Source organism: Callionymus lyra, chromosome 11 (assembly GCF_982586985.1).
Source record: "Callionymus lyra chromosome 11, fCalLyr1.hap1.1, whole genome shotgun sequence".
Classification (NCBI taxonomy): domain Eukaryota; kingdom Metazoa; phylum Chordata; class Actinopteri; order Syngnathiformes; family Callionymidae; genus Callionymus; species Callionymus lyra.
Window position 1 is genome coordinate 15,331,206 of NC_141828.1, and position 122,351 is coordinate 15,453,556.

A 122,351-nucleotide genomic window follows, 5' to 3' on the forward strand; every position below is an offset into this window, starting at 1 on the left:
AACACATACAATACCTGTAACTATAATTGAACACAAAATATTCTTAGTGTCTAATGAAACTCGGGTGAAAATAAAACTAAAGTACACTAATATCATCTTTCAAAGTTGCTTGGTTCAGATCAAAATACTATTAATGGCACAATTAGAATTAATCAAACGTCTATCACTCATATTAACGCAGACATTTCTTTAATATATATTCACTCCAATGGATTACTCCCGCCAGTTGACTCAGTGGCCTGAGTATGTCTGGAGGACGGCAATTAGCGAAGTGTGGGAGGTTTTCAATTTTAAAGCATTACAATATGATGAACAGTAGCCAGCTAAGACTCAGCCTCTTGCTCGTCGGCTTTGACGGCACTAAGCGAAATTTCAATTAACCAACAGAAATGTCAGCATGAGGTGCTCACCTCGGAATGTGAGGACGCAATTACGTTTTCAATCATTTGCATGTCAGAGCATTTCATTTGTCAGTTTGTGTTACGAAGGAATGTCATTTTTAAAAGCTTTCGCTCTTGATTTTTAAAACAATAAATGGACAAAGCTGTCACACTATTTATTTAGACAGGTGAGAACATGAGAATCAGTTGGATGAGTGGATGGATCAAGTCAAGTTAACTTTTTTTATTTGTCAAATGTACTATATGCAAGACGTTCAGTACAGTACAGATGAAATTGCAGTCATCTCAGACCCACGGTGCAAAATAAGCAGTGAAAAAATAAAATAAGTAGAAAGGACATAAAAAATAAACAAGTCAACAAGACTTATATTAAACTGAATACAAACACAATTAAGGCATTTTGTTATTTACAGGGTGAAATGGAAAATGGGATAATTAAAGTAATTTACAAGTGAGGTTGTGCAGTTTAGTGCAAATATGTTTTGATGAATGGATGGATGGATGGGTGGGTAGATCGATGGATTGGTGGCTGGATGGTTTGATGGATGGTTGGATTGGTAGATGGATGTTATGATGGATAGATGGGTGGATGGTTTGATGGATAGATGGGTGGATGGATGGATGGTTTGATAGATGGATGGGTCGGTAGAAAGATGGATGAATGGGTGGTTTTGTGGGTAAGTCGATGAATGGGTGTTGGGTAGATGGATGGATGACTTTATTATTTGATGGATGGATGAATGGGTGGTATGGTGGGCAAGTGGATGAATGGATGATTTGATGGATGTATAGGTGGGTGAATGGACGGATGCATGGATTGGTAGATTGATGCATGGATGGGTCGGTGGATGGATGGTTTGATGGATAAATGGGTGGTGGATGGATGGATGGATGGATGACTAAAGATGCCTCCATAAACAACTCTAAATATTTGACCTGGTCTTAGTTGCAGTTCCAGTGACTGAAAGTGATCAAAATGAGTAAAATAACTGTTGAGAAAACTAAAGCAACACATCAAAAGTAATGCAATGATGGTGTATAGCAGGTAAGAGCAAAGAGAAAACTGGTCAACTGAGATAAGGTGGAAAGTCAACACCGAGACCACCCCTCGCTGGGCTTAAAGCAACTACTGGAATAATTTTAATTTGTTTAAGACAAACTCCTGCCCTACTTTCTTCTCCCTCCACTGCCTGTTATGCCTTGAAGACAACAGCCGGAGACAAACGTGTCACTTAAATTACAACCTCTGTATAGGAAGCAGGGATTCATTGGACTATAAGCGAGCAGAGGAAAGAAGAAACTCGGCGGTAACTAGAAGACAGCAGCAGAGGGAAATGCGGTTTGCTAATGGCAGACTGAAGGGTAAAGGTTGAGGAAAATGAGAACAACAAAGAGACACACAGCCACACACAAATACACACAGAGAAATGCAAAGCGATAAGCCATGGTGAGAGAAATTGCTGATTCATGCCCTCTGTCTGGTAATGCTAAAACAGAACATTGATTCTGCAAGATGCACAAATGAAAAATCCATGGGGGTGAGGATCTCTACAGCCCCCGCGGCGGAGACGGCAAGGAACCGGCAGTCGCGGCGCTTCGTATCGCCACTGACACCGAAACCGGGCCTCTGGCTGGGCGGCGGGTGGGAGGAGCCGGATCCACTGGACAACGGCCAAAACCAACCGAACCAGCAGGACGCCCGCTGGGAACAACGCTGAGAGGAGAATGTTTAGTTTTGAGCTTAGCAAGGAAATAATGATGAGTGTGTCTTTATTAAGAATGCACCGTTCTCGGTCCAATGAAACTGAATAGGGGGGTTTGATGTTCAAGCCAATTTTCGGGGTTCGATACACAATGCAGGTCTGGCAATTAGTTACGAACTTATGGTATATAAGGAAATAATAAGGCGGTCCCTAATGTTCTTTTGTTCCCCTGAATTTATGTAATCCACTCAAGACGTCTGGACATTTTTTTCTGGTTCAAGCTGCCATCAATCACCAATCATGGATTGTGAATTCGTGCAGCTAGAATGGCTTCATTAACTTCAAGAGCTTAATGTGACAAACAAAACATCTGTTAAAGAAAAAAGTAGCGTACTCATAGATTTTTCTTGTTGTTGGAGTAAGAGTTTAAGTTTTTTTTACAAGGTGGTTTAATAATGCCGGGAAACAAGGGTCCAAACCACAGTCGCAAATCAGTTTAGTTCAGGACTCATTGTGTGTAGACTATGTATACTAACAGTACGTCTGCAGATGACAACCTTAACATGGAGCCGAGTGGGAAAGACTAAGACCGCTAATTCCCTTAAGGGGGACATGAGGGAGCCTATCCCAGTTACTTTGGGTAGGAGGAAGGGACACCCTGGACAGGACTTCCAGTTGGTTGCAGGGTAGACAAAGACATACAACCATATACACACACCCTCATACCTATGGACAAAATTAACTCTGTATGTTTTTGGACTATGGGAGGAAACCGGAGTGCCCAGAGTAAACCCAAGCAACACTGGGAAAACATACAATGTCCAAGGTATTTTCTTTAAAGGTATTTTGCTATAAAAAACTTTTTTCTTTTTCCGATTTAAGTCTCTGGAGCTTAAGCAAGCGAGAAAGGGGAAATGAAGAAAAAAAAATGTTAACGTATTTCTGAGTTCGAAAAAAGCCCCCAGCAGAGCAGTTTCAGTTGAGTGGTACATGTTTTTTCTACTTCTATTTCAATGTATTTTGGATTTCAAATGGCCCACAGTTGTGCCTGGAAAGGGATTTATTCACTCACATTATGTGTTGTGCCACCAATGTTTTTTTTGTGTTTCTACTACAGTGTTAAATTTCCTAAAATATTTCCTTATAGGATTAATGCAAAGAAGTGTCACCACATTCTAAACCCCATGAGAATGATAGTATTTATTTAATTATTGTTTGCAACGCCATTGGCTTCCGCTTCCGGTGAGCCTTTGATCGGCTGCTTGAAACGTGAGCTCCTGCAATAATTGCCCAAAACAGTCGTTTTAACGACTACTTGTCCGGATATTATGCTCATATCACTTAAGATATGTCTCAAGCATCTCGGATCTATGATCGTGATGCTCTTTTCAACATCAGAGAGTCGATGGAGGACTTCACTCGCGACCGTTACCAACGTCCGGTGAACGTGTTTCCGGCTCCGCTTCTCATCGACTCGGACTCTGTGGAATATCGTTTGATCTCTCGAGTACCGGGCGATTTCCACAAGGGATCGAGTCGGGCTGGAGTACAGGTCAGGATGAGACGTGCAGTTGCGATCGCTCGGAACAACTCTGACGTCATCGAACGTCATCGGTGTTTGATCGACATCCCTCTCACTGTGTGTGACGACACATCAGCGCTGCCGTCTGTCCAGACCTCAACGAAAGGTGGTAAGATTTTTTCATTTCCTCTCTTTAATTCGACTTTTACTACCGAGTTGAACGTCAGTGACAGCTGGTACCCACGTGACCGCTGTTCGCTTCAAAAGATCCCGCTCTGCGCGCCTGTCAGTGACGCAGCGTCGTCAGTGACGTCATCGGTGCTGAATGTGGGACTTCTTAATGTTCGCTCCATTACTAATAAATCCTTTATTCTTAATGATCTTTTCACAAGAGTTAATTTGGATTTATTATGTCTTTCTGAGACTTGGCAGAGAGAGGAAGAGTTTATTCATCTGAACGAACTCTGTCCAGTAGGGAGCGCTGTCCTGGGGAAGCCTCGCCTCTCTGGTCGTGGAGGAGGTCTTGCTACTGTTTTTAGGGAGAGTTGTTCTTGCAAAGTGATTCAGACACAGGAATTCACTTCTTTTGAGTCTCAGATGATCTTGGTTGGTTCTACTAGACCTTTCTATTGTGTGTCAATCTACCGTCCGCCTGGTCCTGCGGCGATGTTCTTGAAAGACTTTAGTGACTTCTTATCTTCCATTATTCAGATGGAATCTGTTCTTATTCTTGGAGACTTTAATCTTCATGTTGATGACGTCACATCTTGTTCTGCTAAAGAACTTTTAACTTTAACTGAAGCCTTTAATTTTGAGCAACATGTTTCTGAACCCACTCATCAAAAAGGCCACATTTTAGACTTAGTTTTTACTCTTGGCCTGAACATTTCTAATGTATCTGTACATGATGTCCATCTGAGTGATCATTCTCTTGTCTTGTTCAACCTGGACTTCATCCCTGAACCTAAGCCTTTGAAAGTTAGGTCTCAGAGGCGTGTCATCTCAGCCGATACTGCAGACAGTTTTTCTGCTATGTTTGACCGTCTTTCCTTTGATGACTGTCCAGATGTGGACAGTTTGATTCACTGTTTTACTGATCATTGTGTTGAAATACTAGATCAAGTGGCACCTGTTAAATCGAACTTGAAAATTCAGAAAAAACGGTGCCCTTGGACAAATGAAGATCTCCTGAGTCTGAGGAGACTTTGTCGAAAGACTGAGCGTCTCTGGAAGTCTACTAAACTTGAGGTGCACAGACTTCACCTCAGGGATCTGTTGACTTCTTACAATGAGATGGTAGAAACTGCTAGATCTGATTACATCAGAAAACTGGTAGCAGCAAATAGGAAAAACCCCAAAGTTTTGTTTGACACGATTAATTCTCTCGTGTCTCCTGCTCCTCAAATCACGCCGGTCTTCTGTGAAGCTGACAGCAATGCATTGTTGAGATTTTTCATTGACAAAATTAAATTGATCAAAGAGAAAATCTCTCCCCCTTTGTTGGGAACCCCTACTGTCTCTGAGCCCATCTCCTCCTCTTGGTCATCCTTCTCTGCTGTATCTTTGGGTGATATTTCAGCACTAGTGAACAAGATGAAACCCTCCTCTTGCTCAGATGACGTCCTTCCTTGTAGGCTTTTTATCAAAGTATTTGATGTAATTGGCCCCTGGGTTACCAATATGGTGAACCTCTCCCTTTCCACGGGGGTTTTTCCCAATGCATTTAAACATGCCATTGTGGAGCCTCTGCTCAAAAAACCAGGCTTAGACCCAACTGACCTCAGTAATTTCAGGCCTATTTCTAAGCTCCCTTTCTTGTCCAAGATCTTGGAGAAGGTGGTGTCCGAGCAGCTGTCTTTGTTCTTGGATCAGAGCGACATCCATGAGAAGTTTCAGTCTGGCTTCCGTAAACATCACTCTACGGAGACAGCTTTATTGAAAGTGTCCAGTGACATCATGATGTCGGCTGACTCTGGTAAATTCACTGTTCTGGTTCTCTTGGATCTGTCGTCAGCCTTTGACACAGTTGATCACCAGATCCTGCTGAGAAGACTAAGGGATGAAGTGGGACTGTCTGGGTCTGTGTTAGAATGGTTCTCATCTTACCTTTCTGGGCGCAGTTTTAGTGTATCTGCCAATCAAATGAGGTCTGAATCGGCAGATCTGTTGTGTGGAGTCCCTCAAGGTTCTGTTCTGGGTCCTTTATTGTTTTTGCTGTACTTGATTCCCCTTGGTAAAATCATTCAGAGATTTCCAGATGTTTCTTATCACATTTTTGCTGATGACATCCAGCTCTACTGCTCTTTTGACCCAACTGAGCCCCAAAGGCTGAACAGCTTAGTCAACTGTTTGCTAGAAATCAAACAATGGCTGAGTGAAAACACTTTACAGCTTAATGTGGACAAAACTGAAACTCTGGTGATTGCTCCTGATGATACGATTCCAGGGTTGAGTCAGTACTTGGGTGACTTAGGTCAGTCTGTCAAACTGAGCCTGAGAAACCTGGGTGTTGTATTTGATAAAGACATGTCTCTTGTTCAACACTGTAGAAAACTGACCAGAAACTGTTTCCTTCAACTGAGAAAAATCTCTAAACTTAGGAAAATGCTGTCACAACATGATCTGGAGCTTGTAATCCATGCGTTTGTTTCTTCTCGTCTGGACTATTGTAACAGTTTGTTTTCATGTCTTAACAAGAAGGATCTGTCTCGCCTGCAGTTGATTCAGAACTCTGCAGCGAGAATTCTGACCCGCTCTAGTAGAAGAACTCACATTTCTCCGGTCCTTAAAACTCTTCACTGGCTTCCAGTTTCTTTCAGGATCAACTTTAAAATTCTGGTTCTTACTTTCAGAGCTATTCATGGTCAGGCTCCTCCTTACATCACTGATCTGATCCAGCCTTACACCCCAGCTCGGGCTCTGAGGTCTGTGGATCAGAATCTACTTATGGTTCCACGCACACGGCTCAGGACCAGAGGAGAGAAATCTTTTCAGGCTGTTGCTCCTAAGCTTTGGAACAATCTTCCTCTCTCTTTGCGCTTGATGGAGTCTACTGACTCCTTTAAGAAACATCTTAAGACGTTTCTATTTGTGCAGGCTTTTCCTTGAATTTCTCGAACTCCTGTGTTGTTCTCGGTGTTGTCTTGATCTTTGAAGTATGTACTGTTTTGAGTATTGTTTTGATTGTTAAAGCGCTTTGTGACCCTGGTCTCGAAAAGCGCTATATAAATATATATTACTTACTTACTTACTTACATTAAAACTTGGAGTCACCAATTATTTTGATGGGCTAGTAACAGTTTAATACACACTTTGAATGGGCTTGTACTAGTTTAATATACACTTTCAATGGGCTAGTACGAGTTTAATACACACTTTTAATGGGCTAGTAACAGTTTAATACACACTTTGAATGGGCTAGTACCAGTTTAATACACACTTTGAATGGGCTAGTACCAGTTTGATACACACTTTGAATGGGCTAGTACCAGTTTAATAAACACTTTCAATGGGCTAGTACCAGTTTAATACACACTTTGAATGGGCTAGTACCAGTTTAATACACAATTTGAATGGGCTAGTACCAGTTTAATAAACACTTTCAATGGGCTAGTACCAGTTTAATACACACTTTGAATGGGCTAGTACCAGTTTAATAAACACTTTCAATGGGCTAGTACCAGTTTAATACACACTTTGAATGGGCTAGTATGAGTTTAATACACACTTTGAATGGGCTAGTATGAGTTTAATACACACCTTGAATGGGCTAGACCAGTTTAATACACACTTTGAATGGGCTAGTACCAGTTTAATAAACACTTGCAATGGGCTAGTACCAGTTTAAAACACACTTTGAACGGGCTAGTACCAGTTTAATACACACTTTGAATGGGCTAGTACCAGTTTAATAAACACTTTGAATGGGCTAGAACCAGTTTAATAAACACTTTGAATGGGCTAGTACCAGTTAATAAACACTTTGAAAGCAACAAAAGTGACCAGCTTTATAATATATGCAGTCTTTAGTAAGTGACATGTGAAATGTGCAACACTCTCGGCAGGTACTTCCAGATCTAGAGCGGAAACAAGAAACATCAGGAACATTCTGCGAAAGACAAAGACGAGGAAATGGCTGTAGCTTATTAGTTACCGCAGGTAACAATTTAGGAAAATACATTTTTAAAAATTGGAGCATTGAGAACCTCCTTGACTTGCAGGGGTACATTTCTGAAAAAATATGTCAATTCAAATTACGCCTGGATGGCGTCAGGTGACTGGAAGTGACACCTGATTATAAACGCTAAATGGCATTCATTAAAAAGTCTAATCCTAGTTTCTTATGATAATTGATTATTTCACCAGGTTAAAAAAAACAACAAGTTAATTAAACAATATATGCTTGCTACTTTCGTGGCACAACCAGTGACCATGGACAACATGTTGGTGAGCCCTGATTTTAACCTCTATCCATCCTTGACCACAACAAAATTGGTGATAAAGGGGATAAAAACGTCTTCTATACGGCACCATTAGAGATTCCGGCAATAATAATTAACATCATCAATTCAACAAGAGTATTTCTTTAGAACAAAAAGTACCATGGTGCTGCATCATGATCTAATGTTTTTGAAAGTCATTGAACTAATCATGATGTAAGACCTTTAACATTCCAATATCAATTCACGGAAATAAAAAACGTAGGTGTCGAGAGTTTAATCAGGGATTTACCAAAACATTGTAAATATCTGATTACCAACACCAATTTGCTGAGCCTTTATACAAATCGTTCTCTCCTTTTCTTTCGGGAACATGCAGAAAAACAGAAAAAATGGCAGGTGCGAGCCAAGACCATCCCTCCATGATGACAAAAACTGTTGAGATCATCAAACAAGGAGTGAGTTAGATCGACTTTATTAATCCCTTTGGAAATCTCCTTCGGGAAATTAGTTAGGAATTAGAAAATCAGTTTTTTCTCAGATGTTTTTGCTTTCAAAATACAACTCAAAAGATTACACATCACTATAATCTTTGGTTCATTGAGACTTTTGAACTATACTTTCATTTTCGAGATTCACCATTAAAAAAAACCTCGGATCGACGTGTACATAATATTCTTGATCTTTCTTGTGCTTAAAATACAGTCGATCTCTCTCCAACTGTAACTAGGAGATAGGAGGCGATCAGTGATTTTATTTGAACTCCTTCCATTAAAAAGGGTTTTAAAGCATCAGAGCGTCAGGAGGAGGAGGCGGGGGGGCGGTTGGGGTCCCCTTTCCTCATTACCACCCTCCGTCAGTACATGCAGGCACCACAGAGGCTCTAATCTGGACCTCTGATATGCTAATCTCTCTGTCTCCTTCCTTCTGACGATGACGGCCACACCTTAATGCAGCGACGACTACGGGTGAGGAAGTCATTAAACTATGCCCCGCAGGAGTTCCCTCCGACTTTGGAATGAAGTGCCAATGAAAAAAGAAAAAAAAAAAGAAAAAAAGGTGAGTCTCTAGAGAGCAGCTGATCACGGCAGTAACTGGATCTACTTCAGTTCCCTCTGGGTTGGACCTGGTCCCACTGCAGCAGCCAGGAAAGTCATCAGACATTCATGGGGTTGGGTCTTAAATACAGGATGGTGTGTGTGTGTGTGTGTGTGAGAGAGAGCAAGGATTTTCATTAGGAAAATGAAGATTAAAGGTGCAAGCCCCCCTTGGAAGAAGAGGAAATGTCACATGGTTCTAGAGCTGGTGGTGTGTACGCTGGATCTCAGGAGACACATGTACAGTAGCTATTCAGGTCAATGAGGTACTATAATATTGGAACGGTATCCCCAGCTTATTTTACTTTGCCCCGCAAAGCCGCGAGGATCTATTATGACCCTCGAAATAGAACTTTCACATTTCAAATGAGTTCACAGAAGCAATTGAAACGTCTAACTGTCGGAAATGTAATTGTAATTTCTTTAATGATATTGAAACTGAACTACTTGCGTAATTTTAAAGAGGCATCCCAGAATTTATTTTAGTTATGGGGCTTCAAGGAGCTTCATGAAACTATCTCATTATCCATAGAGCCCACTAGATGGCGCACTCTGCTCTATATCCTTTTGCTATTATATTCGAAAAACTCAGGCACCACTTACTGACCTCTGAAAATAAGAACACTTAATGAAGCTTCATGATACAGTGTCATCTTTTTTTAAAGGCAACTTGATGGAGCCCCTCTGCTCTATATTCTTTAAATATTCTATTCGAAAAACTCTATTTTAAAATGAGGACGCCACATACTGACCTCAAACAAAATATGACACTGTATCATGAAGCGTCATGAAATGTTCTTATTATCAGAGCCAACTAGATGGTGCACTCTGCTCTATATCCTTTTGCTATCCTTTTTCGAAATAACTATTTTAAAATGAGGGCGCCACCTACTGACCTCTAAAAAAAACATGACACTGTATCATGAAGCTTCATCGGTCCATCATTATCAACGCTTGAGTTTATAAATCAAATAGTTTTCCAAATGTTCAAATTGAACAGATCCAACTTTGTGATAAGACATTTTCATTCTAATTGTTTTTTGCTTAGTTCCACTTTGATTGACTTTTATAATAATAATCATTTTCTGCAGAAAAAAATCAAACCATATATTTCCTTGTATATCTTTACACCTGCACATAATCATGTGGCTTTCTTTTCAAATGCACCAATTATTTTATTATTTTTATATTGGCAGATTTCTTTAAACCTTAAAGCTATTTTCAAGAATCGTTGGCTGGAACTTTTTGTATCAAGAGATTATTTGTATTATTTTTCTCCTTCAATCATGGCTGGCTGGTACCTCAGGGGGAGATGCTGGCACATTAGACAAAGATAACCATCTGTGGGCAATTTCTCTGTTAGAATCATTTGCATTTGGGGCTTTTATACTTGAAAAAAAGGTCCATGGCATATTTTCAGCGGCTGTCGGGCACTACAAAGAAGGGAGAGAAACGGTCGCTACCACATGTTGATAACCTTTTTAACTAAAACCCTTTAGTGTCATTCCACAAACCTGCTGTCGTTTCTGCCCACTTCATGAGCTCAGGAAGTCCAACATTAAGTGGTAATTTATCTATTCCATCCATCATTTTATTAATCCTATACTTGTTTGAATTATATCATTTATATAAATAAAGTAAAGTATCATTTATTTTATAAACATTTTTGATAAGCCACCATTTTTACATACACCCCAGTATGTACTTGCTTATGTTGTGGTGATTACAAAGACACTGTTTCTTTTCGACATTCTTAATTCATTCATAATATAATGCATTTGCTTATTTTGGAAGTAAGACAGGGTTCTGTAAAAGGGTCAGGAAGTAGTCCGGGTGAATATCGCAAGCGCTTCCAGTCCACCTTCGACAGGAAGTGCTTGCGATATTTACCGGGAGTACTTCCTGTTCGTGTAGCATGTTAGCATTTATTAGGATACTGCTACAAACAAGCTTAAAATAGAGCCTTGTTTTTCAGACAAGCAGCATGGAGGTATGTGAATGTTTTTAACTGCGATTTTGTTCACTAGTCACTACATTAAAATGAACATACATTTGCCTATAACTCAAAAAAGGAAAGGATTACTGTGAAAATAATCCCAACCATCAGCCGACATGAGGGTGAGTAGAAAATGAGTTATATTTTTGGGTGAACCATCACTTTAAGCTTAACGTAACTGCTCCATAACTCATACAATATTGAAAATATGTTCTTATTTGAGCCAGTTCAAGGTCTTTGGAAGGTCTTTGACAAATCCAGCAGGCACTTGTGACTGTCCCGGTACAAACGGTAACACACAAGGTCACAACGTATTGTGAAACACAACCTCATTGGACACAAAGTTCCATCAGCAAAGATGTGTCATGGTGCCGAATACGGAATGGAGTTGGACACATGGATGGCAGCTGTCCAGATTACATGTTTGCCCTTATGGTCACTATGGATGTATACCACCCATGTCTGTGTATGTCATCAATTAAACGCTACAATATAACATTTTCTATGGTATTCAGTGATTTCCTTCAAGCACAGAATGCGTCTCGAAATCAAGGTCAGTGGACCACTTTAGCTCAGCGGTATAAGTAATTCAAGGCTGTGATATAATTAAGTGATTGAAGACCGGTTGTGAAAGGAAGGGTCGGACAAAGTTGATGCACTAATAATGTATTCTAGTTTAGTATTTTAGGGCTTTTAGATAAATATGGTCATCCTACTCTCGGTACTTCACATCTATCCAGGGTTGACTGACCCACACTGAAAATAAGAAAAGCAGGAAAAAGTTTGTTTAATTACATTTATTATTTAATTAATAATTTTGACTCAACTAAGTAAATGAAATTTGTCCAAAAATGACCACAATACATTTAATTAAACCCAACTTTATAACTTTCCAGTGCACAACAATGGTACTGGTAACTTGGGGAATTAGTTTGTAGGTGTAAGAGTGTGTATGTCTATGTGTGTCCCGCAACAGTCTTGAGTCCTTTCCAGGGTGTCCCGCGCCTCTCGCCAAAGAAGCCGGGATAGGGCCCTGGCCCCTGCAACACCCATAAGGGAATAAGCAATAGAAAATTAATAAATGAATGAATCAACAATGCTAGTCAGGTTAAGTCACCATAGTGACCTACCCAGATTAGAGGGTAGGTTATGGGTTATCAATTGATAACTAAAATTACAGTTTTGTTGGGTCACTGGAACTGACATTTTTCCTCAACCAGGGGTCTCCATCACGAAGTACAGTAAATTTACCTTTGATTATTCTAAGCTATCCAAGGTAAACTAAACCACAACAATGCTAATCAGCTACGCAGGTTAGTAACCAGGTGACTGCAGGTGTTTCTCATAAACGCTTGTGTAAGAGGAGGGCATGAATCACAGTTATAAATAGTCAGAGAAGCACAAGGAAAGGAAAGAGCACCTAAAACGACAAATAGTACCTCTCAAGAGAGGTTCATCAGCCGGAATTAACCTACCATCACCAATTTAGAGGGTTAGTTAACTCATTTTCTACTCACCCTCGACTAAAGGTTGGGATTATTATTATCATAGTAATCTGTTACTTTTTAGAGTTGTAGACAAAAATGTTTGTTCATTTTAATGTAGCGGCTGGAGCTGGGGCGTCTTCTTCTTCATCTTCGTCCAAAAAGACACTTAAAAACATCCAAATACCTCCAAACTGCTCGCCTGTGACGTCCATCTTGTATTAAGGTCTCGACAAGAGGAAATGTTTAGGAGAAACTTAAATACGTCTTTACAGTATTTTAAGATTGTTTGTAGCAGAAGCTTATAGACTAACATGCTACACAGACAGGACGTACTAATATCATGAGCACTTCCAGTAGAATAAAATATGGACTTATTTAAGTTTTTTTTCTAACAATTCTTTTTGTTAAGGCTTCAATACAAGATGGACGTTACAGGCGAGCACCATGTTTTTTTGGACAAAGATGAAGACCAGATTCTTCATTGAAATGGACGTACATTTTTCCTGTAACTCTTAAAAGAAACATATAACTATAATCTGAACCATTAGTCAACATAAGGGTGAGTACAGTGTCACTGGAAGGCAACTTTTTGAAGCAAGGGAGATGGATTTGAAAAACTAGATTTCTTCTTCGTTCAGCCGAACCATTATTTTACAACAACGACATTGGAGCCCACTCTTTCTAGCCGTACCCCTCCGAAAGTTCTCACTTTCAATTGAATCAACAAAAGTTTGTCACAAACAAGTTGTTTTTTTTTCTCACCTACACAAACCAGCAGGACCACCAGGATCAGAGCGTTACACATAATTGTGTAGCGACAGTAGCAGCATGCAAAAGATAATGAAAAGAGAATTACAGAAATCCTTTCTCTGCTTGAAACACCTTTACTGATCATATATGTCTCCCATCAAAATCTATGAGCTGTTTAATAGTTTGAATATTTCCTCTTCATTTGTCACAGGCGATAATCACGCTGTAACTCAGCTTTAATGGCCGCGTGTGAAATCATAAAGTGAAATCCCACTGATTACCGCGCAGCCGTGGATGGCCGGGTTTCACTTTGGCGGCGTCTTCCCAATTAAAGTGGGATATAATGACAACTCCCCTGTTTTGACACATCATCGGCTCGATCTCTTTTTAAAAAGCCCACTGAGTTCTGGGATGTTTGGCGCCACAATGAGTCCTGACAATCATCGTTCCGAGTGAGAATGTGAACCGCAGTGAAGTCTTCGGATCAAACACTGAGATGATCAAATAATGAGCTGTCCATAGTTTTCTGTAAATACGTTTTCACGATCATCTTCCGATTGTAACGTGGGATAATAAGTGCTCTGAAACGAGGCGTCCTTTAATAGAATCACCCTCATTAAGTCTGTATTTTCATGTTTCATACTTTTCTCCACAACCTCCCGAAAAAACCTTCTCATTGCTACCTAACCAATAAACCCGAAATCTCTTTTGTCTAGCGCCATAGTCGCTCCTTAATCTGGTGTCATTTTATAAGGATTGATCTTTTGTCGACGCCTTCTTTTCTTTTCGCTGAAACTTACCTGCTACGGAAGGAAGAAAGAAAAACACTTTTTGTTCAAACACATTTCACGGTGTTGTGAAGCATCCGACGTCTGGACTCAATGATGTTCAATTATTCTCCACTGAATGTTTTGTTTTGACTTTTTCAAGTTGGAAAAGGTTCTGTTTCGAACCCTTGTTTTTCAGGAACTGACCATGTGAACCCCTAAATAAAACTGTTGCAGTGCATTATGGGAGGGGTTTGATTCACAGTTTCATTTCAATATTTTACTGTAGACAAATAATAGTTTAGCGGTCAAAAAAGGCGAGTTAACATGAGGGCAGTGACCTGTTCATATACCGTATTTCCGCTTATTTTTCACCAATAAAACAAACGCAAATTATTTAAAGCACAAACAAACCATTTATCATTGAAATATAATCAAAAATTAAGTAGAAAAATAAAACAATGGAACCCCCCCTCAAACCTTTTTGCAATGTGGAATTTAACAATAAAATAGTTTTTGAATTATAATTAGTTATGTTCATAAATAAGGTTAGGTTACGTTAGGTAGGTAGAACTTTATTGATCCCTCAGGGGGTCTCCTTCGGGAAATTGTTTTTTTTTTCCAAATTATCCACAACAAATACAGAAATTTTTCATAAAAAATAATCAAATTAATAAAAGAACAAGAACAAAGAGAAATGAAGGGAAAGAACAAGATGATACAATCTAAGTCTAAAGATAAAGAACATAGATCAAAGAAATATAACAAAGACAAAATAAATAATATACTATAGTTAATCGTGTTTACCTGTAATGTATTTGTATGCAACTTCATTTATTTATTCACAAACTATTTGGTACATACATTTATTTTAGGATCCATTTTGCTTTTCATACGTTAATTGTTAAAGCGAAACCATTCATACACTTTTAGACTTTTACCCCTTCAATTGTCTCATTCTATTTTGATGATAGTCTTCTTGTTTTATTAAGAAAACATTTATTGCCAGCGTTGTAAACACGATTGAATTTGTTGTGGTTACAGAATCCAAAAATCAAATCAAATAAGCGACATTTCCATAAATAAACAGCTTCCCATAATTTTGTTGTATCTTTATTTCCTTACACACGTTTTTCAATTTTGTTTCTAGGTCGATACATTTACTTTTAACGAAAAGATAAATAAAGGAGCATTTTTTGACATATTCAGCACGAGCACGTCGGCGTGAAGTCGAAAAAGCGTTTCCCTCGCCTCTGTCGTCTCAACCCTGCGGCTCAGGGTCACCTCCGAGACAGAAGACCGAATTACCCAGCAGCCCCGGCTGCTCGGAGGATCAGGCGGACAAGGGGAACGGACGACCCGAGTTAATGAGAGGACGAGACGGACCGGGTCCCCCGCGAGCCTCCGGGGCGCCAACGGAAAACCACCGCCACCTCCCAACCTGCTCTGATTGGCTAATTATCAACAGAGATTTCGCCTCCGGTCGAATCAATGATTGATTGGACGGTTTTTCAAATCTTGCCGGGGAGCCTCGGCTCCAGCGTGGGGTGGGGGGGGCGACAAGTCCCTCCTTGTTGAGTCTGTTGTTGGAATTTATTTTGCAAAATTTCCTTGGCGAGACCAAAGTGGCGGCGACAGACGGGGGGGCAAAGGTCACCACCTTCCGATAAAATAACTCAATAGGGCGATGATGTATGTCGTGAGCGGTGGCGTTAAGGAGGTGCCATCAAATTAAAAAAATAAATAAATAAAAGTCTGGCCGTGTACGTCCAGCATCCATTCATCAGTGTTTAAGTAGCTCTCGGTCCTGCAGGACTGCTGGCTCATTAGACTCTCACATGGACGGCCCGAGGAGACGCAGCTTATCTGTTTGCATTAGTCATGACGTTTCTCTTGAATTTGACTTTTTTTTTTCTCCCCACAGATCGACACACAACCCACTCCTTCTTTATCGTCTTCAACTGCTGTGTTTGAACAAAAAGTAATTAATTCCTACAACAAAGGCCGAAGATAATGTTGTCAAGCTGAAAAAAAAAAACCTAAAATGTAAATGTGACTGTGCACGATGTGTTTCTGGCCCCGGCGAGCATGAATATACATTACTACGTGGGAGTGCATACAGGAGGCTCGTGGGCTCTTTGCTCGTTTTCATCTTGCTACACTTCAGACGCTCTCTTCCGAAATAACCAGAGGAGGAAGTCGGTGGAACGAGCTGGGGAAACGGTGCTTGAGTGTGTGATGGTTTATCAACACTTTTCTTTTCTTTTTTGACACTTTATATAAATGGAGCTGTCGGGTGAAGACTAGAATAGGACTCACTTCATCTGTGTTCATGCAGTTTGTCTGTTTAAATAAATGTTAGTTGAAAAAGGATTTTGACATTAAATGCCATCACTTTTATGTCCTTTATCCAAATTAATTTATGATTTTTTTATTCATTTTCTACCGCTTTATCCCTTACCAGGGGTTGCAGGGAGACTGGAGCCTATCCCAGTTTCATAGGGCTAGAGGCAAGGGACACCCTGGACAGGATGCCAGTCTGTCGCAGGGAACACTAAGACAGACAACCATTCACACACACACTCATACCTATGGATAATTTCCCCAAAGTTCTCAATCAACTCTGTATGTTTTTGGACTCTGGGAGGAAACCTCTATTTTATGATTTATATGTTTTTTAAATGGATAAAAATAGATATGTATTAAAAAGAAAAAGTTTTATATAATGTCATGGTTTGAGTAAATCGTTGTTATTTATAGTCTATTTTCTCTTGTTAGTGTTTAAACATGTTTGAGAGCAAACCAAAAATGTAATGATTAAAATAAATAAAGGGTTTTTAATTGAAGTTTTATTCCTTTTTTATGTTTTGTTCATGTGAATTTGGTATTGATGTTCAAAAATATATATTTATACAAAAAAAGACTTGTTCTTATGAGTATTCCATTTTTATTCAAAGTCTCACTTTTCCTTGTTTGTAACTTGAAAGAAAATCTAAACATGTAAATAATATATAACATATAAAATCATTGCTAGTAATAAAAAAAAAAAAGGGTTTTGATGTTAAGTGCTATTATATGTTTGTTCCATACTTTATTATTTATATTCAAACAAATAAAGATCTGCACAAAAAATTTTAGATTATTTTCAGTCATAAAACAAGTAAAATGTCATGGTATATTATTCTTATAGTCACAGCGTTTGATTAGCAGTTTCTAATTTCCGTGTTACCAAAGTATTTATTTATTTTTATGTATTAAGGCTATTTTTGGGCCAATGCATCTCTTTGACTGTATATCTGCGGCTTTACTTTGTACTTATTTTCCTTATTCATTACTGTGTTTACTTTTACTTTCTAGATACAAATGCAAATCAATTAAAATTATGTACAATAAACATGATATTGAATAGCATGTTGTAACTAAGTGTCATAAATACACATTGTTTGTTTACACACATTATCATACGCATTAGTAAATCCCACCACCATGTTTTCCTAGACATCCATGGTTCGGGAGGAGATGTTTTTTTTCTTCATGCTCTGCTTACAGATTCAGCAGATTGAGCCTCAGAGGCTTGTGGAATACTGAGAAATGTCATCATCTGGCACCAGTGTGTGGACAGGAAAGGTGAGTTGAAGGACATTTCATTGATTACAATCTGGGCAGCAGCAGATTCCACAGCGAGATGCTCCACAATCCAACACAGAAACCCCTAAGAATTACACCGGATGCGATCCGTTCAACGGTTTACGAACCCACCATGCAGATCGGGGACGTCTCCCACGTTGTTGGTTTTTTTGCGGCGGTGCATCCTGGGACGGAACATCCATAGCATTCCTTTCGGATCCCCTCGGGAGGCTGGCGGATTAGAGGCGGCCTATCTCTTCAGAGCCGGGAATTAATTAAGTCATTATGAAAAGCAGGCTGAGAGATGAAATATGCATGAGCCCTGATTGGGACGTTTGTGATTGTGTAATCTAATTTTTCGACCAAGCAGACCGGCCGCCGTCAACCCCTCCGGAACAACACAACACAACACAACACATCCCCGGACACACAAACCGTGTTAAAAAAAAAAAGAAATCTGCAAACATTCGCCGCAGCTTGAGCAAGTATTTTGAGATTCCATTGAGTTAATTAAAAACGTAATCTGAGAGGATGAATCCGATTTATATTATGAATTAAACAGCAGATTATTCCTTAGTCCTGATCCGTGTAATTGTATTTGTGGAGAGTATTTGATTAATATCCACATTATGAGGAAATCATTGATTTCACTTTTGTTTAACTCCCAAGTGGAGTCATCAGTAGTGAAGTCGATGTTTAGGATTCTGCTCGGGCTCGCCGGGCTTTTTTTCATTCCAGTCGCCTCTCCATTCTTTTTATTGATGGACTTTTAGGGGCCGAAACGAGCGCCTGGTGCTCGTGAAAAAATCTGTTGGAGGCTTTGAACAGAAGCTCGGCGACCACAAGACATACCGGGTCTGACTTCAACCACAAAAAAAAAGTGCAGAGTTCAGAAATAGACAAAGATTCTGTTTCGACTCAATCACCTGCTCGGTTATCGATTCAGGTGCTTCCTCCTTCCTTTCATTTATTGTACCTTTTCCCTCGTATTGATTTTCTACTGCAGTGTATATTTGGGGAGCAAAATCCCATATTGCTGGAATATCAAGTTCTTTTTTTTGATCAATTGTCTTCTACTCTAGAGGCGCAGACTGCAGACTGGCCACAACATAATAGTGATATACTTCATTGGAGTTAATAAACCCAACGTCTCTTCAAATACACGATTGTTTTTTCAATGTGTTTTACATGTTTTCTACACAAATAATAGACATCAAAGAACAGTCAACTGAATTCAAAACTATTTGAGCTGTAGTCAAACTATTTTTAAATATAATGAAAACAGTTATTCCTCTGAGGAGAAATTATTTTGTCCAGCAGCAACAATAATACATTCATCCAAACAAACATCCATGAATTCATGATATATTCACTAATATTTTTTAATATAATCAAAACAATTCTAACTGTAATACAAAATAAACCATAATTGAACTATTTTTAACTAGAATAAAAACAAATCAATTATAATCAAACAATTTAAACTAGAATCAAACAATTTTCAACTAGAATCAAACTATTTAATTCTTATAAAACTATTTAAACTGAAATCAAACCATTTTCAACTATAATCAAAAAATGTAACTATAATCAAACAATTTTCAACTATAATCAAACCATTTTCAACTATAATTAAACAATTTTCAACTATAATCAAACCATTTTCAATTATAATCAAACCATTTTTAACTATAATCAAATCATTTTCAATTATAATCAAACCATTTTTAACTATAATCAAATCATTTTCAACTAAAATCAAACCATTTTTAACTATAATCAAATCATTTTCAACTAAAATCAAACCATTTTTAACTATAATCAAATCATTTTCAATTATAATCAAACCATTTTTAACTATAATCAAATCATTTTCAACTAAAATCAAACCATTTTTAACTATAATCAAATCATTTTCAACTAAAATCAAACCATTTTTAACTATAATCAAATCATTTTCAATTATAATCAAACCATTTTTAACTATAATCAAACCATTTTCAACTAAAATCAAACCATTTTTAACTATAATCAAATCATTTTCAATTATAATCAAATCATTTTTAACTATAATCAAATCATTTTCAATTATAATCAAACCCTTTTTAACTATAATCAAATCATTTTCAACTAAAATCAAACCATTTTTAACTATAATCAAATCATTTTCAACTATAATCAAACAATTTTTAACTATAATCAAATCATTTTCAATTATAATCAAACAATTTTCAACTATAATCAAACCATTTTCAACTATAATCAAACAATTTTCAACTATAATCAAACAATTTTCAACTATAATCAAAAAATGTGACTATAATCAAACAATTTTCAACTATAATCAAAAAATGTAACTATAATCAAACAATTTTCAACTATAATCAAACAATTTTCAACTATAATCAAAAAATGTGACTATAATCAAACCATTTTCAACTATAATCAAACAATTTTCAACTATAATCAAAAAATGTAACTATAAACAAACAATTTTCAACTATAATAAAAACAATTTTCAAATGTAAAAGAACAACTTTCAACTATAATAACTCATTTTTAATTATAATCAAACAATTAAACTAATTTTTAAGTTTGTAATCTAATTTTCTATCTCTGTAAGAATCAAACCATTTTAACTATTATTATACCATTTGTAACTATAAAAACGAAAAAAAAATCCCATCCGTAATCGAACAATTTTAAAATGTATTCAATAATCAAACTGCTTCTAATTTTCATTTAAAGAAAACTAAAAAATAGAGAATAACATGATTGTATCTTCCCCGTTTTCCTACTTTTCTATTTTCAGAGAACACAGTATTTACTTCATTGCTTTGTTTATTTAGTAGTGATGTAAGCGTTTCATGCGGACATTATAACTGTCATGTATTCATGTATGTTGTTTCTAATGGTATATATATATATATATATATATATATTTAGATATATGAGTATATATGCATCTATAATGATTTCATATATGTATACACAAACAATAAACAATTTCAATAAAGTTTTACCTTACCTTACTTTACACGTGTGTTTATATATATATATATATATATATATATATATATATATATATATATATATAAATGGTTACATTTATTGTTATAGCTGCATGAATAAATGAAACATTATTAATTGTAGGAATAATTCATTACATTGTGGGTTTCCGTGGATACAATAAGAAGGAAATTATGATTAGATATTTGAGCCTGAGGTGAAGATTAGATTTTTTTTTTTTTTAATTGGGCTAAAAATTGAAAACCATAAAAATAATCTTCTAGATTAAACTCTTTCACCGGTTGCTCAATTTGGAGTGAATCCATTAACCTCTGCATGTTGTAGGAGGATCACTGATGAACCCTGAGATGGAGAGACGTCTCTTAAGAAATGGATTAAATTGGTCACATCTCGTCTACAATCCACAAAAAAACAAAGAGACTTTCCCCGGGTGACGGCATGTTTTACTTTGTGCTCTGGTTCACTGGAATGCCGCAGTGGGAACCGCCTGTATTTAAAAAGGCTTCCAGAGTTTGAACTCTGCTCTGAAAGCAGAACACAAAGCAGAAAGATGAGATGATAACGAGAAAAGAGCGCAGATGAAAGGAGACAGTGTGTCCTCCAAAGGGAATGTGGGAGCTCCTTTACTCACACTGTAAGCTGCACGATTGTTCTTTTCTCTCTCTTTCAGGGCCAGAGATCTTCTTTAAAGCCTGATATGTGAGAGGAGAGGCACCCACCAAAGACCTTCTGTAGGACCAGTTGAATTCTGGGAGATTGTTCCTTTAAAAGGAGGGTCAGCATTCATTGAAGATGAGGCGTTTCTTTCCCCCGGTTCTGACGCCTGGTCATGACGCAAATAACAATCATATCAAAGATGAGAGCAGCAGTCGAGTCTCCGGGATCAGGTTTTCAACCTTCACCACCTTCGCCGGTTTGCCGTACGCAGCTGTGATTCTTGCTCATTAACGCGTTTGCAGGACTTGACCCCTGACTGGTGGCCACGACTTGTTCAGACTCCTCTCCTCCAGCTGAGTGGCTTTATCGCCTCCGCTTATAAAACGGAGGCAAATATATTAATATTTCAACAACACTTTAAATGTGTTTGGAGAATAAAATCCCAAGAATATAAGTGCACAACATGTGATGAGGCTCTGAACAGTTGAAGTTCTTAAGTCTGTGTTGACTTCGAGAAGGTCATGTGGTCGCCAGGCTTGTGTAAAAACTCTATTTACTTGATATTAAAACAACAATTAAACAATCTAATTGGTTCCAATACAGATGTTTTCTTCAGAAGACTTCTGTCCAAACAGAACAAAAAAGAAGACAAAAACATACAACCTTTGTTTAGAGGGTCTAATAACCCTTGTGTTGTCTAAGGGTCAAGGTGACCCAAAGACCCGAAAACAAACGTGTTTGTTGTATCCCTTGTGTTGTCTCAGGGTCAAGGTGACCCGAAGGCCCGAAAACAAATATGTTTGTGGAATCCCTTGTGTTGTCTCAGGGTCAAGGTGACCAGAAGACCCGAAAACAAAATGGGTTTGTGGTATCCCTTGTGTTGTCTCTGGGTCAAGGTGAATGACCTCCATCACTGCATATGTATTTATGGAAGCTATGGATCCAGAGTGACACAAGGGATACCACACACACATTTGCTTTCGGGCCCTTCGGGGTCACCTTGACCCAGACTCAACAAAAGAGTTATACAAATGTCCCATAAAGTAAACTAAAGCATCATGTGCAAAAAGATGACTTTGTTGTTGCTGTCGTTTTGCTTTTCCAGTTAAATTGAAATTATAAAATATGTTTGTAGAACTCAGTAACAGCAACTTTTAAATGATTTGCATCAAGTTGCTATTCAACTATTTAAATATAGGTTTTTTTACCTAAAAAATACTGTCCGACATATTTAATTTATGAAAATATTTTTCAATGATCTCTATTAATAATTCAGATTATTACTGGATAAGATAATAGGACAGCAGCATTCTAAAACCTGTCTGCACAACATACAGTAGATGTGAGCAAGAACTGGTGCGGAAGCTCCTTCTGCACCACAGAGAGTATGAATACCTTTGAATGGATCCAGACAGTGATCCAGACAGTGATCCACCATAATGTAACCAATATCATAATCACCAGAACTGGCTAATCTAATTAACATTATCTCTGGATGTTGTGATCATAGCCTTGACTGTTCTTCTTAGATGACGCATTAAAGAACATTTACATTTGTGTTACAAAAAGCACGATCCGTGATCACAAATCTATGAAAATGACGTGGAGCATAACTTCAGGTTCGACTCCGGCCTCGTCCTCCGCAGAATGTTTTGCATCGATTTGCCTGGAAACCAAGGATGGATTTGCATCACTTGAAGAGAAAACTGCCAAACCACAAAGGTTACAGTAAAAGTCAAACTCTAGAACGTCCGTAATAGCCTCTGGTTACCGTCCAATATATTGATTATTTTAATGTCCGCCTCGCTCGCGCCTCATTCGAAATCACCCCTCAGCCTTGAAGTTTGTTTCATCTCTAAATAATCCTTACGTACGGCGTTATTGTCGGACAACTTCCCTCCATCCTCTCCTCCGCTATTACCTTCCACCTCCAGGAAATATTGGTATGATGGGAGATGATGTCCAGGCAAACAAAACCCGCCCACACCCGGCTTTTTATGGGCTAATAAGATGACCCTCGGCTGGGCACTCTGCGGGGTCAGCTCCTCTGCTATCCGTCCCTCGTCTGCAGAAATCCAACCTATTATTATCACTGTGATCGTCTGTGTGTTCAGACGCTCGTTGATAATCTTCAACAACAATAAGGAAATGAAAAATCACACGGAGAGATGATTTGATATAACGTCTGCTTGCGCTCATCGATTGTTTTTCGCAAAGCGTATCTAAAGTCGCTCGCTGTTTCTAAACCTGCAATTCCCAATGCCAATTTATCAACACATTTCCCGGTGTGCTATTACAGTATTTTAAGATCTAGAAAATTGTTCTACTGTGCGTTTCAATCATTGGCAAAACGCTTGTATTCAGAGATTGAGACCCTCGCAATCTTTGTTGTGTTTCATTTGACTACTCTTTTTAAGCTTTAAAATTTTGTCACAACCAAGTCATTAAGCGCTTGGTAATCATATTCTTGGTATAAAAATATTGAAATTAAATTCCCCAACTTTAGCTCATCATGTTTATATGGATCCACAATGTACGAGCGTGGTCGTTTAAGAACCTCCTGTCGTAGAAAAATATTTTTTATTAAAGGGCACCTTATGTAAAAACCCAACCCTCCTGACTTATTCACATGTTCTTAACGTTGAACTCGTTCTCTTCAAAATGCAGTAGTTCATTCATCATGATGTTCCTCCATTTTGAAATTATTACTTAATAAAGATCTCTCCCGTCTGAAATCTTGCCAAACGAGATCACGGTTTAAATTATACATTCTGACGTCACAATGGTGAAAAGTCCTCCCCTAAAATCCCTAAATCAGTTAAGTACCTACATGTTAATCGTGAAACAAAATAAATATTTATGTAAACATGGTGAGAGTTACTTCTGCCTTAAGGTGTTTTTGTAATGTGTACATTAAGCAGCAAACCTTATTTTTATTATTCGTTTTTAATGTAAAAAAGGGGAGTTTCAGGGCTGAATTGAAATTTACGTGAATCCTTCAATGCAACATCACAGAAGAGTGGGATGTGGTTGCTTGGACGATATTTCTTCTCAGCCCAAACAGGGCATTTTAAGTGGGCGGGGCTTAAGCATATTTTCTTATGTAAATATCTTTATTAAATGAGAGTTTTGTGCAAAAACAAACATACTGATGAGTATAATAGAGGTCCTAGATCAATTTAAGAGACACTTAAATCAGCACATTAAGTGCCCTTTAAGCAGAAGTTGTAGAAATATTTCCAAACAGATCGATAGAATTGTAAATGTTAGAATTATTAATCATATTTTTGTGTTGTAATTACTCAATTCAATTTCATTTAAAGTGTCATATCATAACACATTTGTCTCAAAACCGTTCACAGTTTAAGTAAGACTATATTGGAGAAAAGAAAATCAGATCCAAGCGAATCAACAATGACGGTGACAGCGTGACAGTGGCGAGGAAAAACTTCTTTTGAGAAGGCAGAAACCTCGAGCAGAACCAGACTCGGTGTTGACGGGCTCCTGCTGCGACCGGCTCAGGGATATGTGAGTGCATACGACAAAATAAAAAAGATAAACTTATCTTTACTAGGAAAGATGAGGGTGCAATCGTTTGTGTTGTAATTCTGTCGGTGTGAGTAAGTGTTGATCATTAACGCTCTAAACCATGGCTGTCGAAGTCAAGATCTATGAGCGATATACAGTATATATAGAGGCAGCAGTTCATCACCAACTCATTTCAAGTGGCTCCAGATGCAATCCTAGTAATTTAAGGACTAATGCGCAAACCTTAACATGTGCTGCACCAGCTTCATTTTCAGTTATTAAAATTATTCTACTGATGATTACATTTTGTTTTCCGAACAGTGCCTAAAACACAGCAGTAAAACGAACATATGAAAGAAAAAAAACATTGTGAATATCCGACCATCTGCTTAATTACCTATGAAAGCTTTTGTTGTTCAATTCAATTCTTTATGCAGCCATCTCCACTGTCTATTGAGTCATTGATACATGCGTATTATTGTTCTTGCAGCTCCTGTTATACGCCTCCTGGAGACGGCTTGACTGTAAAAACATATACATTAGATGCATCGTTAAAGAAGTAGAAGCTTCTAGTCTGGAAATTAAAGACGGATGAAGGTAGATAATATTAAATTGTTATACAACACACACCAAAAACTAGATCACACCCGACCCATGTTGACATTTTAACTTGTGGACTCCAGACTCAAGTTTCAATCAAACTTAACCTGAAAAATTGGAACAAAAAAAACTCAGCAAAAAAAAGACAGATTGTACAAGTGCCAAAAAAGGACCATTTATGTATAGTGACCTAAACCAAAAACATGCTATATGTTCAAATAATTCAATGCACTCTTGTTATGGATTTCCTTCTGGTTTTGGGGGCAGATTCGATTATTTTTCATTTCGATTGACATACGAGGTATGAATGAATTTTTCATTCTTCTAGAAAATTTCGTTTGACCCCCCCTATATAAATAACCTGATACTATTCAACCTCTGATACCATGGGTGGGATGAATACATTGTCATAGAGTGTATATTTCAGTTTCTCATAGCCATTCATTCTCACATAGATAAAATAGATGAATAAAAAAAGGTCTATATTGATTGTTATTAGAAAAGAGAAATAGAGGAAATGGAGCTCATTCATATCTGTTCTTTGCTATTTTTTGCACCTTTATCACATCCCAGTTTAAATATATGAATCATTCACATTGACACGCTCAAAGACAACATTAGACAATCAAAGGTTTTTTTTGGAAATAATCATTTTTCTTCCTGCCTAACCCTGGTTGATGGCTGTAGTCTTAAATATGGGTTTAAAACTCAATCACACAAAAATAAAAACCAAACTTGTTAAACTTTCTTTAATCAGGAGAATCAAATACCTTTCCTTTAACCCCAGTTTTACTGTTATTGGACGTCTAATTGTTGACATCTAGAATACTGGCACATACCTCACCTTAAAAAGTTGTCCACTGTATCCTCTCGTCCTCAGTCATCGTCGGGATCTTGCAGGATTTATGCTTTATGTTGTCTTGAGTTTTTAAACAAGTATGTATTTTTAACTTTCTATTGCTTTTAATTGTTCAAGCACTTCGTGACCCTGGTCTTGAAAGGCGCTTTACAAGTAACTATTACTTACTTACCTACTTATCTTAGGAGTAGTCATGGTCTGGTGAAGCTTCATGAAACACTGTTATGTTGTTTAGAGGTCAGTAGGTGGCGGCATCAGTTTGAAAATAATTTGATGATTCATAAGAATGGTTAAGAAAACAGTGCAGAGACCGCCATCTATGGACTCGGAAAATAATGACACTGCTTCATGAAGCTTCATCAGACATATCACGACTTTTAAGGTCAGTATTACTTACTTACTTACTTACATATCAATATGAACATTTTGACATCTGGCGGGCCACATAAAATGACTTGCTTCTCTATAAATCCCCCTTGGTCTTGAGCGAGAAGCACACGATTATCGTTTTATTATCAAAATTATCCTAAAATATGGTAGTAAAAATAGCTGCAGGAGGAGATGAAAATGACAGTGAAAGTTCACAAAAACAGGCTGAAGTTCGCCTCGAGCTCTAATCGAACCACGGACTTCCTCGCTGTGAGGCTGCACCTCTAACCACAAGCTAGCGAAGAAGATTATTCTAAATCTATTCACTATTCCAAACAACAGCGTCTGTTACACATCAACTCGGTACAGCAGGACATGTTCATGCAATAAATATCACAGCAGGGGAAAAATGAGACAGTTTAAAACATGATGACACTTAATTAAAGCAAGCCAGTAAAAATCGGTGATATACGGCTACTGTTCATTTTTTTTTCGGTGGGACGCCTCCCTCAGGTCGGGTTTTTATTGTTATTATTTGCCGTTTTTTCTCATCCCACTGTGATGGGATCCCATTCTGTGAATGCTTGCATTTACCCCCAAATTGCCCCGAGAATGTAGGGATACTTCACGGGAAATGCAGAAAGAAGAATAAGACAAAAACGTTTTTCAAGACTGAGAATCCAACTGATGGGGTTTAGGGTTGATTTTAAAATCGATTTTACAAAAATGTAATTCTATACTCAAGCTGTATGTGATTTGTGAATTTTGTGGAAGTATTGTCATTTAAACTTTCACATTAAACATATTCATTGTTGTTGTTGTTGTTGTAATTATGACTATTTGATTGATTTTATCAAAGGTTAAGAGGGTTTGTTTTGCTCTTACCGGCGACAACAGAAAACCATTTGTGATCAATGATTATGATTTAATCGTGATTAATTACAGCCCTTGACTGTGATTAACTCGATTCATTATTTCCAATCCATTGACAGCACCAGTAGAAAAGCATAAATCATGATCAGTCATAGACCGTTTGCACTTCTTTTACGCTAAAGAAAGTAATAAATCTTCAAAAAATGTGTGAGATCTGGACACCTCTAAACATTTCTTGCAATTTAAGAATTTAATCTGAAGAAGACTTAAAGTTTTTCCTACTTATTCTACCCAAAAAAGATGGGTAATCAGAGGTAACATCGTTTTTAACATTCTAGGATATTTCAATGATGGAAATGCTTTCCCTTCCTTTTAAAAAAGGTATTTACATAAAAAGGTCATCAAATCTTGTTTGGTTTTCCACTCTGGGAAGTTGTGTTCCTTAAAAATTCCCCCTTTGACTGATCGATATCTGACTAGTCGCGGTAATTTACCGCCGTGCTGTGTTGGATCGAGGGACGCCACTGAACCACATCTAAGCGAGCAACACAGGTCATTAATCAGAAAACTAATAATACGTTGGCAACCACCGACTTCACACTCCAGAGCTGTAATACTTCCTGCTTTTGTCACAGCTTTTTTTTCCAGTTTCCCAGAGTGTGAAAACACAGCACTTCCTTCAAAACGGCTGTGGAAAATAACTGGCTTATCAATTGTTTGATGAATAAACGTTCTTGGACGTTGTTCTTTCCAAAACAGAAGTCTGGTAGATTTCCCCTGAAAACATTTTATTTCCAAAAACTGTAAGAAACATCCCATTAAGTCGTAATTGGATTACAATTAAAACGCATTATTTATTCTGTTTATCGAGCTGTTGAATGGTTGTAGATTGAACTTTCAACGCTAATGGTAATAAACCTTGTGAACTTGTCTCCATCATCGTCCAAAGTCATAACTTGTCTCAACACTTCCTCATTTACTGCATCCATGAGCCTTATTGAGTGTCTTTCTCTTCTCTTTGTTACTCTCAATTTCTACCATTTGTCAACATCCCTCAGTGTCTAAACCAACTGTCCTCCCTCGGTGTGTCCAAACTTCTCCACATGAGCCGTCGCTCTGATAAAACAACAGTATCTTCTTCTCTTTCCTCTCTATTCCCTGGCTCTGCAATTACTTTTCCCAAAGGATACTAGGACTGTTTTAAGAAAGAATATATATATATATTCCTAAATACTCTGAAACAAAACAATACCAATCCTGAATGGAGTCCAACAAAACCACTTTTATTTGAGCACTTGGCAGGCTTGGAAACTAGTATTATTGTTTCACTAAAATCAACGTATTATAAGGAAATTTGGCATCTTTATAATTCGGTGTTTAAGCCCCTGTTGATCGTCTCTTTCTTATATAGTGGTTTTCTATGCATATTCAGCAGCCGAAGCGGTTTACCACGAGTCAACCACTCTACCATCTGAGCTATGACGTCCCATGATGGTATTGTAAACAAATATACAGAGCATAGAAAATATTATTCAAGGGCATTCAAACCAATGTAAAAGACCTACTAAGGAAATAAATTTGATATGATAGTAACACTTACAGTAAATGTAATAACTGTATGCATTATATTTAAAAGAATACATGCAAAAGATTAAATTGAATTATGCCATGTCATTAGAAAATAAAAATAAATAAAATAAAAGTGTTTTATCATATATGATTTCAAAATTTTAAACTTGCATCAAAATTACAATGACGCTTGATTTTACCTTATTTCATTTGATATGTTATTGATATGTAATATAATGAGCAATTGTTTCCAAATATTTTCATAGTTTATTCAAGTACCGTGTGGATTGGAAAAAAATATGTAAGGAAATTATATATACATTATAAAATATAATACAGAAGAGAAAGGACAGTTATTTTACTTTATATTATTTAATTAATTTAGAGTATTTTTGAACATTGTCTTAAAATTATTTTCAAATGAAGGGATCCAAAACATTCTCTCCATTTACAAATCCCACATTATTTTGACATCATTGGTGAATGTTTTGTAATCATAAATACACTAAACAGATGGCAGATCCACAGTTTGATAAAAGTTTAGTGGTTTTTGAGAAGTATATGATAAAGAACGTTAGCTTGAAAATAAATAAACAGCTGAGTTGTGTCAGAATGTTGAATGTCTTAATGAGTTTGCCTAACATTATCTTGCTGTCCAGCTAAAGACAGAGTGGTTTTAGAACAAGATAGAAATCTGTGTTTTCCTCTGACCATTATAGTTTTAAACAATCACTCAGGTACTCACCACTTCCTGGTTTGGGGGAGAGAACCAGAGGGACTGAACCACCCAGTTAAAATAGGGGTGTTTTGGTGGGGGTGAGTGGCACGTTCCATTTGGACGGGGGTGTTTTATGGGTGATCTTTAACTTGATTTGTTCTCCCCAGGAGGTGTTTTGTTGAGATTTTCTATTTTCTGTTGTTTGGTATGGTTTATTTATGTTTTTCAATTGTGTTTTAAAAAAAAAGATTGTCTTTTGTTGATTAAATTAGTATACGGATTTGTCCAAGGGCGGGGCTAAAGTCTGGGCGAGGCTGTATTTCTTTTATGAATCGATGGAGAAAATAGTTTGACTTTGCTTACTAAAGAAAAGAACAAATAAACTGGATTTTTTATTTATTTATTAAAAACTCTCTTCAGCCTCATCTGCTGACTCCACCCCTGACTATCCTGTCACATTTAAACTGAAATATTTACATTAGAAAATGTGCTTTAGCCCCACCCACTGAAAACACTTTGTTTTCTGGTTATTTAATCTTTTTTACCATAACCACGGCCACTCTGCTGTGATTGGTCAAGCATTGAGGTTTGTCACCGCTCGTCATCAATCCCCGAAAGTCTCCGCCTCCAACAGACTCGTTGTATAAACAAAGCGGGCGTGATCACAGCTAGCTGGAGGAGGAGTGAAGCCATTAATAGGTCGTAATGGACTCTGCTCTCGTAACCTCTTGTTCGCCGAGATTTCAGACGGGGGAGAAGTTTATAGAGTAATAACTTCAAAACATGGTCATGATGAGGGACTTACTGCACGTTCACCCAACACTTTAAGTCTGACCTCCTTTTACGCTCAAAGGGCTGAACTTTGACCAAGTCTGCCTTGTGGCTGTGATTAATAAAAATGAGTTTCTTTTTTCTCCCCCTCCGGCCCATCCTCACCTTCTCTCCCCCTTCATCTCCACACAAGTCTGATCCTGTCCGGAGCCTCTCTCCTTGTTCTTATTCCCTCCTTTGGGATGTTGCTGCTGCTCTTCTTTTTTTTTTCTCGTTCCTGCAATAAAAAAGATTTCTTTTTCATCTTTCCCCTTCTTTTTGTCGCCTCTCCTCTCCCAGCCCTGTGGTAAGTTATGCACGGCCGCTGCCACTGAGCGATCATTAGCGAGGTGTTGCAGGTGAACAGGAGCGATGGATGATGTGGAGACGAAAGGGATGGAGGGAGTATCAGAGGACGACATGCCTCTACCCAGAGGCGGTAATGTATATTGTTACAGAGCTGGAAGTTGCAGGGCCCTGTTCTTGGCTTCCTGTGGTCATTAATCTGCATACACACACACACACACACACCTACACGTGGAACACCAGCTTCTCAGATGGAACTGTCGGTCGACCCTGCACTGCCGTAAAAAAATAAAGACTCATCTGGACAAGCGTAACGTATGTGCTGAGCAACCGATATTACAGAGCGTATATAATGCATCCCTCATGAAATATCAGCCGTCAACAATACCCCCATCATAAACAAAAACTCTTTATAGTTCCTATCAGGGCCAATAGACTGAGACATTACCCGGGAAAAAGGGGCCACCGTGGGTTGTAATGCGCCACAATTCAGACCGACTCCAGTTATTTCCCCCTACGATAAATCAGGAGGAACGCAAACCTCGGCGCTGATCGGGAATGACAGAAACATTGTTGTTTGTAATTGCAGATGATTTGATCATCAACAATCGCAGCAGCCGACGTCTTCCAACAGATGTTGTGTTTAATTAGTCTTCACACCCACTCCGCGTCCCAGACTCGACACCTCTCGGATAGAAGACGCTCTATTTTAGATCCCGGCTTGGAAATAGAGCTGAGTCGGTCTCTTGGCGGAAAAAAAAAAGGCACCAAACAATAAAAATATATAGATATGTAAAAACACTTTGCTAACACAGCAGCAGGTGTAGGTTTTAGTTAACCTGTAGGTGATATTAAAGCAGAGATGATAGCGGAAGTAACAGACCCTGACAACATGAACCTGTGCAGTCTCTTCTAGAGTCTTTCTACCACAATCTGATAGCTTGAAAGTAAGTCATGTTTGTAGAGCGCTTTTCTTGACCAGGGTCACAAAGCGCTTAAACAATCAAAACAATACCTAATAAAATAGATGCTTAAAAGGTCAAGACAACACCGAGACGAACACAGGAGTCTCAGAGAATCAAGCTAACTAAGCAGAGATAATGTTAAATATGTCTCTCCTGTATGGAAGTAAATCAATGCCATCAAAATATTTAACGGTTGAATTTATCTTTTCCAAATATTGAAAGGTTGAATTCATTTAAAATATTCAATATTTGTTATATTTAAATTTCTATAATTAAATATTTTTTTAATTCATAGCATTTCTAATTCAATATTAAAAAATACAAAGCCTTTTTAATTCAATATTAAAAAATACAAAGCCTTTTAAATTCAGCCTAAAAGGGCCACCGCCATTGTGGAGCCTCTGCTCAAAAAACCAGGCTTAGACCCAACTGACCTCAGTAATTTCAGGCCTATTTCTAAGCTCCCTTTCTTGTCCAAGATCTTGGAGAAGGTGGTGTCTGAGCAGCTGTCTTTGTTCCTGGATCAGAGCGACATCCATGAGAAGTTTCAGTCTGGCTTCCGTAAACATCACTCTACGGAGACAGCTTTATTGAAAGTGTCCAGTGACATCATGATGTCGGCTGACTCTGGTAAATTCACTGTTCTGGTTCTCTTGGATCTGTCGTCAGCCTTTGACACAGTTGATCACCAGATCCTGCTGAGAAGACTGAGGGATGAAGTGGGACTGTCTGGGTCTGTGTTAGAATGGTTCTCATCTTACCTTTCTGGGCGCAGTTTTAGTGTATCTGCCAATCAAATGAGGTCTGAATCGGCAGATCTGTTGTGTGGAGTCCCTCAAGGTTCTGTTCTGGGTCCTTTATTGTTTTTGCTGTACTTGATTCCCCTCGGTAAAATCATTCAGAGATTTCCAGATGTTTCTTATCACATTTTTGCTGATGACATCCAGCTCTACTGCTCTTTTGATCCAACTGAGCCCCAGAGGCTGAACAGCTTAGTCAATTGTTTGCTCAAATCAAACAATGGCTGAGTGAAAACACTTTACAGCTAAATGTGGACAAAACTGAAACTCTGGTGATTGCTCCTGATGATAAGGTTCCAGGGTTGAGTCAGAACTTGGGTGACTTAGGTCAGTCTGTCAAACTGAGCCTGAGAAACCTGGGTGTTGTATTTGATAAAGACATGTCTCTTGTTCGACATTGCAGAAAACTGACCAGAAACTGTTTCCTTCAACTGAGAAAAATCTCTAAACTTAGGAAAATGTTGTCGGAACATGATCTGGAGCTTGTAATCCATGCGTTTGTTTCTTCTCGTCTGGACTATTGTAACAGTTTGTTTTCATGTCTTAACAAGAAGGAGCTGTCTCGTCTGCAGTTGATTCAGAACTCTGCAGCGAGAATTCTGACCCGCTCTAGTAGAAGAACTCACATTTCTCCGATCCTTAAAACTCTTCACTGGCTTCCAGTTTCTTTCAGGATCAACTTTAAAATTCTGGTTCTTACTTTCAGAGCTATTCATGGTCAGGCTCCTCCTTACATCACTGATCTGATCCAGCCTTACACCCCAGCTCGGGCTCTGAGGTCTGTGGATCAGAATCTACTTATGGTTCCACGCACACGGCTCAGGACCAGAGGAGAGAAATCTTTTCAGGCTGTTGCTCCTAAGCTTTGGAACGATCTTCCTCTCTCTTTGCGCTTGATGGAGTCTACTGACTCCTTTAAGAAACATCTTAAGACGTTTCTATTTGTTCAGGCTTTTCCTTGAATTTCTCGAACTCCTGTGTTGTTCTCAGTATTATCTTGATCTTTAAAGTATGTACTTTTTTTGAGTATTGTTTTGATTGTTTAAGCGCTTTGTGACCCTGGTCTCGAAAAGCGCTTTATAAATAAATATTACTTACTTACTTACTTACTTACCACCAGACAAAACCAAAACGAGTACCGAGCAAATGGATCATACTTGCATAAACGATCCGATGACGTCATCACTGTTGCATCAGTTTAGATATTTTCAAGTATCAACTTTGTTTCAACGTCTGGAGTTCAAACATCTTAAACTACATCTCACGATCAATCAGTAGATTCTGATGTCAAAGGATTTAAACAGGAATAATGTTTTAATTTCATGGTCACACCCTATTCCACAATTTCTGTTTAGCTCAGTGAGTTAATGTTGTGTTTTTTCTTTTGGAGTTGCGGGTTCTAAACCTGCTCTAGAACTCTATAGTCATGTTTTACAATTATCTCTGGTGAGACTGACTCTCTTTGTAACGTTTGTTCAGTCAAAAAAATGCAATTTCTTCTAAATAAATCCAATGATTTCCCTTTTCGTGATCATAAAAAAAAATGCAACAGAAACATCAATTGAGACTGTATTAACAGTTTATAATCGTTCTTTTTACATATTTTTTGACATGGATCACACTGTTGTAAAAGAGTTGAGACGAGCCTTCGTTTTAAATGTTTATATTTGACATACATTAACTAAAATACTTAACAGAGACGATCTTGTTTGAAACCTCTTGAGAGGAAGTTTAACAAAAATAAAACCGCAAATCACCTTCAAACCTACTATAACATTAACTCCCTGAGCTAAAGAGACGTTGTGGAAAAGTTGTGATTGATCGTGAGATGAAGTTTAAGACGTTTAAACTCCAGACGTTAAAACACAGTTGATATTTTGTCATGAAAATATCTAAACTGATGCAGCAGTGATGACGTCACATGATCATTTATGCAAGTATCATCCAGTTGCACGGTATTCTTTTGGTTTTGTATGCCGTGTTTTTTTTTATATTGAATTAAAAAGGCTTCGAATTGTTTTATATTGAATTTAAAAGGCTACAAATTTAAAAAATATTGAATAATTGAAAATAAAATATAACCAATATTGAATAATTGAAATTAAAATATAAAAACTATTGAATAATTGAAATTAAATTATGACAAATATTGAATAGTTGAAATTAAAATGTAAACAATATTGATTAATTGCAATTAAAGTATAACAAATATTGAATATTTGAAATTAAAATAAAACAAATATTGAATATTTGAAATTATTTCAACCTTTCAATATTTGAAAGAAATAAATTCAACCATTCGATATTCTGGTGGCATTGATTTACTTCCACACTCCTGTCTCCACGTTCGGTTTTTCAGTGGACGCACACTTTTGTGCTGCCGTAGAAGTACCTCCTCTTTCATTCTTGGAGCCTCACATTGGTCTGAGTTCTCAGCAGGAGGGGGTTTCTAGGGCAACAGTCCTTGTGTTTGTCTCCACTCAGACTCATGCAATCTGCTAAAAGCCCTGAAGTCCAGATTTCTATGTCAACCAAGAATGGGCTCGAAAAAAAAAAAAAACACTCGTACACAAATAGAAATGTCGCTTTTCAAAGATTATATGATTTGAGTCCTGAATTGACATATAAATACTCGGGCGGCTAACTTTTGTTGGAGGACTTGCCTCGAAGCTCTGGTGTATCTGAGGTAATGTTAGGGATGTTTTGACCAAATGTTCTCATCAACAAACATTTATCATGTAAGGAAAACGCAGCGTAAATGTTGGACCTGTGACCAGTTTTTTTATTATATCATTTTTCCAAGTTTAAATAAAAACATCAAGATTAAGGGGAATGTTATTATTAAATTCATTGCGATTTCAGAAAACATCTTGGGTAAAAAAAAAATGTTTGATTACATTTTAAACTTGTGTAACTTGTCATGTGGAAGAGCAGGTGTCTCCATGTCATCATAGTCTTGAAGATTGTTTGAATACAGTTGAAAATTGTTTGACTATAGTTGAAAATTGTTTTAATGCAGTTGAAAATTGTTTGACTATAGTTGAAAATTGTTGGATTATAGTTGAAAATTGTTTGAAAACCGTTGAGAAAAGTTTGATTACAGTTGAAAATTGTTTGATTATAGTTGATAATTATTTGAATACTGTTGAAAATTCTTTGATTTTAGTTGAAAATTGTTTTAATACAATTGAAAATTGTTTGTCTATAGTTGAAAATTGTTTGAAGGCAGTTGAAAATTGTTTGACTATAGTTGAAAATTGTTTTAATGCAGTTGAAAATTGTTTGACTATAGTTGAAAATTGTTTTAATGCAGTTGAAAATTGTTTGACTATAGTTGAAAATTGTTTTAATGCAGTTGAAAATTGTTTGATTATAGTTGAAAATTGTTTTAATGCAGTTGAAAATTGTTTGATTATAGTTGAAAATTGTTTTAATGCAGTTGAAAATTGTTTGATTATAGTTGATAATTATTTGAATACTGTTGAAAATTCTTTGATTTTAGTTGAAAATTGTTTTAATACAATTGAAAATTGTTTGTCTATAGTTGAAAATTGTTTTAATGCAGTTGAAAATTGTTTGACTATAGTTGAAAATTGTTTTAATGCAGTTGAAAATTGTTTGATTATAGTTGAAAATTGTTTTAATGCAGTTGAAAATTGTTTGATTATAGTTGAAAATTGTTTTAATGCAGTTGAAAATTGTTTGACTATAGTTGAAAATTGTTTTAATGCAGTTGAAAATTGTTTGACTATAGTTGAAAATTGTTGGATTATAGTTGAAAATTGTTTGATTATAGTTGCAAATTGTTTGAACGCAGTGTAAAATATTTTGATTGAAGTTGAAAATAGTTTGATTACAGTTGAAAATTGTTTTAATGCAGTTGAAAATTGTTTGACTATAGTTGAAAACTGTTTTAATACAGTTGAAAATAGTTTTAATACGGTTGAAAATTGTTTGAAGGCAGTTGAAAATTGTTTGATTGTAGTTGAAAATGGTTGGAAAACAGTTGAGAAAAGTTTGATTACAGTTGCAAATTGTTTGAACGCAGTTGAAAATAGTTTGATTGTAGTTGAAAATAGTTTGATTACAGTTGAAAATTGTTTAATACAGTTGAAAATTGTTTTAATACAGTTGAAAGTTGTTTGATTGAAGTTGAAAATTGTTTGATTGAAGTTGAAAATTGTTTGAAAACAGTTGAGAAACGTTTGATTACAGTTGAGAATTGTTTGAATGCAGTTGAAAGTTTTTTTGAAAGCCATGATGACAAAAGTTACTTAGTTAGTATAAAAAAATATATATTTTTATTATTAAAAAGGACATCTTAAGGACATTATCTGCTTGTAGTTTAGCATTTTTACATATAATATTTCACTACTTTTTGGCCTGACTCCATTCAAACTCTGAAAGTTCATCCTAATTAAATTTGACATTAATTTTCGGGGACGCTCCCAGCCATCCTCCAAACTTATATCAAGAGTTCTGAATCAGAAAAAGATATCTTCAATTAAACAGCTCTGATCGACCTCCAAAACCCTGATTCTCTGCATTATTAATTTTCCAATGGAGTGTTTTTCTTGGTCAGCAAGAATGCCTGTTGGGCCGACTGCTTTTTCTCTTTTTTTTTTGTTGCCTTATTCAATGGCGCCGAAATCTATTAAACGAGGTCTCCTCTGGCCCTGCGAGAAATAATTAGTCTACGGGATAGGTCAACTTAATCATTCCTGGAAATAATATTCAATTATCTTCAACTTCTGGAGCACACGCGGCTCCTATTTTTAGGCGCCTCTGTTTTACCGAGATAGCCGTTTTGATTCTCTTTTACGTCGAGTCTTTCCGACGCGGGAGTGGAGAGTCGGCGGCGGCTAAACAGTCTTGGGCTGATGACTTATTATGTCTTAATAATAGAGCCGGGGCTTTCTTGTTTGTCTCCTCGGCTCTGACTTACATCCCACTCAATTACAGCACTTTAGGTGCCCTTGACTCGTGTTTTCTAATTAACCAGAAATCATAACTTGTGGTAAAAAAAAAAAGAAATGTTAAGAAAAATGTGTTGGAGCTAAAGTGCACATCACGGCGTTGCGTTAATTAACTTATTATATAATCATAATCGAATTTTAAAAAAAGAGACAACAATATCCCTCTCAGACAAAAAAAACCCTGCTAGCTTGCGTCTCTCGCCTCCTAATCAACCCCCAAAAATAGAGAGTAAACAAATAGCAGGAAATGTATTCGGCGCTTTAGGAAAACGACATAATTGCCATCAGAGCCGGGAGGTGTTGAAAGCCATCACTTGTCCAGACAGATTATAACCTTTGAAGTTTTTCGGTATTGAAGTGTCAAACGGGCGGCTTTTTTTTTTTTCATTGTCGTTTTTCCACCTCCTTTTTTCAACAGTATCCTTGAATGTCACTCTCCACTCTTTGTGTATTAATATCTTTGCTTGAAGACGCATCGTTCTTCACCGATGACGCCGAGTGATCCGGGTTATGACTCACTCACGCTTTCACTGTTCTTTAAAGTGCTTTTCATGCACTTCACAGCCATTGTCATTTTCCCATGGATTTACATTTTATTTTAATGAAGAAAACGTCTTGTTCCAGATTGTTTTAATCATGAACAAGTTAAAAATAAATACACAAAATTGACGCTGATTTGAAGAAAATGTTGATTTAATTAACACAAGTCAATTGATTAATTTCGGGGGCCAAACATGGTCACCGATATCAATATATATTATATGTTACAACATTATATATAGTCAATATTATATGAATTTTATTTACTGATTTATTGGGAAATTGTTTTTCCAGCAACACAGATGATAGATTCATAAAACAAGAACAAAGTGCAATAAAAATAAAGTGCAAGATGACATTATCTGAATCTAAAGAACAAGAACATAGAAAGAAAAAAGAAAAAGGATACAAAGATTAACATGGAATATCAACTTTTATCTCCTGACCCAAACTCAGAATTAAAGGGCACCTAATGTGAAAACCCAACTCTCCTGACTTATTGTAAATGTTGACGTCGTCCTCTTCAAAATGCAGTAGGTCATTCATTGATCCATTTTGAGGTTATTACCAAAGTTCTCTCCCGTCTGAAATCTCGCCAAACCAGATTATGGTTTGGCGATCCTATTCTGACGTCAGACTGGGGCAAATGTCCTCCCCTAGAAGCCCTAAATCAGTTAAGTACCTACATGTTAATCGTGAAACTAAATAAATATTTATGTAAACATAGTGAGAGTTACTTCTGCCTTTAGGTGTTTTTGTAATGTGTACATTAAGCTGCAAACCTTATTTTTATTATTTGTTTTTAATGTACAAAACGGGAGTTTTAGGGGTGAGTTTCAAATTTACGTGAGTCCTTGAATGCAACTCGTGTTTTTGTGACCAATCAGAGCAGAGTGGGCGTGGTTGCTCGGACGCGAATTGGTCTCATCGGAAACGGAGCATTTTAAGTGGGCGGGGCTTAAGCGTGTTTTCTAAGGTAAATATATTTATTAAATAAGAGTTTTTTGCAAAAAGAAACATATTGATGAGTATAATAGAGGTCCTAGATCAATTTAAGAGACATTTCAATCTGCAAATTAGGTGCCCTTTGCACGCCCTAATAACACGAGGAATGAATGAGTCCCTGAGTCTATTAGTGTTTCAGAAAAATGTAGTTCAATGTATTTAATATATTTGATGAAATATGGAAACACCAAACACCGAAATTTTCTAATGAGCCATAGTCTATGATTTTGATTAGTTTTTTTTCCTGTTTGTGTATGAATATTTAATATATTGTAACATGTTTTTTTTCAAGTTTAATAAACATATTTGTGGCTCACACTAGTGAGTTGTTTTTTTTAAACACACAGATTAGTTGATTGAGTCAATATGTTATGTGTTATAAACTGGATTTCTGTGAATAATTCATTGAATAGTATCAATTTACGTTCAGGACTTCTTTTTTTTTTAATTTAAATTACAAAAGTTTTTTCAAAGGTAAGAATATGTTTGTATATTTTAGTAAAAAAAAAGACTTTTAAAAGGGTTTTTAAAAATGCACAGAACTCTAAAAAAAAAAAAAGTTAAATAACAGTGTTTACCGCAAATAAACTTCGTTCTAACTAAGTATTAAATAGAAAATAAATAGATAAGAAAAAATAACTTGGATTATCAATTTTTATATTTATTCTCTCAAGTCTCGGGTCATGTTTGTGCATCACTTTTTCCACACTCGTCCTGCGGGTCCGACTCTAAGAACAGCTCGAGTCCGTCCTCGTGCTTCACATCTGAGCTGCTCTCCTCTTCAAACTGACCCCTGAGGTGTCCACTCATCAATCAGCTGCTGCCCTTCATCAGCAGAGCCAGCAGGATCCAGCAGAACCAGCAGAGCAGCCAGACGCCCACCACAGGACTGCTCTACAACAGTGCGCCCTCGTGCGGTGAGTAGGGGAACAGTTGATGCTGGGAAGTTGAATTGAATTGGATGGATAGATGGATAGATGGATAGATGGATAGATGGATAGATGGATAGATGGATAGATGGATAGATGGATAGATGGATAGATGGATAGATGGATAGACGGATGGATGGATAATAGACGGATAGATGGATGGATGGATGGATGGATGGATGGATGATAGTAGGAAAGATGGATGGATGGATGGATGGATGGATGGATGGATGGATGGATGGATGGATGGATGGATGGATGGATGGATGGATGGATGGATGGATGGTAAGACAGATAGATGGATAGTAAGACAGATAGATGGATGATGATGGATGGATGGATGGATGGATGGATGGATGGATGGATGGATGGATGGATGGATGGATGGATGGATGGATGGATGGATGGATGGATGGATGGATGGTAAGACAGATAGATGGATAGTAAGACAGATAGATGGATGGATGGATGGATGGATGGATGGATGGATGGATGGATGGTTGGATGGATGGATGGATGGATGGATGGATGGATGGATGGATGGATGGATGGATGGATGGATGGTTGGATGGATGGATGGATGGATGGATGGATGGATGGATGGATGGATGATATACAGATGGATGGATGGATGGATAGATAGATAGATAGATAGATAGATAGATAGATAGATAGATAGATAGATAGATAGATAGATAGATAGATAGATAGATAGATAGATAGATAGATAGATAGATAGATAGATAGATAGATAGATAGATAGATAGATAGATAGATAGATAGATAGATAGATAGATAGATAGATAGATAGATAGATAGATAGATAGATAGATAGATAGATAGATAGGAGGGGGAGGTCTACTCCTCTCTCCTCTCTCTCTCTCTCTCTCCTCTCTTCAATTCCCTCTCTTCTCTCGCTCCTCCAGACTCCACTCGTTCAGAGTGAGAGGAGGTGGATCGGAGGGCGCAGTGTGATTGGCCGGGCGGGGACTGGCTGTCCGGAGGCTGGCACTGAGCTGTGCGACCATCCCCGTGTTCCTTGTTGACACTCGCGGAGCAGGAAGCGAGACACCCGGCCGTCTCTCACTAACACCCGGCGGTCTCTCGCGCAAACTCTCGGGCGACCGGAGCGCGAACCTGGATCTCATCTCTCGGCTGCCGACGAATATCCTCGCGTTTTTATATGCGCTCGTCCGGGGACTCTCTTTTTATCTTTTTCTTTCTCTGGACGGAGTTGAATCTTAAAACTTTCTGTGGATTTCTTTAAAAAAAAAAAAAAAAAAAGATGTAAACGCGAGGATTTTCAACTTCTCTAAAGTTATTTGGATGTTTGCTGGACAACGAGACTGACGCCGCAACACCTGTTACTGAAAATATATATATATAAATATATATATATATATCGTTTTTTTTGGAGGAAGGACATTGTGGACCCCGGGACGAGTGGGAGCCGCGTAGCCGGGAAAAGATGCTTTCTCTTCGGATGCCGAGTGGATCTGGTGCCGCTGCTCTGGTGCTCCTGCTCGGAGTGTATTACGCGTCCGGAACTGGTAAGTTCTTTTTTTCTTTTTCTTTTTAACATCTTCTTCTTACATATGACACACCCTTTGGTTCGTATAATATTCCCGCTTCACTTCGAAATCCTTTAATGTAAAAGTCTCCTGCTGACATGCACTTTTAGGGGATCTACACAGTACCCCAGCGCTCATGGCTACTTTTTACTTGAAGCGGAAAAATCAAGCTCCCCTGGTGAGCAGAGAGTAATTAAAGTTTCTGATGCCTTCTTGGCCTGGTCCAAATGAAAAAAAAAGCCAAATGCCCTTTAACAAAAAAAGCAGAAAAGTCATGAAAAAGCAAGAGAGATCAGAGAGTTCATTGGAGTTGGATCAATCTTGTTGTTTCTTAATGAACCTACACTGTTGACATTACCACTCATTGTTTTACTGTCAGACTTTGAGTGAATCGTCCAGTGTTCATGGCACCAGGACTCCTGCCAGCTCCAGACATCACTTGGCACGAAGTTAAAAAGACCGTCAGTGAGATGATGGGATTTTGATTGCCAAGACAACAGTGACCATCCTCTGTGTGTGTGTGTGTGTGTGTGTGTGGGGTTGTTGTTTTTTTTCGAGTCTCTCCTACCAATGTCAGATCAGATTGAAACACAGGCCAGAAATCAGTGGGGTTTATGGGATTGTGGATTAAGCTTGCTTTACAGTTTGGGTAAAAGAACAATGACTGCATAAGCTTTGCATGAACGTTATTGCCAAACGTAAACCGAAACAATACCTTTTCTTTGTCCTAGTGACACTGTTAATCTTTTGGAGGGTCCAGGTTTCTGTGAATTTTCTTTTGAACGCAGACCCTCTCCTTGTCCAAGTCGAGGTCCTCATGTGTGTATTATTCCCTGAACAGGCAGAGCAGAAAAGCAGCTTACGGTTATTAAAATTGTGGACCATTGTTAAATCCCTGTGCAAGAAATGAGAAACGTTGATATTAACGTTTGGGAATGTGTTCAGTACCGATTCCTCCCACTTAAGGGACAATAGTTCAGAGTGTGCCCCAGTAAAGTCGGCGTCTGGGAGAGAGCTATTTTTAAGCTTTAAGCATGACGGAACAGACAGATAACATTTATCATCTCCCTTGTATTGTGTTGTGTTCCTTATTCCCGCTGCCTCTCGATGTCGCACGATTGGGAAGTGCTGAGCTCACAATCCGGCTCTTCCGTGTTGACATAGACATTAATTACCCAGACTGCCAGGAACACTTGTCTGGAGCAAAAGTCTCTCCGTCTTTATTCTCCGTACACATTGTTATTAATGACTCCTTCAGAGTCGCAGTCAGACATATGTGGTGTTGCTCGTGATGGATCAGGACGAGACTTGAAAACGACCCGAGGAGGTTTTTTTTCGCAGACGTGGAGGTCAAGACCGAGAGTCGCTGAATGTTCAGAGTTAGGGAGCGTGGCATGTCCGACACTCCCATAAAGGAGCTTGATGAATAGTGACACCCCCCCTTCCAAAGGAAACGCTCGCAGGAACTCGCGACGACTATGACAAACAAATCAAACGCCTTCCTGGAATATTTGCCTCCTGAGTCATTCGGATTGATTTTAAACTTTGATGACAGATGAAGAATTTTGAGGAACGTGTCGAACTCTTTCTCTCAATGACTCTTGTTCCATCTCAATTCTTTACGTCTAAATCTAGCACAACATATTAAAGGATGACATTTGTATACAGTTTAAGTTGAACAAAAAATATTCTTGAGAAAGTCCAAATTTTCCATCTAAGACTTTGGTCTGTAATACCTATATAAAGTATTAAGAAAAAAATATTTCATTCTTTAAAAAAAAAGTTAGTGGAAAAGTACTTAAATGTATTAACACGTTTTTTTTCATGGTTTTGATATTGACATATATTGCACATAGTCTAGTTTTTGGTGCACTTTCATCATGTCACTCATCTATGAAATGAAGTACTTTGAGTATTCTTGACAAAATAATGTAAGAAAATACCTGATGATTTAAGTTTCCTTTGACTTCTTTAGTCTTTGAACCTAACTTCTAGTAGTGACATGCCTTGAAACCTGGTCATTTTACCACAACTTCTTCTGGTATAAGATAAGTAAAGAGCCTTAACTTAATCAACATTTGCATCTGTTGCATCAGTCAAACTGAATCACATGAATGTCAGATAAACCTCAAGTTCTTAAGAGACCAAATTATTTTTGTTCAATTAAGTGGTGTTACCTCTTTCTTTTAAATCAAAACAAAAGACCTAGCAAAGTTATTTCACTGCCTCATTTTCTGAGACTTTCCAGACTTATTATGGACATTAAGACTTACTAAATATGCACTTTAAATTACTATTTAACCTTTATTTACTCACCTATAGATATTAAACTGTCTTATTGACCAGACTTTGACATGTGTCCTTGTGATTTAAAACATGTTCGGCTACAAACCGGAAAATAACTTTGCACTATTAGCAGGTAAATGCCAACGTCCCGACTGCATCAAACGGAAGAAAAAACGCCAACTTAATCTGGATTATTTCGCGGTCCCCGGAATCAAAAGATAGAAAATCCCTTCCTTTAGTAGAGCCGGCTTCAAAGCGCCGAGCAGATTGAGATGTCAGATTAGATAAAGTTTTCTTGAAACATGGAGTCATAACAAAAGCAGTGCCAGACGGTTTCGTGGGCAGAAGCGTGGAGGCGATGGACGGGCGTCCCGATAACTAGACAGACAGATTTCATTGGACCGGATTAGTTCCTCGAGCCTGGTCCAGACTAGACCCCGCCACGATCTGTCCCGCAGCAGTGCATTAGTTTTATGGCTGTCAGGCGGGATGGGATGGGATCGCTGGCCAGCTCCTGCCTCCCCTGCTGTATAATTCATATGTGCAAAGTGGTCGTTGTTAATATTTAAAATGTGCTTATGATGCTCAAATCCTTGACATAAGAGACAGCAAAGGAGAAAGAAGTAGGAGGAGACAGATGCTCTCGTAAGTGAATCTTTACCCGGGTGGCTACAGGGGGTAGTGGAGGTCTTTAGGGTGGCAGTAGGCATTTATAGACTGGATGAAGGAGTAGCAGCTCAAGCGTGTGTGCCAATTGCTGCCTGGGGCAATTGAAGAGGACGAGAAGTTAACAAGTAAAAAGGTTAAGCAGATGAAAGATCGTAAATGATTGACGCCGAACTGAGACTTATTATTAGATGGGAATACTTCTTCATATAAAGCATCCTTATCGAGGCAGACTTTATTCTGATGGATCTCCATGTAAGAAATTGTTCATGATCCATGTTGAATATGATAATAGCTACTTTACAACGGCGGACACAAGAACTTTTAATAAGCTCTAGAGAACAATTATATTTATATCTTTGTCCTAATCCCTCCAATCACATCGATCTGAGATTTTCAAAACCAGTACTAATACTGATACCTTCACTTCAATACCAGTTTCTGAAAGATACTTTTGCGATAGCCATTTTACAAGATTAATTGTAACAAATAAAAGGTACGAATCTCGACTTAAAATGTTCAGTTTCGGTAAATTTCCACTCCAAGCATTCTTCTTAAAGAAAAAATAAATGTTTCAAGGGCAAAAGAAGTCTATCAGGATGAAGATGAATCTGTTTAATCTGTTGTTTACTTCCTTTGCCACTTGTATCAGTACTTTTTCTACAGAAAATCCCACTCAGGTTTCTTGGGTCACGAAACTTGGAACCGAATCCGAAACTTGGTACTATTGTGCATTTTGATCGATGCCACAATACAAATAAAGTTTCGTACTGAGCCCTATCCACCAAAAAATACAGAGAAACATCATGAAAATCCGATACAACACTCGCTTTCCAGCGCTCAAAAACAAAAGTAAAAGGTGGTCTAGGTTAACTGTAAAAGTTTTGCCCAGTTAAATAGTCCCCCGCATTAAATCGGGCAAAAACAAGAACTTATTTGGGATATTGAAAAGTTTCAAAGGTCAGCACAGCTAATTAGTGCTCAAAATACCCCCAGTAACAAGGGAATATAAAAAGAAGACTTTAATGTTTGAAAGACACATCAAGACGTAGTGATCTGAGGGCATTGACTTTTAAATTATGAAAGAAAGAAAAAAAAAGTGCAAAGAAGAAAACTCCATGGCAGTGGCATTCAAGCGTCATTAAACCTCTGGCAGAGGCGAGAAAATGAGGCAGCAAGCAATGGGGGGAGTGGTGGAGGTAGAAATGGATGAGATCAAAAGAAGTGATGTGCATCAGAACCACAATAAACCGCGCTTAGGAACAGAAGAAACCAGAGTTAAGAGTGAAGGATATCTTCAAGGAGGAAGGTGGAGGGGCGGGAAGTGAAAAAGACACAAATCCACAAGGGGGATGTTTTTATTAAGGCTCTTATCGACAGAGAGAGCACACGGTATTCATAGCAGACATGTTTAATGCTTTGCCAATACTGGGCATGTTAGACCAGACCGTAAATCTGCAGCAAGAAGAGCTCTGTGGAAGAGGCGAAACACCGAGGTAAATGGAGGCGAGAGCTGACTATAAAGAACTGTGAGAGGGATATTAGCGGCTGAAGAAAGTTGCAGGGAAAAGCTTGGTAAGCCAAAAGATGATGCAGTTTTAAGCACACGCCAGGCGCGTTGTGATTCAATCAATTCTCAAACTGTTGGACGAGTCGAGCCGGTATCTTGGATCTTTATATATTCTTTTTTGATGAAATTATGTAAAGCTGTTCAAACTCTGAAGTGTGTTTTGTTGTTTTTTTTGTCACCAGATGGTACCTCAGACAGTTATGTCTTCCAAAAATGCAAAATAATTCAGTCCAGTCTCTCCCCTTTGTGGATCTTCCAAATCCCCCAAAATGTTTTGACCTTGCTTGTTCTTTTTTTTTTTTTTTTAGCAAATAACATACATTCATTTTACAGATGCTGGTTTAATTTTCAAGAATAAAAAAACAGCTGCTTTTCACTCTTAACCCAGATTTAAAATATTTATCTCTGTCAGTGTCTACACAGGCTGTTTTTTAAAAATAAAATAAGTGAAGATTTATCGATTTTTAAGCTTAAGAATGCATTTTTATCACCAGTTGAAGTTTTTGTGTATCTTAATATTCAGTAAAGTAAAGCTACGGTTTTGATTAATTACACCGCTTTTAAGTAAAAGCTTCTGACTCAGAACAAAAACTAAAAGCCAAAAAAGAGTATATTTATTTTGTATATTTTATTGATAAGCTATCTTTTATTTTATCAATATTTCTTTTTTTGTGGAGCTCAAACTCGGGGGCTTGAGTTTTCTCTTAACAGTGTGATTAATTCTTCAGAATGTATGTGGATCCAGATGGTAACTTAGGACACCACCTGAATATAATAATATCTTCTTTGTACCGCCAAACATCTTTTAGACACTTAACAACGTTTATATATTGTAGCAAGTCAAAAATGTTTTGGCTTTTCCAGATAATCCTCTGATTCAGTAATGTGTCTGAAAGGGTAATTTCAAAAAAATAAAGTTATTTTTGTAGCTTAGAAAACATCGACCAAAAGTGGACAACAAAATCAGAGAGAAACTAGAGGTGGTGAAGTTATGACGGTTTCAGCATTAGCTAGACCACCTAATAGACAATTTTCTTCCCCATTTTCAAGGGCAGATTAATCACATTTGACACAATATAGTTAGGAAATGGATGTTAAGTGAGTTAGGGCTTGTGATTTGATCAATGGTGCATCTCTGAGTCAATGTTTTCTGCGATGAAGCTGTTCAATTTAAAATCAAGGAAGATTTTTGGGAGTCGTTTTTCCAGTTATACATAAGTTGATGATGGGAGACCCATGGTGGAGGGAAGGGAGAGTTTCGGTAGCAGATGGGAGCTGAGTAGCTGCAGGGCCGGCAAGACAGGGTACCCCCTACCCCTCTGTCCTGCCCTGTGGGGGGAGATGGGTGGGGTCGACAGGGGAAACAGGAAGAAAACCTCTGTGGGGTTCCATTGTGCTTCACATGAATAGGAGACTCCAGAGAGATTCTTCTACCCCTCATGTGTTGTGGAGGAGGGGGTGGGGGGGGGCGGGAGGTGGTCTCACACACTTCAGGAATCCTTTACACTCTCAACAGGTCTTTGCTCAGTGTTGTCCTTGGTTCCTCGGAGGGCGTGTCTCGGTTTCATGTCAGGAAAAAAAAGACCACGCCTGCTTGTTACGGCTGAATCTCACCCTGATTGATATGCCACGACATGTCCATTGACATGTGACATCAAACAGAGCGGAAACACATGCCGGTCCTCCGGTGAAGAGGCAGCATTTAAGTGTATAAATGCAGGAGACCCGCTGGGTCGCTCGGGAGAAGCAAGTGAGCGACTGCAGGAATTTTCATTTAGGATCTCAGCGGCATTCTGAGCGTCGTGACCAATAGGATCAGGATTCACCATGGGGGGGTCGTGCCTGGATCCTCAACAACCCTGAAGACACACACACACACACAACAAACACACTCCTGGTTCCACTGGTTTGGACTGAGGTCCATAGATCAGAAGCCTGTGCGGTGGTCCAGAGCTCTGCGTGTTGTCTTCTGCTCACAGTGTTCTCTGGCCATTTAGATTCTCCTCATCTTCTTAGCTCGGGCAATTTTGTCTTCAGAAGTCAGTGGAGCCAAGTTCACTGGGAGATTAAGTCAATCTCTTAATGCCGATGTTTGTGTCTGTGTGTATACAAGTGTGTCTCTGGAGACTTGGCTGCCAAAAAAAAGTGTTAATCACATACTCCACGTCAGCAGCGTCGTTGGTGGGACTTGATATTTGTGTCTACTAGAACTCAAGTCCTGTTTCTTGTAATATCATACATGTTGTTTTTTCTGCCATGATGGTCCATGTATTTGGCTTTAAGATGTGTTTGGATATCGTTCAATGATTGTTTTTCCCAGGCATTGAGAGGGGCGAAGAGGAGAGTGCGGGCATAATAGAAAGTTACATAAGTTATCTCTTTGCAACAAAGCGAGACTAGGTGTCTCAAACCCGATGTTAGGGAGATAAAAACTTGCCATTCCAGTTATTTAATGTGGGCTACAAAGAGTTGGCTACAAATTCATTTTGCAAACTAGTATGTGGATATTGTGACCCTACATTTTCTTTGTTCAAGATTGAAGATTGAAGATTGTAAGTATTTGTAAAGTTGTGTGATTGTAAGTTGTTCTTTTAAAAAACTCTTTGGTTGGGAGGTTTCGTGAACCACAGAGATGCTCGAGTAATTAAGAGAGATAACGTTCAGACCAGGACTGCTTGAACCGATTAACTTTGTGCACTTGTTGTCAATACCTTACTCCGATCAGAATGTTTAATTCGGGTCATTTTACGAAAAATGAGCTGTTTGGATTTGACAGATGGCTGATCCAATCAAATATTTTAAATCGCTTGGTGGAAGTCATGACCTAATAAAATGGGCATTTTCCAGGCCAGCTAAGTTTTTCCCAAGTTGTAGATGTACTGATTGACACAAAGCATCAAAAAATAATTTCCCCAAAAGTTGTGAACATAATGTTTTCCAAAGGTTATCTTGTACAGCAACCTGTTGATTAATTCCCCCCCAAATTGAGCTTCTTTAAAACATCATGGGCTTCATCGCGTCTCATTGTAAACCTATTTAGAGGTTGTATTTGGTTTCGGTTTTTATCTAAAGTGGCGTAACGATTCCCTGAACCTTTCGATTCGAAGTAGTATTTTTGAATCACCGAACTGCTACTGTATCAGTTCTTGTTCCAGCAATAGATATTCTGTGTCATGTGCATCGTGTCACATCCACTCTCGCTCACGCCGCCTCCGTCTTCCCCAAAAAGCGCGTTAGCAAAAGACGTTTAATTTCCCACATCACCTCTTCCATCCATCACTTGTCTCGTCAGGTGCACGTATTGCTCTCTCAAGGCGCCGCCTCCCGTCATCCATATCTCTCCCTCTCCCCCCCCCCCCGTTTCCATTCAGCTCGGCGGCAAGAGTTAGGGAATTGCTCTTTAGAAGCCACCGTGAAGAATCCCATTTCTTGGAATGTAACGCGTATTAGGGTCCCATCTGCCCTGGAGGTACTTATGAATGTGGGGGGTGTCGGGAGTTGTCACGGGTCGGTAAAAGAGGAGAGTCAGCGCGAGGCTTTGTCATGGTGGTGTGTAAGTGGATGTGGGTTGCCACTGGGGGCTTGTGCGAGGTGGGAATAGGGGGCTCCCAACACTGGAGCGCACACCGAGCAGCTGGTGTGTCGAAAGTAAGGGAATGGCTCAGAGACCTCCCCTGAGTGACGGCTGTATTGATGAGCGAACACGTGCTCGTCTCCAGCTGAGCGAGGCGGCAGAAGAAATACTCTGCGAGCGTTTCAGGGACAACATGACTCAACTCTTCTGCCGTTGAGTTATTGTGTGAAGGTTGCGGAGACTTTCGTGGATCGGCAAGTAAACTATAACGTAACAGCCTGGGTGCCGTTTACGGCCCTTGAGCAGATTTAGATCGGCCCTCGGGTTTCTGTCATCCTTTTATTTTTCCGATAAAGATGATTAAGTTAAATAGTTCGACACGTTTTTACTCCTTTTATTGTTTCGTTTCCTGGCTTCAGTTGTTGTTGATGATGCTAATATCAATGTTAGTAATTATTGTAGTTGTTTGTCTGTGATGCTTTGTTATTGTCGTACTTAGGGCTGCACGATATATCGGAAAAATCATATATTTTTATATCGCAATATTGGCACGTGCGATTTATAATTTTTTATTGTATAGCATTTCCTAAATGCGCACGTTCTGTGAAGTTGTCAATTTGTACTTCTATGTCTCGTTGTTGTTTACGTGGCTCGGTTGCTATGGCGACGCGTCTTGCCGGCGCGCTGACTTAGCACGGCTCAGTATAATCAGGGAAGTATGACTAATTTATGAGCGCTACTTAAACGCGAACGATCCAGCCGCTCATCTCTTTCAACCCCCTTTGCTAAAGCAATATATTGTAATTACTTTTTATCTCGTCTCAGTTGTATTCAGCGTTTTTATAAGATCAGGGAACTTCCAAGTTAGTGTAAACCTGTCCGTCTTCGCCGTATGCTAATGAGCTAAGTTGTTAGCGTCAGGTCATTCATAAACTGCTATGTGTGTGTGTACAAGGAGGTGGGATTTATTATTGATTTGGTGATAACCTGACGCGCCGGCGGCTCCTCTCTGATGTCGCTCAGTTTCCTGCAGGTCCCTCGAAAACTGAGCCTTAGAAGTGATATTTTTTTCCGGTCAACAAAAGGTATATATCGCATCGTTTTACTTATCTAAACCTCTGGACCTCCCCTACAGTACTCACAGCTACATTTTTAGGTGAAAGAAAATATAATCGCATTTATATCGATATCGCAATTCAAGACTCAATATCGAATATCGCACTTATTTCCAATATCGTGCAGCCCTAGTCGTACTTAATCTTTTGTTGTTTTTAAGCTATTGTGGTAGCACTAAACTACTAAAACGCTCAAAAACATAACGGAAATAAATCACTTTCCGCCTCACGTTCTGAAATAAATAATCATTCTCTTACTGATGCTTAAGACTTTCAATAGCGCCCCCTTTTATGTTAGTCACATGGGCTACCAAACATCGGGGGTTTTTTTTCATTTCACGTTAGTACCGAAACATGCAAAACATAACTTAAAACGATGTATATAATATATATATATATATATATATATAATATATAAGTATATTTCTTTACCGTACTTGCAATTATATATACTCTAAAAACATTTCTTCATTTTTTTCTTCAAGTCGACAGCTGAGAGTGGAATTTTATCCTCCCAAAAAATTAATTTTAGTAATTTGGACAAGGAACAAGACAAATCTTTACCAAACCGACTGTGACAGGACTATGATGTTGTTGTCATTTCATTTTTGGAGGCTCGATCGATCTTCATTATGTTCGTGTTTCTTATCCGTTCACAAACAAACGTTCTGTCCTTCGACAACGGATGCGAGCTCATGCATATGTGGGCGACGCTGATCGCACCTCACGCAATTTGCATCAGAAAAAAACTTTAGGCACCTCTGACTTTAAGTGTCAAACTAAAAAAAGGCGCTGCCCCGACTTAGTGACGCAGTCGGTCCTCACCCAACCTCTTAATTCCTTCACCCTTAATTACGTTTAATTCCTCGTCTTCATTTTGTTGCTTTCATCCTCCGGTTCCCTCGTCCAGGTTTTTCTGCTTGCACAGGGGGAAACAAGCTTGTTCTATTTTTTTTATTTTTTTTTGTGCATCCTGGAGGCTGCAGAGCTCATTTAGTGTGTCATGTTTGAAGCAAGAGGACAAGCTCCGGCTTTATGTGGCAGATGTACCTGCATGTAATTAAGGTTAGATTTAAGTGTGTGTGTGTGTGTGTGGGAGCCCAAGCCTCTCACCTGCTGCTGACCAGATGGGCCAGACAGTCGACCTCGCGATCCCCCCTTCATCGTTCCGGTAAGATTAGCTGATGAGCTGAGCTAAGGCACATTAAGGGACGTCCTCCTCGCTGGCACATAATCCCGCAAACAAACTTCTCACCGACCACATTAAGGAGGACAATATGCTGTTTATTAGTGTGTGTTTGGAAAGTTGTTTGGGAAGCAGACTCAGGGCCTGCTGTTTATTGGGATTATGGCAGCAGATGGACAGCCATGCCGACTGGTGAAGGTTCATTAACTCGGGGGTGTCTCTGCTGCGACTGCTCCCCGGGAATGCACAGTCGAATAAAAAACACTATGAACGCTCATCGATTGGATACGACGAACGGCTCCGCTTTCCCGACGTCCGGCACAAATTCAATTAAGGGGGATATTGGCGCAAAAGTCGTGCCGACGTCCCGCCGTCCCAAATGTTGATGAGGATCATTTACATGAAGTTCAGCCCGGAGATGAATAGGTGAAGTTACAGTGGGTCATTAAACACAACAGTGTCTGTATGACTTCAACCTTCACGCTGCAGCGCTGTCCTCCTATTACACCAATGAGTGAAACCGAGGACGGACACACGGACGGATTCCTCGGCAGATGGGATGATTGGTGCAAACCAGCGCCGAGGCAGCCGGGCCAACACAAACGAGTCCCACAGTGTGGAGCCGGTCGGAGGAGCCACTTCACCTCGTGCGATCCAGATGGAGGAGGAAAAAAAACAGTTTAATCTTCTCAAGATTGATTAATGTCATTGATTATCAGTAAATGTCAGTGGCTAATGAGAAAATGTAATTACATCATAATCCGTCCATCTTTAAATCGACAGAAAGCGAAGAAATTACTGGAAGCTGAAGTTATTAAAGTAAATTAATGATTACAGGGGAAGCATTTTCCTTGGTTTATTATAGCATATTGGATAAAATAAACCATTAGAAACACAATCATAACAAAACAATTCATTTGTTGATTTAACATTTTGTTTATTCTTGCCCAGCAATGAACTTTAACTCATTATAATCTAGATTCTGATGTTTTATTTTAAAGGTAACTACATTGGAGAATCCCAAAAGATGAACCGACAGGTTGCAAAAGAGACTTAGATCAGGGGGCCACCCACAACTCGTGAACACCTTTTAAATAGCAGACAATGACATTTAAAATATGACATTGTCTTATAATACAAAGGCCAGTCTTTGGGTAAAAAAGGGGTCTCGAAGTTGATGAGTGAAGGCAGAGAAAGGGATTAAAGATCATCACATTTAATGTATATTTGGAGCATTTGCACAAGATTGTATTTTTGTCACAAGTGTATTTAGTATTGTATTAAGATTGGCTTTTTTGTAGCTTGGGTTTTATGACTTTTTACTCAAGATTGAATTTGTGAAGATTTTTGCTACTTCTCTTTGAAAATGGATGCGGCTAGAATTATGAATTTCACACCCACTTCTGTTCAGGATTAAAATCAGAAAACTATACTTTATAAAAGAAAACACACTTTTTTAAAATATATACACTTTCATGTCAATTGGGTAACAAAATGCGATGTAATCTTTATTGCACAACAGGTTTAAGTGTTGTTTAGTCTCAGGAATGCAACTGACCTAAATCTCTGGTGCAGTGGTTAAGATTGTTCTGCCATGAGGGTTTAATTGATTCGAATAAGCCCCTTGGCAGAGGAATGCACTGTCTCGGTGCATTTCTCGATCTGGATTTATTCCCTTTCATAAACCACCATTAAGGTTTTGAAGTACTCTTTTCATAAAAGCATCTGCTAAAGGGCATTTATTGTCATTTTTACGCAGCACTTGCGAGGGAAGTGATGACAACACATCTTTACTTACCAATTATAAACACTAAAAAAAAAATCCACTTACCATGGGAACAGTCTTGCAAGTTCCTGAAAAATAAATAAAAAGAAGTTTAACAAAGTGTGTTTGTATATGCGTTGAGTTTGAAATAAACGCTATGAACGACTCATATCTACAGGATCTGAAGTGACAGGACGTAGATTCTAAGTGCAGAAAGATTGCTTCTGTATATCATCGGCGAGCATGTTTACCCCACCCTCGACGGAGGATAATAATTCACGACAAATATTGCCGACTTACGTTGGACACGGTGACAGATTGTGTTTCCGTCGCCGCTGGTAAATCCCCCTGTAATGAGGTGAGGGAGTCTTTTGTTTAGATTTAGATTTAGGTGAGTCCGATGACAGGGAACAGAACGCCCGTCTGCATGTCAATGTCCACCACCCACATGTGTGTTTGTGCTGTAGCTGTGATTGACACGTTATACACGGGACTGTTTAAATCTCCCTCCACGTAAAAAGGCCCTTTTCGGAGCGACCGGACTTACATTAGCGCAACAATTTACACATCTGTCCCGAGGCGAAGAACAGGCCACTTTGAGAATAATGAAAGCTTCACTCAAAAGAGTAACTCTGCCCATGTGTGTGTGTGGAAACTGGGTAAACAAGAGACAGAGGAGGTTTATTAAAAAAAAGAACCCATCACCACTTATATCCCTTTTGTCCTCCCCTCTCTTGTGTGTCCCTCAACCCCATCTTCAGACACCGGAGCGATTACATGCCTCTGTCTCTCTCGTCTTTCATCTCTCTGTGGAGAGGACAGGAATGAAGGTCTTCCGTGGCGTGTAATTACAAAGAGACATCCTGGATGAGGGCGTCTGTCTCGACAAACAAAATAGCGACCTCCCCCCACCCCCCCGCCCTCCCCTCCTAAATACCTCTTGATAGGAGGGGAAGATCTGAGATGGGACACTTAAGAAGCTTTGATCCACCGTTGAGGGGCCCCCCTTTTCCTAACCTGCCATTTACCGAGGGCCAAACAAGTACCACGGCCAATCTGTTTATTTCATTAGGAGCCCTGACACTAACATATGCGTGGCCCTGATCCAGCGCCATGGGAATGGAATCGCGCCTTCTTGCCTTTTAGTCATAATCATGACACGTCTACAGGTCTCCCAGACTCCGTTTCCCAAGTGACGCCGCCGAAAGGATTCTGCAAAGGGGGGGTGGCCTTTATGGACCCGCGTGGGCTCGACCGCTAATTGACTAGAAGTGTATTTGCATCGGGGAAAGGTAATAATGGACCGACTTTTAAATGGAAGCCACTACACTTTGAGTTGATTCTGCTCAGAGAAGAAGCGCTGAGTCCTCCAGATGGGTTTTTTACTGTCTCTGATATGGACTTTTTTCTTGTGCATGATCGTGCACTTGTACGTTACGATGGGAAATGGTTGCTCGCCACTGTAGCCGCCGCTCCCATGGCGTCAATTTCGCCGTCATCAATTTCTCTTGCTTTTTTTTTTTTTAATTAGGTTGCAGGCGCTTAGCACAGCATCTTTGTTGCCATGACAACACATGAGGCAATAATGCTAAATTAAAGTGTTTTACAGCCGCCGGTCGTTATTATTATACGCTACCGTTGTGGACACTTAATGCAGGATGAGGCGTTTATTTTGGAAGTTTTCCGCTGTTGTGATAAATCAAACTTTATTTGTAGTTATTACACAGACAGTTTATGAGCGAAACTTGCACATAGAACTGGGTGTTGCGTCGGTTTGGGATCCAACGCGGTACTATCCACTTCACGCCAATATTCGTGGGGGGGGCAAAAGGTTTCGACTATGCGGGCTCAACAATTAAATGTTACCTAATAAAACCTTAATAATGCGTTATTATTATCACATCCAAAACAATAGCAATCTCAAGACTGAGATATTATATCGAGAACGTACACATGGAGTTTTCTGAAATTCGTTTTCTATGGGAGCATCTAAGGTACTGATCAATATTTTGGAATGGTGCCTAAAAAGAGCAAAAAAGATTAGCTGAAAAAACTTGTTGGTTTTTGGTCCTTGAATTGAAAATTGAGTAGCCTTGGCTATGCTTTCATTAAAGAGGTTTTAAAGACTTTTATTCCCTGGCTTTTAACACAGCATGAGACTCTGTGGCTGTTCTTAGTGACTTTTTACTTGTTTAATTTGGTATTGTAAGTAAGTAAGTAATTTGTATTTATATAGCGCTTTTCCAGACCAGGGTCACAAAGTATCTTCTTAGTGTTTGTAACTGTTCTTATTTTGGTGATATTTTGATGTTCTTGTACAGCTCTTTTTTTTAAGTGCTCTATAAATAAAGTTGAGTTGAGGTTGTAGTTTATATTTTTAAAAAGAAAATTGTATTCATGCATTAATACATGTTTATTGTAGCACTGCAGTTACACTCTCATCAAAAGTAAAGTTTTCTAACTTTAATAAAACAAAAACGTGTAAAAAATTCAGACATTTTATATATTATCTAAAAGAAAATTGGACTATTTTGTCTTTTTCTCCTACTCGTAATCAATTTTCTGTCCAAAATGTGTGACGAAAGCCAAAAGAAGAGGTGATATAAAGTGTTTTGATACGTGAAAAAGGTCAATTACTCTACTGTTTGTGAGCCGTAGTCGGCCTGAATGTGTTTAACGTGTCCTTTTACTCGTGTAAATCCGCCCCTATTCACCGAGACTTAACTGTTTCTGTGAACTCACAGGGAGATGAAGTGAGCAGCTCAAACAGACTGGGCGTCGCACAATAGGCAGAGTCCTTCCATTGCACTTAGCCAAAGCTGCTGAATAGCCTCTGAATGGACCTGGAGAGGTGCGAGCTCGCAGCTGCCGGACAATGGCTCGTTCAGCAGAAAAAAGGCAGCCGGTGACCCCGAGGTCCCGCTCCGGTCCGGGTCCACGCCGATCCCTGAACCTGCGTCACACAAGAGTCAGCGTTGGGAAAACCCAAAATAAAGAAGGAGTCCGGCAATAAAGCGACCACAATAACAGTTCGGAGCCGTAAACAGAGTTATGTAACGGGTCAGCGGCGAGGAGCAGTAAAACTTTTTTTGGGGGGGATTTACCCTCATTTGGAGAGTTTTATAGACTTGTTGGATATAAAACTTGATCCAGTCGAGGATTAGCTGCGCTTCAAATGTTAGCTCTTAAAATAAGATTTCTGAACTCTTTCCAACATCAGCAAACTTATAAATAGAGTCTCTTGGGAACTGAACTGACTTCTTAACCACATTTTCAATTATGATTTATTTTTAAATCTCAGCAAAAACTAAAAATTTGATTAAACCTTTACTTATTCTCGTCATCAAACCATTCACACAACGAAGGGCTTCGCAGCTCACCTTCCATCCCTTGATCACATCCCCCCCTCGCTTGTGTTTATTCTGGGGATTACTCCGACCTAATCTCTTTAGAGCATAATTCAGATTAGATTTTGCGTTGTTATTATTATTGCTATGTCCCGGCGCTGCGGTCGTGCCCGGGAAATCCTGGCTGCTGTAGTGTTCCTCTCTTATCTGAATTGATTAAAGCCGCTGACCGCTGTCCCAGATAGTTCCGATCCAAAATACAAAAGTGGATGAAAAATAATAGCATAATCAAGTGATACGCTGGCCTTATCTTACAAAAAATGATACGACCATGAATGTATTTTAATAACCACACATGTAATCTCTACCTCATCAAACCCTTTTTATATAACGTCAGGTTAAAAGGCGCTCAGAGAGTGCAGACCTCTGCCAAGATGCAGAATCAGAAACTTGTAACTTTAAAATGTAAATAATGAATAAAATAAAATAAAAATTTTTATATTATTGCCTGAGCACCAAACAAGTACCTTTTTTTAGCATTTGAAATGTCATTGATTACAAAGCACAGCAGGTGGCAGGAAGATTCCTGCAAGTGTTTTCACAATACACATAGTATAGGAGTGCGAGAAAACAATGGAGCTCAGTGCAGTATTCTCTCCACCACAGATTATGAATAATCCTTCAAAATATTTGTAGATCCAGATGATAATCCAGAGCAGGACCAGCATTTTATCATAGTCTGTTAAAGTGGAAACGCATTCAGTTACGCTTTTATATAGAAAACAGTAATTTTTTGGGAAAGGTTTTTTCCATTTTTTGCAAATTTCCATGCAGCAATGTTTAAGTACCTTTTTTATTTTAAGTACAAGATTGCCACAGGGTTGTGATGAAACTAAAATTACATTTTATATTGTTCCTTAAAGCAATTTAGACTCAGGATTTAAGTCTTAAAACCGCTTTATTTTATGTACAAGTTATATTAAGACATCAACTGCATAACGTTAATACAACATCAGCTTTTACTCTGGCTTCATGAGCGCCGCTTGAAAACTGCCAACCCTTTGCTATAATGAGCCTGAAATATAAAGTAAAAAGATCATTTAAGTCAGACACTGAACCACTTAAATACATGTGCTGCAGTTTTTTTTTCTTTTTCTTTAGCACGTATTAAACTTGTAAAAATAAGTTGAAAGAGTGACATCGCCCCTTAATTAAATTTCCTCCATTTATAATCTTTAGTGAAGCCAATTTACCGTGAAGTCGTCACGAAGAATTATGTCTTCTCTCGACAATTAGTCACAGTCATTACACAGTGTTGAAGAAACACCTCCTCGGTGAGCCCACTTGGACTGAAACAGACTGAAAAAGGTGAGTCCACGTTAATCACTTCTTTTTTTTTGGAGACACACTAAACAAACACAGGGTCCCAGAGTAGCAGGAGACACGGCCCCGGCTCTTCGCGTCCCTTCCCCCGGTGCCCTTGCACTGCTTGTTTTTCTAAATTAAGATGAATTATAGAATTGCATCGGGGAGCAGGGACGGGAGCGTTTATTGCGATGGTACCCCCGGGCCACCAGTCAACGAGTTGGAGAGAAAAAACAAAGCGCTGTGTATATTTTGGGTCCCTGCACGTCCTCCTCACACCTTCTGATTCCTCACGGGCCGCATGGTATTTATTGAGACACATATATTAAAGGTTCTGGATTTTAAAGGGAAGGTAATAGTAAGTAAATAAGTAATTTTTATTTTGCGCTTTTCCAGACCAGGGTCACAAAGCGCTTAAACAATCAAAACTATATTCAATAAAGTATATATTTTAAAGATCAAGATAAAACTGATAACACAACAGGAGTTCCAGAAAATCAAGGAAAAGCCTGAACAAATAGAAACGTCTTAAGATGTTTCTTAAAGGAGTCAGTAGACTCCATCAAGCGCAAAGAGAGAGAGGAAGATCGTTCCAAAGATTAGGAGCAACAGCCTGAAAAGATTTCTCTCCTCTGGTTCTGAACCGTGTGAGGAACCATCAGTAGATTCTGATCCACAGACCTCAGAGCCCGAGCTGGGGTGTAAGGCTGGATCAGATCACTGATGTAAGGAGGAGCCTGACCATGAATAGATCTGAAAGTAAGAACCAGAATTTTAAAGTTGATCCTGAAAGAAACTGGAAGCCAGTGAAGAGTTTTAAGGATCGGAGAAATGTGAGTTCTTCTACTAGAGCGGGTCAGAATTCTCGCTGCAGAGTTCTGAATCAACTGCAGACGAGACAGCTCCTTCTTGTTAAGACATGAAAATAAACTGTTACAATAGTCCAGACGAGAAGAAACAAACGCATGGATTACAAGCTCCAGATCATGTTCCGACAACATTTTCCTAAGTTTAGAGATTTTTCTCAGTTGAATGAAACAGTTTCTGGTCAGTTTTCTGCAGTGTTGACAAACTTTTTTTTCTATGGTTGCTGTTGTTTGTTGTTTTTTTTGCCCCTTTTTTTCTGGGATGATTAGATGAGCTGCCTACCCTAGTAAGTGGACACTATTGATCTCCACACTTGTTATATGGAACATCTCACAACATGATGAGTTTGAGACAAGACGGCATGAAAAATCGTGTCCAAAATTGCTTCAACTTTTTTTTTCCATCTCTCCTCTGATAGCCTCACTTTACCCCGGTCGCCTCAGTTCTGTCTTTTTTGTCAATAACCTGACTTTTTTTTTTCTTTTTATATTTGCTGCTCTGATTGCTCTCAGTGTCTCGGCGGTCATTAAAAATGATAGCAGACGCTGCCGTGTACATTATGTACTTAGAGAAGTCGAGCTGTTATACTTCACGGAGGAAAAAAAAAGCGAGAGCCGCTCTGTCTGGTAATTAAATTGAGCCTTTGTCTGCAAATCTGTTGTTTTCATACATGCCTATGCAAGAGCTGTGTGTCCGTCCTCGCGGATCATCCAGGAGACGCTTGTCTCTCTCGCATTGAGGTGGAGGGTCAGGGTGGGTCGCCGACGGTTGCGGGTCAAGGCCCGGGTTTTTTTCGAAGCGCTGATTACTTCGCTTGTAGCATCAATGTAGCGTGGGACTACCTCGTTCCGTAAAAGAATTATAACGTCGGAAGCGGGGGACTGTGACCTACACACTTTTGCCCAGGACAGAAATGCATAATGCATTACCGTGGCGGCATCGCTCTGATAACACAATCAACAGGAAGCTGGAATGTTATTAACTTGTTGCGGGCGGCGGCAGACGTGATAAGGCCGTGTTGTCACGGGTAAATATTGCTTTCTGCATATTTATGAAAGAAGCGGCATCCACTTTTCACTTTCCCCCTCCACCTCCCTTTTTTTGTTTTGTTTTTAGAATTTTTAAGAAAACGGTCTCGGTGCAAAAATTTTCATGGTGATGATTAAATGTTTATTTACCTGCGTTTCTATTTGCACAACCAAGACATGAATCACACTCTCGTGTTTGCTGAGATTTCCTTGCTTATTTGTAGATCTGTGGAATAATTCCTAATGTTAAAGCTGCAAAACAAGATGGCCGTTATAGACGAGCAGTATGGAGGTATTTGGATGTTTTTAAATGGGTCATTTTGGACAAAGATGTAGATGACAACTGAGCTCCAGTGACTACATTAAAATGAACATTTTTGTCTCTAAAAAAAGAACAGGTTTCTCTGAAAATAATCCCTACCCTTAGTCGACATGAGGGTGAGCAGAAAATGATGTATTTTTACGGTGAATTATCCCTTTTATAGAATGGATAAGATGCTTACTTTTGGAAAATAAAATAAATATTTTGGATTCGAAAGCTTTTGTGGATGTTTCAAGAAAAATAAAACACACACTAAAGCAATGTGTTCTCTGAGAGGGAGTGAGATAAACAGGTTTTGTTGTAAATCACCACTGAGAAGGTTTTAGTGAGTCGTGAAGACTTTTTTTTTGTCGTAAAGCATGCTTCAAATTTATGAAAAGTCAGTTTAGTTTAATTCCTACCATACCAGCTAATAACAGCTCGATACTGGATTTGGTCTCTCTGTGTTTGAGGCATATTCATTCTGGATTATGTCTAATGCAATACTTAAATGACATCTATCTAAAGTATATTTTGAGTTTAGAGTCAATGATAGTTGCAGAAGAACTCAACACACCGATGGAGGTGGTGATGATCATCTATGGTGGGGCTCAGTTTGCCACATAACCATCTTAATAATGGATCACATGACCCTTACCTGCGCCCGCAAGTGGGAGATCCTGTGGTAATGATCGCATGAAGCAGAATAAATGAATAATCCTGCCATTTTCTAAAATAGCTGAGAAGGATTTAATGATGTAATACTGTTTTTTTCCCACCAGCATGCCAGGGTAGTAGGTGGCTTGACTGACCCAGGTACATTAGAACAAGAGTGGGAGTATTTAGCCTTATATTTCATTTCATTTTCACAAGTTTATTTACTCCTAATACATGTCTCTTAAATAGATCTTGGACTCTATTGTACTCATCAGTATGTGTCTGTTTGTACAAAACTCTCTTTTCATTGAAATATTTACATTACAAAATGTGCTTAAGCCCCGCCCACTGAAAACACTATGTTTTTCTGGACATAACATTTTCTATAACGGCACACACTCCACTGTTATTGGTCAAACATTGAGGTTTGTCACTGTGTGTCATCAATCACGTACATATCCACCCCCAAGGGACTTGTTGTATAAACAAAGTGGGGCATGATTACAGTTGACTGGAGGATAGATAGATAGTGTAGACCATTATTATGTCATAACGGACTCCGCTCTCGTAACCTCTCGTTCGCTGAGATTTCAACATTTGAGCAAGTCAGGAAAATTGAATTTTTTACATTAGTTATTGTATACACATTTTATGGGCAGGACTCTTCCCAGGATGATCCAACTGATCCAGATAAATGTAATCATCCGTATTCATCTTCTGTACGTTCCCCTATAGAGTCATACAAGCATAAATTTAATCTGATCAAACTCCATCATTCTTGTTTTCTCTCTCCGCTTTAATCCCCGACAACAAAGACTTGTCAGATTCTGGCCTCAGCGAGCTCTGGAATTCATTCTTTTAGTTTACTTTCACTTCAGTCTTTCCTGTCTCTCAGTGTGAGTTCATTCATCTTGTCTCGGAGCAGCTTTTCACAGGGATCCGTCCTGGTCCTGCTGGCTCTCCTCTGTTCCCTCAGAATCAATCTCTGTCTCTCGACCCTCCTTCATTTCCACTTCATCCTCATCCCTCGCCATCCTCGTGGATCATGTGTTCAGTTCCTCTTCTGTCCTAATGGTCATCCTTCACCTCCTGGTCTCGGTGCTAAAAATGACTTCACCCATCTGGACTGAACCTCCGAGCGAGCTCCTCGACTGTCAGTCCTCATGTGTTAAAAAATACATCAGAGTCAGATTTAGATTCCTCTGCCTTGTCTGTCTTTCAGGCTCAAGCGGGCGAAACCCTTTTTTCGAAAAAACCCCTGAATCATTTAAAACCTCCCCGTCTTTCTTTGAATCTTAAGCAACTGTATGAACAGCAGCGAGTGTTTGTCGGTGTGTGTAGCGCCTGCGGACTTCTTCGCCGGGTGCTGTCTCATGTCAAGCGGTGTGTTTGAGAGGCTTGTCGACGTAAAGCTCCTGTCAGCGCACAGCCTGAGGGAGTGTACTGATGAAAGGCCTCTTCATCATCCTAATGGGATACACAAACCTCTTAACCAGCACCGCTGCCATGCTTCGGCTGGGCGAAGCCAACAGAGGAGGGAGAAGGAGAGACGCACTGGGTCGGCCACACCGGAGGTTCTCGGAAAACAAAAAAAAGCGGGTCAGGATACGACGTGTATAAACAAAAAACAACATGGGGAGCAGAGATATCGAGGCTCTATTACCGTTGTTCGTGGCATAAAACATTATGTCTTAGCTTTCCAAGGGAACCTTTTCTTTATTATCAGGTAAACCAGTGCGATTTTCCACTTTGAGGTTTGTTTTTTTTAATCATCCAGGACACAAATGACCTAAATCCATACTAATGTAATTTTCAATGTGCCCAAGGTGTGATTCCTTTTGTAGAGAAAGATAAATGGTTCTTTACCACCCTGTAAGATAAGATTAGTCCTTTATTGGTCCTGCAGGGGGGAACTCTGCCAGTATTTGGAAGTAGTAGACAAAACACACTTTGTTTCCTATCGGGGAAAAAAAGTTTGATTTTTAACATTTTAGTTTAGCTTTTGGCTGTTTTTAGAGTATGGATAATAATCGGCTAAATATACAGATACAAAGTGATACGAAACCGACAAACTGAAAGTGATTGAAAGAACAAAATCGCAGCTTAAAGCAGCCGAAATGAGTTTTCCACGCAGGGTGTCTTGGCTCTCTTTTAGGGATAGGTTAAGGTCGTTCAGGAGAGCCTCGGAGTAGAACCGCTGACCCTATATGTTGGGAGGAGTCAACACAACGTATGTCTCTCGGCTAGTCTGAAAAAAACACCTCGGGAAGAGCTGGATGATGTAGCCGGGCTGAGGAAAGTCTGGACCTCCTCGTTGAATCTTCTGCCCCCGAGACCCGAACCCAGAGAAGCAGAAGAAAACGACTTGAGACAAAAGTTCTGGGTCATCAAATCTCAGCAATAATCTCATTTCGGTTTTTAACAATCTAAGCTAGTTATAATAATAATCCATCTAGTTTAAAACTCCTTTACTTTACTTTGCAAACAAAAAATTGAGACCTCGGCTCCTGCAAGGGTTTGATCTGCTGTCTCAAGAAAAACAGTGTCTTTGTAATAGCCAGAAATTTGAGCGTTATAGGTTTGTGTGTAAAACTGTAGGGTGGAGATAAGTCATGATTATTAGATGTGTGGGTTTTCTTTAATACAGTTGATACATGTATTATATAGTCCATAACTCTTCAATAAACATCTTGATTTCATTAATATTTTTAGATTTTTTTTGTATCCTTTGTGTTGTCTCAGGGTCAACCTCCATCACTGCATATGTATTCCTGAGACAACACAAGGGTTAAAGTTCATGAAATGGACCGGACACAAAAAGAACCAAACCTAAAGGCCAAGTTGTCAAAGGCTTTAAGATCAGTTGTGTTCAGATGCTACAAAGTATCAACACTAAATGTTGTTAAGAGGGGTTTTGTAAGAAGCTAGTGCTACACAGCTAACAAAAATATACTTTTTCATGCGTGAAAAAATTAATGAAAACATGCTTCTTCTCTTCAAAGAACATTAAATTCTTCCCCGTCTGATCACCGACGCGCCACCGAATGTTTTTCCACGATTGCTGTTTGTTCCTACAGCTTTTAAAAAGCATGAAAGAATGGCTTGTTTACATTTGCGGCCCACTCTGCAAGATGGAAGTTTGTACCTCACAATTATGTCGGATTGCTGGTTTTTGTAACAACCCCTTGTCTGCAGTGCTTTAATATCACAGTGGACTTCAGGGGCGGCACTTTATGTCTCGTCAACGTCTAAACATGGAACTGAAAAAAATAAATACCAGAGATGTGAAGTCAGAACGTTGGATTCCGTCGCGATGACACAAAAGCTGTGGCTAATGGTGAAGATAGGATGTTGTGGTGAGGGTTTATTTAAAAAGAAAAATGTAATTTAAGTGCAGTGCTGTGAAAAAAAGAATAGCAGAAAGAAAATGCTTATAGATTACATATTCTTAACCTCGATATAAATGCAGCAGGTGAGAATAGGTTTTCTTTACAAGGTCGAACAGGCAAATGATGAGTCATTTTTGGTTTTAAAGCTGTTTTACAGACAGGTGGCCGAGGTTTCTTTTTTATTTATGAGCTCTAAACCTGTAAAAGACATCTTTGCCCTTTACAAGGGAAACTATATTTTCAAAATATGGTTATTTTCACATTGCTACTGAGATTTTGACACAAAAAAGGACAAAAACATCCTTTTTTAAAATTTATTGATTGTTAAATGTTTATATATTGACAGTGTTTTCCATCAGGGTCCCAGGTGTAATTAGCTGGTAAGGTAGGACTTTTGGGGGCCTTAAACTGAACTCACAAGCTTTATAAATAAATACCGATATCTTTGTGAGTCACTAAAGCCATTTAGAATTTTTAATTTACAATAAATCTGCTCTTTCATGTCACCCCTTCTCAGAGAACACGTTGCTTCAGTATGAGCTTTTGACCATAGAGAGCGAGACATAGTTTTCTCTTTTCAGAAACTATTCCAGTTGTTCTTATATCACCTTTTTTTCAGGAGTTATTGTAAGTAAGTAAGTAATTTTTATTTGTATAGCGCTTTTCCAGACCAGGGTCACAAAGCGCTTAAACAATCAAAACAATATTCAATAAAGTATATACTTTAAAGGGTAAGATAAAACTGATAACACAACAGTACTGAGAAGCGTGTGTTACTCTTGAAGCATATGAATCTGGTCTGTGTTTGGGTGGTTCCACTGCAGAAATAACGGCTACCATGATGAGTCGCACCAAGTCGAAGATGAGATGAAACCTTTTATTTAAGAGATACATCTCAAATCCCTGGTGTGGCCGGACCATCAAGGGGTTCATTTCCACTTCATTTCCCACTTCTGGTCTATTTAAAAGTGACGCAGGGTGTCTGGAGGTGGACTCAGGTCTGGGGTGTGGATCAAAGTCTGTTGCAGGGCAGTGAGTGATGCAGGGATCAGGAGTCTCTCATCATTATTGTCACACACTGACCACTCAGTGTCACCGTCAGTTTGTGACGGCCCTGGGCTTCTGGTGAGGCGAGGACTCTCTGCCGGCTCTTCTGTCCATCCGTCCTCCCTCTCTCTCTCTTTTCTCGCACATTCCCTGTCACCTATATATATATATATATATATATACACATCAATGCCGAAGGGACTTTCTCGTCATGCTCTCTTCATCACTGCCTCCCACTCCTGCCAGTTGGGTCCTACTGGTTCTGACCCATAGCTCTGGGATGTCCCTCGTTCACCGTCCTAGCCCAGTAACAGTCCTGTTTCCAGGTCAAGGACAGTGACTGCAGTGGGAAAAGAAAAAAAAAAAACTTTGACATCGGGCGGCAGATAATGCCTCATGAATGATTGATGTGTGTGTGTGTGTGTGTGTGTGTGTGTGTGTGTGTGTGTGTGTGTGTGTGTGTGATTGATGCTGAGTCATCATGCAGGGGGGGAAAGATCCAATACGTTGACCTGGATCATAAAAATTGTACTTGTATTCTTAGAGAGGAGATACAAATGTTGATGCAGCACTCCCACACCTAGGTGCAGTCGGTGAGCCGCTCTCACTGATTTTTTACCTTTTTTTTTAGTAGGGCTTCTGCACAGTGAGTAGGGATGGAAAAATAAAGCAGATAAATATAAGAAACCCTCACAACGATATGTTTGGATTTGTGGTAAAACACTTTAACTATAAAGTTGACTAGAGGCGAAGAAGAAGTTGCAGGCAGGGTAGGGAATTGGAGGAAGCAGCAGGCTTATTGAAGCCAGTGAAGAATTTTAAGGATCGGGGAAATGTGAGTTCTTCTACTAGAGCGGGTAGGAATTCTCGCTGCAGAGTTTTGTATTACCTGAAGGCGACACAGATCCTTCTTGTTCAGACACGAAAATAAACTGTTACAATACGAATCAACTTGTAGCTGGAGCTCAGGAACATGAAACTCTAAAAAAAAAAAAATAAGTCTACCTTAGTCTACACGAGGGTGAGTAGAACATGAGTAAAATGTTAGTTTTTGGTGAACTATTTATTAGAAACACACGTTAAATATTTATAATGAAAAAAAAAGTTGTACAAAAAGGAACTGAGACTATTAAAACAAAATTCAAGTCCTAGGTAGTGCAAAAAAATGAACATAAATATAATAAACAATTAGAATTAACAATATTTTGTATGTTGTAAGTTAGTTAGTAAGTATTTTTTATTTATATAGCGCTTTTCCAGACACATCTAAATACAAGGCAAGCAAGCCTGTTAAAAACTCAATTAATTTAAGTGGTTCTTCGTACTATTGTAACCGGATACAAAATTTCAGCATAAATACTTAAGATACTTTTGACAAGAGAATAATAGTATAATAATAATAATAATAATAATAATAATAGAATAATAGAATTATTGATGTTGAAATCACACCTTTTGGGGTTTGACGTCAACACATTCTGTCACAAAAGATGCATTACATGTTTATTTATTTCAGTGCCTTCTTTGTATTTTTAAAACTTAAAACTTGGATGTAACCCCAGAATATATATTAAATATATTTTTTTAAAAATAAGCCCAATCCTAACCGTCCATGGAAACAACATGAGCAAAAATCTTTTTTAATCGTGTAGATAAACAAACCGACCCAACATCTGCCGAGCGATGGAAGCATCTGTCGCACTATAACACACGACCACAACACCTCTGCGCCCGTCAGCACCCCACGTTTACTCTTAAGAGCAGGATTAGAGCAACATTTCAAACATGAAAAAAAAGAAAGCGGTGACGTATTCAAGCTCAGGCGCCGTGTTGCCATTCTGAACCTGGAATTAAAGCGAACCCCGCGGGGAGCGAGAGGAAACATTAGCCGGAGTGACGGAGACGTTCAGGAACCCGACACTCTGTGGGAAGAAGACGCAGCATCACACCTCCATCTTCTTCTTCATCCGTCTCCTTCTCCTCATCACCCCTCGTCATCTGTCTCATCCAACATGGATTTTCTGCCCTAATCCTTTCTGCTCATTGTTCCTTCGCTCCATCCGTCTATTCGAGGCCCTCTGCAGTTCTTTTCCCGCCGGGTCTGTCTTGAAAAGGTTTACAAGGAATGAGCATCATTTCTTTCTTTTTAAATACGAGGGTATCATTCGTATACCTTCTGTTTTTTAGTTAGGAATACATGACGTACATTGTAAAGCATGATACATAAGATATGTAGTCGAACCAGACACTTTATTAAGAAGAACAAAGTGATAAAGAATGGAAGCTAGCCAGGCTAACGCTTGCCAGGCTAACGCTAGCAATGCTAATGTTAGCATGTCATGAAACGAGACAGAAATGCTTCTGAACGCGAGAAATTTTTTTCACAGGTTACACTTTTACAAGAAACATTTTAATAATTGTTTAAATTTATTATTGAGCTTTTTATTATTTATTTAAAAAAATATTTTTTTTAATTTCCCAGTTTTATGTAGCATTTGCTACTTAGTATATTTAGTTCTGTTTTTAATTACATTCAATTGTGGCTTTTTTAAATGTATTATTTCTCTGTTATTTTTCAGTTTCATAATTGAGAATAGTTCAGTCATCTTTGTGTTGTAATCATATACTTATTTTTGTTTCATAATTATTTATGTAAAATATTACCTTGTTTGTTTAAATATTTATTTATGTGCCTTTTATGACACTTTTATTTCTTTGATTAATTGATTGATTGATTTATTGATTGATCGAAACACCTTTATTAGTCCCGTATTGGTAAAATTTGGAATGTGTTAGCAGTTTATACATACATACACATTATATTGAGATACAGTACACACGTTAAAAAAACAGAAAATAACAATTAAATCAATATATAGTAAAAATAATAATTAAAAAAAACAACATAATAATACTAAACAGAAGTGCACACACTACAAAAGTACAGGGTGAAGGATTCCTTATTAACACTATATATTTGTAATTTTATTAAATAGTCTAACTTCCGTGGGCAGAATCTCTCTGTTTCACTGTCACTGTTTCATACTGTGCTCACTTTTATTCTGCAATCTCCATATTTATCCAATATTTTACTGTCTTTTTAAACTACCAATAAGAAAAAAATGTTTAATTCAAGACGTGTATTTTAGTTCCAGGAGAAAAAATATGGGTAATGTCAACAACTAACAACAGAAAACCACATGGAAATGATTCTTTTAAATCGACAATGATCGGCGGTGTTCATTTGTAGTCCCTAATTCATGCCAGTGCATGTCGACACCCCCCCGCCCCCCCACTGACTTGTGACCGTCATTTGTGGGGGTGGTCATCAACAGTGTCGCATGTTGTTCATCACGGCGCCGCTCGCGACATGCGTCAGTCCTAACACCGCCGTGTTACATGGACGAGTGTGGAGTGTGTGTGTGGAGGATTCATGCTGGTGGTCTGTCGATCCGCCGTCAATCCGGCTCATCTTCTCATCTGTTCATTAGCATGACAGAGGAGCGCTGCTGCCAAAGCGGTTAGTCACCAGAATCAGTCTCTGTCACAACACATTTACAGCAGCAGGCTTCTCTAATAGCACCAGCAGTCGGAAAAGGCGAGCTAAGCCGAGGCCGGGAGAACACACGCGCCTTTACCCAGCGAGTGTTTTATCCCCCTTTTTTTCCTTTTTCTAGCGTGGCTACCCACTTACAGCAAAACTCCCCAGCCTTGTCTGCAATCTTTGCCCTTGTCGTCCATCTCCACCTTTACACCGTTTTTCCTCCTTCCATTTCTTTGTCAGTCCCTCCACGACTCTATTTCTGTCTTCATAATGCTCTGAGAATCCAGACTTTTTCATTTTTAATCTGCCCAAAGATTTCCTCAACGTGTTCCGCTCCTCGAAAAAAAAACTCTCCATCGCTTTCCTTTTGCTCTTCATTATCACCTGCTCGGTGTGTCTGATGCGATTTGCACAGGAAGTTTGAAACATTCGACTTCCTGTCTCCAGGGAAGACAAGTTGTCATATCAAATCATCAGAAATGGCGCGTGTTGTGACACGTTTTTTTTTTTCCGTCGGCTGATTCCGGCGACACGGTCCAGGTTTTCCGATCCGTGACCTGACAGGACCTGACAGGACAATAGCTAAAATCTATACCGCCGCGTTTTCATGTTTATTTATAGTTGCGTTATTATCGAAAGAGACAAGTGGAGACCGTCAGTGAAAACCTGTGATTGTGTTAACATTTAATAGTGTTCGGTTTCATCCTTTCAAACATGCCTACAAGTGAGGGTTCTTTTTTTCCCATCATACCTTTTAAGATATATAAGATGGTTGGAGTGGATCTTTAGAAGCGCGACTAACAGTATCTCCTTGGGAACTCCCCATGGCACACTGAGATTGACCTTAAACCCACAACCTCTCTCTGAATTGTTTTATTTATTTAATCCTTAAGGGAGGTAGAGATGAGAGTGTAAGGAAGGTTGAGAAGAATGTACAGTTTACAGACAAGAAGCAGATTTACAGAAAGAAAATGAATAGAAATAGCGGTAACGGTTGCCAGAATCAGGTCGTTAACCTTGACTCAGAGGCAACAGAAGGGATACCACAAACACATTTGTTTTTGGTGTATGGGTCACCTTGAGATAACACATGGGTTAACATGCAAATAAAAGTTCATTTTTGTTTTGCAATTAAACTGCAGCCCTTATTAAGTTCTCTGCAGCTGAAGGAACACTTAAATCCTTGTAATGACTAAGGACGAGAGGATACAGTTGACTACAGCAGTTTTTTCAAAGTGGATGTGTGTACATATTTTGGTTTTGAAACAAATGAAAACAGTACAGACTTCGTCAAGAGTCGTGTGGTTTGTAAATTCAGCAACACCAGAGTCAAGTACTTGGACAATACTACACATATATCCTTGTTCTTATAGTATCACAATATATTGTTGCCCCTGTATCGTGATTTGTATGGTATCCACAGATTCTTTCTTAAAAAATGTTATCGACACCAGTACTAATACTGCTACGTTCAGTTCCAAACCAGTTTTATAAGATCAGTTCTAAAGGTAAATGGCTTTGGTAAATTTCCACTCCGAGCTGTTTTCTTACAAAAATAGCGCAAAAGAACAATTCCAATTCAAGCAGCTAATCAATCTGTTGTTCACTGTGTCTTTCACTTGTCACACATTGTCAAATTTTGAACACACGTGGGTACCAAAAGCGTGTTTGGATTCTAGAAGTTTGTCCCAAATCGCGCACTTCTGCACTCAATATTTTGAGTGCACAAGTAGGTCCCAATGAGCACTTGTGGACTCAAAAATGAAGTTTACAATCAGCATTCAATAGGTGCACTCAAACGGCCAGAAAATTGAGTGTGGATCAATGGACACTTTCCAACCTTAACGGCCGCCATCTTTGTGACGTAGATGACGGTAAATACATTGCGTCTTCGGATCTGATACCGGCGTAAATGTTTCGCAAAAAAAACACAACTTTTACCACAAAACAAGGTAACAACACATTAACACAACTTAATTAATAGATTCAATTGTCGAAAAGTTGTAGAAGAAGATTTGTCGAGTGACTTGTGGTAAGTGTGTAGCGGCAGTGTTTGATTTGAGACAGTAGTACCTGTTAAAATGTTCGACTACGCTAGTACGTGCACTGTCTTAGCATGTACTGGAAACCAGTGCACTTGGAGAAGTGTGCGATTTGGGACACAGCTCCTATTGAAGCGTTTCGAGCGCTGCAAAAAAGGTCAGTAGTCCGATACACTGCCCTACCCCTACTGTACATTGAGAACAAATATCCCATAATAAAAGTTTAAAGGTAAAGTGAATAGTTCAGAAAATAACAATTGAATGATTTTAAAGTTATCTTTAAGCGTCATCGTGTCGGTCGGACAAAATAATGAACGGTTTAAATCAAGAGAGTAAATCGCAACAGACGCCGGTTTCGTGTCGCTAATGTGTCATTTAAAAAAAAAAAGGTTTCCGACTTCCTGGAATGCCGGAACGACGACCGGGGTGGACTTACTGGTTTGTGTGCGTGTAGATGTGAGGTCACGAGCGACGCCGCTCCGCCCTCTCTTTGTGCGACCGAAGTGGGGCAAGAGGCTTATGGAATCAACCCTCCTGAGGCAGGAGCTGTCATAATGTCTCCACTCAAGGAGTGGCCATCAGGAATGATTGACATTTGCCCAAAAAGACAAAAAAAGGGGGCTTGAGATTTCTCCGTGTCATCGAGGGTCCTCGTCCTTCTAATCCCATAATCAGCTGAAGAGGGTGACCTGCCGAGAGAGGGATGAGGAAGTCGGGGGAAAAGGTGGATCAGAGGACAAAGGTGGGGGGGGGTCGAGGGCCCCTGTTGAGGCGAAGTACAGTTGAATATTGGGTGAGGCGTGGGGGTGAGAAAGAAGGTTGTCGTGGGGGGGGGGGAGGCTGGAGTGGGTAATTACAGGGGCCCGGAGAGGAGAGGCCTATAATCAGCCTGCCCTCAGGAAGGAATGCAGCTCATCTTCTCATGTAATTACTCCCATTTAAACGGCCACGGCTTCCAAACACTCGTCCCACTGTACTGCTCACCTACTCGCCATGTTGACGTATAGACGCTGATGAAGGTGAAGGAAAATAAAGGAGCAACACATTGTTTTGTGTGTTTACCCCAGAGTTTCGACAACAGCTAAAACATTTATAGCACTTTATTTCCGCCCCATTCCTTTGTGAGTAAAACACATTTAGAGCAACAAAGCAGCTCCCAACTTTCGGTTGTGTTTGTTGCAGAGAATGGGGTTTTTTTTTTTTTGGTTTTGGTTTTTATCTGTACCACCATCAACGTTGTCCCTGAGCACCTCGCGCTGCCCCAAAACTTAATCAGGCCGGAGCGCCGTTAAATTATCTCGTAGACAGGAAGTATAGATCAATTGGATCCCATGGTACTTTGTTTTTTAGAAGGAGAGTGAACTTTATTTTAGTGGGTTTTGTTCTCATTTTGTAGGCGCACACTCCCGAGGAGCGACAACAAAGCCTGCAAAATGCATCATTATATGGAGGTTTGTTACATTTCAAATCCCATCGGTCGTTAAAATCGACATTTTGACACAAACGGTAGGTTTGTGTTCTCATTTGTAGGTCAAAACAATCCACTTAATGACTTTTATTTCAAACTTTAACAGTTTAAAATGAACTTCCTGTAACTTTATAACGCTAACAGTACATGGCATTGTTTTTTTTTTACACATTTAATTGTAGTGATCATGTTGTTTCCTCCCTCCTAGCAACAGTTCGTTCAACATGTTTTTGATAAATAGTCAATTAAGTTTCAGTCCTATATTATCAAGGACGACAGTCCAGTGTCAGGCTTGTCCAGTCTGGCCGGTGAGTCAGCTAAGGTTGGCTCATCTCTGAAACTGTTTGAAAACTTTTCCTTTTGCTAGCTTTTAGCTATCGTTTTATGAGGTAACGTAGACATTTTCAATCCGATATATTTACCTGCAACACGTCACACTTTGAGTTTGTGATCGTGCCTGAAAAGTGTTTGTGGTTGACTACGGTTCAGATTGAAAAGGTGTCAGGAAGTCGAAGAAATAAAGAAGAAATGCTCCGAAGCATAATCTCTGTTCACACTGTATTGGCAAATAATGTGTTATTAATTCTGCGATAAGTTTCTCCTTTCTTCACATTTTAAAGAAATATCTGAAAGCAGAGAACTGAGGCCTAATGGGCATCTTAATTATTAAAGTAGCCCGGACTACTGCTCCAGTATCATCATCTAAACAAAGGCCAGATTCACCTGCACATTCGTCAAGAGTTAAACAAGATTCTTTTAAGAAAAAACAACAACTTCTGAACATAAATTTATATTATAAACGACATTTCTGGAAAGAGAATGCAAGACACAAATTTATGTAAATAATGAAAAATCCACTAACGCAGGTAGCTGACGAGTTCACTGAGAGGACACCAGACATAAAGTATACGTTATTTGTTTATAACGCTACAAAAGTAGTCGGGAAGAAATTTTGACTTGACTTAAAAGAGTTGTTGATTCTGACCCAGAACCATGTTGTAGCAGTTAACATAAGCGACACCAGCTTAAATTCACATCATTTATAGCTTGTACCATAAAACTGATGAAGTTTACCCCTTTAAACTGTATTTATAACGAATACAATTTGTGTTTTTCAATCACAATAATGTTGAGTGATACGTTTCGGCAATAAAACTTGAGGTATTTGGCAAAAATAATCTTCATTTTCAAATTCTCTGTGACTGTATTCCGGTGGTCCTTATTCTCCATCTCATGAATCTAGTGTTTCATTTTTCTTTAAATGATGAAAGTAGTGTTAGCTAAAATATTAGCTTGCGGAATGATGACATAGGTTGCTATGGCGATGAAAAATGTATAAATCTGCTTCCCCGATCTCTCATTTTTGTAGGCCTATGAAACCTGAAACAAAATTCTAGATACACTCTAAATTGACCTTCTATTATACAGTTTTTTGTCATAGAATGTGTTTTTATTTAGGTAAGAAACTCGAGAGAAAATATAGAAATGTAGAACCCTGCATTATTCATGGTGGAGCAGATGACGTCCGATGTCGCACACGCACGGGAAGTTGACCTCCCTGTAATAGCTGTGACATTGCTCTGTAATTTCTTGAGGATACTTGAAAAATAACAGTCTCCACCACTTTGTCTCCTCCGCCTCCCCCTTCTCTGTCTCCCTCTATCTTACCCTGCCGTCTGCGAGGGTGATTGATGGTGTAACTTGTGTACCACCGTGTTCCCATGCGGTAGGTGGTCTGTAGGTCACGCACAAACCGAGAAAGGGCCAACTTCTTGAGTGGCTGTTAATATAGAGCTCCGTAGGGGGTGGCGCCCTCTAGCTGCGACTCCGCAAACATCCAGACAATCTCCCTCCCGGTGTGCATCCTGGAAAAAAATGCAGCACTGGCACTAGTGAACAAACAGAAATGTAAATCCTCTTAGGCTTCCCACGGCTGCAGGCACACAAACACCCACCTCTATTTGACGGAAAAAATGTGAATATATTCCTCTCAGCAACACGCTGCCAAAAATAAAACATTTGCAGAAATCTCGCACATACGAGTGAAAAATGTCATCTCTGCACTCGTGGTGTGTGTGTGTGTTGCTCCACTTTAAGCCTCCCGTACATTTATGCCTCTATACATTTATTTTATCCCGCTTTTGCAAATTAAACATTTTCCGCACTGTGGGAAGAAAACAGATGCCTTCGAGGAAGTACAAGGGGGATCAAAGTTTGCAGTTTGTTATGATACACTTCTGATCCGTAAATTAGGTCAGACGCTGTGTGTGATGTTTGTCAAAAAGTTCCGAACCATCGCTGCCCAGACTTGCCCAGGATTGACAAGCAAAGCTTTTCTGTCACCCTCCATCGTCTCCCCGTCACTCCTCCGTGTCACCCCTCTCTCCGTCTTCTCCTCTCCTCCTCCTCCCATCACATCGACTTTTCTCGGCCTAACTCGCGTCGACCCCCCAGACGCGTACGCTTCCTGCACACTCAATTATTTGCTCGCACTTTGGAAACCTGGTGAGGTTTTCTTCCCAACACAAACAGGAATAGCTGCGTTGCTTCTTCCTTCATTAACACGTCGGAGCGAATCAAGAGGTGTGACATTTTCCACCCCGACCAGGAACCATCCCCACATGACTGCATGATGCATAGAAGTAAACACTTAAACTTTCTTCCAGCAACTTACATCTACGACCAGTTTCCTATGGGCCCTCAGTTTTCCTCCAAACATATGTGCCCTTGGTGGGCTTTCCAGGGTGTCCCTCACCCACAATAGTTCTGAAAGTCACTTAAAGTGTGTTAAGATAGTCTTTTGATTCATATCCATGTTCATCTGGAGGAGAGAACATATATTTAAAAGGATATTTTTATTAAATCGTTGCAAATAAAAAAAAAAAAGCCTTTTCCAATGTCCTTGTGAATAAAAATACGACAATTTTGTCATTTCTACCAAGGAATCGGACGATTCCTAATGTTTTGAAAGCTCCAATTAGAATAACCGCATCGCATTTTTATAATCCATTTTTTATGATAACATTTCCCATTATTTGAATCCTTCAAAATGTAATTTTGACTCCATATTTGTACTTTTCTGTATATAAAATAGAATAATAATTAAAATAATGATTTATTAATCGAAATAATGCAATTGATACTTAGCTCTTGTGCTACAGCCGGTGTTCAAAATGTATTTAAGTGACCACATAGACAGCAGATAACTCCACTCAAACCCTTGCAGGAGCAAAGGTCTCAAGCGGGTACATTTCATGCTCAAATCACCAAAAAAGTAATAATTATGATCAATAACACATAACGGATGTACAGACTAAAATGAAGATTGGCAGCTGTAATGTATAGTGTATATAAAACGCCAATTAACAATTTTTCACACAACATTTTTACATTGAATATTACTTTCAAATAAATCTCTGCATGTGTTTCTTATTTGTTAACCAAGGAATTTCCCACCTTCACGAAACAACAACCCAGAATCATAATTAGTTCATGTTGTTTCCTGCTCCCTGCACTCTTAAAATAGCTGACTCGCTCCCTCAGTGCTCGCAGAGACTGTTCGGTGTGTGTTGAACTGCAAACATCATCACAGTGTCTGAAAGCGCCCGTGATTCTGGCATTGCGTTCTCAAAACTGACCCTTTTACTTTCACACGTCGGTACAAAAACATCTGCTTTTTCCTACGTACGAGACGTTCACTGTCTTTTCTCGAGGAAGACGCCGTCTCTGTCTCTTTTGACCAGCCTTCTCCATGATCTAGATGATGATGATGATAAGATGATGATAAGATGGATGTCGTCCGCCTCAACCAAAATACCTTAACAAAATGATAATCTTTCACAATCGAGATTTCCTTTTTCTAGGTGAAAGCGTTAGCCGCTAACTAAGTAGCACTTCAGAGCCGCAGTTAAAATATCATATTTTTAAAGTAACATTAAGCCAGTAATTGTGAATCCAAATATTTTTGGATTGAACATAAGAAAACACCAAAGCTGGACGTCTTGTTAGTTTTAATATACACTGCCACGTTGGCAGAAGAAACCACAGCTAAAGTTGTATTTTATTCACGTTGATATTGAAAGATGCTACACAAAATGTAAAAGGTGAAACAAACTGACAGAGCACTCGTTGTATACTTCTATCGAGTCATTTATAACACAATAAATACATTTTTCAAATCTACAGCTAGCTAAAACATGCTAAATAAGCTAAAAATAAGCCCTTAGCTTTAGTCATTGTTGTCAAGTTCTGCTACTTGCAATGTGTTTGCTTTAGCTTTAATAAAAATTAAATAATATATTGTTTTTGTCTTGTGTTTTCGCGTCATCGTCTGTTCAAATCTAACTACAAAAAAAAATGCACAATGGAACAAAAACTACAGAGTTATACTCGTTCCACAGGATATAGAAATTCTTGACCCAAAATATTCCACAAAATAGTTGCGAACAATGACTCATAGTGAATGGTAAACCTCAGCCTGCGTCGACACCAACATCGCTGTTGAAGATCACTTGTTTTGGCAATATTTTTGCCTCTTTTTTTAATGATAATTTATTTTTGAAAAGAGTAAAAATATTTGAAGAAGCTGCATTTATGCTGAGGAGTCTCTGACAGTTTTATGGGAACAATTACTCAAGTAACAAACACCTGTTGGCATAAAAGGAAGCCCCATAGGGAACCTAGAATAAAAAGCAAATAGAAAATCATATTTGCGGAACATTCGACTTTCATCTTAGCAGACGGTGAAGCTGTTTGTCATTTCAGTCCTAACATAAGGGAGAATAGAAAATACTCAACCTTGCCAGAAACCTCGTGACCTCAAGTATTTTTCTGTTGTTTGACGACTTCAAACTATTTAGCTTTTTTGCCTCATTTTTGTCCTTTTTGTCCTGCGACGTGAGGATTGTTTTGAGGGCACTTTAGGGGACAGTAATGACTAACTCTTTAGAGGTAATGATAAAGCACAGACGCTCCAGACTCCACTCTGGCTACAGGCTGTGTGGCTCGCCTAAATTACTCGTCCTCACGCTTGTGTGTGTGTGTGTGTGTGTGTGTGCGAGACGGAGGAAGATGATTCAGAAGACATGAAGACAGACATTGCTTCCATTCAGTCTCGTCACCCGTTATTGTCGAACGCTGCCCTTCTCGTGTCTCCATTAGTGTCTCTTGACCGGCCCCGGGGCCCCGCCTGTCTTGTCACCTCTGTCCAGATTCGCTTCATCTCCGTCTCCCACACGGTCTCGCCGCCTTGTGTGGCCTCGTTTCCACCGCTGTCAACCCTGGTCTGACCAAAAGTCGGTTGTTGCTGTGACGCCCACGGAGCTTCAGACGCTCCGTTGATGCGGTCGTGACACTGTAACTGTACGTCGTCACAGTCAAAGGCCTGGACGTATTGCTTAGTTTCGGTTCCCAGTGTCTGGTTCTCTCAAGGTTTCTGCATTAAATGACTTAAGTTGTTTTTAGGGTTGTTCGTGTGAAGATGAAGGACATTAACTTGGTTCCATCTATCCATCCATCCATCCATCCATCCATCCATCCATCCATCCAATCCATCCATCATCCATTATCCATCCATCCATTCATCCATCCATCCATCCATCTATCTAGCTATCCATCCATCTAACCGTCTATCCCTCCATCTACTGTATCTATCTATCTAGCATCCATCCATCTATCCATATATCCCTCCATCTGTCTATCTATCTGTCTATCTGTCCATCTATCTATCCATCCATCCATCCATCCATCCATCCCTCCATCCATCCATCTATCTATCTAGCTATCCATCCATCTATCCATCTATCCATCTATCCATCTATCCATCTATCCATCTATCAGTCTATCCGTCCATCTATCTATCTATCTATCTATCTATCTATCTATCTATCTATCTATCTATCTATCTATCTATCTATCTATCTATCTATCTATCTATCTATCCTTCCATCCATCCATCCACTAAGCTACTATACTCTTCATTCATTCATTCATTCATTCATTCGTTCATTCATTCATTCATTCATTCATTCATTCATTCATTCATTCATTCATTCATCCATTCATTCATTCATTCATTCATTCATTCATTCATTAACAAAAGCATTTAGTTGGAAAAAAAACTCCTTTATTTTAATCTATTTTGTGTTTCTGTGGTGGTCAATCTTGAACCGGGTTTGACTGATTTGACACTTAAAGAAACCTTGTCCTTGTAATAGTCATGTAAATACAAAACTCGATAGTGGACATAAATCATGATTTTGTTATGAGTAAATATGTTTTTGATGGCATAAATATGGTGTCCATGGCAAGTTAGATAACATTATTAATAAAAACGTTTTTCACTAATTCAATATCTGACTTTCCACACACTCTAAGTTAGAGATTGTTTATGTTTTGTTCCATTTTCTGAGCAAAATGGACAAAGGAAGTGGTTTTATCACTATTTTATTCTATTTTATTCTGTTGTTGCAGAGCAAATCTTTATAATGCGCCATTAAAATAAAATAATTGTCTCATTTGGAATCTAAGAAAACCTTTTGTTCACAAGTTAACGCCGCGTTACTTCATAATGAATCACAAACAAGACGTCCTTTCAAACTTTCCTAATAACTGTGTCTAAAGAAGTGGTTTTGGACGGCAGCTTGCAGCGAGGGAATAATCCCTCAAGTGTGTTTGGAGTCGTGATTGTATGCTGAAGGAAAGAATACCCAGAATGCTGTGTTTGCTTTCTTGCTGTCTATCATTAGAGTAATAAAAGGCTTGAGCTTCGCTGCACGACGAGGACGTCTTGGGTTTTAAGGCTCCTTCATTCCGTGCAAATTGCCGGCTGCTGAGCGCAGATGGATGTTTGTACGCTGGTCCAAAAACACAGGTTCCACTCTAAACCCCTTGCAGTTCCATTTCCCCGGAGACTCTGGAGAGAGAATCCCGGAGTCTGTCTCCTTTCCTCTTGTCATCCACAAGTGTTTTAATTAAACTGTGTCTCTCCGCTGAACCCAAACACAAAAGCAGAAAAAGTCCTCCCATCCTGTCTCAACCAGCATCGCTCAGCGTTTTTTTTCCTCTGGCTGCCATTCATTTCTCTCGTGCACGCTCTTGTCGCGTACGAGGACTGACAGGCTGTGTTTTGCAGCTGATGTTTGAACACAGGACGATCAATGCTTTACAAAGAAGAAGCGAGTGGTGGGGGGGAGGACGAGGAGGCGAGGAGGGGAAGCACAATTGGTTATTGACAGGGAATTCAAAGTCTGGAAGACTGCAGGCGACAGCTTAGCGGAGAGCAGAGGCGAGAGGATCGGGGCGACAGCCGAGAGACAGCCATATGATGAACTTCAATGGCTCGGCTTTGAAATGTGTTCAATTTGATTAGACGTCGCCGTTTCACCTGCGAACGCGTTCCTGCAGCCGTGTTGGATGCTCGGATTCTGAGGGATGACGTTCCTCTGATTGTTGAGGGAAATCTGCGACCGGAAGTGAGCGTCACTGGATTTGCTTTTCTCATGGGTTTTGAATAAAGTCCCATATTTAATAATAGATGATAGTTTGAGTCATTGACACCAAACCTTGGCCTTGCAGTTGTTTGCCTATATTCATGAGGCCCTTGTGAAACTTAAAGGCATCTAATGTAAAAACTTCATATTTCCTGGCTCTCTCACATGTTTCAAATGTCTTCAGAAAGTCATACTTTCCAAGATGCAGTAAGTTTTTCATCATGACCATGTTTTGAACTTATTACTTTATAAAGTTCTCCCCCATCTGAAATCTCGGCGAACGAGGGGTTACGAGAGCGGAGTCCATTATGATGTAATAATGGCTTCACTCCTCCTCCTGCCGGCTGTAATCACGCCCCACTATGTTTATTCAACGAGTCCCTTGGTGGTGGAGACTTTCAGGATTGATGACGTGAAAATTATTTTTGTTCATATTTAAGTTTTAACCTGAATTAGTAAATTCTGTTTCAACTATGTTTTTAGTGACATTTTTTACTGTTTTATGCGTGTATTAAATTCTCAAGAAACTTTTCTAGGTAAAAGATATTTTCAAGTAAATCTATTGCCCTTCGTCTGAAATCTCGGCGAACGAGAGGTTACGAGGTCGAAGTCCATTATATTACGTAATAATGGCTTCACTCCTCCTCCCGCCAGCTGTAATCATGCCCCGCAATGTTTATACAACGAGTCCCTTGGTGGTGGAGACTTTCAGGATTGATGACGTGAAAATTATTTTTGTTCATATTTAAGTTTTAACCTGAATTAGTGAATTCTGTTTTAACTATTTTTTTATTGACATTTTTTCCAGTTTTATGCGTGTATTAAATACTCAAGAAACTTTTCTCAGCAAAAGATATTTTCAAGTAAATATATTGCCCTTCGTCTGAAATCTCGGCGAACGAGAGGTTACGAGATCGAAGTCCATTATATTACGTAATAATGGCTTCACTCCTCCTCCCGCCAGCTGTAATCATGTTTATACAACGAGTCCCTTGGTGGTGGAGACCTTCAGGATTGATGACGTGAATATTATTTTTGTTCATATTTAAGTTTTAACCTGAATTAGTAAATTCTGTTTCAACTATATTTTTATTGACATTTTTTCCTGTTTTATGCGTGTATTACATTCTCAAGAAACTTTTCTCAGTAAAAGATATTTTCAAGTAAATCTATTGCCCTTCGTCTGAAATCTCGGCGAACGAGAGGTTACGAGATTGAAGTCCATTATATTACGTAATAATGGCTTCACTCCTCCTCCCGCCAGCTTTAATCATGCCCCGCAATGTTTATACAACAAGTCCCTTGGTGGTGGAGACTTCCAGGATTGATGACGCAAAAATTATTTTTGTTTATATTTAAGTTTTAACTTGATTTAGTAAATTCTGTTACAACTATATATTTTTTTATTGACATTTTTTCCTGTTTTATGCGTGTATTTAATACTAAAGAAACTTTTCTCAGCAAAAGATATTTTCAAGAAATTCTATTGCCCTTCAAAATACATTTTACACAACAAAAAAACATTTTGTAATAAAGTAAAGCTTGGTGGCGTAGAGAATAGCTGGTAGGCTTCCAGCTTAAAACAACTTGTGCCCTTTGTGTGTCTGTGTAGAGTTTGTTTCCCCGTATGGGTTCACTCTAGGCACTGTGGTTTCCTTCCATTGTACAAAACATAAAGAGATTTATCTTAAAAATCGAACAACATTTGGTCTGTTTAGAGTGACTATACACACAAATGAAAAGTGAAAAAATGAAAAATTGTGTGTTAGGATTTTCCCTATTCAACTTTTTGTTTATAGTTTACATGTTTTAGTAACGATAATACAAGTAATTCAAATCTGAACTTTGTTATTTAAGGTAAATCAGATGTGTCAAGACCTGTTGATGTGTTGATGAATAGACGCCGTTGTTTAAGATTAGATAAGAGACTTCCGATAAGAGTAAAACTGCCGCCGAAGGAAATTTGATAAAGAATAAACACATAGATATAAGTTTTAAGAGTGAAAAGAAAAATGTCCTATTCTGAGTTATACTCCAGACAGTTTGGTTGATATACCTTTTGTTGTTTTCGCGACCTTGACTTCTAAAAGTTGTCGATCTTATGTGGTTGACTTTTAAATCCTTGCTCAAAATGTTTTTAGTGGGAGGAGACCAGAGTTCCCAGAGGAAACCAAAATAAGCAATGTGGCAAATATCTAAAAAAAACTTTTTTAATTTATAATGGTGCCGCCCTTTTATTGTATTTTCTCAATATTACTTAGGTATTTTTTCCAAATGCTTATGGTTAATAACAGGAAAGGTATTTTAGTACATGTTTAGAAATTTAAGATAATTGGAATTGAGGAAGTGCTTCTGTATGATTAAACCCAAAATATATGCCATTTTTTTTATATTGATACTTTACTGTGAGTCTCTGAAGTCGTTTCACAGGCATCTTTGAAGGAAATATTATGTATTGAAGATAATAACATAGATGTCTCTTTGAGCTAATACATATGCTTTTAACACTTCAAAATAGTCATGACTAAGACAAATGAGTCCCAGGTAATTGGTCATTTCCGCTGCTTTATTTTCAGCATTCACGTCCTCGTCTGCCACTTGAAACTCAAGAAAGAAATGAATATTGCAGTTTTTAATTGTCTAATCCTGGGGGGTCAAGTCGGCGATGGTTCTGCCTTCATTTCGACGAACCTGACGGACGAGAGAAGAGGCTTGGGCCGCTGTGTTTGAACCACCTGTGTCAGAGATTAGGGTCAAGATGTAAGGCTGTTCAAATATCCCATGAATCCCTGCAGCCCTTTAGCTCCGAAGAACAAAGTCTGTGAAGAGGAAAAGAAATTAGACAGGGAGGGCGAGTTGAGGAAGCGAAAAATAGGAGACGGTATCCTTCTAAGTAGTTTCTCATGTTCGGCGGCCGCAGAATAACGGATCACGTGGGGCTTGATACATTTTGAAAGACGAACACCACAAAAATTTGTCTGCCTGACATCTCCAATGTTGGCACCGGCGTCCAGATGGATGGATGATGTCTTTTTTTTGCTGCTGCACTTTAAATACTCTCTGATACCGGAAGGTTTTGATTTAAACTTTCGCAAATCGTCACGACTTTTCGTGGAGAGTAAAATCACAACCTCGTGAATTTTTTGGCCCTTCCGTCCCCGTCGACGTAAGGGGGTCTCTCCATGTGTGTGTGACACCTGCAGCGTTTTGCTAATCCATGGAGAAACTTTTAAAAAAAAAACACAATCAAAAAATGCTACAAGCTCGGTTCTGTCTGTAAAGCCCAGCTGAGTCATCCAGAGCGAGGCAGGAGAGCTTCCGTCGCCTGCTGCGTGGATGTAATTGGAACAGACTTGTACGTGCACGTCATGGCTTCTGTCGTTCAGGTGAGCTCATCGAGAAAGTCGCTTTAAAAACTCACCAGAGACAGGAAGTCAAGTGTGTCGGAAGAATGATAGAAATGATAATGACACGTTTTATCAGTTTGTGTAGTAAATTTTGAACCGACGCATCGCGGACAGTAAGTGCTGAGAAGTTTGGAGTCTTGGGGGAGGACGGATGGTTTGTCAACGTTGACTAAGAATGTTGTTGGTGAAGATACCGGGAGAAAAGGAACAACAACTAGTGGTGTTCATAATAAGTAAAGTCGGACTAGAAGATGAGCTTCAAAGGGTCAAATGCTTGGGAAAGACCTTTAGTCCAAGGAAAATATTATTTCAAATAAATACTAAAGTCCCACTGTACTTATCAAACTGCTCGGTATCAAACCTGGTTCTTTTGTAGCACCGACCGAAATGCTTCTACAGTACAGAGTCACTTAGTTTTTCTGGACCAGGTTACCCACCGTGATCAAAACCCAATATTGTGTGAAGATAGATTGACTCATAAGGGACAAAGGCAGTGAACAATTTGAGTGATTTGTCACTTGTTAGCAAGTTTTTACTGGACATTATTTGTGTTTTTTTTCTATAAGAAGACAGATTGGAGGGGAAATTTACCAAACCCCGAAATCTGTTCAATGTGTATGGTCTTTTTCTATGAATATATCGAAAAAAATTGGTAATTAAAAAAAAAATGATGCTTCTGGAATCGCTATCATTAAGTGAAGGTATCAGTATCGGTACCGACAATTAATAACCAGCCCAAAAATCCTACACTTCACCTATTGCTGGTGAGGGTTTGATGAAGCTTCATGAAACAGTGTCATGTTGTTCAGTAGGGGGTGCTATTAGTTCAAAAATTATGTGATGATTCATTAGAAAATAGTGCAGAGAACGCCATCTAGTGGACTCTGAAATGAATGATACTTCATCAGACCATCACGACCTATTGCTATGAACTCACGGTAGTTACCTAAAAATGTACAAGGTCGTTGATACAAGACGCTAAGAGAAGTACAGCCACTTGAGAATGCTTGGGCACCTTAACCCTTGCGTTATCTCAGGGTCAAGATGACCCAAGACCTGAAAACCAATGTGTTTGTGGTATCCTTTGTGTTGTCTTTGGGTCAAGGTGAACGACCTCCTTGGCTTACAGAAATACATTTGCAGTGGTGGAGGTCCACCTGGACCCAGAGACAACACAAAGGATACAACAAACACATTTGTTTTCAGGCCCTTGGGTCACCTTGACCCTGAGATAACACAAGGGTTACGAATGGCTCCTTGTCATGCTGCCTGGTAGGTGCTGGAGGCGGCTTCCATGCCTTGGATGGACAAGATAAATCAGTTGAGGTCCATTATTTAGTGTCCTTAGACGGACGGTCGACCTTCATGCAACACCGTCTCCACATCTTAAAAGTCCAACAAGTCCTTTTCTACTTTCCCTCGATTAAAAGATGTGCACCACACAAAAAAAAAATGTGTGAAATGTAATTACAATTTCTTTGAGGTTGTGGGTTAAAACGCATCATTCCTGTCACAGCACATCTCCTGGAAAATGTCAGGAGATAATACAAAAACCACAGGAATCTGTCTGGAGAAGGTCACGGGCTCCTCTCTCCTGCAGAGGCCAGGACTCGGCCCGCTGGGGTCTCAGTGGAAGGTCTGCCATTGACCAGATTACCTCCCAATACAGGAGGTGAAAATGTCACGCGGCTCTTTATTTACCGTTGACCTGCAAATGTGTCCCTGATGGGACATAAACCGTCTCGTTGCATCCGCAATTATCTCCCAAATATAATGCTGTATTATTGTGTTTCCTTCAGAGAGCGCCGACTACAGCGACGCGGAGGTCCTCCCCGAGTCCTTCCCCTCGGCGCCGGCGGAGCCCCTTCCCGAGTTCCTGCTGGAACCCGAGGACGCGTTCATCGTCAAGAACCGGCCGGTCCAGCTGCGCTGCCGGGCGTCGCCGGCCACGCAGATCTACTTCAAGTGCAACGGAGAATGGGTCAACCAGAACGACCACGTGACCCGAGAGAGCGTGGACCAGATCACAGGTGCGGAATCTAGAAGGTTCCTTATAAGGTCACCTTGTACTTAACAGACCCCGACATCATAGTCGATTACGGAGAAAATCATTAAGCGACTACATAATCCATTACCTTCCATAGGACTTTATGAGATCGTTAACCAGACTCGGGGGCCAGGAGCCAATTTTCGCTTGTTTATACGCGAGCTGTTAAATATGCCCCACTAATTTTCTTCTTCCCGGGGGGACAGGTCTGGTGGTGAGAGAGGTGGACATCTCCGTGTCAAGGACTCAAGTGGAGGAGTTGTTCGGGCTGGAGGACTACTGGTGCCAGTGCGTCGCCTGGAGCTCGGCCGGAACCACCAAGAGCAACCGAGCCTACGTCCGCATAGCATGTACGTATCATAGCGGGGCCCGACCCATTTAAGACTCAGAAGGATTTTAAGTTGAGATCAGAGTCTCTACTTTTGCTCACAGTGTTACAAACACACAGATTCAAAACCGGGCGTCAGCAGACATGTTTGTTGAAAGTGTGTCAGTTTAAGTATATCCTGTATATCTCTTGTCTGTGATGCTTTATCGTCGCCGGAGTGTGAGCGACGTGTTTCATGAGGGAGTGTGTGACAAGTCAACTGTTGCTCGCAGATCTGAGGAAGAACTTCGAGCAGGAGCCGCTGGGGCGAGAGGTGCGCCTGGAGCAGGAGGTGCTGCTGCAGTGTCGCCCCCCGGAGGGCATGCCGGTCGCAGAGGTGCGTCTATGACGTTCTCTTTTTTTCTTATTATAAATTAATGATAAACATTAATAAAATGGGTGATTCTACAAGACATTAATATTATATAAAGCTAATCTGAATAAAAGTAAAGAATTGCACGACATTATTACATTATTAATATTAATAAAGCCATAAAAATCTATATTAATTATTATTATCATTACATTATTCATAGAGAAGGTTACTACTATAACAAGCAAAATACACTTTGTTTCGGAGACAATACATACAGTTACTATTAATATTTCCCCTGTAATTGTATTAAATGAAAATATTCTTGTTTTCATCGATTTCATGTATATCGAATTAGGTTGTTATTAGAATTAGTTGCTAATATTCTTCCTTGATTTTCTGGAACTCCTGTTGTGTTATCAGTTTTATCTTGATCTTTAAAATATATACTTTATTGAATATTGTTTTGATTGTTTAAGCGCTTTGTGACCCTGGTCTGGAAAAGCGCTATATAAATAAAAAATTACTTACTTAATATAAACTGGACGTTACTTTTCACACGCGAGGAAATTGTCCTTTTTTTTGGAAAAATTAATAATTTGAATCATGAGCAAAAAGTAAAATCTTAGCTGGGCTTGTAAGTTTGAATTGACTGGCAATTGGTTTTAAACCAATTCATTTTCTACAGGGATGGTTTGGGTCAACAGACCATTGTGTAGCAGGTTGTGTACTTGGTTTCTCTGTGCCTTAATAATCCTTTCAAAAACTGCTTAATAAATCAAGTAAATTAAGTACATTATAGAATTAAAGCATTTCTACCAGTCATACAACCATCATCAAATATATACTTAAAGTTGTTACACTTTTCTTTTTTTTTCGACAATCTATCATATTCCAAGAAACAAACTGACTAGTTTACACTTGTATATAAATATTGTTTACAGTCATATCTGACATCTCTCCTCATCATTCTTGATCCTGTCGCAATGCTTCCCTCAAGCATGTGTCTCCTAACACACCTCATCACAACTTCATTCCACGCTCGTAAAAAAAACCATATCAGAGACAGTGAGTGATGTAATGATCTGTCCTCCCTCAGGTGGACTGGCTGAAGAACGAGGACACCATCGACCCGTCGCAGGACTCTAACTTCCTCATCACCATCGACCACGACCTGATCATCAAGCAGGCCCGACTGTCGGACACCGCCAACTACACCTGCGTGGCTCGTAACGTGGTGGCCAAGCGACGCAGCAGCACCGCCACTCTCATCGTCTACGGTACTACCTCCCTTATAGCGAGTCTTAGAATGAAAACAAAGGTCATATGAGGGTCAAACAAGTGATGAGTTTTTTCTAAAAAAAAAAGGCTGTGGTGAACAAACTACTTTAATAACAAAAAAAGAAGGTAAAAGCACTGACAAAAACAGGCAAATCTCTATGGAGATTAATAAAGTGTTTTGAATTGAATCGAATTGAATGTAAGTCAGTCATTTTTATTTATATAGCGCTCTTCCAGACCAGGGTCACAAAGCGCTTAAACAATCAAAACAATATTCAATAAAGTATATACTTTAAAGGTCAAGATAAAACTGATAACACAACAGCAGTTCCAGAAAATCACAAATGACAAAGGCAGTTTATTACAGTTAAAATGTACAAATATATTAATTATCATCAGACTTTCTCCTTATTCCAGAATTAATATTTTTTGTCTTGGCAAACCCTTGATTTGAAAAGTGTTGTCCAAATGATGGATTAGCTAAACATATGTCTTTGTCCAACCGTTTGGACCGTGGGCCAACATTTCCAACAAATCCCATAAAGCCCTTCAGTCTCTGCTATAAATTGTGTAATTCGTAACTGTCAACAGCAAACACTTGTGGTAGTAAATTTAAAAGAATTTGTTGCAAAATACTATAGAAAGTTCCTGTATAACAGGAGTCGAGATTATTTTGGAGTAAACAAAAAGAGGTGGATATTTAGAACAAGCTTTGTTATATGACCTTCAGATATATTTTGGTAAATTTTCACACCTCCATTAAAGACAATTATAGCAGCAACAAAAAGCTGTTAAAATGGAGGAACTTCTTGTTATAACAGATGTGCTAAAAAACAAAATGGAAGCTGAATGTCAAGTTGACCCTTAAACAAAGAAACAAATGAAAATCCAGGAGCCCATTACGCCCAAGAGTCAATTAACTTGTGGTTTATGCCGCTTCACCTTTTCAGTTCTTCATCCTTGATGGAAAGTTCACGTTAAAATCAACACTGGTGCTTGTTAGTTTGTGCTTGTTACTGCGCTCAAGATTAATTCATGGATAAATGTTATGTATAAATCTTTTTTTTTAGTCTATTTTACATTTAGTTTTAGTTTTATTTCCGAATCAAGTGGAAAGACCCGAGAAACCAGCTCGAACAGTCTATTTGTAAGAAAACTGTAACTTTGTTTTACTAGTTCAAAATGAAAAATTCTCCACAAAAAAAAGGTCAAAGGTCAGATCACACTTAAACCTCAAAGTATGAGGTATTGCATAAGAATCCAAAACTTTTATTACCACACAACACTTTTTTTTCGTGGCGACATTACAGAGTAAACCAATGAAATAATATATATATGAAGTATAATTCCAAAATGAACTACATAAAAAGTAACTAGAGTATTGAACTTGTATGTGTAATTTACTGACCACTGGCCAAACAAACATTTGCTGCTTACAAACTACATTAAAGAACAAATTAAAACGTTATTCATCCAAAGAGAAGTTGGTTTGAATGGAACTGGAAGGAAGTTTAAACACTTGAGTCGACTGCTTAGAAATTAATAAAATATATCTATATATAAAGATATTGTGAGCTAAAACTACTATTCTATGAGGTATTTTCTGAAGCCTGGCAAGTTTCCCCAAATTTGTATTTATTTTTAATCAGCCAAACATTTGGGAATTGGCAGTAAGTTTTCCAGCTATAGTCTGAAAAAAAAAAAATCATTGAACTCTTTCTTAAAAAAAACTTCTGACTCATAAAGGTTTGTTATCTAATCGCGTTTGCAGATTGCGTTTAGGAACAGGCTGCCGCGTACCATTAACCTCTTTTTTAAAGCAGCTGCCTTAAATATCACCGTCAAAAGATGAAAAAGAGATGACGGTGGCAAAAAAAAAAAAGCAGGAGCAGAATTAAAAGTGAAATCTCCTCTTTAATTAAACAACTGGGGGAAAGGGAAAGAAAGTGTGGAGTCAAAAGGTTACAAATATAAAGTCGAGAATTTAGCCCCAGCAGGGAGACGCAGATGAAGGAGTGGATTATTATTAAACTTGTTATTAAAGCATTAGTAGAGAATTATTAAAGCATTATTAGAGAATTATTAAAGCATTATTAAACTTGTTATTAAAGCATTATTAGAGAATTATTAAAGCATTATTAGAGCGTCATTCATTCCTCGTGCTATTAGGCTGTTTAATCCTGAGTTTGGGGGCAGAGTGGAGGGAAAAGATGATATTCCATGTTAATCTTTGTATCTTTTTTCTTTGTTATCTTTCTTTGATCCATGTTCTTTATCTTTGGATTTAGATTGTGTCATCTTGCACTTTTTTATAGAAACTTTGTTCTTGTTTTAAAAATCTATCTTCTGTGTTGCTAGAAAAAACATTTCTCAGGAGGGATCATCTATCTATCTATCTATCTATCTATCTATCTATCTATCTATCTATCTATCTTTCTCCATCTATCTATCTATCTTTCTTTCTTTTGCTCTATCTATCTATCTATCTTTCTTTCTATCGCTCCATCCATCCATCCATCCATCCATCCATCCATCTATCTATCCATCTATCTATCACTCTATCTATCTATCTATCTATCTATCTATCTATCTATCTATCTATCTATCTATCTATCTATCTATCTATCTATCTATCTATCTATCTGTCTATCTATCTTTCTCCATCTATCTATCTATCTTTCTTTCTTTCGCTCTATCTATCTATCTATCTTTCTTTCTATCGCTCCATCCATCCATCCATCCATCCATCCATCCATCTATCCATCTATCTATCTATCTATCGCTCTATCTATCTATCTATCTTTCTTTCTATCGCTCTATCTATCTATCTATCTATCCTTCGTTCGCTCTATCTATCCATCTATCTTTCTTTCTTTTGCTCTATCTATCTATCTATCTATCTATCTATCTATCTATCTATCTATCTATCTTTCTTTCTTTCTATTGCTCTATCACTCTATCTATTCATCTATCTATCTATCTATGTATCGCTCTATCTATCGCTCTATCTATCGCTCTATCTATCTATCTATCTATCTATCTATCTATCGCTCTATCTATCTATCTTTCTATCGCTCTATCTATCTATCTATCTATCTATCTATTATTAAAGCATTATTAAAGCCTTATTAAAGGTTACTAGAGGGTTTGTGGTCAGGACAAGAAACAGTGTCTTCAGTTTTAAATGCCACTAGGTGTCGCTCTAAGTTTGAAAATGATGCCACGTTTCACTGAATTGGTCAATTAGAAGCAAAAGATGATAAAGCCGAGAGTGCCATCTAGTGGCCTTTCAAAAAGAAGACACTGTATCACGATATGTTTCATGAGGCGTCATCAACCCATCACTAGCATTCACTAGTTTCCCTCTTGTGTTTTTATCATCAGTGAGCGGCGGGTGGTCTTCGTGGACGGAGTGGTCCGAATGTAACACCCGGTGTGGGCGGGGCTGGCAGCGAAGGACCCGCAGCTGCACCAATCCTGCGCCTCTCAACGGCGGCGCCTTCTGCGACGGCCCTCCTTTCCAGAGGATCACCTGCACCACTCTCTGTCCGGGTGAGGATGACGATCACATTATGGGATGTGTTGTTGGTGTAAATGTTGAATCATCCATTTAAAGTAGCTTCAAGTTGCCCTCGTTCTCATCCCTTCAAACTCCGTCAGGCCACTCCAGCTCAAACTCTCTCTGAATGCTTTAGCAACTTGTTAAATGATGCACACAGACCATTACATGTTCATCCTGCCATGTGCTAACTTTATCAACCACAGCTGATGGAAGTCTGTTCCTGCCTTTCTGTGGCCCGGGTGGGTTTAAACCCTTCTTTGTCTCATTCCAGTGGACGGAGGTTGGACGGACTGGGCCAAGTGGTCAGCCTGTGGAACCGAGTGCACCCACTGGAGGAGCCGGGAGTGCCAGGCCCCGCCGCCCAGGAACGGGGGGAAGCACTGCAGCGGCAGCATGATGGAGAGCAAGAACTGCACCGAGGGTCTCTGTAGTCGAAGTAAGTCAACGCGTTAGTTTGGTCGCTGGTGAACTCACTGCTTTTAGAAACACAATCTACAGTATTTGGTACCTTCTAGCACTTGTATCAAGGACTGATTTTTGGAACTGGTATTTTGCAAGAACCTCCCTCGAGACCCAAGTCAACAAGAAACTTATCGCGAAATTAAACCATACCAACCAAAACTCCAGCTGATAACTTCTTTTTTTATTTTATAATTTTTTTGGCATTAATAAAGCATTATTAAAGCATTATGAGAACATTATAAAAGCATTATTAAAGCGTTATTAGAGCAGTATTAGAGCATTTTAAAAGCATTTTTTATTTTATACATTTTTATGCGTCCTTTAAAATCATAGAAATATATTGTCGTCTTTCTTGACCTCTTACTTTAATGTTTTTTCCATTGTTTTCTTTGTTTTCCATTTACATTAAATGATATGTTATAAATATTATAATTATTCATCTTTTTTTTTTTATTAGTTGATTTTTGAAAATATATATAAAAACGTAATACTGTTTAAGTTTATTTTGTTTCAGGTTTAATGGTAAACCTTTCAACAACTAAATTTACTTATTTTTCAAATATCTTCACATATTTACTGGTGTTTTTTTATTTTACAAAAATCAAAATGGTGAAAATGTGTTCAAAATGAGTGGTTGAAGAGGTTTTATGAAACAGGATGACATGGTGTACTCGAAACTTTGGTCACTAATTCAATGAAATCATTTTTTAAACTGAGAGAACCACCGACCCAGCTCTGAAAATTACATGACTATGGTTATCAGTGATGGCACTGGTACCACAGTTGTTTCTGACATAAACCGTATTAATCATTCATCATTTATTTCGGTTCTTTATTAAGATTTTATTTTAGAAAAATCTCAATACACAATAATAAGAAAAACTATATTTTTAAGCAAAATACTTTGATTAATCAGTTTTCCAGTACCCACTTCCTCCGTACGCTTTTGTGTAAGTCGTCCCACGCGATTTAACCCCAAAATAATACTGACAGAACATAACACATGTAAGATAAATTAGTAAAATTAAAATTGTATTAACTTTCCTGACTCAAATGTTGAAGTCTTCCTCTCCAAGATGCAGTAAGTCCCTCCTCATGACCCTGTTTTGAACTTATTGCTTCATCTCCGAAATCCCGTCGAACGAGAGGTTACGAGAGCGGAGTCCATTATGACGTAATAATGGGCTTCACTCCTCCTCCTCTGGCTGTAATCACGGCCCTGCTTTGCTTGACAGTGTTTCTCAGAGTTCTCGCACGAGCAGCTTTGAGGTAGAACATGAATTATGTTGAGAGAGATGATAGACAAGAAAAAAAGGGCAAAATCTCCACCAGATGTTTCAAGAGGGTGAATTTACAAAGAAGAAGAGGCGATGGATCCGTGGAAGCACAGATGGAGGGAGGAGGACGAGACACAGCGGTGAGCGCTCGGTAAAAAAAAGCAAAGCATGACACAGCACCGGAGTCGGGGAAGTGAGCGCCGAGAAGGAAGCATATGAAAGTGAGTCAGACGCTCGCTGACACCCGATGTGCAGCAAGTGATGAGCGCGGAGAAATCCAGCTGACAGCGCATTAGAGTACAGATCCGCAGAGGCGCTGCATTCAAGAACACACTTTAGAAAGACTCAAAAGAGCGTCACGGCGGAGCTCAGCGCACGTGCAGCCCGGATCATCCATGCGCGCTCAGAGTCCGACAGACAAGGCACGCACTTCCTGACGGAAGCTGGACGCCGATAAGTCGTCCCAGGAGGACGTCTGGGAAAAAAAAAACAGGAGCTCGACGGGCTGAGGTGAACCCGGGGCGAACGCGGCGCCGGAGACGCAATCTGTGACTGTAACAGTCAAGCAGCGTTTAACGAAACAAACATGTTTTTTTGGGGGGAATAAACCGCCAGATGTTTGGGCTTCACCACCGAGGCTGATATAATGTTGACGGAATTGTGATTCCATTTTCGGATTTTAATGAGCATTGCCTGGAGTTTTTTTTTTTTTTGTGCTGTGTTATGACAACAAATCAATCAAAGCTAAACGTTCATTGGCTGTGATTACAAACATTCTGGTGTATTACAAGAAAACAACTTGAAATACAGTAGTTTAATCAACACATTATTAAGATAATCCGAGCCACAGATTTTACAACGAGCAGCTGAAAAAACATACTAATCTTCACACGTTACTACAATGTTGGAGTTTTAATTAGTAAACAGAATTAAAGCAACGCTAGCGGCTTTTAGGGATAACAATTAGCTCTTTACCGAAAAATAAATGAATGAAATCAAACTAATTCAAGTGTTTTAAAACGATAAACATTTTCTGTGAGAAATGATGTGTCGTGACAAAATTATATTAGGAATAAATGTGAATTATAAAGACAATCATTAAAGTAAAATCTTATGATGATGTGAGACAATATTCATTTAAAAAAAAGTGATTCACAGTGAAAGAAAGGGTGATTTTTATCTCCAAAGTATGTATTTAAAAATTTTTGTGAAAACAACCTAATATAAACATTTATTAAAATATGTAAATGATCTAAAAACAGGCTTAGTAGTAAAAGGTATTTACAAATATTAGAAAATGGGGCCACAAACGAAAAGTTTTTTTATTTGAAGAAAAGCACTCTGAGAGTGCAGACCTCCATCCGTGGGTAATGAGCAGCATTTTCGTTATTGAAAAATAATGTTGTTTTTTTTAAGCATTTGAAATATGACACGAGAGTTGTGGCTCTCTGCACCACAGAGAGTTACAAATCTTTAAATCGTTAATAATGCAAACAGATAATTGGTCAAAAATTGCTGAGTTAGTCCTTAATGATGGACAAGAAGGCCATCAGTCCCTACTGGTCAACAACACCACGTTCTGCTCGTTTTGCCCCATTATTGCATAAACCTTTTCAGCGTCACAAATCCAGACAAAGGTTGTGTCCCAAATCACACACTTCTGCACTTAAACTTAATATTTTGAGTGCACAAGTAAGTCCCATTGAGCAGTGTGCGAAAATGTAGTGAGCAATGAGCACTCAAATGGCCAAAAAGTGTGGATCGATGGAAACTTTCAACCGTCAATGGCCGCCATCTTAGTGACATAGATGACGCTAAACGGAAGCTACGTGCTCAGATCGTATCCGGCGTAAATGTTTGACAAAACACAAGTTTTATCACAAAACAACACAACAACAGTAACAACAAAATAACACAACTTAATAACGTGTTTCAATTGGTGAAAAGCGTTGTCAAGTGTCGGCGATAAGGTTAAAATCAGCGTTAAAAAGTAGTAGAGGAAGAAGCTGTCGAGTCAGTGTGTATGGGTAACGTGTACTGTAAACCAGTGCACTCGGAGAAGTGTGCGATCAGGGGACACAGCCCTAGACGTATCAATTGTGAATGCCTGATTTTTGAAACTGAAAAAAGAAAATCCAACTACACACCACGGTTGCCGCACAACGCTGTGACACACTGTAATCTCTATGTTAATTGTGAAACCCGCTCATGTTTATTATTTTCCATCCGGATGATTCTCTGGTTCTGCTCGTCTCCTTTCATGTCCACATTTTTCTATTTTCATATTGATGAGTTTATGTTCCAATTCTGTTCCGTCGTCGCTGTAACTGTATAATTTGCATAATAACATCCTTTTTTTTTTTATTTATATATTTACTTTCTTCTGTTTGTTTTTGCTTCTCCTGTTCGAACAGATAAAAAGGTTTCTATTGAACATGCAAGCCATCGTAAGTTCACCTTTTCCCACGACTCTCACTTTTGTGTGCGCACATCTGTGCATGTTGTGAGTCCTAACATCTGTGCCCGTCTCCCCCTCGCTCACGCCACTCCCCGAAGCCGGCGTTCCTAATTGAGCGCTTGTTACGTAACACGAAGCGACGGAGGGTCGTCGGAGTAACTTAACAAAAAAACCCTCTAATCTGCTCCGCCGTCGCGCTAATCCAACATGAGAGAAGGAAGGGGGATCCCGGGGAAGCAGACCAAGTAATGTGACTCTTTGATCGAGGAGCTGTGAGGTGGAAGCAGATAAGACCTAAAAAAAAATAAAAAATAAACATTTTGAGAGCGGTCCGACAAGAGTCGATCGGTGATGTTTCTGAAGCGGACGCCGGGTCAGCTCGCAGTAACGCACCTAATTCAACATTGTTTCTGCTCCTTGGTAATAAGTGTGGACGGCTGTCGGATTGGGTTCCGTCGGGCCACGTGAGCGTGGGATCTCTCTCTCTCTCCGTCTGCCTCCAGCTCCTCCGTTAAGACTTCTTCTTCTGCTCTGTTAACACGGGGCCCGTAACACTTCTATCCTTATCTGCTCTCCTACTCACCTCGCTTTTTAAAAACCTCTGTGTTCTCGCAAAAAATAAAAGCCTCGATATCCTCCCTCGTCCTGCCAAACTGCTCTCAATCCCTCCCTGTTTACCCACAACAGCTTTTTTTTGTCCTTCGCCAACCTTGCTTTTTGTTTGTCTGTGTATTTCCATGGTGTGACTGGTTCACATGTGTCAGCTTGGCCCTGCAAGGTGGTCCTGCTGGTCTCTTCACAATCAATCCCCCCCCCCGTCCAGTAGGAGAGGAGAAGTAGGAGGCACAATCCAATAAGGATTATGTGAAGCTAAGACCAAGCTATAGAAGATATTTCAGCTGGACTTCAACAAAAGGAAAAAAAAAACGTGCAGGCGCCGTTTTGGCACTTCCTGTTTGGGTTCTTCTAAACAATATCATCGTTCTTTGTGTCCACTCCGGCCCGGGAAGTGATCCTCGCTTTCATCGGCGTCCAGCTACGGAAAAAAAAACTGTTGTCAAAAAACTCTTATAGAAGTTTCAGTTGAAGTAAAGTCCTTACTTTTGAAATCCAGAGGCCAAACTTACTACTAACTTAAGTACTAGTGGCTACAAAGAGTCAGAATGTCATAATAAAGACAGTTATAATTACATTTATAAAAGAGAAGTCATTGGGCTGTAAAACACTTGGACAGTGCATACTCCTGCCAAGGATCACGTTTTCACTTGACTTCATGAAAACATACAGTGTATCACAAAAGTGAGTACACCCCTCACATTTCTGCAGATATTTAAGTGTATCTTTTCATGGGACAACACTGAAGAAATGACACTATGACAGAACGAAAAGTGGTCTGTGTGTTGCATATATAACCTAATCTTTCCCTTATAACAACTTAAAATATAGCCATTAAGTGAAATACTGAAGCAGGAAACTGGGTCGCCGTGTTCCAGCATTATAACACACCTCTAAGACGACCACTGCTTAACTAAAGAGGCCGAGGGTAAAAGTGATCTACACAGACCTACACCCAATAGAACATCTTTGGGGGCGTCCTCATCCTCGAATAAACGCCAGCTCCGTGATGTCTTCATGGGAGGGGTGTACTTACTTTCGTTGCCAGGGGTTTAGCTATTAATGGCTATCATTTGAGTTATTATTAAATACATTTACACTGTTATATGAACTTTACACAGACTTTTTTTCCGTTGTGTCAAAGTGTCAAAGTGTCATTTTGTCAGTGTTGTCCAATGAAAAGATATACTTTAATATCTGCAAAAATGTAAGGGGGTGCACTCACCCTAACCCTAACCCGCTCCCAAAAAGAAAAAGACTGAAAATCTAAATTGTTAATGAGGTCATTCAATGAAAAGAATATGATTAAATTTCCCCCCCAATATAACACATAATTAATAAACAAGTAAACATTGCTATGGCTAATAAAAACCTACCCAGCTTACTATAAATAATGAAATGATGGGATATTTAGGTAAATTAAACAGTGGGCTGGAAAGGTTTTTATATTAAGGTGGTTTTGGGGTGCTTTCTAAAATATGATGCAAAGAAAAATGTCTACTTTTCACACATATTGCCCAACATTAAACGGGTCATGTGACCAGGTAGATGGGGAAAAAAAACTGCATATTCAGATAATATAATCGAATATGAAAACTTACTTTTGACATTTTAGTTTATTGAAAACTAATCTGGTTTCATTTAGTTCATCCAACTGGTCCTAGCGTTAGAGAAGTCCCCTCACAACATGAACAGATTCTTCACTCAAAACTGATGATGATTTTGTCGTCTTTAAACACCCTCTGTTGTGTTTCCAGCCGTCGCCCCTGGAATGGGCGTCGCCGTGTACGCCGGCCTGGTCGGCGCCCTGCTGCTGTGCGTCATCCTGGTGCTGTGCGTCGGTGTGCTGGCGTACCGCCGCCGATGCCGCCATCTCCACGGCGACATCACAGACTCCTCCTCTGCTCTCACCGCTGCCTTTCACCCCGGGAACTACAAACCCCCCAGACAAGGTGACCCACACCCCCATTTTTTTATTTTATTTCTTAAATCAACAAAAAAAAGCTCACTCGTCTCGGTCGCCCCACAGATAACCCACACACTCTGCATCCGTCGGCTCCTCCGGACCTGACGGCCGGGGCCGGCACCTTCCGGAGCCCCCTGTACTCCCTGCAGTACGGGGTCAACGACAGCCTCCACAAGATCCCCATGACCACCTCCCCGCTGCTGGACCCTCTGCCCAGCCTGAAGATCAAAGTGTACAACGCGTCCACGCTGTCCTCGCTGGAGCTGCCCGCCGACATGTACCCGGGCGACCACGAGATCCTGAGTCTGAAGTCGGTGGGGACGATGGGTAGGGGGGGGGAGTACCCCTGTCACACCCTGTCCAGGGAGGCGGGGCTCAGCACCAGCACCACTCTGGGTCACCTGGGGGGGCGGCTCACCATCCCCAACACAGGTGATTGACAGGCCTTTGGACTAACTAACTAACTAACACACTTGGCACCAGCCTTGTGAGGCTTTTCTTTTGTAGGGATTGAAGTAAAAAAGTGTATTTTTCTTCTGTCGCAGGTGTGAGTCTGCTGGTTCCTCCGGGCACCATTCCGCAGGGAAAGTTCTACGAGATGTACCTCATCATCAACAAGTGGGACAAGACAACGTGAGTGTGGATCTCTAGGGGGGAACTTAGACCAGGAGAGTGATGGTTTCAACTCTTTGTTGATGATCCCATTGCACCAACCAAACATAGAGCAGATTCACCTGCACACGCGTCAAGAGTAATGCACGGTTCTAAGTCTAAGTCTTGAAAAAATAAGGTTTAAAAAAAGAGTAGCGTGGTTTCTGAAAAGCATATTTCATGTTGCATATTGACGGTAAAGATTTGCTTCGGCAATGAGTTCTTTGGGAGGGAGTGAGACGAAGAGATAAAGAGACAGTTTTTATTTAACCGTTGTGTTATCTCTGGGTCAAGGTGACCCGAAGTGGCCCGTCTTTATCCTCGAGCTAGAGACGACACAGGGGATACCACAAACACATTTGTTTTCACCTTGAACCCTGAGATAACAAGTGTTAAGTTGAAAGAATAGATGCCTCCAACATCACAAATTAAAATAAATTAACAATGATGTGTTTATTGGGTAGTGTAGGATATTTTGTAAATAAACTTAATAATAATCACTTCAATGAACAAATGAACACATTAAAACACACAGGCTTTCTAACAATCTAACAGATTTGTGAAGAAAAACACTGTTATTGAATTGATAAGCGAATTTACATTGTGGGTTTAATTGAGTTTACTGTTGTCTGCACTTTATTATTTTAGTTTTCAAGTTATTTAATAGAATTTAACACTTTTATAGTTGTATTTTTATTTAAATTTGTTTTGTGTTTTTATACAGTGTTGTTGACTTGTATTCTTGTGTGTTTCAGTGATCATTAGTTTAAAAAAATAGTGACTTTTAAGTGTGTTAAAGTCATAAAAATCTGTTATCTCTGGGCCAAGGTGACCCGAAGTGGCCCGTCTTTCTCCTCGAGCCAGAGACAACACAAGGGATACCACAAACACATTTGTTTTCACCTTGAACCCTGAGATAACACAAGTGTTAAGTTGAAAGAATAGATGCCTCCAACAAAACCATTCATAAATTGCACTTGTTGTTTTTCAGAAAGTGATTAAAGGTCAATAGTGAATATATGCTGTTTATAAATTACCTCTATTTTGTCCATTCATGTCATTTTTTTAGGTGGTTTAAAAAAAATCCTTTGAGTTTTTGTTAAAAACTCTTGGAAGTGTAATTCTACTTGGCAAAAAGGGAAAGACGGGTTTATAATTGTGTAAATAAAGGGCAGAATGACCTTGAAAATATCATGCAACAACAGCTCCAGGCCGTGGACAAAAGGCCAGTCCCATGAGTTCTTCTTCTTCATGATGTTCTTCTGCTTCCAGTCTTCCCTCCGAGGGCAGCCAGACGGTCCTCAGCCCGGTGGTCAGTTGTGGCCCCTCCGGGATGCTGCTGAATCGGCCCGTGGTCCTCACGTTACCTCACTGCGCCCAACTGGACACGCCCACGCCCGACTGGACCCTCACCCTCAAGACACAAACCCACCAAGGAGCCTGGGAGGTGAGAGAGACGTTGATATTGAATTATCTTCTCACACGTTCATCATCAAATAGACTCTCTGTGGACATTTATTTTATTTTCATTTATGTTCTCAAGTTATTATTCGAGTTGTTTTTTTTATTATTGTATCACATTTTCAATATTAAATGTTTTTTCAGTTTATAAATCTATTTACATGAAACACATTTTTTTTTAACGTATCTGACATAAACCTTGAAGGTTTTAAATGTTATAAATAGTTTTTATTTGTAATTTTATTTAAGAAAAACATTGCAATTCAGAGGTAATTTAGTAGTAGCCAAAATCCGAAAGAAACATGTTTTTAAACAAATTATTTATGACGTTTTCAGGATAAATTCATAGCGGGACGAGGAATAGATGATTTAATTTGGTTCTGGATTACAATCTGGATCCACAAATAATCTGAAGATCTTCACACATTGTGGTTTCGGAAAAATCTTTTAATCACATGCAGTGTGTTGTTGCAAGTGACCTAAGTTTATTGTTAAGGTATTTATTTTTAAGGATACAAAAACATACTAAATAATAAAGAAAAATATAAATGTAGGGCAACTATAGTGAGGAAGAACGATCGTTTTTTTTGTCAAACAATTGAAGATTTTAATATTAAAAATAATTTCCCATTTTTATTTTTGAATATTTATATTATAAACATATTTTGTATAAGATACTATTTGTACATACAAAACAAAGCTATATACATTTTAAAAAGTGAACTGTTTAAACTATACTTCAGTTTGTATTAAATATTATCCAAATATTGTTGCAAATATATCAATATAAATGCATACTATATAAACACCCATATCAATACATAACATAAAGTATATACACTACATAAATATATATATATATAAACATATAATTGTCCCAATAAAATTACAACAATACATGGAAATTAATATAAAAATAAATATAATGTAAAACAATATTATGTAATAAAACATTATATAGTATTATATATATGCTTATACTAAGCAGATATTCATATAATTACAAATATTAACACACACTTACAAACATTATAATTGTAAATATATATATAACATATCATTGTGCCAATAAAATTACAATACATGGAAATTAATATAAAAATAAATATAATGTAAAACAATATTACATAATATAAAATTATATAGTATAATATATATGCATATACTTTGCAGATATTCATATAAGTGCAAATATTAACACATACTTACAAACATTATAATTGTAAATATATATATATATATATATATATATATATATATATATAAATATAATTGTGCCAATAAAATGACAATAAATAGAAATTAATATAAAAATAAATATAATGTAAAACAATATTATGTAATAAAACATTATATAGTATTATATATATGCTTATACTAAGCAGATATTCATATAATTACAAATATTAACACACACTTACAAACATTATAATTGTAAATATATATATAACATATCATTGTGCCAATAAAATTACAATACATGGAAATTAATATAAAAATAAATATAATGTAAAACAATATTACATAATATAAAATTATATAGTATAATATATATGCATATACTTTGCAGATATTCATATAAGTGCAAATATTAACACATACTTACAAACATTATAATTGTAAATATATATATATATATATATATATATATATATATATATATATATATATAAATATAATTGTGCCAATAAAATGACAATAAATAGAAATTAATATAAAAATAAATATAATGTAAAACAATATTATGTAATAAAACATTATATAGTATTATATATATGCTTATACTAAGCATATATTCACATAATTACAAATATTAACACACACTTACTACGTTATATCTCTGTAAATATATATTTATATATATATATATCATGTTCCAAGTTAACTTTTCTTCACTATGTATTTCCTGAACCCTCTCTTGACCGATCTGTGCTCAGGAGGTCCTGACGGTGGGCGAAGAGACTCTGTCGTCTCCATGTTACCTGCAGCTGGAGGAGGAATGTTGTCACGTCCTGATGGAGCAGCTGGGAACCTACGGTCTGGTGGGTCAGTCCTGCCCGCCTCGGCCCGCCTGCAAACGCCTCCAGCTGGCGCTGTTCGCCCCCAGAGCGCCGTGCCTGTCCCTGGACTACAGTCTCCGGATCTACTGCATCCACGAGACTCCTCACGCGCTGAAGGTCCTTTTTTTGGTTCCTTCACATGCGTCTTGTCATTAGTTCACCTAAAAGAAGTTCACGCTCGCACACGGGGCTCGTAAATCTTAAAGAATGATCGCCTCATTTTTACAGCTCTCTCTAGATTTATGGAGCTTTCATCACCAGTTTCAGTTCATTTGCGAAGCAGCCATTATTTCGGTTCTGTTTCAAGTCGTCACAGCCGCTCAGAAATGAGTCAATTAGAGTAAAAAAAATAATAAAAAACACATAGTTTGGACCCTGCAGGTTCATCTGCGTTTTCCTAAATTGAATTCTGCCAAACAAATATTGACATCTTTCATCCCTCTGGAAGCTGAAAGTGGCGAGTGTGAACCGCCTGATAAACAAAACAGAGTTCTGTGTTTGGGGAGAGAAAAAAAAAGGATTAAACAGTTTTCAGTCGCTCCGTGTTTTTTCCCGTTGATTTAAAAGCGTGGCGGGACTCTGGAGGCAGCTTGTTTGACAGCTGAAGAGATTTCAAATCTCTGTTTAAAGACGGCGTCACGCTGGTTCCCGCCAGACGACGACAGACTTATTTACTCTAATATTGCCTGAGATGACAGTCGATAGGCGAAGATGCCACCTGTTGGAGTTAAAACCTGCAAATTAAGTTTTTTTTAACTTCTTTTGTGCAGGAGGTTCTGGACCTGGAACGAAGTCTGGGCGGGGTTTTGTTGGAGGATCCCAAACCGCTGCTGTTCAAAGACAGCTACCACAACCTGCGTCTGTCCATCCACGACATCCCGCACACTCACTGGAGGAGCAAGCTGCTGGCCAAGTACCAGGTCAGACACTTTGAATGTCCCTTTTTTTTTTTTTAAATGGTGCTGTTGCCATGGAGACCGGAATAAACAAACGGAAGCTCAGATGCAAAGACGGCAGAATTAAATTAAAATCCTGCATGCAGAGACTTACTTTGGTCGTCCAGATTTATATCTAAAACCATACACGATAATAGATATAACTTTGAGTTGTTATTTAAAATAAATTAAATAACAATGATGTGGTTATTGGGTAGTGTAGGATATTTTTGCGACACTAAGAAGAACTTATATAACCGTCTTCAGCCAAAGGCACTTCAACACCAGCCCAAACATAGAGCAGACTCACCTTCACATGCTTCAAGAGCTACACTGGCTTCTGAACAAAACAACTCCTGAACCATCCAAGCAGAAAAATCAGTTTAAATCGATTTAAAAACTGCACACGTGTTTGAAAGTTGAAACCAAAAGCTTTTCAACCATAATAGCAGCAAAAACTTTGCTAAGGATGTGCAGCTGCAAAGATGAGTTCACTGAGAGGGAGCAAGACAAACAAAAATGCATTATTAGAAAGAAGAATATGTTTTCATTTAGATAGAAGGCCAATTATTGTTCATGTATTTTTTTTTTTTTTTTTTTTTCAAAATCAAACCGTGGCATTCAGCGAGAGTGAGAACACTTTACAAGTTCTAACTCACCAGCATAAACAACTTCTGGTTGTCAAGCTGCAGAAAAAGCAAAACATAAAGTTTCATGAAGCAGTGTCATTATTTTCACTAGATTTCTGTCCACTAGATGGCGGCCTCTGCACTATTTTCCTTTGTTTTGAACAACGGAAACATCACATCATTTGTAAACTGATGGCGCCACCTACTGACCTCTAAACACCATGACACTGCTTCATGAAGCTTCATCAGTCCATCACTAATCTGATTGTAGAGTTTCTATAAAGTAGATCTATCCTGATCTCTTATGTACAACTTCCAGCTGACTCCTTGTTACTGTGTCATAACTCTGGTTCTACGCTCCCCAACAGGAGATTCCCTTCTACCACATCTGGAGCGGCAGTCAGAGACCCCTTCACTGCACCTTCAGCCTGGAGCGCAGCAGCCTGGTCGTGTCTCAGCTCACCTGCAAGATCTGTGTGCGACAGGTGGAGGGAGAAGGTCAGATATTCCAGCTGCACACGGACATCCAGGAGGTACTGAACCCCCCGAACCATCACACCCCGTTACGCAAGTTTAACGTTCGTAACTGATCGTGTGTCCAGACGCTCCCGCCTCACTCCCCCCTGCCGTCCGGAGGAAGCTGCCCGCCTTCCTCTCAAGTGGGACCGTATGCCTTCCGCCTGCCGGAGTCCATTCGCCACAAGATCTGCGCCAGTTTGGACGCGCCGAGCGCTCGAGGCTGTGACTGGAGACTGTTGGCTCGCAGTCTGGGCTTCGACAGGTCAGGAGATACGTTTGTGAAATAAAAATGTATCATTTATTGAACAAATTTATAATTTATTTATTAATAAATAATATAATATGGGTCACACTCAGATTGAAGTAAACTTGAAACCTTTTTAAGACGTTTGTATGTATATTTGGAATATAACTGTAATTATAGTCATGATTCAAAATTAAGAAAACATATATATCATTTCAGATTATTTGAAATGTTTAGTTAAAGACAAACAAAAGTGACAAATATTTGCAAAATTTTGCAATATTCCAAAATAAAATGATAAAACTGTATCATTTATGAGACAAATTTCTAGCAAAATATGTATTAATAAATAATATAATATGGATACAACTTAGATTGAAATTTGAAACCTTTTTAAGACATTTATATATATGCATAATTTGTAATTTGTCACTGTATTTATAGTCATGATTCAAAATTAATTAAAAAAATATATATAATTTCAGATATTTTGTATGTTTTTTGGGGGGTTTTTTAATAAAAAAAACGTGAAGAAAAACAAAAATAATGAACATTTTTGGCTAAATTTTGCAATATTCCAAAATTAAATTGTTAAAATTTATAATTTATGAAACAAGTTTCTATCAACTTGTGTATTAATTAATGATATACTATGGATAACACTTAAATTGAAATAAACTTGACACCTTTATAAGACATTTCTATTTGTATTTGATTATCACTGTAATTATATTAAAAATACAAAAATAATTTAAACATATATATGTTATTTCTGTTATTTTAAATGTTTTATTGTTTTTTAAATTAAAAAACGTAAAGAAAAACAAAAATAATTAACATTTTTTACTCAATTTTGCAATATTCCAAAATAAAATAATAAAAATGTATCATTTATGGAACAAATTTCTAGCAAATGATGTATTAATAAATAATATAATATAGAAAACACTTAGATTGAAATAAACATGAAACCTTTATAAGAAATTTCTGTCGATATTTGGATTATCACTGTAATTATATTATATAAGATTTAACATAAATTAAAAAATATATATTGTATATAATTTCAGATATTTGAAATTGATATTGATATTTATTTTTACATAAATAAAGACACGTTAAGACTATTTTAATTCTAACTCTTTTTTTTTTAAGAAATACTTTTTACTACATATAAATTAAGCAAAATAATTTACAATAAAACAAAAAAGTTTAGCTCAAGTTTATTTTTCTAATTTCTAAGTAACTTTTTAGTCAGTAAATTAAAATGTAGTGTTAGAATTCTTAAGAGAACTGAATAGTTTGGAAGTGTTTCGTTGTGAGTGAATATTCAAGGCTTGATAAAGTATTTTTAATTAAAAAACGTCTTCTCGATATGAACTCTGGTTCCTCCCCCTCAGGTACCTCAACTACTTCGCGACGAAGCCCAGCCCCACAGGTGTTCTACTGGACCTATGGGAGGCTTGTCACCAAGGCGACGCCGACCTAGTCTCGTTGGCAACGGCGCTGGAAGAGATGGGCAAAAGTGAAGTGCTTGTTGTCATGACGACGGACGGAGACTGCTGATTGGTTCCGGGGCGAAACAAAAACTAAATATACACAAGGAATATGACGGATACCTGCCAGTGGATATGCACACGAGGCATCGGCGCACTTTTTTTTTTTCCGGCGGCGCCACCCGACCCTGTCGACTCTTCAGCGCCCTCTAGCGAAAAAGTCCACGCACGGGATGCCCCGCGGCGACCAGAATCCTTAAAAAAAAAATGTGGTGACGATCGAGACACGATGTGTGAGGTTGTGAAGCGTCATCTGTCATGTTGTGTTTCTACTTTTCTTGTACATAATCAACGGAAAAAGGAAGCAGCCAAGTACCAACACGGGCTAGCGACGGATTAGCCACAATTCAGTAGCAGCATGCGAGTGCATGATGGAGCCGCGTCTCACCTCAGGGCAGAGGGGCTTTTTTCTACTGAAAAATCATTGTCGCGGGTGTGTGTGTGTGTGTGTGTGTGTGTGCGCTCAATATCTGACAGCGACAACCTCCTCAGGCCGCACACACATCAACCGGTCATTAATGGACTCATCAAGAATTTATAGTCCAATTTCTCCGACGACAAATCATTAGAAACTTTCGCCTCGCGAGGTTTTTTTCGGGGGGGTTATAATCGCGGGACGAAACCTTTTTTTCTCTCTTAAGGGTTCGACGTTACATCGCTGTCCCTCCGAGGTGTGAGGAACAGGAGGCACCTTGGACATTTTTTAATCTCGGAACGTTTCGATCGTAGTCATTTAGCAGGACTTTCACCCGACATTTTCAGGAAGTGGCTGTGTTTACATGGAGAGTCAGGGGGGTCCAAGCTTTTTTAAAAATGAGGGTCGGATCGGATGAGGCGTCAATAAACGGGGGCCAACTATTCTTTAACTTTATACAACAGGTCAGCAGTGGTGAGTCTATGAAGTCCTGAACTAGCTCGACCGACCTGAAGATTGCTATCGACTTGGGTAATACAGTGTATTATTAGCGCTAACAAACTAACGCTAATATAGCTTCCATCCCCAGTTTGAAGTCAACACCCGGTCCACAAGTTGACCTCAGAGACAACCCTGACCTTGACTGGACTGGTCTCCCAAGTTCAGCTCATTAGCAATTCAAGATGTCGAGGCTAATTCTTTCAAGAATTAAGGTCATTTCAAATGAAAAGGTCGCGTTTACACCTTGGACAAAGACCTCAGTGAGGGTTTACTTCTACGCCCACTTTTCCCAGGAACTGGAGGAGCTATAATGAGATCCACACCTATGGATCGTTTCAGGATGACTCATTCAACGCCGACTCTGACTCATATCACGAGGGACCCGTACATTAAATCCACTCTATCATCGGTTACCTGTTCAGCGTCAAGAGTTCATTATCTCTGCTGGGAAAATGGAAAGGCGAAAAAACCCTGTAGTCCTTGTGGGTCACGACATCACCCTCCATTGAAGGTCCTTTTTAGAAGCTGCTGTGGGCTGAAGAAAGTGACTCTGGTTTTGGCCCCCGAAGCCTCGAGTCGAGAACATATGTTGAGTTCAATCAAAACACACTTTCAAAGAAGGAGGGCGAAAGACCCAAGAAGAAAGACCTACAATGACCTTAAGCTAAAGGGTAGACCACCACTTTCTTCTTAAGGAAGAGAAGGTACTTTAAAGACCATCACAGAGATGGACTCTCTTATCATGAGGTTCTTCTTCGGTGTCTTGAGGTTCTCTTCTCTGACTAAAGTCTCACTACTTTCCCCCCCTAAGTCACGGAGTCCATGTAAACGCAGCCTAGAACCTGAAGTTCTTCTCTCGTAGCAGCACGAACCAGTTCTTGCAGAAGACGCCGGTGGTTCATCCACACGTATGTTCCTCTCTAACCGTCTCTTAAAAGTTTCCTTTAGGGAACGCTCGGTGAGTTTTTATCCATATTTGTGGATTCTTTTTTCTGTTGGTCCTGATGGCTGCTTCTCTAGCTAAACTTGTCGAAGCTAACGCTATCAGGCGTGATGATGGATGCTGAGCTTGAAACGCTGTCTTTCTTTTTTTCTTTTTTTTATTCCATTCGCTGCTGGAGGAGTTTTTCGCAGAGATTAGTTTTTGCCTTGAATCTGCAGGAGAACATTACATTTACCTCAACATGAACAGTGTGTGTGTGTGTGTGTGTGTGTGTGTTTTATCTACCGTCACAACACAATCTTTGAAAATTTGATGACAGAAGCGTTTTTACGAAGCTTCCTGCTTTGTGGTCAGGGTCTTCAGGCTTTTTCTCCATTTCCAGTCTTAAAGCAAAAAGAAAAAACACAAAAAAAAGTCACAAAAACCAAAAGATGTTCTAGCAGTGAGTCGCCTTGCTGTGTGTGTGTATGTGTGTGTGTGTGTGTGTGTGGGTACTACGATGTGTGTGCGCAGGTGTCATCATTTTGTAAGTGCTATGCAAAAAGAGAAAAAGAGATGCGTTTGATTTCTTTTTGTTTCCCTGGAAGAGTAATTCTATTTTTTCAAGTCAGGGCATTGACAGGGTTCTGATTTTCTATCCTAACTTGTGACGCTGGCAACCGGCGGGAAAATTCTTGCGAGACAATAATGGGACGCTTTCGGAAAAAAAAGTGCGGAACGCAAAACGGAAATGAACTGCTGACCCGGAAGAGCTTCGGGGGAACCAAGGCGGTTGGATTTTGGTTCATCTTTTCTCGGACTTTGTTACAGAGACTGCTGATGAGAAAAGAAAAACTTTTTCTTTTTTTTTTTTTACAGGAAAAGTGGAGAAAATTAACAAAAAAAAAAAAAAAGGAATCCAGTGACATTTTATCTCTGAAAAGTATTGATCGGAAACATCTAGCCTTCTTACCTGTAACTAAATATAATTTTTATGCAATAAATTATATTTCTTAGTTTAAAGAAAGTGTGTTTTGTCCTTAAGCTTCTTGCCGATTGTTTTTGTTCAAGGTCGTTTGAAGGTCAGCCGTCACCTCTGAGGTGGTCCCGGGTCAAGTCAAAGACAATAATGGCTGTAAACTACCTAACATTTTATTTTGGTGTCTAAACAAGAAGGATCTGTCTCGCCTGCAGTTACTACAAAACTCTGCAGCGAGAATTCTGACCTGCTCTAGTAGAAGAACTTACATTTCCCCGATCCTTAAAACTCTTCGCTGGCTTCCAGTTTCTTTCAGGATCAACTTTAAAATTCTGGTTCTTACTTTCAGAGCTATTCATGGTCAGGCTCCTCCTTACATCACTGATCTGATCCAGCCTTACACCCCAGCTCGGGCTCTGAGGTCTGTGGATCAGAATCTACTGATGGTTCCTCACACACGGTTCAGGACCAGAGGAGAGAAATCCTTCCAGACTGTTGCTCCTAAGCTTTGGAACGATCTTCTTCTCCCTCTGTGTTTGATGATCTACTGACTCCTTCAAGAAACATCTTTTTAAAGACATTTTTATTTGTGCTTTTTCCTAATTTTCTGGGACTCCTGTGTTAATTGGACGCTTTATAAATGACTATAAATGACTTTCCTACTTTTTTGTATGCAGTAATTAATCCTGAATGTTTCATGAGTTCCGTGTGGATTCCTCACATCAGGTTTCGAAGCGGCCGGTGATTCATTTTCCGGAGGTTATTCTCGCACCGAGTGGCAACAACATCCTGCACCTGTTGGTGGAGACGGACGGCTAATTCAGGGCTGATACGTCACCCCTCATTAAACCTTCAGAGGGAACAAGCTGGAATTAAAGCTGATGGCTGCTCTCGCCCTGAAGTATGAGAAAAGGATGATGACGTGGCGGAACATTCAACACAGTGTGACCTTGACAGCTTAAGAAATGGAACAAGAGATTCGTAGACGTAAAAATTAATTACATACATTAAATATAAATTGAAAAAAATATATGTTTTACAATTATATTAGAAAATATGAAATAATTTCATTTATTAAAAAATAAATATTGAAATAAAAATGGAATAAAACAAAGAATGTAATAATTCATATGTTTTAATAGATTAAAATATAATTTCTTTCTCAACTAATGCTTTCTAAGTTATTTTTCATTTTTATGTTTTTAGAACAATTACTTATGCATACATTTTCTCTTCATTCTTGTCTTTTCATTCATGCTTTATTTTTAAATGTTTTTAAAATAGAAAAGTTGAAGATAAATTAAATACTGTATATTGGAAAAATAATAATATTTAAATTGTTAATCTAATATGGTATTGCAATACTTTTCTTAATTTATTAAATAAGGAGATGGACTAAAAATAACTCGTCAAATAAGAGTATTTTAATTAATTAGATGTAAAAACATAAATTGCCAAAATTCTTAATTAAACGAAATGGCAAAACTTTATGAATAAATGAATAATGACTGTAATAATTCATCTTTTAAAATACAACTCAACCCAAAAACACAACTTTTTCAACTATAGACAAAGTAACTTAAAAATAGTCATGTAATAATGTCAATGTAAAAAAATCAATATTAATTACCTTCTGTTTTTTTCTTTTGAAAATACATTTTTAGTACATACAGTTCATTCCCCACTGGCAATAAAAGTGTCTGAATTAATTTTCATTGTTTTAGTATAAGATTTATCTATTTGTTATTTAATTAAATCTGTAACAATTACATTTATATTTAATAACCTTTTTATTTATTTATTTATTCGTATTCTTTGATTCGATTATATAGTTAATAAATCTGCGTGATCGGGGACGTTTCTGATTCCAGAAGCTGGTTTATACTGACATCTGCTGGCTGTAGTATAAACCTAAACCTTTAAATTTAATATAAATTATTTGTGTTCAGTGCTAAGTTATAGAAAACATAACAAAACAAAATCAAACCAAATCAATCACAATAAATAAAAAACAATTGATTTGTTGATGAAGATAAAAGTCATGGATCAGTTGAAAGGTCAAAGGTGATTGTTAAGGGAATAATCTAAAAGTGTTACTGCTCACATTTTTTAAATATCAAGTTAAAACACTGTGACGTCAGTAAAACATTAAAATAGCAAATAGTTTACAAACAGCGACTGAACAAAGCTTAGTTTTCAGGAGAAAAAAAAACAGTAAATGTGAGTTTTAGGTTTCATTTTTTCAATCGTTTTCAATCGATCATCTTTTTCGTTATAAAAAAAGGAATAAAGTAATAAAAGTTGAATAGTTTTACGACTCAACGGAAGTATGCTTGTTGAAGCCGGGATTTGTATTTACAAAATAAAGGAGACATTGCTATAAACATTATTTAAAATAATAATTTCCCCAATAATTCTCATTTGTATTAAATCTATGTTCTATTAAGGTCTGTTTAAATCCGTATGCGGAATCATTTATGAGTTAAATCCGGGTGTTTTGGGCGGTTTCAAGAACGCGAGCTTTTATTCTGAAGAGCTCCACGCAGGAAGTGCATATGTTTTGTGTCCGGCAGGTTGAGTGTTCATCAGCTGACCAGCACAAGTGCGCCGTGAAATGGATTCGTGTGTCAGCGAGACACTCGCACAGAGAACAGTGTCTACAGTCGGGGAAGAACTCTGAGACGCCAAAGGTACGTTTTAACTCGAAACCAGGAAAATAAAACTCGATTTTCTACACGTTAGCTTATGTGTCAAGTTCACGTCACAGCGACAACAACATGACTTGGAGCAAACGAAGCTGAATCGACGAGTCTAGACGAGTTGTTTTGTTTTTTCAACTCTGGCTCAGGAATGTCTGGTCCCTCATCAAAAACACATGTGATGACTTGTTTTTTGATTTTTGTGTTTTGTCCTGAGACGCTGTGTGAGTGACTCCAGGTGCGATTCTCTGTCAACACTGTTGGATTTATTGTCGTGTAAGAGATTGAATATTTGTTGATAGGAAGTATTGAATTGACCTTTTAAAGTTCACTGTGGCCATGATCATGTGTGTCATTTTTCCAGCATGTTTTAAAAAAGCTAAACTCTTGTTGCACATGTGTAGAATTGTTGGAAATTGTTTCATTTAATGATTATTATTATTATAAACATGTGCAGCAACGTTACACTTGTAAGAAATAAGTTCTATTTTTGATGCCACAACTTTAGGAAGTTTGTAATGTAGGTTAACGTGATAATTCATCCAAATTTAACTAATTTTCCATTTCACCCTCATGTCGACTAAGGGTTGGGATTATCTTCAGATTAATGTGTCTTTTTTTGGAGTTACAGGCAGACAGGTGTGTTGATATGAGTATATTAGTTTCCTTCGTCCAAAAAGACACTTAAAAACATCCAAATACCTCCATACTGCTCGTCTGTCATGTCCATCTTCTACTGAAGCATCAACATGAGAAAATAACAGCATAAAAATCTATATTTAAGCTTGTTTAAAAGTGGTAAATCTTGCACATGTCACCAACTGGATGTTGTGTTTTTTTTGGACGAAGATGGCTCTCCATTTACGACCGTCATATGGACATACATTTTTGCCTGTAACTCCAAAAAGATACAGATTAAACCGGAGATAATCCTAACCCTTAGTCCCCATGGAAGGGAGTAGAAAATGAGTCCCATTTTATTCTGTATGAACTATCACTTTAGGATGAAGAGTGGGTTTAGGCTCTTGAAAAGGCTCTGGGCCTGTTTGTCAGCTGGGCCTGTTTGTCAGCTCCTCGTAGGTTGCTGATAGGACGCTTCGCAGTCACGCCTGAATGAATGGTTAGGTGTGTAAACATTAACAAAATAATGTTCTTCAGGTGTTTGAAACCATGATGCTTCACACATTTTTACAATGGATGATAAAACACAAGATCAATATTTAAATTTTTGTTGCCTTAAGAAATGGTTCTGAAATTAGCAAATACTCAACTTAAAATGATAAAATTAAAGTCAAATGAAATGGTTCAGTTAAAACAAATGTTTTAGGGTTTTGATTAAATTAAATTAGTCTATATTGAAACACACGTTCATGTAAAAAACTTCACAACCAGAGTATGTTGTTATCGCCGCGAAGGTGTAAGTAAGTAATTTTTATAGTAAGTAAGTAAGTAATTTTTATTTATATAGCACTTTTCCAGACCAGGGTCACAAAGCGCTTAAACAATCAAAACAATACTCAATAAAGTATATACTTTAAAGGTCAAGATAAAACTGATAACACATCAGGAGTTCGCTTTTCAAGACAAGGGCCACAAAGCGCTCAGAAAAGTCTCAGAAAATCAAAATCAAAAAAGGTTGTGTGTGTGTGTGTGTCAATAACCACATGATCACTTCTGTCTTTCAGCACCGACACATGTTAGGACGGTGAACCCCTCTGCTATGGCTGCCCACACACCACTTCAAGTTGGTTCCACTCACGCCACAGTGACTAACTCATCTTCTCACCACGCATTCTTCTCCTCTTTCACAGCGCTTGTTGTAACACTTCCTGTCGCCCCACTTCTCAATCCTTTCCTCCCGGGCCTTCCTCTTTTATTGTTATTTCTTTGCTCCGGCCGACCTCGTGTGTCCCTGCAAAGATGGACGAACCCGTGGCGCCCAGTCTTAACTCCGCCTACATCGCGGCTTCTCTGGCCGACCACCTCACGTCCGACGAAGAGGAGGAGGACGACGACCGCACTCCCTCCGCCAACCTCATCCCCAAACATTCCTCCGTGCCGCTGGCCGTGCGCTACAGTCCGAAGGACTCCTACTGCCTCGTCTACATCATCTTCTTCCTGATGGGCATCGGCTCGCTGCTGCCCTGGAACTTCTTCATCACGGCCAAGCATTACTGGATGTACAAGCTGAGCAACAACACGGGAGGGGGCGCCGAAGAGCAGCGATCTGACCTCAATGTGAGTATAAGGAGAACAACGAGTGGCCTGTACGCTCATGTGTCACTAAATGTACACGGTCGTGGTCGATTAGTACTGAAACATTTTTGTGTTTTAACAAAAAGGACACACTGCTTGAGCAGGTGTTTGCTAAGCTTTAGAGACACAAACTTTACCCAAATGTTGGTTTCTAAACGTGAACCATGAAGGTACTTCTATCATAAAAAAAATTAAGTTTATCCGAGAAATATTTTAGCGTTATTTACTTAGTCTGCAATCACTCTTATTTTTGGACGCTGTCGTATCATTTGCTATGTTTAACCGCAGCATCTTGAGAAAAACTGAAACGCTGCTCCCTAGTGGTGGAAGGATGTTAGTTTGATGTTTTTTTTTACTGCCTTAGGATTATCCCGGACAAAATATATTGGCGTCCTGGTGTATTTTTAACAGTCCCTCTAACATAATTTCAGCCTTTGTTAAACCTAAAAACAAAAAAATTATCTTAGTCAACGGAAGAGATTAGACTAATACTTATAACGGTAGGTGCATCGATACAATGTATTGTAATACTGTAGGAACAAGTATATATTTGTAGTATTTTCAAGTACTTGACTTTGGTGTTGCAGAACTTACAGACCAAATGACTCTTGAGTTTGAAACCGAATTATGTCCAAACATCAGCTTTAAAAGCTGCTGGAGTCGACTGTATCCTCTCGTCCCCAGCCGGAATTTCGCGGGATTTGATTGTTTATTAAGCTGTGGAGGACGTAATGACTGCTGCCATCTAGCTGTACAGTGTTGTGTGAACTATTTTATTACACCCATAATCGTGACAGTTACCAGTCGTACTGTTAACATTCAATAGTAAATAATGGTAAAGACCTGCATCTTTCTCACCAAGACACACATTGTTAGTAACCAAGTAATATTTGTAGAGCAGCTTAATCTGCTGCTTTAGGGGAAATCTCAAGCTCCACCATGTGTCAAGCAGAAGACTAGAAACTAGTGACGCAGAAACTTGTGATTCATCATGTTTCATTGCCAACAGAATGGCTTTTGTCTGACACGCCCACAATTAAAAACATTTGTTATCGCTTGGCAACAAACCTGTGGACGACTATGAAGGAATGTCTCTCCGACAATGGCTTCAGCTCGGGCGGCACTCGAAGAACACAGTGTTGTCTGCCGTGGCATCCGTCAGTTAACACATTAAAAGCGACACATGACCAGACCAGGTGCTAAATGAAGACTTGGGTCTTCACTGTGAGGCTCTTTGTCCCAGTCTTACATTAAAGAAGTGACTGACCACAAGCGTAAAATCAGTGACGAAGGAAACTGCAGCGGTCAGCGAGAGTTTCTGTCAGAACAAATCCTTGCTCACCGGTTTCACTTCCCTCTTCGGGGCCTGATTTGTTTGTTTAAGTGTGTCACGTTTTGTCTCGCCACAGGATTACTTTGAGAGTTACTTGGTCATCGCCTCGACCATCCCCTCCATGCTCTGCCTGGTGCTCAACTATCTCCTGATCAACAAGTAAACCAGGCGTTAGTCCAGTTAAAAAAAAAGTGATCAGCAAGCATTAATCAAAACATATTTCCACAGGTTGACCCCGAACTTCCGGATCCTGTCCTCTCTGGTGGTGATCCTGCTGGTCTTCATAGTGACCACCGTCCTGGTGAAGGTGGACACTTCGGACTGCAGGGTGCAGTTCTTCACCGGCACGCTGGTCAGCGTAGCCGTGGTGACCGGAGCCTCCAATGTCTTCTGTGGCAGCGTGTTTGGCATCAGCGGCCATTTCCCCATGAGGATCTCTCAAGCACTAATATCAGGTAGCTGAGGCTTTCTTTGTCCAGCAGGTGGCGCTGCATTAACGCATCATGTCGGTTTCAGGTTTTCCATTTTTTTTTACCACTAACTAGTACTAACTTGTAACTAACTAGACTAGATCCTAAATTATTTAAAAAGATTTGTTTTCCTGTCTGGATTTCTTCATCAATGTTAAGACATAACTATAGATTTAGAAATATTGATCTAGATTCTGATCTTCAAAATATACAATATCACAATTAAATAACCCTTAAATTGATGAAGCAGCAAAAACAAATGAAAAATGCAAGTAAATCAAATTTGAGTGAGTAAAACAAAGTTCAATCTCACTGTTTGTAACTTGTTCAAATGTCTTCTTGTTTCTTTTCTAACTAAAAAAAAGATGAATAATGAAGAAGTGAGAACTGATGTTAAAAACTGTAAAAATGTCATCTTTTATTTCATGTATAATACAAAACATTTGTCAGGAACTAATTGTTTGTAACATGGTATTGCATGGTGGGTAATTTCAAAAGCTTCGGCTAGCACTGGTATCAACAAGCTAATGTAGCTGGTTTATAAGGAAATATAACTAGTTTCTCTATTTACTTTCTGCCATGGGGTTGTACGGTTCAGGTTTAAAAATAGAGAGAAAACTAATTATATAATTTGTATAAAGTATTAGGAAATGGCACCTGGACTTTTTTAATAAATTATTGTTTAAAAAAGGAAAATTGTATCATATTTTGGTAATAAAATGATTGACAATTTGGTTAAAACAGTCTTTTAACATCTACACTCAAAACTAAGTGGTAATTTCTGGATATGAAAAAAAAAAAGTCACTTTTTGTATTTGGAATGATTTTGAAACCCAATTAATTTTCGTTTTGATGCTTTTTAAAAACTTTTTTTTTACATATTAAGGAGCTCATGAAATATATATTGTTAGTTTTTATCTTTGATTTCATTTTTAATCGTTCTAGTCCGTCGTGTCATTCCAATACCATGCATGTCTCAGGTCAGGCCATGGGGGGAACCCTGAGCGCCGTGGCGTCCATCATCGACCTGGCGGTGGCGGACGACGTGACGGACAGCGCTCTGTTCTACTTCCTGACGGCCGACGTGTTCATCCTGCTCTGTATCGGCGCCTACCTGCTGCTGCCTAAACTGGCCTATTCCCGGTCAGTCCCTGCTGTAACCCATGCATGCAGATGAAAACTAGATGATTTAAAACTGCGCCGTTGCAGATGAAGTAGAGTAGAAGTGTCCTACTCTGTTTTCAAAGCTTCTCGATGAAAGCAAAGTGTCTCCTTGAAATCAAGTGCCAAAGGAAACGGACATTCTGCCGAATGACTCCATCTAGTGGTCATAGAAAGTACTCCACGCAAATCATTTTGTCGAGTTTATTATTTATTTGTTTCGATCATTTGACTAGTTGTGAATTGACATGCCTTGTTTAATCCTTACAATTTTTTATTCATAGTCTTCCCTCTAGATGAAAAAACATAAGTTAAGGGAAGTAAGTAAGTCATTTTTATTTGTAAAGCGCTTTTCCAGACCAGGGTCACAAAGCGCTTAAACAATCAAAACAATAAAGTATATATTTTAAAGATCAAGATAAAACTGATGACACAACAGGAGTTCCAGAAAATCAAGGAAAAGCCTGAACAAATAGAAACGTCTTAAGGTGTTATTGTCTAGATTATTGTAATGTTATTTTGTATTATTTATGTATTTTATACACAAAAACTCTCAGTAAATCTTGTTTTTAAACTGGCCTCCTCCTGTCCTCAGACACTACATGACGGCAGCCAAGTGCACCGGTCCGGCGCTCATGACCGAGACCGGGTCGGCGGCCCCCTCGGTGCCACCGCTGAAGCCGATCTTGCGTAAGACGTGGGTCCTGGGGCTGTGCGTCTTCTACGTCTTCTGTGTCTCCATCACCGTGTTCCCCGCTGTGTCCTCCGGGATCGAGTCGGTGCACCAGGACAGCGGCAGCCCGCTCACCAGCACCTACTTCGTCCCGCTCACCAGCTTCCTCATTTACAACGTGGCAGACTTCTGCGGGCGTCAGGCCACCGCCTGGCTGCGGGTCCCGGGGCCCACCAGCAGGATCCTGCCGGCGCTGGTGTTGTGCCGCACGGTCCTCATCCCCCTCATCATGTTCTGCAACTTCCAGCCTCGCGACCACCTCCGCACCGTCCTCTTCCAACACGACGCCTACCCGGTGGTCTTCAACTGTCTCCTGGGTCTCACTAACGGCTACCTCGGAACCCTTCCTATGATCTACGGGCCTAAGGTGGTCCCGCGAGAACTGGCCGAGGCCACCGGGGTGGTCATGTCTTTCTTCCTGACTTTGGGACTCGCCGTCGGATCCGCTTTCTCCGTTCTGATGGTTCACTGCATATGACTGGTTACCCAACACTAACCAAGTCACCGGTGGAACTTGAACCTGTCCGACCCGTTTGTGCCATGAGGGAAGATTGTTTGAACCTAAATGTTCGTACCTCGCACGATGTGTTATGTTAACACTGAAGCCCTTTTACATTATTTGATATTAAAGAAACATGTGACCAATTAACCAACTGACTCATGAGACGCTTATTGGTCGACATTTCCACGCATGTCATTGAAGTGAAAGAACGTGAAAGCTTTGATTATCAGATTTTAAGTCATTTGTTTCTAGTGCCGTCAAACAAATAGTTTGAAGTTTAATTTACTCATTAAAAAGCTTTTTTTATAAAAAGAAATCATAACTCCAGGAAGTGACGTCATCATAAACAAACATTAGCAGTGTAATAGTTATAGGTAGGTAGAACTTTATTGAAATTGTTTTTTTTTCCAATTAGCCACTGCTATACAGCAATTATTCATAGCAAGAGAAATAAAGGGAACAAGATGATACAATCTAAGTCTAAAGATAAAGAACATAGATCAAAGAAAAATAAAAAAGACAAAGGATACAAAGACTAACATGGAACAGAACATCCAGATACTTTTACTCCACTTCTACCCTCAAACTCAGAATTGTACAATTTAATAGCCCGAGGAATGAATGAGTCTATTAGTGTTGCACCTGGGTAGGAGCATTCGTAAGTAAGTAAGTAATATTTATTTATATAGCGCTTTTCGAGACCAGGGTCACAAAGCGCTTTAACAATCAAAACAATACTCAAAACAGTACATACTTCAAAGATCAAGACAACACCGAGAACAACACAGGAGTTCGAGAAATTCAAGGAAAAGCCTGAACAAATAGAAACGTCTTAAGATGTTTCTTAAAGGAGTCAGTTCGTGCACTCATTCTGCTTCTCTGCTCACTGATGACAGTGTTCAGAGGATGACTGTCATCATCCATGATGGACAGTAGTTTGTCCAGTGATCTCTCAGCAACTGTCACCAGTGAGTCCAGCTTCAACCACAGAACCAGCCCTCCTGATCAACCTGTTGACACTCCTTTTGGACACATTCCCACCCCAACACGCCACAGCATAGAACAGGACACTGGCCACCACAGACTGGTAGAACATGCAGAGGAGCTTCCTGCAGATGTTAAATGATCAGAGCCTCCTCAGAAAGTACAGTCTACTCTGAACTTTCTTATACACATGGTCTGTGATGCAGGATCTGTCCAGCCACACACTGAGGTTCTTATAGTTATCAACTATCTCCACCTCGTCGCCTCTGATGGACACTGGACTGGGCTTTGTCCAAGACCAGCTCCTTGGTCTTTGAGGTGTTCAGCTGCAAGTTGTATACAATGGCAGGTGTCAGTACAACACAATTACAGTATTCACCCATACACACTGTCCTCTCTAACTCGTGTTAAAGCCTCGACCTGAGAAGAATTGAAAAAATACTTAAATCAAGTAGATATTTTAAGATTGTAAGAGTGGATGATACCAGGCCGTCAGCCTAAATCTCTAATGTCCAGGCTTCAATACAAGATGGACGTTACAGACGAGCAGCATTTCTTTCAGCCTACATAGAAAATATTTTGCGACGTCTGGACTAAAGTGGTAGTGTTAAGGCTGGCGGGAGACCACATTTCCCATGAGCACTTGGATGAAATAGTTTCCAGACTTCCATTGAATGAAGGACTGATATTGAAGTCAGATTGTTAATAATGAAATGAGTTATGATGGCTTTGTAAATTACATAATTTGTACCATAAATCACCCCTCACCAGAACGATATGTATCATGTTCACACCATGCCCAAGAACTTTAGTACAAAACTATTAAGGTACCCAGTGCTGCTTAAAACGTGTACATTTGATAGCAAACCTTTTTTTTTTTTTAATGTCTTTATTATGGTAGTAATGATACGATCATGTAATGACAAGTCAATGCTGTAGTGTGCTTGACGTGACGTTAAAGTAAAGCCTTCAATGGCTTAGTTTTCTTAAAGTGTTTATTCATGGGGAGGGGAAAAAAAAGTAGTCAATCAAGAAGAGTCAGTAAAAGGTTTTATTTTAACAAGTAGAGAAACAAGGAAGACGAGTCGATCCGGAGGTTTCTGGCAGGAGAGACTCAGTCGAGGAACGATGATCAGTCGTCTACTGTTGTCACCTGTAAGAGCACAAAACAGTTAATAGCAGATAAAAGAATCAACATTTAAAACTATACAAGTTTAAACACATCATATAAATACTTTCAGAAAAATATAATTTAAGACAAACACCTTGTATATAGAATTTAACCATTGTAGATCATGTATGAACACTTCAACCTGTTTTGAAAAACGTAACCTTGAGGAAAAAAAAAACTTTTGTTGAAACTTTTCAACCCATGTTGATTTATAAATGTCAAACCACTGTATATTAATCATTTCAAAACCATTGATATAAAGTATAAACATTTTCAAAAACCTTCATAGAAATTAACCTTTGAATATCAACCTTGTCAAACCATGGATAAAAAAAAATACCATTTCAAACATTGATAGAGTACATATCAAATGTTTAAACCTTTTGAAAGAAAAAAAGTCAAACCCTTGTAGAAGTAAACATTTCAAACCTTTGCTGAAAGAAACATTTCAAACCATTATGGATGTGTTTTTTTAAAGAGTAAATATTTGTACTCTTGTATTTAAAAAGAACCGTCATGTATAAAACATGTCAAACCTTGTTATACCTTTGTGAATAAAAGAAAAACATTTCAAACCCTTTGTACAAGTATAAACATTCAAGCCCTTCCGGTTGAAAAGTGAAGATTTTACCTTTGCGTACCAAAAAACATTTCAAACCTTTGTGGGAAAAAAATATTTCAAACCCCTTGTAGAAGATAATTTCAAACCTTTGCCGAAAGAACACATTCTGGATATAAAAAACAAAAAAAACACAACATTTCAAACCCTTAAAGTACCAAAAAGAAAACATTCAAGCCATTTTGGATGTAAAAAGTAACGATTTTACCTTTGCATTTCAAAAGAGAACCTTTGTGTATAAAACATTTCAAACCATTGTTAATAAACCTTTGTGAAAACAAACAAAACATTGCCAACCATTCTGGATGTAAAAAAGTTCAACTTCTTTTGAACATTTCAACCCTTGTGTTGAAGTTCAAACCATGACAACTTTCTTATCCACAGAAGTTGATCAACCATCCAAAGACCCGTAATATGTTCATATTCACCCTTGTCAGGTACTCCTGGTCACATGACCTACAGCACCCATCAGTCAATTGTCAAAGTCAACTACTCACCATTGCTCGCTGGAAAACACATGTTAGCAATAGCACCTGGGGATGGACCGTTAGCATCAGGATATTAAACCGTTATTTACACTTTAGGAATAAGAAACAACTTTGTACAGGTTGGAGATTGGATTTCTCACCTTAGCATAGCATTGATCCACTACAGAGAAAGTCAAAGTTAGCATTAGCACCTGCCTAAAAAACAAACAAAAAAGGACACATTAGCCAATACATACACAAAAAGTATTATTAGCATTAGCTTAATAAGTCACGTAACTAACCTAAGCATAGTAAGTGTCAAACTGCTGTAGATCAGGTCAAAGTTGGCTTTAGCACCTGCTGAAAAAAAAAAGTACATATTAGCCAATATACACAAAATGTATTATTAGCATTAGCTTAAGTTAAGTAACTAACCTTAGCATAGTAAGTGTCAAAGTTAGCTTCAGCACCTGCTTAAAAAAAAGTACACATTAGCCAAGAAATATAAACATCAGTTTTTTAGAGGAAGCTACTGACCTTAGCATAGTATGTGTCAACCAGCAGAGGGCAAAGTTAGCATTAGCACCTACAGAGAGAGTTAGTTAATACATTATATAAATATGAAAACTGTCAAATTAGCATCATATAAATGCACAATTTTGTACAACATTAGCCTTTTCATGTCAATGTATCTTTGTGTATATATATATAGAATCAAGTATATCCAT

At 38.8% G+C, this 122,351-nt stretch overlaps 2 protein-coding genes across 2 annotated transcripts; both read left to right on the forward strand.

Annotated features, from left to right (window-relative positions):
* The first annotated feature begins 41,746 nt into the window (after positions 1 to 41,746).
* On the forward strand, positions 41,747 to 109,276 carry unc5b (unc-5 netrin receptor B). The gene is made up of 17 exons (XM_087802447.1): positions 41,747 to 41,873; positions 85,808 to 86,038; positions 86,262 to 86,405; positions 86,656 to 86,759; positions 87,835 to 88,015; positions 91,401 to 91,568; positions 91,850 to 92,014; positions 95,732 to 95,764; positions 98,148 to 98,342; positions 98,420 to 98,788; positions 98,902 to 98,989; positions 100,280 to 100,454; positions 102,406 to 102,645; positions 103,299 to 103,448; positions 104,461 to 104,625; positions 104,695 to 104,873; positions 106,256 to 109,276. Exons 1-17 carry the CDS (start codon positions 41,792 to 41,794, stop codon positions 106,419 to 106,421), a joined length of 2,835 nt encoding a protein of 944 aa, XP_087658573.1. The 5' UTR covers positions 41,747 to 41,791; the 3' UTR covers positions 106,422 to 109,276.
* Positions 109,277 to 111,787: 2,511 nt separating this feature from the next.
* slc29a3 (solute carrier family 29 member 3) lies at positions 111,788 to 118,516 on the forward strand. Its single transcript, XM_087803067.1, has 7 exons — positions 111,788 to 111,918; positions 113,613 to 113,671; positions 113,739 to 114,165; positions 115,593 to 115,675; positions 115,745 to 115,971; positions 116,967 to 117,129; positions 117,743 to 118,516. Exons 3-7 carry the CDS (start codon positions 113,848 to 113,850, stop codon positions 118,356 to 118,358), a joined length of 1,407 nt encoding a protein of 468 aa, XP_087659193.1. The 5' UTR covers positions 111,788 to 111,918; positions 113,613 to 113,671; positions 113,739 to 113,847; the 3' UTR covers positions 118,359 to 118,516.
* The last annotated feature ends 3,835 nt before the right edge of the window (positions 118,517 to 122,351 follow it).

Excerpts from the sequence above, each read along its gene's own strand:
- slc29a3 (XM_087803067.1), top strand. The coding sequence starts at position 113,848 with ATGGACGAACCCGTGGCGCCCAGTCTTAACTCCGCCTACATCGCGGCT. Across the intron at positions 114,166-115,592 it reads AGCAGCGATCTGACCTCAAT|GATTACTTTGAGAGTTACTT; the intron begins GTGAGTATAAGG and ends GTCTCGCCACAG. Across the intron at positions 117,130-117,742 it reads CCTAAACTGGCCTATTCCCG|ACACTACATGACGGCAGCCA; the intron begins GTCAGTCCCTGC and ends TCCTGTCCTCAG.
- unc5b (XM_087802447.1), top strand. The coding sequence starts at position 41,792 with ATGCTTTCTCTTCGGATGCCGAGTGGATCTGGTGCCGCTGCTCTGGTG. Across the intron at positions 91,569-91,849 it reads CTGCACCACTCTCTGTCCGG|TGGACGGAGGTTGGACGGAC; the intron begins GTGAGGATGACG and ends GTCTCATTCCAG. Across the intron at positions 104,874-106,255 it reads CGCAGTCTGGGCTTCGACAG|GTACCTCAACTACTTCGCGA; the intron begins GTCAGGAGATAC and ends CCTCCCCCTCAG.